Source organism: Arachis ipaensis, chromosome B1 (genome assembly GCF_059453495.1).
Source record: "Arachis ipaensis isolate K30076 ecotype BB chromosome B1, ASM5945349v1, whole genome shotgun sequence".
NCBI lineage: Eukaryota > Viridiplantae > Streptophyta > Magnoliopsida > Fabales > Fabaceae > Arachis > Arachis ipaensis.
Window position 1 is genome coordinate 40,132,251 of NC_142436.1, and position 137,162 is coordinate 40,269,412.

Here is a 137,162-nt window from a genome sequence, read left to right on the forward strand (position 1 = left end):
GAATTCTAGACCACACAAAGATCTGATCATTACCAGGCTAGAGATCTTTTATGATGGCTTTTCTGAGATGGCCAAGATGTCACTAGATCACTCTGCAGGTGGTTCACTACACATGAAGAAGATGCTTGAAGAGGCAAACGAGCTTATTGAGATGGTTTCCAACAACCAGTATATGTACACTTCTGAGAGGAACCCTGTAAACACGGAGACTACTCAGAAGAGAGGAGTCATAGAAGTGGACACACTAGACGCCATCTTAGCTCAAAATAAGCTCATGTCCCAATAGATAAGCATGATCTCTCAGCAGTTGACTGGGATGCAAGTTTCAGCTGTCAACACACAAGATGTATCCTACGGCATGACTAGGAGCCACACTCAAGGGGACGTATGTGATGTTGCTCAGCCCACCATGGAGGAAGTGAATTATATGGGGAATTCCTCTAGAAATCTCCATAATGATCCTTATCAAATACTTTTAATTAGGGATGGAGGAATCACCCTAACTTTGGGTAGAGGGAGCAACAGAGGCCTCAACAGGGCTTCAACAATAATCAAGGTGGAACCAATCAGAATAGGTTCAACAACAAGCAGTTCCAACCCTCTCAACAGCAGATGGAGACATCCAAACACAACCTCTCTGACTTGGCCACAATAGTCTCTGATCTATCCAAGACCACTCACAGCTTCATGCAAGAAACTCGATCTTCAATTTAAAACTTGAAAATATAAGTGGGTCAGTTGAGCAGCAGGATACCTGAAAGACCTCCCAACACTCTTTCCAAGCACCACAGAAGTAAATCCAAGGAAAGAGTTCAAGGCCCTCACTATGGACAAGGAGGCCGTGCCTAAAAGAGAAGATGTTGCTGAGGAATTAAAGGAGAAAAAGGCTCAAGAGGAGACTGGAATTGCACTAGTACATGCCCTAGTGGTGATGAAGCTGCCTAAAGTACAACACTCTCTGAACGTGCAAAAGGAGATTGAGGATGAGCAAATTGCTCAATTCTTGGAAGTCTTCAAGAGGTTACAAATCAATATTCCTTTTGCGGAGGTGTTGGAGAGGAAGCCTCCCTATATGGCCTACATGAAAAGCGTATTCTCTAAGAAAAATCCCCTGACGGGAGATGAAACAGTGGTGATGGCCAAGGAGTGCAGTGCTTTAGTGCTAAAGAAGCTACCTTAGAAATTGCCAAATCCCAGAAACTTCCAGATTCCCTGCACTATAGGACCATCACATTTGAAAAGACACTATGTGACCTTGGATCAAGCATAAATCTGATGCATTTCTCTGTGATGAAGAAGCTGGGGATCCAAGAGGTACAGCTGATGAGCCGATATTTTATACATTTTTTGGCATCATTTTCTCAGTGTTTTTAGTATGTTTTGTTAATTTTTATTATGTTTTAATAGGTTTTAGTGCAAAATTCAATTTTTTGGATTCTACTTTGAGTTTTTGTGTTTTCTTATGATTTCAGGTAAATTCTGGCTGAAATTGACGAGTTTTGGCAAAGTCCGATTCAGAGGCAAGGAAAGCATAGCAGATGCTGTCAGATTCTGACCTCTGTGCATTCAAACAAGCATTTCTAGAGCTACAGAAGTCTAAATGACGCGTTCTCAATGGTGTTGGAAAGCTAACTTCCAGGGCTTTCTAGCCATATATAATGAATTTTACTTTTCTTTAGAAGGGACTGCCCATATTGGGCGTTGAACGCCCAAATCACCCCTTTTTTGGCATTCAACGCCCCAAAAGGACCCAAGCCAGTGTTGAATGCCCAAACCTGGCATTCAACGCCCCCAAGGGAGCACAAGGCAGCATGGACATCATCTTAATGGGAGTTTAATGGCTATTCCTCAAGTTGAACGCCAAGCTCAGCCCAAGCACTCAACCAAAGTGGGCTCAGGAGTGGATTTTTGCACCTCTAGTCTAGTTTATCCTATTGTTGTACTTCTTAATTATTAGGTTAGTATATATAGGCAAAGATCACCCATGTTTAAAATCTTTAGCCCCTCAGAACATTTGACACATTATTTTTCTATACAGTATGAGCAACTAAACCTCCTAGGTTAAGGTTAGGAGCTTTGCTGATTCCTATGGATTAATACAATTACTTTTCTAGTCCAATAAATGTGTGATTCTATTCTATGATGCATTGTCATTCTTCATCCTTATGAATATCGATTCTACATAAATTCTTTACGAGTCCTGAACCAGATAGTATTGAGCTACAACTTGAGGATGCATCACGGGTTCCAAGAGAATTATCTGGGCTAACTGGGGTACCTGACATAAAACCTCATTACCCAGGGGTAATTAAGGTTCCTGTGGCTTTAATGGCTAGAATCATAAGAGCATCAGTCTTTGATCCGGAAGATCCAACCTTGTCTGTGGTATTTTGAGTAGGATCATCAAGAGATTGAATTGCGTGCGCTTTACCCTCTCCCAGATTTATCTAGTCCGTTCGGATGTTTGGTTTGGATCTGAGGAGATTAACGACCATGACCAATGGCTTAGTCACTTACAGCCTTGCCATTGAAGGAATCATTCATCATTGGATTAGTGAGTACGACGTGTTAATTCAGCAGAAGAAGCATCTCCGAAGCCTTAACTAATCGCTAATTATTGTCTCTACCTGTTATTGTATTGCTTGTCTATGCGCCGACAACAAAAAACAACTATGTTTCTATTCGCCTAACTAAGATTTGCAGAATAACCACAGATTGCTCAATCCAACAATCCTCGTGGGACTGACCCTCACTCACCTGAGGTATTACTTGGATGATCCGGTGCACTTACCGGTTAAGTTGTGCGGAGTTAAATTTCGTGCACTAAGTTTTTCTCGCCATTGCTGGGGATTGTTTGAGATTGAAAAACTAACGGTTATCTTGTTCCTTAGATTAGGTACTTTTTACTATTTTTCTTTTATTTGTGTTTATTGTGTTTCTTTTTAGAATTTTCGAACTGTCTGGTTTCTTTTTCAAAAATTTTTCAAAAGCTTTTTCTTTTGTTTGAGTCTTGTGTCAATCTTTAAGTTTGGTGTCTATTTGATTTTTCTTTTCTTGAGTTTTCAGAAAATTGTTCTTATTGTTCTTCCTTGTGTTCGAATTTGTTCTTTGTGTTTTTCTCTGTTTGATTTCAAAATCTTTAAGTTTGGTGTCTTTTTGTGTTTTTCCCTTCAAATTTTGAAAAATAGTGTCTTTTGATTTCAAAATTTTTAAGTTTGGTGTCCGGTTAGTGTTTGTCTTTTTAATTTTTAAAATTCAAAATTCAAATTTTCTTGTTATCTTATTTTAATTTAATTTCAAATTTTAAGTCTGATGTCCTGTTAGTCATCTTTTTGTTTGTCTTGTTATCTTCTCAAATATTTATCTTATCTTTTTATTTTTCTTTGAATTTCAAAATTTTATCTTATCTTATTTTAAAATTTAAAATTTAATTTTCAAAATTTAAAATTTAAATTCAAATCTCAAAATTCAAAACTTTAAATTCAAATTTCAAATTCAAATTTTAAAAAGTTAGTATCTTGTTAGTTTTTCCTTCTTTCGAAATTGAATTTCAAATCTTTAAATTTTTTTCAAATCTTATCTTATCTTGTTTGACTTATTCTCTTCAAAAATTAAATTTCAAGATCTTCCTTTGACTTTTCCTTCTAAATTTCAATTTTTTTTTAAAAATCAAATCTCTTATTTTATTTTCAAATCTTGTTAGTTAGTTAGTTGCTTGTTTTATCCTATTTCAATTTTAAAAAGTTTGGTGTCTCTTTAATTCTCCATTCTCTTTCTTCTTTTTCGAAAATCACTAACCTCTTTCTCTCTCATCTATTTCGAAAATCTTCTTCTTCTTCTTTCTTTCTTTATTTTCGAAAATTCTTCATAATTAAAAGACACCTCTAATTTCTTTTCTCTCTATCTCACTATCTCACAAGGAATCCTCTATACTCTGACATAGAAGATTCCTTTCTTATTTTTCTGTTGGTTTCTTCTATTTTATGAGCAGGAATAGGGATAAAAAATCTCTCTTTGATCCTAATCCTGAACCTGAGAGAACTCTAAGAAGGCGTTTGCAACAAGCTAACAGAGCCATAAGGAACCTCACAAGAGCTCTAGAACAAGAAGCTGAAGATACAACAATGGCAGCTAACCCAGACAATAGGGGTGACGCAAGAAAGGTCCTAGGATCTTACACTGTACCCAACTTTGACTTCTAATCTTCTATGGGTGTAGCATCTCCATTCCTGCCATTAGTACAAACAACTTTGACTTGAAGCCTCAATTGGTCACTCTGGTTCAACAAAACTACCAGTTTCATGGACTTCCACAGGAAGATCCAAACAAATTCATATCTGACTTCATGTAGATATATGACATTGTAAAGACTAATGGAGTGGATCCAGAGGTTTACAAGCTCATGCTCTTTCCATTTGTTGTAAGAGACAGAGGAAGGTTATGGTTGGATTCTCAACCTAAAGAAAGCCTAAATTCATGGGAGAAGGTGGTCAATAGATTATTGACCAAGTTCTTTCCACCTCAAAAGGTGAGCAAGCTTAGGGTGGAAGTATAAACCTTTAGACAGAAAGAGAGAGAATCCCTCTATGGAGCTTGGGAAAGATACAAGCAATTAATCAGGAGATGTCCTCCTTACATGATCTCATATTGGACCGTGTTAGATATTTTCTATGATAGTCTATCTAAGATGTCCAAGATGGCACTGGACCATTCTGTAGGTGGATCCCTCCACTTGAAGAAGACACCTGAAGAGGCACAAGAGCTTATTGATCTGGTTGCCAACAACCAATACATGTACACTTCTGAGCAGTACCCTGTGAACAATGGTGCAGCTTAGAAGAGAGGTGTCCTAGAGGTGGATACCTTAGACACTATCTTGGCACAAAACAAACTCACGTCCCAGTAGATCAACATGATCTCTCAGTACTTGAGTGGGACGCAAAGTTCAGAGGCCTATTGTCCAGAGACAGCGTATGAACTAAACACTGTTGATAATACCTGGACCATAATGGATGAGGTTAAATACATGGGAAACCCCTCTAGAAACTCCAATAACAATCCCTACTCGAATACTTTCAATCAGGGATGGAGAAACCACCCTAATTTTGGGTGGAGAGATCAGCAGAAGCCTCAACAAGGCTTTAGCAACAATCAGAATGGGATGAACTAGAATAGGTTAAATAACAAACCATTCAAGCCCTCTCAGTAGTAATTGGAGACTCCCATGCAGAGTCTCTCTGACTTGGCCACTATAGTCTCCAATCTCTCCAAGACCACTCACAGTTTCATAACAGAAACTAGGTCCTCCATTAGGAACTTGGAGGTACAAATTGGTCAGCTAGTGCACGAATCCCCACACTCTGTATAGTTGTACCAGCAAGTGCAATGGGTCGTCCAAGTAATACCTAAGCGAGTTAGGGTCGATCCCACGAGGATTGTGGTTTGAAGCAAGCTATGGTTATCTTGTAGGTCTTAGTCCGGAGAATTAGAAGGTTGTTGGATTGATTCAAGGGCAATTAGTAACAGGAATATTGTATAAATTAAAATCATTAATAGGAATATGGTTAAGGATTGGAGTTGCTTTATCTTTCTGAATTAACTCTGGTAATACTGTCCTCTTTGCTTGTGAGTGATTTCTTCTATGGAAGGCTGTATGTGATCAATGCCATGGGCCATGGTCGTCAATCTCTTCTACTCCAGATCAAACGTCATTGGCCGTGGTCATCCAATCTTCCAGAGGGTGAAGCTTTAGCAGTTCATTCTCCTGGCGATCCTACTCAAAATGCCACACACAAGGTCGAATCTTCCGGATCAGAGAATGCTGCTTCTTTAGGTTCTAACCTCTACCACAGAGACCTTAATCTCCCCAGATATCGGCTGAACTGGTGTCTCGAGAAGTTCCCAAGAAAGTCGTGGATTAGCCGTATAAGAAATGTATAATCAAGCTGGCGGTTCGCGCTTTCCAGTCACGTATTCACATGAACCTAAGTAGACACAGGTGGTTATTAGGCACACAGTCCTAGTATGATGAACAGAGCTGATTGTCACTGATCATCCTATTCACCATGTTGAAGAACAAGTATGCATCTTAGAAATAAATCAAACACGGATCGAAGAGAAACAGTAATACTTTTATTAATTCATAAGACTCAACAAGGCTCCTCCCCTCAACCTAGGAGGTTTAAAAACTGATACTGAAAGGAAATACAATGGTAAATGAAATATGGTGTGCGTCCTCCCTGATGGAGAATGTAAAAGTTCTTTAAATACTAAACTGATAACTAAGGATTACATAAAAAGGCTAAACAGTCTTTTTGTGCTAAAATCCACTTCTGAGGCCTACTTAGTGAGTGTTTGGGCTGAACTTTGATGAGATCCACGTGCTATAAGGCCTCTAGGGCATTGAGCACTGGCTAGGGGGTTCTCTATGGGCGTTTGGTCGCTGGTCTCTGCTTCATGGGCGCTGGACGTCTAGAAGGGGGCAGGAGGCTGGCGTTGAACGCCAATTTTGGGCCTTCTAATCTGAAGCAAAGTATGAACTATTATATATTGCTGGAAATCTCTAGAACTCAGGTTTCTATAGCCATTGAGAACGCTCGATTTGGACTTCTGTAGCTCCAGTAATGCTCTTCCAAATGCAAGGTCAGATCCAGACAGCATCTACAGTGCTTGCTCTGTCTCTGAATCAGACTTTTGCTCCAACTCCTCAATTTCAGCCAGAAATTACCTGAAATTGTACAAAAATACACAAACTCAAAGTGGAATCCAAAAATGTGAAACTAACACTAAAACCTATAAAAACTTAATAAAAACTAAACAAAACATGCTAAAAACTATATAAAAATGATGCCAAAAAGTGTATAAAATATCTGCTCATCATCAGCTAAGCAAGAGGATCCCAGAGATTCCCTCAAACACTCTTCTAAGCAACACAGGAGTAAATTCAAAGGAAGAGTGCAAGGCACTCACTGTGGAGGTTCTGACCGAACCCAAAAAGGAGCCTGAGGTAGAAGAGCTCAAGGAAATCAGAGCTAATGAGGAGCCTAAAAACATCACCTTGCACGACCCTTTGCTGAGGGAGGAACCTGAAGAATATAGCTCTTCGGACGAGGATGAGAAATCCAAGGAAGAATGAATTGCTCGGTTCCTAGCAATCCTCAGGAAGCTAAAGGGCAGTTCTTCTGATACAGAGGCATTGGAGAATGAACCTCTAGTGCTGACCAAGGAGTACAGTGCCTTGGTTAAGAAGAAGCTGTCTCAGAAGCTCTCGGATTCCGAAAGTTTTCTGATTTCTTGCACTATAGGGACCATCACTTTTGAGAAGGCACTACGTGACCTTGGATCAAGCATCAATCTCATGCCTCTCTCTGTGATGAGGAAGCTGGGAATTCTAGAGGTGCAGTCTTCAAGGATCTCTTTAGAAATGGCAGACAGGTCCCTGAAAAGGGCATATGGCATGGTGGAAAATGTCCTAGTAAGGGTTGAGGATCTTTACATCCCTGTTGATTTTTTAATCCTAGACAATGGGGAGGACAGAGATGAATTCATCATCCTTAGAAGGCCTTTCCTAGCCACTGCAAAGGCCATAATTAATGTAGAGAGAGGAGAGATAATCCTAAGGATGCATGAGGACTATCTAGTGTTTAAAGTTCATAAGCTTCACTCTCTCTCTGATAGAGGAGGCACCACTGTGTAGCACTCCATGTTTCAACCCTCTCCTTCAGTGCAGAGTTTTATAGAGCCTCCAAACACCAACTCTAAGTTTGGTATTGGGCAACCATCATCAAGCACTGAGAAGGAAGGCACTAAGAAGAAGGTTCCCAAAGGCTGGAAGAACAAAAAGATTCCAACTGAAGACCTCTCACCTGGCATGAGAGTTGTCTTCACTAAGAGTCCAGTCATTCCACACACAGTGAATTGGATCCTGTCTCTAGAGCATGTGGAGTTCATCCATGAGCGTACAGGAAGGAAATTCACTGTAAGGGGTGAAGATCTGAGCCCCTACCTATCTCCGTAAGGAGCTGTCCGTCAAGCTAGTGACGGTAAAGAAGTGCTTGGTTGGAGGCAACCCAACCATGAATAATGTACTATTGTTTTTAATTATTTCATTTTAATTAGCTTATTTTCTTAGTTTTCTTTTGCTTTTGACATTTGTGATCATGTACAGTACTCAGAACTGAAACAGAAACATTCAGAGTTGAAAATATAACACCCTGTGGAGAGCCCTTGCTGGCGTTGAATGCCAGACAAAGAGGCAGATGGGAATTCAATGCCCCACAGGGAGCAGTGTGGGCATCCAATGCCCATGAGGGAGCAGCAGTGCTGGCGTTGAATGCCAGGGAAGGAGTACCCTGGGCGTCCAATGCCCATCAAGGAGCAGGGAGCTAGCATTGAACGCCAGGGAAGGAGTCCCCTGGGCGTCCAACGTCCATCAAGGAGCAGAAGCTGGCGTTGAACGTCAGCTAGAAAGCAAAGCTGCGCGTTCAAGGGAATTTGAAATTCCTAGCCTCTTTGGCCAGTGGACCCCACAGAATCTCCACCTACCCCACCTTTCTTCTCTCTCCACCTTTCTAAACCTTGAAACCCACACCCTACTTTCCCTATTCCCCATGCACACTCTTCCCCAAACCCATCATAAATCCCATCACTTTAACTCCCAACCAACCCCACCTACTTCAAATTCAAAAATTTCCCACCCATTCATCCCTCCCTCATAACCGAACCCAACCCCATCTCTACCCTATAAATACCCCCTCTTACAACCCTTTATACACACACCTCCTAAACACTCTCTTCCTACTCACCTATACACTTTACACACTCTTCTTCTTCCCAATTCCCTACTTGGCCGAAGCCTCTCCCTCTTTCTATCTCTATCCTTTCCTTCTTTCTTCTACTATCTTCTTCCCTTTTGTCATTCTTTGCTCGAGGACGAGAAAAACTCTTAAGTTTGGTGTTACAAAAGCTTTGCTTTTTTACTTCTACCATTCCTAAGTATGGCACCAAAGGCCAGCGACACCTCAAGAAAGAGAAAGGGAAAGGCTCCCGCTTCCACTTTTGAACCTTGGGAAATGGAGAGATTCCTCACCAAGGCTCATCAAGACCACTTCTATGATGTGGTGAAGCACAAAAGGGTGATCTCCGAGGTCCCCTTTAGGCTAAAAAAGAATGAATACCCAGAGATCCAACAAGAAATTTGAAGAAGAGATTGGAAAGTTCTAATCAATCCTATCCCAGAAGTTAGAATCTTAATGGTGCAAGAGTTTTATGCTAATGCTTGGGTCACCAAAAAGCATGATACTACCGTGAACCGACAGCCCAAAAATTGGCACACCATGGTCCGAGAGCAACTCTTGGATTTTAGCCCAGAAAGTGTAAGGATGGCGCTCCAATTACCACAAATGCTAGGAGACCCACACTCTTACACTTGAAAGGTTAACACCGACCAAAGGTTGGACCAAGTGCTTGCAGACATCTATATGGAAGGAGCATAGTGGAGGAGGGATGCGCAAGACAAGCCCTACTAACTAGGAAGGCTTGACCTCAAGCCCGTAGCTAGAGGATGGTTGGAGTTTATCTAACACTCCATCATCCCTACAAGTAACCGATCTGAGGTTACCATAGACCGAGCAATAATGATTCATTGCATTATGCTTGGAAATGAGGTGAAAGTACATGAGGTGATACCTCAAGAATTGTACAAGGTGGTAGACAAGCCTTCCACCCAAGCAAGGTTAGCATTCCCTAACATCATATGTCACCTATGCAATTCAGCTGGAATTGTCATAGGAGGAGACACCCCCATTGAGGAGGACAAGCCCATCATGAAAAGAAGGATAGAGCATGTGAGAGAACCGGCACATGGACCACAGTAAGAGCTTGTGCAACCGCTTTCACCAGAAATCTCTGAGATACCTCAAGGGATGTACTTTCCTCTCCGAGACTATTGGGATCAACTGAACACATCTCTAGGGGAGCTGAGTTCAAACGTGGAGCAGTTAAGGATGGAACATTAAGACCATGCTAGTACCCTCCATGAGATAAGGGAAGATCAGAGGATCATGAGAGAGGAGCAGCAGAGACAAGCATGTGACATGGAGGAAATCAAATGCTCCATCAGATTCTCCAGAGGGAGCAGCAGCCGCCATCACTGAGGTTGTTGAGTCCCATTATCCCCCTATTTGTGTTATTTCTATTTTTTGTACTCTAATTTATTGTCTGTTTTCTTTTCTAAGTTCATGATCACACTTAGTATTTTGTTCTTTTTGAGTTTTATCTTATTGTTTGCCTTAGTTCTAAGATATCCATTGTATCTGTCACCATGCTTAAAAGAAAAATCTATTTGAAAAAGAATAGTGAGATACATAAGTTTCAAGCATATCATGAACTATTTCAGTTATATTGATGTGGTGGCCCTGCATTTATCTTCTGAATGTATGAATTAACTGTGCATATTTGATATTGAAGTTGAGTATGTTGGCTCTTGGAAGAACAATGAATTTAAAAAAGTATTATTAGTTCTCTGAAAAATAAAAAATATTGATTCTTGAAGCGAGAAAAAGCATCAAAAAGAAAAAAAAATAAAAAGAAAGAGAAAAAGAAAAAAATAAAAAATTTAGCAACTCTTTCGAAAAAAAAGGGGAAAAAATGAAGAAAAATCCAAAAGCTCAAAAGAAAAAAGGCAAGAGCAAGGATCCAAGGCTTTGAGCATCAATGGTTAGGAGGGTCACAAGTTGGCCTAAAAAGTTCAAATGAGCTGCTATCCCTAACTAAATGCTTGTGGTGTGAAGGTATCAAGTCAAAGGCTTGAGACTGAGCAGTTAAAGTCGTCATCCAAAGCAAAAAGAGTACGCATAAGAACTATGGGCATCACTGTCTGGGACTTTAAGCAAAGCTAAAGTCGAATCCAATGGGTTCCCTCAGTTAAGTGCCTGTGGTGTTTATGTATCCGGTGGTAATACAGGAAAACCAAACGCTTAGAGTCACGACTAGGCTCAAAAGGAAGCTGTGTTCAAGAATCAAGAAAAGCTAAACTAAGAGAATCAATAATATTATCCGGATTCTAGTTCCAAGGGATGCCAATATTTCTAAGCTTCAAAGGAAAGTGAGATGCCAAAACTCTTCAGAAGTAAAGAGTTAATAGCCTCGCTCATCTAATTGGAACTGAGCTTCATTGATCACTCTGATGCTTATTGTATTCTTCTCTTCCATTGGTCCTACCTTGTTTTTGATTGCTTGAGGACAAGCAACAGTTTAAGTTTGGTGTTATAATGAGCGGATATTTTATACACTTTTTGGCATCATTTTCTCAGTGTTTTTAGTATGTTTTGTTAAGTTTTATTATAATTTAATAGGTTTTAGTGAAAAATTCACATTTTTGGATTCTACTTTGAGCTTTTATATTTTCTTATGATTTCAGGTAAATTCTAGCTGAAATTGACAAGTTTTGGCAAAGTCCGATTCAGAGGCAAGGAAACCATAGTAGATGCTGTCAGATTCTGACATCTGTACATTCAAATGAGCATTTCTGGAGCTACAAAGGCCCAAATGATGCGTTTTCAATGGCGATGGAAAGCTAACTTCCAGAGCTTTCCAGCTAATATATAATGGTTTATACTTTTCTTTGGAAGGGACTGCCCATATTAGGCGTTGAATGCCCAAATCACCTCCTTTCTGGCGTTCAACGCCCTAAGAGGACCCAAGCCAGTGTTGAACGCCCAAACCTAGCGTTCAATGCCCCCCAAGGGAGAACAAGGCAGCATGGACATCATCCTAATAGGTGTTCAATGCCCATTACTCAAGTTGGACGCCAAGCTCAACCCAAGCACTCAACCAAAGTGGGCACAAGAGTGGATTTTTGCACCTCTAGTCTAGTTTATCCTATTTTTGTACTTCTTAATTATTAGGTTAGTATATATAGGCGAAGATCACCCATGTTTAAGATCTTCAGCCCCTCAGAATATTTGACACATTATTTTTTGTGCTGAAGCCTTAACTAATCGCTAATTACTGTCTCTACCTGTTACTGTTATTGCTTGTCTATACGCCTACAACAAACAACAACTATCTTTCTATTTGCCTGACTAAGATTTGCAGAATAACCACAGATTGCTCAATTTAACAATTCTCGTGGGATCAACCCTCACTCACCTGAGGTATTACTTGGATGACCCGGTGCACTTGCCGGATAAGTTGTGTGGAGTTAAATTTCATGCACCAGCAGCCCACAAGGATCTCACTGGAGATGGCAGAAAAGTCCCTAAAGAGGGCGTATGGAGTGGTGGAGAATGTCCTAGTAAAGGTTGAAGGAAAGGATGACTCCATCATCCTAGGAAGGTTACTCCTAGCTACTAGGAGAGCCTTGATTGATGTAGAGGGAGGAGAGCTAGTCTTGAGGATGCATGAGGACCATTTACTGATCAAGATTCCTAAGCCTCAACCTTTCTCAGACAAATGTGGTACTAGCATGCAGAGCTCCATGCTCAAACCCTCTCAGTCAGAGGAAAACCATACAGTACTGGTGCACAAAATTGTGATCATCAATGGCGCCAACAATTTGGTACGTACAATTGTAATCTCAACTCTTTGTCATAACTCCGCACAACTAACCAGCAAGTGCACTGGGTCGTCCAAGTAATAAACCTTACGTGAGTAAGGGTCGATCCCATGGAGATTGTCGGCTTGAAGCAAGCTATGGTCATCTTGTAAATCTCAGTCTGGCGGATTCAAATGGTTATGGAGAATTGATAATTAAAATATGAATAAAATATAAAATAAGATAGAGATACTTATGTAATTCATTGGTGAGAATTTCAGATAAGCGTATGAAGATGCTTTGTTCCTCCTGAACTTCTGCTTTCCTATTGTCTTCATCCAATCATTCATACTCCTTTCCATGGCAAGCTTTATGTTGGGTTTCACCGTTGTCAATGGCTACCTCCCGTCCTCTCAGTGAAAATGGTCCAAATGCACTGTCACCGTACGGCTAATCATCTGTCGATTCTCGATCATGTTGGAATAGGATCCATTGATCCTTTTGCGTCTGTCACTATGCGCAACACTCGCGAGTTTAAAGCTCGTCACAGTCATCTCATCCCAGATCCTACTTGGAATACCACAGACAAGGTTTAGACTTTCTAGATCTCAGGAATGGCTGCCAATAGTTCTAGCATACCACGAAGGTTCTAATATGAGATTAGAAACCCAAGAGATGCACATTCAAGCTTGTTTGCATGTAGAACGGAAGTGGTTGTCAGACATGCGTTCATAGGTGAAAATGGTGATGAGTGTCACATAATCATCACATTCATCATGTTCTTGAGTGCGAATGAATATCTTGGAGAAGAAATAGGCTTGAGTTGAATAGAAAAATAATAGTACTTTGCATTAATTCATGAGGAACAGCAGAGCTCCACACCTTAATCTATGGGGTGTAGAAACTCCACCGTTGAAAATACATAAGAACAAAAGGTCCAGGCATGGCCGAATGGCCAGCCTCCCAAAGAAGGTTCAATCATCAAAACATAATTAAAAGATGAAAAAAAGATGATTAAAGGATGAAAATACAATAGCAAAAGATCCTATTTATAGAGAACTAGTAACCTAGGCTTTACAGAAATGAGTAAATAATGCAAAAATCCACTTCCGGGCCCACTTGGTGTGTGCTTGGGCTGAGCATTGAAGCTTTCACGTGTAAATACTTTTCTTGGAGTTAAACGCTAGCTTTTGTACCAGTTTGGGCATTTAACTCCAGCTTTTATGCCAGTTCTGGCGTTTTGACGCCAGAATTTTTATGCTGACTTGGAATGCCAGTTTGGGCCATCAAATCTCGAGCAAAGTATAGACTATTATATATTGCTGGAAAGCCCAGAATGTCTAGTTTCCAACGCAATTGAGAGCGTACCAATTGGACTTCTTTAGCTCCAGAAAATCTACTTCGAGTGCAGGGAGGTCAGAATCCAACAGCATCTGCAGTCCTTTTTTAGCCTCTGAATAAGATTTTTGCTCAGGTCCCTCAATTTCAGCCAGAAAATACCTGAAATCACAGAAAAACACACAAACTCATAGTAAAGTCTAGAAATGTGATTTTTATTTAAAAACAAATAAAAATATAATAAAAAGTAACTAAAATATACTAAAAATATACTAAAAACAATGCCAAAAAGCGTATAAATTATCCGCTCATCACAACACCAAACTTAAATTGTTGCTTGTCCCCAAGCAAATAAAAACAAAGTAGGATAAAAAAAGAGAATATACAATAAATTCCGAAAACATCTATGAAGATCAGTCTTAATTAGATGAGCGGGGCTATTAGCTTTTTGCTTTTGAACAGTTTTGGCATCTCACTTTATCCTTTGAAGTTTAGAATGATTGGCATCTATAGGAACTCATAATTCAGATAGTGTTATTGATTCTCCTAGTTCAGTATGTTGATTCTTGAACACAGTTACTTTATGAGTCTTGGCCGTGACCCTAAGCATTTTGTTTTCCAGTATTACCACCGGATACATAAATGCCACAGACACATAACTGGGTGAACCTTTTCAGATTGTGACTCAGCTTTGCTAGAGTCTCCAATTAGAGGTGTCCAGAGCTCTTAAGCACACTCTTTTTGCTTTTGGACCACGACTTTAACCGCTCAGTCTCAAGCCTTTCACTTGACACCTTCACGCCACAAGCACATGGTTAGGGACAGCTTGGTCTAGCCGCTTAGGCCAGGATTTTATTCCTGTGGGCCCTCCTATTCACTGATGCTCAAAGCCTTGGATCCTTTTTATTTTACTTGCTTTTTGGTTTAAAGGGCTATTGGCTTTTTTTGCTTGCTTTTTATTTTTCTTCTTTTTTTCTTTGCCATTTTTTTTCTCGCAAGCTTTTCATTGCTTTTTCTTGCTTCAAGAATCAATTTTATGATTTTTCAGATTATCAAATAACATTTCTCCTTTTTCATCATTCTTTCAAGAACCAACAATTTTAACATTCATGAACAACAAATTTAAAAATATGCACTGTTCAATCATTCATTCAGAAAATAAAAAGTATTGCCACCACATCGAAATAATTAAACTATTTAAAATTCGAAATCCATGTACTTCTTTTTCTTTTGTAATTAAAACATTTTTCATTTAAGAAAGGTGATGGATTCATAGGACATTCATAGCTTTAAGGCATAGACACTAAGACACTAATGATCATGTAATAAGACACAAACATAAATAAACATAAAGCATAATTTTCAAAAAATAGAAAAATAAGAACAAGAAAATTAAAGAACGGGTCCACCTTAGTGATGACGGCTTGTTCTTCCTCTTGAAGATCTTATGGAGTGCTTGAGCTCCTCAATGTCTCTTCCTTGCCTTTGTTGCTCCTCTTTCATGACTCTCTGGTCTTCTCTAATTTCATGGAGGAGGATGGAATGCTCTTGGTGCTCCACCTTTAGTTGTCCCATATTGGAACTTAATTCTCCTAGGGAGGTGTTGATTTGCTCCCAATAGTTTTGTGGAGGAAAATGCATCCCTTGAGGCATCTCAGGGATTTCATGATGAGGAATTTCCTCATGATCTTGTCCATGAGTAGAATCTCTTGTTTGCTCCATCATTTTCTTAGTGATGAGCTTGTCTTCATCAATGAGGATGTCTTCCTCTATGTCAATTCCAGCTGAATTGCAGAGGTGACAAATGAGATGAGGGAAGGCTAACCTAGCCGAAGTAGAGGACTTGTCCGCCACCTTGTAGAGTTCTAGGTATACAACCTCATGAACTTTTACTTCCTCTCCAATCATGATACTATGAATCATGATAGCCCGGTCTATAGTAACTTCAGACCGGTTGCTAGTGGGAATGATTGAGCGTTGGATAAACTCCAACCATCCCCTAGCCATAGGCTTGAGGTCATGCTTTCTTAGTTAAACCAGCTTCCTTCTTGAATCTCTCTTCCATTGAGCGCCCTCTTCACAAATATCTATGAGGACTTGGTCCAACCTTTGATCAAAGTTGACCCTTCTAGTGTAGGGGCGTGCATCTCCTTGCATTATGGGCAAGTTAAATGCCAACCTTACATTTTCCGGACTGAAATCTAAGTATTTCCCCCGAACCATTGTGAGCCAATTCCTTGGGTCCGGGTTCACACTTTGATCATGGTTCTTGGTGATCCATGCATTGGTATAGAACTCTTGAACCATTAAGATCCTGACTTGTTGAATGGGGTTGGTGAGAATTTCCCAACCTCTTCTTCAAATCTCATGCCGGATCTCCGGATATTCGCCTTTTTTGAGCTTGAAAGGGACCTCGAGGATCACCTTCTTCTTGGCCACAACTTCATAGAAGTGGTCTTGATGCACCCTTGAGATGAATCTCTCCATCTCTCATGACTCGGAGGCGGAAGCTTTTGCCTTCCCTTTCCTCTTTCTAGAGGTTTCTCCGGCCTTTGATGCCATAAATAGTTATGGAAAAACAAAAAGCAACGGTTTTACCACACCAAACTTAGAAGGTTTGCTCGTCCTCAAGCAAAAGAAGAAAGAAGAGAGTAGAAGAAGAAGAAATAGAGGAGATAGAGGGGGTTTAGTGGTTCGGCTAAGGGGGTAAGTAGTGTGTATGATGTGTGAAAATAAAGGAGTGAAGATTGGATTATATAGGAGTGGAGAGAGGGGTAGGGTTTGGCCATGTATGGGTGGGTTTGGGAGGGAAAGTAGTTTGAATTTGAATGGTGAGGTAGGTGGGGTTTTATGATGGATGGATGTGGATTGGTGAAGAGATTATGGAGAAGAGGGTAGGATTTGATAGGTGAGAGGTTTTTGGGGAAGAGGTATTGAGGTGATTGGTGAAGGGTATTTGGGGAAGGTGTGAAGAAGAGAGAGAGATGAGGTAGGTGGGGATCCTGTGGGGTCTACAGATCCTGAGGTGTCAAGGATTTCTCATCCCTGCACCATGTTGGCGTGTAAACGCCCCCTTGATTGCCAATCCTGGCGTTAAACGCCAGGTTACTGCCCATTTCTGGCATTTAACACCAGCTTTTCTCCTCTTTCTGGCGTTTAAACGCCAGTTCTGTGCCCATTTTTGGCGTTAAACGCCCAGAATGGTGCCAGACTGGGCGTTTAACGCCCATTCTGCTACCCTTACTGGCGTTTAAACGCCAGTAAGCTTCTCCTTAAGGGTGTGCTATTTTTAATACTGTTTTTCATTCTGTTTTTGCTTTTTTAGTTGTTTTTGTGACTTCACATGATCATCAACCTACAGAAAAGATAAAATAACAATAAAAAATAGATATAATAAAATTGGGTTGCCTCCCAACAAGCGCTTCTTTAATGTCAATAGCTTGACAGTGGGCTCTCATGGAGCCTCACAGATACTTAGAGCATGGTAATGGCCTCCCAACACCAAACTTATAGTTTGAATGTGGGGGCTCTATTTGACTCTGCATTGAGAGAAGCTTTTCATGCTTCCTTTCCATAGTTATAGAGGGAGATCCTTGAGCTTTAAACACAAGGGAGTCCTCATTCACTTGAAGGACCAATTCTCCTCTGTCAACATCAATCACAGCTTTTGCTGTGGCTAGGAAGGGTCTGCCAAGGATGATGAATTCATCCATACACTTCCCAGTGTCTAGGATTATGAAATCAGCAGGGATGTAGTGGCCTTCAACCTTTACCAAGACATCCTCTACAAGTCCATAAGCCTGTTTCCTTGAATTGTCTGCCATCTCTAGTGAGATTCTTGCAGCTTGTACGTCAAGGATCCCCAGCTTCTCTATTACAGAGAGTGACATGAGGTTTATACTTGACCCCAGGTCACACAGAGCCTTCTCAAAGGTCATGGTGCCTATGGTACAAGGTATTGAGAACTTTCCAGGATCCTGTCTCTTCTGAGGTAATCTCTGCCTAGTCAAGTCATCCAGTTCTTTGGTGAACAAGGAGGGGGGGTTCATCCTCCCAAGTCTCATCACCAAATAACTTGGTATTAAGCTTCATGATTGCACCAAGGTACTTGGCAACTTGCTCTTCAGTAACATCTTCATCCTCTTCAGAGGAGGAATACTCATCAGAGCTCATGAACGGCAGAAGTAAATTCAATAGAATCTCTATGGTCTCTGTATGAGCCTCAGATTCCCATGGTTCCTCATTAGGGAACTACTTGGAGGCCAGTAGACGTCCATTGAGGTCTTCCTCAGTGGAAATCACTACCTCTTCCTCTTCTCCAGGTTCAGCCATGTGGGTTATGTTGATGGCCTTGCACTCTCTTTTTGGGTTCTCTTCTGTATTGCTTGGGAGAGTACTAGGAGGGAGTTCAGTAATTTTCTTACTCACCTGACCCACTTGTGCCTCCAAATTTCTAATGGAGGACCTTGTTTCAGTCATGAAACTTTGAGTGGTTTTAATTAGATCAGAGACTATGGTTGCTAAGTCAGAGTGGCTCTGCTTAGAATTCTCTGTCTGTTGCTGAGAAGATGATGGAAAAGGTTTGCTATTGCTAAACCTATTTCTTCTACCGTTACTATTGTTGAAGCCTTGTTGAGGCCTCTGTTGGTCCTTCCATGAGAGATTTGGATGATTTCTCTATGAAGGATTATAGGTGTTTCCATAGGGTTCTCCCATATAATTCACCTATTCCATTGCTGGGTTCTTAGGATCATAAGCTTCTTCTTCAGATGAAGCTTCTTTGGTACTGCCTGTTGCTGCTTGCATTCCAGACAGACTCTGAGAAATCATATTGACTTGCTGAGTCAATATTTTGTTCTAAGCCAATATGGCATTCAGAGTATCAATCTCAAGAACTCCATTCTTCTGATTTGTTCCATTATTCACAGGATTCCTTTCAGAAGTGTACATGAATTGGTTATTTGCAACCATTTCAATGAGTTCCTGAGCTTCTGTAGGCATCTTCTTCAGATGAAGAGATCCTCCAGCAGAGCTGTCCAATGACATCTTGGACAGTTCAGACAGACCATCACAGAAGATACCTATGATGCTCCATTCTGAAAGCATGTTAGAAGGACACCTTCTGATCAATTATTTGTATCTTTCCCAAGCTTCATAGAGGGATTCACCTTCCTTCTGTCTGAAGGTCTGGGCTTCCACTCTAAGCTTACTCAATTTTTGAGGTGGAAAGAATTTGGCCAGAAAAGCACTGACCAGCTTTTTCCAAGAGTTCAGGCTTTCCTTAGGTTGTAAATCCAACCATATTTTAGCTCTGTCTCTTACAGCAAAGGGAAAAGCATAAGCCTGTAGACCTCGGGATCAACCCCATTGGTCTTGACAGTGTCACAGATTTGCAAGAATTCAGTCAAGAGCTAATGAGGGTCTTCCAATGGAAGTCCATGAAACTTGCAATTTTGTTGCATCAGAGAAACTAATTGAGGCTTAAGCTCAAAGTTATTTGCTCCAATGGCAGGGATAGAGATGCTTCTCCCATAGAAGTCGGGAGTAGGTGCAGTAAAGTCACCAAGCACCTTCCTTGCATTGTTGGCATTGTTGTTATTTTCGGCTGCCATGTCTTCTTCTTGTTTGAAAATTTCTGTTAGGTCCTCTATGTCACAGTATAGAGATTCCTTGAGGTGTCAGAGGAAAAGAAGAATAGAAGGAGAAGGTAGAGATGAGAATTCAAACTTATAGAGAGAGAGTCCGAATTGCTGATAGTGGAGGGGTGTTAGTCCTTAAATAGAAGGATGTGAGAAGAGGGGAAGAATTTTCGAAATTAAATTTAAAAAGATTTTGAAATAATTAAAAGAAATTTTGAAAAAATTGATTGATGATTTTCGAAAATTAAAATTGAGAAAGTAGTTAAGTGATTTTGAAAAAGATTTTGAAATCAGAAATAAAAAAAAGATATGATTGAAAATTATTTTGAAAAAGATGTGACTGAGAAGATATGATTGAAAATCAATTTAAAAAAAGAAATTTTTAAAATTATAGTTGATTACTTGACTAACAAGAAATTAAAAGACATGATTCTAGAATTTAAAATTTGATCATTTCTTAATAGGCAAGTAAAAAAAGATATGATTTTGAAAAGATATGATTGAAAAGATATGATTTTCAAAAATCTAGAATTTAAATCATTAATTGTAGCAAGGATTTTCGAAAATAGTAAAAAAATGGAAAGGATTTGATTTTGAAAAGATATGATTGAAAAGATATGATTTGAAAAAGATTTGATTTTGAAAAATTATGAAAATTTGAAAAAAATTTGAATTAAAAACAAAATCTTTCCTCTTGTGCCATCCTGGCGTTAAACGCCCAGAATGGTTTTTGGGCGTTTAACGCCCAAAATTCTACCCTTTTGGGCGTTTAACGCCCAGCCAGGTACCCTGGCTGGCGTTTAAACGCCAGTTTTCCTTTCTCACTGGGTGTTTTGAACGCCCAGCTTTTTTTGTGTAATTCCTCTGCTGAATATTCTGAATCTTCAATTCTCTGTATTATTGACTTGAAAAGACATAGTTTTGAAAATTTTTGAATTTTTAGAGAATAATAACAAAATGAAACTAAATCATGAAGAACTAAGATCAAATAAACAATGCATGCAAGACACCAAACTTAGAAATTTTCATATTAGAGACACTAACAAATTTAGAATACATATGAGAAACAACAAAATACACAAAACAAGAGAATTTAAAGATCAGAGCAAGGAAATCATCAAGAACAACTTGAAGATTAATGAAGAACATAATGCATATATTCAAAAAATGCAAGAAGAATAAAGACATGAAATTGACACCAAACTTAAAAATTGACACTAGACTCAAAAAAGAAACGCAAAATATTTTTGGTTTTAAGATTTTATAATATTTTTTTGTATTTTTTTCGAAAATTATTTGGAAAAGAAAATGGAGACATTCAAAATTTTTAATAAGAATTCCAGGAATCATGCAATGTTAGTCTAAAGCTTCAGTCTAAAAGATTAGACATGGCTAGCCAAGCTTCAGCAGACATTACATACAACAGCCAAATTGATGGGAATCAACTAGCTCTTGTGATGATGAAAGTACCATCTGAAACTCTAGAATTTATTCTTAAAAATTCTGAAGAATAAAATAAAGTTACCTAATCTAAGCAACAAGATGAACCGTCAGTTATCCAAACTCGAACAATCCCCGACAACGGCGCCATAAACTTGGTGCACGAAATTGTGATCATCAATGGTGCCAACAACTTGGTACGTACAATTGTAATATCAACTCTTTGTCACAACTCCGCACAACTAACCAGCAAGTGCACTGGGTCGTCCAAGTAATAAACCTTACGTGAGTAAGGGTCGATCCCACGGAGATTGTCGACTTGAAGCAAGCTATGGTCATCTTGTAAATCTCAGTCAGGCGGATTCAAATGGTTATGGAGAATTGATAATTAAAATATGAATAAGTAAAATAAGATAGAGATACTTATGTAATTCATTGGTGAGAATTTCAGATAAGCGTATGAAGATGCTTTGTTCCTTCTGAACTTCTATTTTCCTATTGTCTTTATCCAATCATTCATACTCCTTTCCATGGCAAGCTTTATGTTGGGTTTCACCATTGTCAATGGCTACCTCCCGTCCTCTCAGTGAAAATGGTCCAAATGCGCTGTCACCGCATGGCTAATCATCTGTCGGTTCTCGATCATGTTGGAATAGGATCCATTGATCCTTTTGTGTCTGTCACTACGCCCAACACTCGCAAGTTTGAAGCTCGTCACAGTCATCCCTTCCCAGATCCTTTTTGGAATACCACAGACAAGGTTTAGACTTTTTGGATCTCAGGAATGGCCGCCCATAGTTCTAACCTATACCACGAAGGTTCTAATCTGAGATTAGAAACCCAAGAGATGCACATTCAAGCTTGTTTGCATGTAGAACGGAAGTGGTTGTCAGGCACACGTTCATAGGTGAGAATGGTGATGAGTGTCACATAATCATCACATTCATCATGTTCTTGAGTGTGAATGAATATCTTGGAGAAGAAATAGGCTTGAGTTGAATAGAAAAACAATAGTACGTTGCATTAATTCATGAGGAACAGCAGAGCTCCACACCTTAATCTATGGGGTGTAGAAACTCCACCGTTGAAAATACATAAGAACAAAAGGTCTAGGCATGGCCGAATGACCAGCCTCCCAAAGAGGGTTCAATCATCAAAACATGATTAAAAGATGAAAAAAGGACGATTAAAGGATGAAAATACAATAGCAAAAGGTCCTATTTATAGAGAACTAGTAACCTAGGGTTTACAGAAATGAGTAAATGATACAGAAATCCACTTCCGGGCCCACTTGGTGTGTGCTTGGGCTGAGCATTGAAGCTTTCACGTGTAGAGACTTTTCTTGGAGTTAAACGCCAGCTTTTGTGCCAGTTTGGGCGTTTAACTCCAGCTTTTATGCCAGTTCTGGCGTTTTGACACCAGAATTTTTATGCTGACTTGAAACGCTAGTTTGGGCCATCAAATATCAGGTAAAGTATAAATTATTATATATTTCTGGAAAGCCCAGGATGTCTACTTTCCAACACAATTGAGAGCGCGCCAATTGGGCTTCTATAGCTCCAGAAAATCCACTTTGAGTGCAGGAAGGTCAGAATCCAACAGTATCTGCAGTCCTTTTTCAGCTTCTGAATAAGATTTTTGCTCAGGTCCCTCAATTTTAGCCAGAAAATACCTGAAATCATAGAAAAATACACAAAATCATAGTAAAGTCTAGAAATGTGATTTTTATTTAAAAACTAATAAAAATATAATAAAAAGTAACTAAAATATACTAAAAACATACTAAAAACAATGCCAAAAAGCGTATAAATTATCCGCTCATCAAGTACCCCAAACATCAAACCTAAGTTTGGTATTGGGCATTCACCATCCACCATTGAAGGAGGAGGCCATAAGAAGAAGTTGCCCAAGGGCTAGAGGAACAAGAAGATTCCTACTGAAGACTTCTCACTTGGCATGAGAGTAGTCTTCACAAGAAGTCCAGTCGTACCACATACTGTGAATCGGATCCTGTCTCTGGAGCATGTTGAGTTAATTCATGAGAGCACAGTGAGGAAGTTCACAATGAGGGGTGAAGATCTGAGCCCCTATGAACCTCCGTAAAGGAGCTATCCGTCAAGCTAATGACGGTAAAAAAGCGCTTGTTGGGAGGCAACCCAACCATACGTATCCTATAGTTTAGTTTAGTTTCAGTTATTTTAGCGTGATTTCATATCATTTTATTTTATATTAATTATCATAGTTTTCCTCATTTTTCTAACGTTTGTGATCATGTATAGCAATCAAAATAAAAATAGGAAAGCATAGCAGAAAAATAGCACACCTTCGAGGAGACCCCCTGCTGGTGTTCAACTGGCATTCAGCGCCCAGGAGGGAGTGAAAGGCTACGTTAAATGTTCAGATGGGAGCAGTCCAGGACCAATTTCTGGTTCCCCTAGGGTGTTTAACGCCCATTCTTAGCGTTGAATGCCAAAAATTCAGAAAAAAAATGTGGATCCCCTGGTGGCACTGAACGCCAAAGGGGAGGCAGCATGGTGAAATTTGACATTTGAAGTCTTTTTGGCCAATGGATAAAACCCAACCACCAACCACTTTACCATTTACTCACTCTTATCCATTCTCTCTCCTCTTTCACCCACTTTTCCATCCACATTCAACCATCCTATCAACCATCACTTCCCTTGATTCCCTCAACCCCCCTTTCACTCCACCCAATCACCTCTCATCAATCCCATCCATCTCTTTTTCCAATAACCACATTCAAATTCAAACTTTCCCATCCATTCCCTTCTCATAGCCGAACCCACCCCACCCCCTCTTATAAATACCCCTCACTTCATCCACTTTTACCACACCTTCACTACTCTTTCCCTCTTACATACTCTTCACCATACACTTTCCCTTTCTTCCCCCCCAAAAGCCAAATCCTATACCACGTCCCCTCTATCTCCTTCTTCTATTTTCTTTTCCTTTTCTTATTTTATAATTCTATTTGCTCGAAGAAGAGCAAAGTTTTTAAGTTTGGTGTTGGAAGCTCCGCTTTTTGCTTCTTATATCTTACCTCCATGGCAAAAAATCGGAGAGTCCTCAAGAAAAAGAAACGAGAAAACCCCGGTTTCTGTACCATGGGATTTCACAAGATTCTTCACCAAGGCCAATCACGACCATTTTTATGATGTGGTGAGGAAGAAGAAGGTGATTCCTGAGGTCCCCTTCAAGTTGAAGGATGATGAGTATTTAGAGATCCTATATCAGATTCTGAGACGAGGTTGGGAAGTTTTGGCCAACCCCATAACCGAGGTTGGAGTATTGATTGTGCAGGAATTTTATGCCAACACTTGAGTAACAAAAAAGCGTGATACAAGTATGAACTCGGAGCCGAAGAATTAGCGCACCATGGTCAGAGGACACATCATGGATTTCATCCCTAAGAGTGTGAGGGTGGTGCTACAGTTGCCAGAGCTAAGAGATGACCCTCATTCATACACTCGTAGGGTTAACACTGACCAAAGATTGGATCAAGTCCTTGTTGACATCTGCGTACCTGGAGCATAGTGGAGGAGGGATGCTCAAGGTCAGCCTTACAAACTGGGTAGGCTTGATCTTAGGCCAATAGCTAGAGGGTGGTTGGAGTTCATCCAACGTTTGATTATCCCTACGAATAACTGCTCTGAGGTTACAGTCGAGCGAGCAGTGATGATTCACTGCATTATGCTTGGCAATGAGGTGGAGGTGCATGAGGTGATTCCACAGGAGTTTTACAGAATAGCTGACAAGTCCTCCACCTCTGCGAGGCTAGCATTCCCTCATCTCATTCACTACTTATGTGCAACAGCTGGAGCTCACATAGAGGGAGATACATTGATCGAAAAGGAGAGACCAATCACAAGAAAGGGTATGGAGCACGCTAGGGAGCCCGTGCAAGGACCGCAGCAAGAGCCAGTTCCACTACCTCCATAGGATATTCCAGAGATGCCTCAAGGGATGTACTTCCCTCCCTCTAGTATTAGTAGTTTATTTTTGAAAAATTTTCAAAGATTTTTTATGTATTTACATATCAAGCTTAAAAAGAAAAATCTATTGAAAAAGAAGTAGTACAATGCATAAGATCTTGAGTTATATGATGAGTTACTCTGATTACTTTGATGTGGTGACCTTATCTCTACTTCTGAATGTATGAATTAACTGTGCATGTTTGATATTGAAATTAAGTACATTGGTTCTTGAGGAGCAAGAATTTAGAGAAGTATTATTGATTCTCTGAAATAAGAAGAAGATTGATTCTTGAAACAAAAGAAACAGCAAAAAAATTGAGATAAAAAAAATCAAAAGGAAATGGTCCAAGGCTTTGAGCATCAATGGTTAGGAGGGTCAAAAGTGGTCTAAAGCTCAAAAGAGTGGTTTTCCCTAACCAGATGCTTGTGGTATGAAAGTGTCAAGTAACCCTTGAGATTGAGCGCTTAAAGTCGTGACCCAATGCTGTATAGAGTATGCCTAAGGTTCTGAGTACCACTGTCTGAGAATAAAAGCAAAGAAAAAATCGAACCCAAAAAGTTTCCCTAGTTAAGTGCTTGTGGTGTTCCTATTTCAAGTTAAGCTTGAAGACAAAACACTAAGAGTCACAGCTAGGCTCAAGGTGCAAAGCACCAAAGAAAATAAAAGCTGTGTTCAAGAATCAATTAAAGCCTAAAAAAAAGAATCAATAATATCATCCAAATTCTAATTCTGAAGGACACCAAATTTATGAGCTTCAAAGGATAGTGAGATATCAAACCTATTTAGAAATAGAGTATCATAATTCCCATAAAGTAACTAGACCTGAGCTTCATTGACAACTCTAATCTTGTGTGTTTGCTCTTCCTTGGTCCTATACTGTTTTGGTTGCTTGAGGACAACCAACAATTTAAATTTAGTGTTGTGATGCGTGACATCTTATACCCTTTTTCCAGTTGTTTTTATATTGTTCTTCGTTAGATTTTATTTACTTTTACTTGATTTTAGTGCAAATATCACCTTTGGATTATACTTTGAGTTTTCTTGTGTTCTTATGGTTTTATGTGAAATTGGAGCAGTTTGGAGAAGCCTGGGGCTAGAAAGGAACATGCTGGCAGCTACCCCCTAGGCGCTGAACGCCCACCTGGCGTTCAATGCCAGCAGGGGGGCATAAGGTCAGAAGTATGCTTCCCTCTCTGGCGTTCAGTGCCCAAATCCTGAAGTTGAACACCAGTTGCTTCAGTCCGTTTCATACTCAATTGGACCTCCAAGTGGATTTAGCACTTATTAGTTTATCTTATCTTATCTTTGTAATCTTTATTTTTAAAATAATATCTTTTAGGTTTAGCATTTATTATTAGGTTAGTATTTAAAGGAGAAGATCAGTTAAGTTTAGGATCTTCTCCCCTCTGCAACTTTTCAGAACCCTGTTTTCTTTGTAAAGTTATGAGCAACTAAACTTCCTGGTTAAGGTTAGGAGCTCTGTTTATTTCTATGGATTAAGATTATCACTCTTGTATTTTAATATATGTTTGATTCAATTCTAAGGTGTATTTTCGTTCTTAATCTAATGAAACTGGGTGGAATGGGAGTATGACCCCTTTTTCTACATGGGTTCTTGTGATTCTCGGGAGAGATCGCTTGAACTACAACTTGAGAACACACCTCCTATACGGCTAATCCACAACCTGTTGGGGATAAGCAACATCTATTCAGCTGGCATTTGGGGCGATTAGGGGCTTTGTGGTATAAGCTAGCTTTCTGAAATTCACCCTCGAATCTGAATTGAATAACCACAAGAGTGGCGTTTGATGAGGATTAGATGAGATTAAATGACTAAGGGATTAGGGTTTAATCACTTACAGTTTTCCATAGAATGAATCATTCGTTGTTAAAATAGTTAGTAAGAAGTTTTAATCCGAAAAGATAAACATCTCCAAGACCTTAACTTTTTTCTTATATTGATTTTACACCCATTTCTCATTTCTTTCTTCATTATCTTGTTTTATGCATTTTCAACAACAACTCCTTTTACTGTTTGCCTGACTAAGTCCAACAGGATAGCTATTACTTGCTCAGTCCGACAATCCTTGTGGAATCGATCTTCACTCACCTGAGGTATTACTTGGATGATCCGGTGCACTTGCCGGTTAAGTTGTGTGAGTCCTAATTTCACGCACCAGAGGCCAATCGGAAAAATGTCAGGCCATCCTTGAGATGAGTGATGAGCGGATAATTTATATGCTTTTTGGCATTGTTTTTACATAGTTTTTAGTATGATTTAGTTAGTTTTTAATATATTTTTATTAGTTTTTAAATAAAATCACATTTCTAGACTTTACTATGAGTTTGTGTGTTTTTCTGTGATTTCAGATAATTTCTGGCTGAAATTGAGGGACCTGAGCAAAAATCTGATTCAGAGGCTTAAAAAGGACTGTAGATGCTGTTGGATTCTGACCTCCCTGCACTCAAAATGGATTTTTTGGAGCTACAGAAACCCAATTGGCACACTCTTAGTTGCGTTGGAAAGTAGACATCCAGGGCTTTCCAGCAATATATAATAGTCCATACTTTGCTCAAAGATAAATGACGTAAACTGGCGTTTAACGCCAGTTCCATGTTCCATTCTGGCGTTAAACGCCAGAAACAGGTTACAAGTTGGAGTTAAACGTCCAAAACAGGCGTTTAACTCCAGAAACAGCCTAGGCACATGTAAAGCTCAAGTCTCAGCCCCAGCACACACCAAGTGGGCCCCAGAAGTGGATTTCTGCACTATCTATCATAGTTTACTCATTTTCTGTAAACCTAGGTTACTAGTTTAGTATTTAAACAACTTTTAGAGATTTATTTTTGTATCTCATGACATTTTTAGATCTGAACTTTGTACTCATTGACGGCATGAGTCTATAAACTCCATTGTTGGGGGTGAGGAGCTCTGCTGTGTCTCGATAAATTAATGCAATTACTTCTGTTTTCTATTCAAACACGCTTGTTTCTATCTAAGATGTTCATTCACACTTCAATATGATGGATGTGATGATCCATGACATTCATCACCATTCTCAACTTATGAACACATGACTGACAACCACCTCCGTTCTACCTTCGATTGAATGAGTATCTCTTGGATTCCTTAATCAGAATCTTCGTGGTATAAGCTAGAATCCATTGGCAGCATTCTTGAGAATCCAGAAAGTCTAAACCTTGTCTGTGGTATTCCGAGTAGGATTCAGAGATTGAATGACTGTGACGAGCTTCAAACTCACAAGGGTTGGGCGTAGTGACAGATGCAAAAGGATCAATGGATCCTATTCCAGCATGAGTGAGAACCGACAAATGATTAGCCGTGCGGTGACAGTGCACCTGGACCATTTTCACTGAGAGGACGGATGGTAGCCATTGACAACGGTGATCCACCAACACACAGCTTGTCATAGGAGGAACCTTGCGTGCGTGAAGAAGAAGACAGGGGGAAAGCAGAGATTTAGAAGACAAAGCATCTCCAAAACTCCAACATATTCTCCATTACTGCATAACAAGTACTATTTAATTTATGCTTTTTACTCTTCATAAATATAATCACTCTTATCATTGATTTCCTGACTAAGAATTACAAAATAACCATAGCTTGCTTCAAGCCGACAATCTCCGTGGGATCGACCCTTACTCACGTAAGGTATTACTTGGACGACCCAGTGCACTTGCTGGTTAGTGGTACGAGTTGTGAAAAGTGTGATTTACAATTCGTGCACCAAGTTTTTGGCGCCGTTGCCGGGGATTGTTCGAGTTTGGACAACTGACGGTTTATTTTATTGCTTAGATTAGGAAAAATTTTTCTTTTTTGGTTTAAAGTCTTCTATTATTGTTTTTGGTTAAAATTTTAAAATCCTTATTTTATTTTTCTAAATTATTTTTGAAAATTTTTAGAACCAATAACTTCATGATTTAATCTTCTGTTTGAGTTTAGTTTCATATTTTAAGTTTGGTGTCAATTACATGTTTTTATTTTCCTCTAAATTTTCGAATTTGTGTTCATTGTTCTTTCTTGATCTTCAAGTTGTTCTTGCTATTTTTCTTGTTTGATCTTTAGTTTTTCCTGTGTCTTTTCTTGTTTTTCTTGTGCATTTTCAAATTATCAGCATTCAAAAAAAAATTTATACATTAAATACCTTTATTAAAACACTTTAAATTTATAGCTCAATTGGCTAGAGCAGTGTGCTTATGTTCTTGGTAATTGGGAATTTTTCTTTTAAAACTTTTTCAAAAATAACTTTTCTTTGATTAAATCTTGTGTCAAGTTTTAAGTTTGGTGTTTTCTTGTTAGTTTTTATTTAATTTTCGAAAATTTATTTTTGCTTTTCTAAAAAATTTAAGTTTGGTGTTCTCTTTTTTTATGTTCTTGAGTCCTTTGAGTCTTTGAATTTTTGTTCTTCGTGTTCTTGTGAATCTTCAAGGTGTTCTTGAGTCTTGCTTATGTTTTGATCTTAAAATTTTTATGTTTGGTGTTCCTTGGTGTTTTTCCTCAAAATTTTCGAAAATAAGGAGCATTAGATCTAAAAAATTTTAAGTTGTGTCTTTTTATTGTTTTTCTCTTTCTTCATTAAATTCAAAAATATTTTCCCTTTTTATTCTAATTGATTTTCGAAATTTTCCTTTAAAAATTCAGATTTTCATTTTAAAATTTTTTATTTTATCTTATCTTAGTTTTAAAATTTCAAAATTCAAATCTTTTTCAAAAAAAAAAATCATATCTTTTTCAAAATCTTATCTTATCTTATTTCAAATTTCAAATTTCAACTTCCAAAATTCAAAATTCAAATTTCAAAATTCAAATTTCAAAATTCAAAATTTAAAATTTTTTAATTTAAATTCCGTATCTTCTCTTACCTAGGTTATCTTATCTTTTCTAATCTCAAATCTTAAAATCAATTCTTTTTCATATCTTTTCTTTTTTTATTTATTTTATTTTATTTTCTTATAAGTATCTTTAATTTTAAGACATATCTTTTTCAAAACTTCCTAACCAATTTCTCTCTCTTCATTTTTTTTGAAAATCCTCACCCACAACTTTTTTCAAATCTTTTTAATTAATTAAATTAGTTTTCAATTTTCTTTTATTTCTTTTTCTTCAAATTTTCGAAATTATAGTCAATTTTTCATTTATTTTATTTTATTTTAATTTCGGTTTTCAAAAAAAATATTTTATTTGCAATCCGCATCATCTCCCTTTCTCCATCATGGACCTAAGTGGAAATGAACAGTCCAGAAGGACTCTGGGGTCATATACTAACCCCACTACTACTTCATATGGGAGTAGTATCTGTATACCCTCCATCGGAGTCAATAGTTTTGAGTTGAATCCCCAGCTCATTATCATGGTGCAGCAAAGTTGCCAATATTCCGGTCTTCCACAGGAAGAACCTACAGAGTTTCTGGCACAATTTTTACAAATTGCTGACACAGTATATGATAAGAAAGTAGATCAGGATGTCTACAGATTATTACTGTTTCCATTTTCTGTAAAAGACCAAGCTAAGAGGTGGTTAAATAACCAACCTAAGGCTAGCATAAGGACATGAAAATAGTTGTCAGAAAAATTTCTGAATCAATATTTCCCTCCAAAACGGATGACACAGCTAAGGCTGAACATCCAAGGCTTTAAACAAGGAGATAATGAATCTTTTTATGATTTCTGGGAGAGATACAGAGAGATGCTAAGAAAATGCCCCTCTGAAATATTTTCAAAGTGGGTGCAGTTAGACATCTTCTATTATGGGGTTACAGAGAAAGCTCAGATGTCTTTGGACCACTCAGCTGGTGGATCTATACACATGAGAAAGAAAATTGAAGAAGCTCAAGAGCTCATTGATACAGTTGCCAGAAATCAGCATCTGTACCTAAGTAGTGAGTCTTCCATGAAAGAAGAGGCTAAAACAGTAACTGCTGAACTCAGTCCTGCAGAACAAGTTACTGAATTCAATCAGCAATTAGATTTTCTAACAAAATAGCTAGCCGAATTCAAGGAGATACTATAAGACACAAGAATGGCTAATATGAACATGGAAGTATAGTTGAAGCAAACAAAACAGCAGTTATCAAAATAAATAACAGAAGAGTGCCAAGCAGTTCAATTAAGAAGTGGGAAGATATTAAATACCTCACTTCAAAGCAGCAGGAAGCCAAGAAATGAACAAACTGCTACCCAAAATCCCTCTGAGGACAGTAAAAGCCCAGAGAGGAATAATTCTGGCACTCAAACGCCAGAAAAGGGTGAAGAGCTGGCATTAAACGCCCAACCCATGCTCAGTTCTGGCGTTCAAACGCCACAAACAGGCAAGGAGTTGGCGTCAAACGCCCAATGGAAGCTCAGTTTTGGCGTTCAAACGCCAAAAATAGGTAAGAAGTTGGCGTCCAACGCCAATCCAGCTTCTAACCCTGGCATTCAAACGCCAGTAAGGGATCAGACACACACAAGTGCTGATAGCAACCCCTCTAAAAAGGCTTCTCCAACCACCTCTGTAGGAAATAAACCTGCAACAACTAAGGTTGAGGAATACAAAGCCAAGATGCCTTATCCTCAAAAACTTCGCCAAGAGGAGTAGGATAAGCAATTTGCCCGCTTTGCAGACTATCTCAGGACTCTTGAAATAAAGATTCCGTTTGCAGAGGCACTTGAGCAAATACCCTCTTATGCCAAGTTCATGAAAAAAATCTTGAGTCATAAGAAGGATTGGAGAGAAACTGAAATAGTTCTCCTCACTGAAGAATGCAGTGCAGTCATTTTGAAAAGCTTCCCAGAAAAGCTTAAAGATCCCAGGAGCTTTATGATACCATGCATATTAGAGGGTAATTGCACCAAGACAACTTTATGTGATCTTGGGGCAAGCATCAACCTAATACCTGCATCCATGGTGCACGAAATTGTGATCATCAACAATGGCGCCAAAGACTTGGAGCTCTCAAACGTGAATCACACTTTGTCACAATTCCGCACAACTAACCAGCAAGTGCACTGGGTCGTCCAAGTAATACCTTACGTGAGTAAGGGTCGATCCCACGGAGACTGTCGGCTTGAAGCAAGCTATGGTCATCTTGTAAATCTCAGTTAGGCAGATTCAAATGGTTATGGAGAACTGATAATTAAAGATAAATAAAACATAAAATAAAGATAGAGATAGAGATACTTATGTAATTCATTGGTAGGAATTTCAGATAAGCGTATGAAGATGCTTTGTTCCACCTGAACCTCTGCTTTCCTATTGCCTTCTTCCAATCATTCATACTCCTTTCCATGGAAAGCTTTATGTTGGGCATCACCGTTGTCAATGGCTACCTCCCGTCCTCTTAGTGAAAATGTTCTACGCACGCTGTCACCGCACGGCTAATCATCTGTCGGTTCTCGATCATGTTGGAATAGGATCCATTGATCCTTTTGCGTCTGTCACACGCCCAACACTCGCGAGTTTGAAGCTCGTCACAGTCATCCCTTCCCAGATCCTACTCAGAATACCACAGACAAGGTTTAGATGTTCCGGATCTCAGGAATGGCTGCCAATAATTCTAGCCTATACCACGAAGGTTCTAATCTTAGATTAGAAACCCAAGTGATACACATCCAAGCTTGTTTGCATGTAGAACGGAAGTGGTTGTCAGGCACGCGTTCATAGGTGAGAATGGTGATGAGTGTCACATAATCATCACATTCATCATGTTCTTGGGTGCGAATGAATATCTTGGAGAAGAAATAGACTTGAGTTGAATAGAAAAACAATAGTACTTTGCATTAATTCATGAAGAACAGCAGAGCTCCACACCTTAATCTATGGTGTGTAGAAACTCCACCGTTGAAAATACATAAGAATAAAAGGGTCTAGGCATGGCCGTGAGGCCAGCCCCCAAACGTGAAAAGGTCTATCAAAATCTGATCAAGTGTATCAAAGTCTTCTTTTAAATACAATAGCAAAAGGTCCTATTTATAGAAAACTAGTAGCCTAGGGTTACAAAAATAGGTAATTAATGCAGAAATATTCTTCTGGGCCCACTTGGTGTGTGCTTGGGCTGAGCATTGAAGCTTTCATGTGTAGAGACTTTTCTTGGAGTTAAATGCTAGCTTTTGTGCCAGTTTGGGTGTTTAACTCCAGCTTTTGTGCCAGTTCTGGCGTTTTGATGCCAGAATTCTCAAGCTGACTTGGAACGCCAGTTTGGGCCATCAAATCTTTAGCAAAGTATGGACTATTATATATTGATGGAAAGCCCAGAATGTCTACTTTCCAACGCAATTGAGAGCGTTCCAATTGGGCTTCTGTAGCTCTAGAAAATCTACTTCGAGTGCAGGGAGGTCAGAATCCAACAGCATCTGCAGTCCTTTTTCAGCCTCTGAATCAGATTTTTGCTCAGGTCCCTCAATTTTAGCCAGAAAATACCTAAAATCACAGAAAAACACAAAAACTCATAGTAAAGTCCAGAATTGTGATTTTTATTTAAAAACTAATAAAAACATAATAAAAACTAACTAAAATATACTAAAAATATACTAAAAATAATACCAAAAAGCGTATAAATTATCCGCTCATCAATCCAATATCAGAAAGCTTGGTTTCATTAAAGAAGTCAAACCAACCCGGATATGTCTCCAACTTGCTGATGGCTCCATTAAATACCCATCAGGCGTGATTGAAGACATGATTGTCAGGGTTGGGCCATTCGCCTTTTCCACTGACTTTGTAGTGCTGAAAATAGAGGAGCACAAGAGTGCTACTCTCATTCTTGGAAGACCTTTCCTAGCAACTGGACGAACTCTCATTGATGTCCAAAAGGGGAAAGTAACCCTGAGAGTCAATGAGGATGAGTTTAAGTTGAATGCTATCAAAGCCATGCAGCATCCAAACACACCAAAAGACTGCATGAAAGTTGATCTTATTGACTCTCTGGTAGAGGAGATTAACATGGCTGAGAGTCTCGAATCATTGCTGGAAGACATCTTTAAAGATGTTCATCCTGATCTGGAGGATTCAGAGGAATTGAAAGAGCCTCTGAGACTTTCTCAGGAAGAGGAAAAACCTCCTAAACCCGAGCTCAAACCATTACCACCATCCCTGAAATATGCATTTCTGGGAGAAGGTGACACTTTTCTGGTGATCATAAGCTCTGCTTTAAATCCACTGGAAGAGGAAGCACTATTTCAAGTGCTAAGGACACACAAGACAGCTCTTGGGTGGTCCATAAGTGACCTTAAGGGCATAAGCCCAGCTAGATGCATGCACAAGATCCTATTGGAGGATGATGCTAAGCCAGTGGTTCAACCACAGAGGCGGCTAAATCCAGTCATGAAGGAGGTGGTGCAGAAAGAGGTCACCAAGTTACTGGAGGCTGGGATTATTTATCCCATTTTTGACAGCCCCTGGGTGAGCCCTGTCCAAGTTGTCCGCAAAAAGGGAGGCATGATAGTGATTCATAATGAAAAAAATGAACTGGTTCCTACAAGAACAGTTACAGGGTGGCGCATGTGTATTGACTACAGAAGGCTCAATACAGCCACCAGAAAGGATCATTTTCCTTTACCATTCATAGACCAGATACTAGAAAGACTAGCAGGTCATGATTATTACTGCTTTTTGGATGGCTATTCAGGCTACAACCAAATTACAGTAGATCCCCAGGATCAAGATAAAACAGCATTCACATATCCATCTGGAGTATTTGCCTACAGAAGGATGCCATTTGGGCTATGTAATGCACCTGCAACCTTTCAGAGATGCATGCTCTCTATTTTCTTTGATATGGTGGAAAAATTTCTGGAAGTCTTCATGGATGACTTCTCAGTATATGGAGACTCATTCAGCTCCTGTCTTGATCACCTAACACTGGTTATGAAAAAATGCCAAGAGACTAACCTGGTTTTAAACTGGGAAAAATGTCACTTTATGGTGACTGAAGGGATTGTCCTTGGGCACAAGATTTAGAACAAGGAAATATAGGTGGATCAAGCTAAGGTAGATGTAATTGAAAAATTACCACCACCTGCCAATGTTAAGGCAATCAGAAGCTTTCTGGGGCATGCAGGATTCTATAGGAGGTTTATAAAGGATTTTTCAAAAATTACAAAACCCCTGAGCAACCTGCTAGCTGCTGACACGCCATTTGTGTTTGACATAGAGTGTCTGCAGGCGTTTGAAACCGTGAAAGCTAAGCTGGTCACAGCACCAGTTATTTCTGCACCAGACTGGACATTACCATTCGAATTAATGTGTGATGCCAGTGACCATGCCATTGGTGCAGTATTGGGGCAGAGGCATGACAAGCTTCTACGTGTCATTTATTATGCTAGCCATGTTTTAAATGATGCCCAGAAAAATTACACAACCACAGAAAAAGAATTACTTGCAGTGGTTTATGCCATTGACAAGTTTAGATCATACTTAGTAGGATCAAAAGTGATTGTGTACACTGACCATGCCGCTCTTAAATATCTACTTACAAAGTAGGATTCAAAACCCAGGCTCATAAGATGGGTGTTGCTTCTGCAAGAGTTTGATATAGAAATAAGAGACAGAAAACCAAGTGGCTGATCATCTGTCCCGGATAGAGCCAGTAGAAGGGGTGTCCTTTCCCTCTATTGAGATCTCTGAAACCTTTCCGGATGAGCATTTGTTCGCCATTCAGGAAACACCATGGTTTGCAGACATTGCAAACTATAAAGCTGCAAGGTTCATACCTAAGGAGTATAGCAGGCAACAAAAGAAAAAAGTAATTACTGATGCAAAGTACTACTTGTGGGATGAACCCTATCTCTTTAAGAGATATGCAGACGGAATAATCCGAAGGTGTGTGCCTAGAGAAGAAGCACAGAAGATCTTATGGCATTGCCATGGGTCATAATATGGAGGCCACTTCGGAGGTGAGCGAACAGCCACCAAGGTCCTCTAATGTGGCTTCTACTGGCCTACCCTCTATAGAGATTCTCGAGAGTTTGTACGTAACTGTGACAGCTGCCAGAGAGCTGGTAATCTGCCTCATGGTTACGCCATGCCTCAACAAGGAATCTTGGAGATTGAGTTGTTTGATGCATGGGTTATTGACTTCATGGGGCCTTTCCCACCATCATACTCAAACACTTATATTCTGGTTGCAGTCGATTATGTATTCAAATGGGTAGAGGCCATTGCCACACCCACTAATGATACTAAGACAGTGCTGAAGTTCCTCCATAAACATATCTTCAGCAGGTTTGGTGTCCCTAGAGCACTAATTAGTGATGGGGGCACTCACTTCTGCAATAAACAACTTTACTCTGCTATGGTCCGGTAAGGAATTAGTCACAAGGTGGCAACTCCATATCATCCACAGACAAACGGGCAAGTTGAAGTCTCTAATAGAGAACTAAAAAGAATCCTGGAATGGACTGTAAGTACCCGTAGAAAGGATTGGGCGAGAAGCTTGGATGATGCTCTGTGGGCTTACAGAACAGCATTCAAGACTCTTATAGGGACCTCTCCATACCAGCTTGTGTATGGTAAGGCCTGTCATCTGCCCGTGAAACTGGAGCATAAGGCCTACTGGGCAACCAGATTCCTAAACTTTGATGCCAAATTAGCTGGAGAAAAAAGATTGCTCCAGCTGAATGAGCTAGAGGAATTTAGACTCACTGCTTTCGAAAATGCCAAGCTTTACAAAGAGAAAGCAAAAAGGTGGCATAACAGAAAGCTGTCATCTAGAGTCTTTGAACTAGGACAGAAGGTTCTGCTGTTTAACTCTAGGCTCAGGCTATTCCCCGGGAAACTGAAATCTCGGTGGAGGGGACCATATGTGATTACAAGTGTGTCACATATGGCTATGTGGAGCTTCAAGACATTGATTCTAATAAGAAGTTCATTGTTAATGGACAGAGAATCAAGCATTATCTTGAAGGCAATGTTGAGTAAGAGTGCTCAAGGCTGAGGCTAGATTAAAAGCTTAGCAAGGTCCAGCTAAAGGCAATATAGAAGCGCTTGTTGGGAGGCAACCCAATGTTATTTAACTATATCTATTTAGTTTCCATTGCTATTTTATATTTTCTATAGGTTGATGATCATGTGAAGTTACAAAAACTACTGAAAAATAGCATTAAAAACAGCTCACCCTGGAGGAAGAGCTTACTGGTGTTTAAACACCAGTAAGAAGCAACAAGCTGGCGTTTAACGCCAGAAAGAAGCAACAAGCAGGCGTTTAACGCCAGAAAGAAGCATCAAGCTGGCATTAAACGCCAGAAACAAGCACCAGACTGGTGTTTAACGCCAGAACAGAGCATGGAATTGGCATTAAACGCCAGAAACAAGCAGCAAGCTGGCGTTTAACGCCAGACATGCATTTTAAGGGCGTTTTGCACGCCTAAATGGAGCAGGGATGCTAAGTGCTTGACCCCGCTGGATCTGTGGACCCCACAGGATCCCCACCTACGTCACCATTCAAATTCAAACCATTTTTCTCCCAAACCCACCCATTCACACACCTCCATCTCCTCCATCTTCTCCACTTCTTTCTTCTTTTGCTCGAGGACAAGCAAACCTTTTAAGTTTGGTGTGGTAAAAGCATTGCTTTTTATTTTTCCATAACCATTTATGGCACCTAAGGCCGGAGAAACCTCTAGAAGGAGGAAAGGGAAGGCAAAAGCTTCCACCTCCGAGTCATAGGAGATGGAGAGATTCATCTCAAGGGTCTATAATTCAGTGGTAGAGCAATTGACTGCAGATCAAAGAGCTATGAGGGAAGAGCAACAAAGGCAAGGAAGAGACATAGAGGAACTCAAGAACACCATTGGTTCTTCAACAAGAGGAAGACGCCACCCTCTCTAAGGTGGACCCGTTCCTTAATCTCCTTGTTCTTATTTTTCTGTTTTTCGTTTACTATGCTTCATGTTTAAATTATGTTTGTGTCTTTACTATATGATTATTAGTGTCTGAATGTCTATGTCTTAAAGCTATGAATTTCCTATGAATCCATCACCTCTCTTAAATGAAAAATGTTTTAAAAACAAAAGAACAAGAAGTACATGGTTTCGAATTCATCCTTGAAATTAGTTTAATTAATTTGATGTGGTGACAATACTTTTTGTTTTCTGAATGAATGCTTGAACAGTGCATATGTCTTTTGATATTGAGGTTTATGAATGTTAAATATGTTGTCTCTTGAAAGAATGATGAAAAGGAGAAATGTTATTTGATAATTTGAAAAATCATAAAAATGATTCTTGAAGCAAGAAAAAGCAGTGAAGAACAAAGCTTGCAGAAAAAAAAAATAAATGCGAAAAAAATTAGAAAGAAAAAAAAAGCAAGCAGAAAAAGCTAATAGCCCTTAAAACCAGCAAGGGTAATAAAAGGGATCCAAGGCTTTGAGCATCAGTGGATAGGAGGGCCTAAAGGAATAAAATCCTGGCCTAAGCGGCTAAACCAAGCTGTCCCTAACCATGTGCTTGTGGCGTGAAGGTGTCAAGTGAAAACTTGAGACTGAGCGGTTAAAGTCGAGGTCCAAAGCAAAATCAGAGTGTGCTTAAGAACCCTGGACACCTCTAATTGGGGACTCTAGCAAAGCTGAGTCACAATCTGAAAAGGTTCACCCAGTTATGTGTCTGAGGCATTTATGTATCCGGTGGTAATACTGGAAAACAAAGTGCTTAGGGCCACGGCCAAGACTCATAAATTAGCTATGTTCAAGAATCAACATACTGAACTAGAAGAATCAATAACACTATCTGAATTCTAAGTTCCTATAGATTCCAATCATTCTGAACTTCAAAGGATAAAGTGAGATGCCAAAACTATTCAAGAGGCAAAAAGCTACAAGTCCCGCTCATCTGATTGGAGCTAAGTTTCATTGATATTTTGGAATTAATAGTGTATTCTCTTCTTTTTATCCTATTTGATTTTTAGTTGCTTGGGGACAAGCAACAATTTAAGTTTGGTGTTGTGATGAGCGGATAATTTATACGCTTTTTGGCATTGTTTTTACATAGTTTTTAGTATGAATTAGTTAGTTTTAATATATTTTTATTAGTTTTTAAATAAAAATCACATTTCTAGACTTTAATATGAGTTTGTGTGTTTTTTCTGTGATTTCAGATAATTTCTGGCTGAAATTGAGGGACCTGAGCAAAAATCTGATTCAGAGGCTGAAAAAGGACTGTAGATGCTGTTGGATTCTGACCTCCTTGCACTCAAAATGGATTTTCTGGAGCTACAGAAACCTAATTGGCGCGCTCTCAGTTGCGTTGGAAAGTAGACATCCAGGGCTTTCCAACAATATATAATAGTCCATACTTTACTCAAAGATAAATGACGTAAACTGGCGTTAAACGCCAGTTACATGTTCCATTTTGGCGTTAAACGCCAGAAACAGGTTACAAGTTGGAGTTAAACGCCCAAAACAGGTTACAACCTGGTGTTTAACTCCAGAAACAGCCTAGGCACGTGTAAAGCTCAAGTCTCAGCCACAGCACACACCAAGTGGGCCCCAGAAGTGGATTTCTGCACTATCTATCATAGTTTACTCATTTTCTGTAAACCTAGGTTACTAGTTTAGTATTTAAACAACTTTTAGAGATTTATTTTTGTATATCATGACATTTTTAGATCTGAACTTTGTACTCCTTGACGGCATGAGTCTATAAACTCCATTGTTGGGGGTGAGGAGCTCTACTGTGTCTCGATGAATTAATGCAATTACTTCTGTTTTCGATTCAAACACGCTTGTTTCTATCTAAGATGTTCATTCACACTTCAATATGATGGATGTGATGATCCGTGACATTCATCACCATTCTCAACTTATGAATGTGTGACTGACAACCACCTCCGTTCTACCTTCGATTGAATGAGTAACTCTTGGATTCCTTAATCAGAATCTTCGTGGTATAAGCTAGAATCCATTGGCAGCATTCTTGAGAATCCGGAAAGTCTAAACCTTGTCTGTGGTATTCCAAGTAGGATTCAGGGATTGAATGACTGTGACGAGCTTCAAACTCACAAGGGTTGGGCGTAGTGACAGACGCAAAAGGATCAATGGATCCTATTCCAGCATGAGTGAGAACCGACAGATGATTAGCCGTGCGGTGACAGCGCACCTGGACCATTTTCACTGAGAGGACGGATGGTAGCCATTGACAACGGTGATCCACCAACACACAGCTTGCCATAGAAGGAACCTTGCGTGCGTGAAGAAGAAGACAGGAGGAAAGCAGAGATTCAGTAGACAAAGTGTTCACACCCTGGGCCGAGCTATCCGACCCAAGATGTTCAGTGACAAAGCGACCGACCTCTTCAGGCTAGGCTATCCAACCTCTTCTCAAAGAGGTCGGTCAAATCGACAGGAAAGCCCAATAAAGGGCCCAAATAGAGGACCACAACCCAAATCCATAGGCCGTCCAAGCCTATAGAGATAAGGGCGGTTCCCTTGAAGATAAGCTGACCTCAACTCAAAGATAAAGATAAGATAAGATAACTAACTTATCTTATCTAGAAAGGTCACTCTACAACCACTATAAATACACTGGAGCACCCAGGTATAACTCATACTCTGATTCTACAATAAACCTGCTTAATACCCGTGCTAACTTAAGCATCAGAGTCTCTTGCAGGTACCCCCCACCCTCCGGTGACCAAGGATCAGAAGTGCAGCCAGTCCAACAAGTCGGACACAACAGCTCTGGTCGCCACCAGCCAGCCGGACACGTCATCTCCGACCAGCACAGAAGATCTCATCCGAGATCGGCCTACAGTTTCACGTAACCCTCGGAACATTAGCGCCGTTGCCGGAGAACATGGAAGTCATCCCATCCCCATGGCGGACGACCATGACAACGACCACAATTCAGATCTAGAGGACAAAACGCCATACAAAAATGCGGACGCTACACCAAAAGATACTCCAGAATCTAACGGAGACAAAAACTCATCAAATCCAGGAGTAATAGAAGCACTTCAAAATCGTTTAAAGCAACTTGAAAAAGAAAGCCATCATCAACGAGAAGTTGGCAAGGATCTACAAAGAAAGGTAAGGCGACGTCGAGAGCTAGAAGATAAAATCCTACAACTCGAAGCCGATCTCAAAGCAAAGGCTACCCGGACCACCCCTGAGGACAATTCACGCAAAGATCAAGATCCATTCACTAGGGACATGATGAAAACTAAAATTCCTAAGGACTTCAAACTCCTGGATATGACTCTGTATGATGACACTACAGATCCCAACCATCACCTCAGCAACTTCAGAAGCAGAATGTACCTCACCGACGCCTCGGACGATGTTCGCTGCAAAGCTTTTCCAATGACCCTCACGAAGACAGCAATTAGATGGTTTGACAACTTACCTCCTAAGTCCATCTCAAGCTTTGACGACCTAGCCAAAAAATTCCTGACCAGATTCTCCATCCAAAAAGACAAGGCCAAGCACGCCCCCAGTCTACTAGGAATCAGGCAAGAAGATCGGGAAAGTCTTCGCAACTACATGGAGAGATTCAACAAAACATGCCTAGACATACAAAGCTTGCCAACAGAGGCCGCCATCATGGGCCTCATCAATGGCCTACGAGAAGGACCTTTCAGCCAATCTATATCGAAGAAATATCCCACATCTCTGGATGAGGTGCAGGAGCGAGCGGAAAAATATATTAACATGGAAGAAAACTCTCGGTTGGGAGAAACCTCAAAATCCGGATTCTCCTACCGAGACAAAGATAAAGAATCCAAAAAGAAGGAAGATCGACAAGGGGAGAAAATTAAAAAATATCATAATTACACCCCTCTTAGGGTATCCCTGGTAGATGTCTACAAAGAAGTCTGCCATACGGAAAAGATACCCCCAGCTCGACCGCTCAAAGGCAAAAGAGGAGGAGGAAATCGGAACGAATACTGTGAATATCATCGAGTCCGAGAGCATTCCACCAATGAATGCTTCGACTTAAAAAACATCATAGAAAAATTAGTAAGAGAAGGAAAACTAGATCGATTTCTGGCTGATGGGAAGCAGAAGCTGGTGAATTAAAAATTTATTAAAATGGTTACGTGGCAAGTATAGTTCTTAACTCACCGAAAATCTGCCTATCAATTTAGAAGTATGTCACAGAGAGTTTAAATTAAAATTACTGGGAGTTTTAAGTCCCAGGTCGTCTCCTAACGAGTTACAGAAAAGTGTGCTGTTTTATTAATCAGATGTTCCAAGAAGTTGAGCTAAGTAGATTGGAATTTAAATTGAGGAATTTCAAATAATATAAATAAAAGCCTTGACTGGGAATTGATTAGTTAGAATCTCTATCATTGATGGAGTGATTTTTAAGATTGATTTATAATTAACGGTTACTCTGTTTGGTTATCCTTTACTAGGTAAAGGAAAGTCAAACAAGTTGGACTGCCAAATCTATTCACGAGTTACAACTCACTTAGTTCAAAGGGATTGGCGTTGGTGACAGGATAGCAATCCAACATTTAACCCAACTATAAAATTCTCCTTCAATCCTTCCAACTCAAGAATTCCTTTTAATCAACTCCCTATCAAGTAATGAAACTACTTACGCATTGTAAATAAAGAATCCATGGCATATAAAAGGGGATTAAAAGAAGACATGATTATTGGAATTGAAATTGAATTAAAGAGAAATAACCCTTGCATTAATTAATCATAAAAGTATTTGAATGACAAAATTGAACATAACAAAGAACATGGAAGAATAAAACCAAGTTAAGAGAATAAACTAGAATGATGAGGTCTTGATGAGGAAATAACTCTTCTCACTGTTCCAATACTAAGACCAATTGAAAATTAAAATCCTAAAAACTAGAGAGAAAAACCTAAGAGAGTGAAAAACTAGATCTAAAAACTATTGAATGAATGTGTCTGTTGTTTCTGCATATTCTCTAACTCTAGTCTGCTGTTTCGGGCCGAAAAATGGGCCGAAATAAGGTCCAAAATCGCCCCCATCGAATTCTACAGATTATGCAGATCGCACATGTCACGCGATCGCGTCGTCCATGCGGACGCGTCGCTTGCGCTTTTTCCTTTCCACGCGTTCGCGTCGTCTATGCTACCGCGTCGCTTGCGCTTTCCAATCCGCGCGGCCGCGCAAGCCATGTGGCCGCGTCACTGCGAATTGTGCTCCTTCGCGCGGTCGTGTGAGCCATGCGACCGCGTCACTTCTCGCTGGTTATCTCCTCAAATTCTTGTGTTCCTTCTATTTTTGCTAGCTTCCTCTCCAATCTCCTTCTCGTTCATGCCCTATAAGGCCTGAAACACTTGACACACAGATCACGGCATCGAATGGAATAAAGGAGAATTAAAAGTAAATAATTAAAGTCTCTAGGAAGCAATTTTCAAATATGTACTGAATTTAGGAAGGAAATCTAAATGCATGCTAAATTGATGAATAAGTGGGCAAGGATCATGACAAAACCACACAATTAAACACAATATAAACCATAAAATAGTGGTTTATCAACCTCCCCACACTTAAACATTAGCATGTCCTCATGCTAAATTGAAGGAGACAAGGAAATAAGTATGAACATACAGAAACTCATGAAATGCAATGCAATCCTACGTATATAAATAAATGCAACTATATGATTACTGTCCACTTAATCAAAAGTAAATAAGCCTTTCAAAACAGTTACAAATCAAATTCCACTAATTCTATCATTATACAATAAAACCGATAAAAGTGCAAGAAGATAGCTTATGAAAGCAGGAAACATGAAAATTCAAGCATTGAACCCTCACTGATAATGTATGTACGCTCTAATCTCTAGTGTATAGGGTAATCACTCAATTCTTTTCTAGTCATGTTTTCTAACTTTTCTTTTTCTCTTAACCAATCAACAACAGTTAATATACCAATGCAAATATCATGAGGTCTTTTCAGGGTTGTAATGGGGCCAAGGTGCAGGTAAGGATATACATATGGCTAAGTGAGCTTTATAAATTGAATCTTTAATTAACCTAAGCTCTCACCTAATATACATATATTCTATATACTTTTAAATTCATGCTTAGCTACCCATAATTCCCTTTCTTAACCCATACTCATGTTTCAACTTTGTATTTTAATTCTATCATATGTGCATTGATCTTTGAATTCTGAATTTAACATTGGGGTAATTTTGTCCCCTTATTTATTATTTTTTTTGAATAAATAAAGCTTATCAACGCACATAGATTTTTGATTCTTATAGTTTCACATGAATAAGTATCCAAATTCCCTTTAAATTTTCATGACACATCCCCTTAACAACTTTTGTTTCCACAATTTCCCATACTTAACTAGTACACACAATTCTATCTTAAGCTAACCAAAGATTCAATTTGGAATATGCAATTGTTTTTTTCAGCTTAAGGTTAGTAATGTGGTAAAATATAGAACAAATGGGGTTTTAAAGGCTCAAAGTGGTTAACAAGGGTAATTGAAAAGGGTAGGCTTGATTTGGATAAGTGAGTTTAAACAAATAATGGCCTCAATCATGTGCAAGCATGTAAATATAATAAATATAATAAATATTGGACATATAAGATAAAACAAAATATAGATTACAATCATAGAGAAGTAAACACACAAGAATAAAATGATTATGGTTAAATAGTGTAATGATGAGCGGATAATTTATACGCTTTTTGGCATTGTTTTTAGTAGAATCTAGTTACTTTTAGGGATGTTTTCATTAGTTTTTATGTTAAATTCACATTTCTGGACTTTACTATGAGTTTGTGTGTTTTTCTGTGATTTCAGGTATTTTCTAGCTGAAATTGAGGGACTTGAGCAAAAATCAGATTCAGAGGTTGAAGAAGGACTGCTGATGCTGTTGGATTCTGACCTCCCTGCACTCAAAGTGGATTTTCTGGAGCTACAAAACTCAAAATGGCGCACTTCCAATTGCGTTGGAAAGTAGACATCCAGGGCTTTCCAGCAATGTATAATAGTTTATACTTTGGCCGAGTTTAGATGATGTAAAAGGGCGTTGAACACCAGTTCTACGCTGCTGTCTGGAGTTAAACGCCAGAAACAAGTCACAAACCAGAGTTGAACGCCAGAAATACGTTACAACCTGGCGTTCAACTCCAGAAAGAGCCTCTGCACGTGTAACATTCAAGCTCAGCCCAAGCACACACCAAGTGGGCCCCGGAAGTGGATTTATGCATCAATTACTTACTTCTGTAAACCCTAGTAACTAGTTTAGTATAAATAGGACTTTTTACTATTGTATTAGATATCTTTGATCAGTTGTATGCTATCTTAGATCACATTTTGGGGGGTTGGCCATTCGGCCATGCCTGGACCTTTCACTTATGTATTTTTAACGGTAGAGTTTCTACACTCCATAGATTAAGGTGTGGAGCTCTGCTGTTCCTCAAAGATTAATGCAAAGTACTACTGTTTTCTATTCAATTCATCTTATTTCACTTCTAAGATATTCATTCGTACTTCAACCTGAATGTGATGAACGTGACAATCATCATCATTCCCTATGAACGCATGCCTGACAACCACTTCCGTTCTACCTTAGACTGAATGAGTGTCTCTTAGATCTCTTAATCGGAATCTTAGTGGTGTAAGCTAGAATGATGGCGGCATTCAAGAGAATCCGAAAAGTCTAAACCTTGTTTGTGGTATTCCGAGTAGGATTCAATGATTGAATGACTGTGACGAGCTTCAAACTCGCGAGTGCTGGGCGTAGTGACAGACACAAAAGGAGGGCGAATCCTATTCCAGCATGATCGGAAACCTCAGATGATTAGCCGTGCCGTGACAGGGCATCTTGGACCATTTTCACAAGAGGAGGGGATGTAGCCACTGACAACGGTGATGCCTTTGCATAAAGCCAGCCATAGAAAGGAGTAAGATTGATTGGATGAAGACAGCAGGAAAGCGGAGGTTCAGAGGAACGATTGCATCTCCATACGCTTATCTGAAATTCTCACCAATTATTTACATAAGTATTTCTATCCTTCTTTTATTACTACATTTCGAAAACTACATAACTATTTTATATCCGCCTGACTGAGATTTACAAGGTGACCATAGCTTGCTTCATACCAACAATCTCCGTGGGATTCGACCCTTACTCATGTAAGGTATTACTTGGACGACCCAGTGCACTTGCTGGTTAGTTATGCGAAGTTGTGAAGATATTCACAACATGAGTAACAATTTCGCATACCAAGTTTTTGGCGCCGTTGCCGGAGATTGTTCGTGTTTGGACAACTGACGGTTCATCTTGTTGCTCAGATTAGGTAATTTTCTTTTTGTTTTGTTTTCAAAAATTTTTCAAAAATCTTTCAAAAATTTTTCTTTTGTTTTCGAAAAAAAAAATAATAATAAAAATATTTTTAAAAATATATTTTTCTTCAGAATTTTTAAAAATGAATTCTAGTGTTTCATAAAGCATGTTGAAGCCTGGTTGGCTGTAAAGCCACGACTGTAGGGCATGTTAGGCATGTCATGTCTGAGTTACATACAAAAGCTTGGCTGGCTATTAAGCCATGCCTGACCCTTTGATTGGAGCTTTAGTTTAAAGAGCATAAGATTCCTGGAATTCATATTAAAAATTTTGGAATCCTTATTTTTGTTTTTCAAATAATTTTCGAAAAAATACAAAAAAAAATTAGAAAATCATAAAAATCAAAAATATTTTGTGTGTTTCTTGTTTGAGTCTCGAGTCATGTTATAAGTTTAGTGTCAATTGCATGTGTATCTTGCATTTTTTTTCGAAAATTTCATGCATTCATGGTGTTCTTCATGATCTTCAAGTTGTTCTTGGTAAATCTTCTTGTTTGATCTTTGCATTTGCATGTTTTATGTCTTTTCTTGTTTTTCATATGCATTAATTCTTAGTGTCTAAGCATTAAAGAATTCTAAGTTTTGTGTCTTGCATGTTTTCTTTGCATTAAAAATTTTTCAAAAATGTGTTCTTGATGTTCATCATGATCTTCATAATGTTCTTGGTGTTCATCTTGACATTCATAGCATTCTTGCATGCATTCATTGTTTTGATCCATAACTTTCATGCATTGCATCATTTTTGTTGTTTTTCTCTCTCATCATAAAAATTCAAAAATCAAAAAATATCTTTCCCTTTTTTTCTCATAAATTCGAAAATTAGATTTGACTTTTTCAAAAATTTTTAAAACTTAGTTGTTTCTTATGAGTCAATTCAAATTTTCAATTTAAAAATCTTATCTTTTTCAAAATCAAATCTTTTTCAATTTTTTTAGTTATTTTCGAAAATTATAAAAATATTTTTCAAAAATCTTTTTCTTATTTTTATATCAAATTTTCGAAAATAACAATAACAATTAATGTTTTGATTCAAAAATTTTAAGTTTGTTACTTGCTTGTTAAGAAAGATTCAAACTTTAAGTTCTAGAATCATATCTTGTGATTTCTTGTGAATCAAGTCATTAATTGTGATTTTAAAAATCAAATCTTTTTCAAAACCAATTTCAATCATATGTTTTCAAAAATATCTTCTTATCTTATCTTTTTCAAAAATTTGATTTCAAAATACCTTTTCTAACCTCCTAACTTCTTATCTTTTCAAAATTTGTTTCAACTAACTAACTAACTTTTTGTTTGTTTCTTATCTTTTTCAAAACCACCTAACTAACTCTCTCTCTAATTTTCGAAAATATCTCCCCCCTTTTTCAAAATTTCTTTTAATTAACTAATTATTTTAATTTTTGATTTTTATTTTCGAAAATTTCTAACCTTTTTCAAAAACTATTTTCAAAAATTCTCTCCCTCTCTCATCTTATTCTATCTATTTATTCATCTACTAACATCTCTCCCTCACATCACTCACCAAATTCGAACCCCCTCTTCTATCCGTGTTCGAATTTTTTTTCTTCTCTTCTTTTTCTACTAACAATAAGGAACCTCTTTACTGTGACATAGAGGATTCCTCTTCTTTTCTTTTTCTCTTCTCTTTCTTATGAGCAGGGACAGAGAAAAAGACATTCTTGTTGAAGCTGATCCAGAACCTGAAAGGACTCTGAAGAGAAAACTAAGAGAAGCTAAATTACAACAATCCAGAGACAACCTTATTGAAAATTTCGAACAAGTAAAGGAGATGGCAGCCGAACCCAACAACAATAATGCAAGGAGGATGCTTGGTGACTTTACTGCACCTAATTCCAATTTACATGGAAGAAGCATCTCCATTCCTGCTATTGGAGCAAACAACTTTGAGCTGAAACCTCAGCTAGTTTCTCTGATGCAGCAGAACTGCAAGTTTCATGGACTTCCATCTGAAGATCCTTTTCAGTTTTTAACTGAATTCTTGCAGATCTGTGATACTGTTAAGACTAATGGAGTAGATCCTGAAGTCTACAGGCTCATGCTTTTCCCTTTTGCTGTAAGAGACAGAGCTAGAGTGTGGTTGGACTCTCAACCCAAAGATAGCCTGAACTCTTGGGATAAACTGGTCACGGCTTTCTTAGCCAAGTTCTTTCCTCCTCAAAAGCTGAGCAAGCTTAGAGTGGATGTTCAAACCTTCAGACAGAAAGAAGGTGAATCCCTCTATGAAGCTTGGGAAAGATACAAGCAGCTGACCAAAAAGTGTCCTTCTGACATGCTTTCAGAATGGACCATCCTGGATATATTCTATGATGGTTTATCTGAGCTATCAAAGATGTCATTGGATACTTCTGCAGGTGGATCCATTCACCTAAAGAAAACGCCTGCAGAAGCTCAAGAACTCATTGACATGGTTGCTAATAACCAGTTCATGTACACTTCTGAGAGGAATCCTGTGAGTAATGGGACGCCTAAGAAGAAGGGAGTTCTTGAAGTTGATACTCTGAATGCCATATTGGCTCAGAACAAAATATTGACTCAGCAAGTCAATATGATTTCTCAGAGTCTGAATGGAATGCAAGCTGCATCCAACAGTACTCAAGAGGCATCTTCTGAAGAAGAAGCTTATGATCCTGAGAACCCTGCAATAGCAGAGGTGAATTACTTAGGTGAACCTTATGGAAACACCTATAATCCATCATGGAGAAATCATCCAAATCTCTCATGGAAGGATCAAAGGCCTCAACAAGGCTTTAATAATGGTGGAAGAAACAGGTTTAACAATAATAAACCTTTTCCATCATCCACTCAGTAACAGACAGAGAACTCTGAACAAAATACCTCTAATTTAGCAAACTTAGTCTCTGATCTATCCAAGGCCACTGTAAGTTTCATGAATGAAACAAGGTCTTCCATTAGAAATTTGGAAGCACAAGTGGGCCAGCTGAGTAAAAGGATCACTGAAATCCCTCCTAGTACTCTCCCAAGCAATACAGAAGAGAATCCAAAAGGAGAGTGCAAGGCCATTGACATAAGCACCATGGCCGAACCTGTAAGGAAAGGAGAGGACGTGAATCCCAAGGAGGAAGACCTCCTGGGACGTCCAGTGATCAATAAGGAGCTTCCCTCTGAGGAACCAAAGGACTCTGAGGCTCATCTAGAGACCATAGAGATTCCATTGAACCTCCTTATGCCGTTCATGAGCTCTGATGAGTATTCCTCTTCTGAAGAGAATGAGGATGTTACTGAAGAGCAAGCTGCCAAGTTCCTTGGTGCAATCATGAAGCTAAATGCCAAATTATTTGGCATTGATACTTGGGAAGATGAACCTCCCTTGTTCACCAATGAACTAAGTGATCTGGATCAACTGACACTGCCTCAGAAGAGACAGGATCCTGGAAAGTTCATAATACCTTGTACCATAGGCACCATGATCTTTGAAAAGGCTCTATGTGACCTTGGTTCAGGGATAAACCTCATGCCCCTCTCTGTAATAGAGAAACTGGGAATCTATGGGGTACAAGCTGCTAAAATCTCATTAGAGATGGCAGACAATTCAAGAAAACAGGCTTATGGACAAGTAGAGGACGTGTTAGTAAAGGTTGAAGGCCTTTACATCCCTGCTGATTTCATAGTCCTAGATACTGGAAAGGAAGAGGATGAATTCATCATCCTAGGAAGACCTTTCCTAGCCACAGCAAGAGCTGTGATTGATGTGGACAGAGGAGAATTGATCCTTCAACTAAATGAGGACAACCTTGTGTTTACAACTCAAGGATCTCTCTCTGCATCCATGTAGAGGAAGCATAAAAAGCTTCTCTCAAAGCAGAGTCAAACAAAGCCCCCACAGTCAAACTCTAAGTTTGGTGTTGGGAGGCCACAACCAAACTCTAAGTTTGGTGTCAAACCCCCATATCCAAACTCTAAGTTTGGTGTTGGGAGGTTTCAACAAAGCTCTGCACATCTGTGAGGCTCCATGAGAGCCCACTGTCAAGCTATTGACATTAAAGAAGCGCTTGTTGGGAGGCAACCCAATGTTTATCTAATTATATTTTTCATATGTCTTTATAGGTTCATGATCATGTGGAGTCACAAAATAAATATAAAAATTGAAAACGGAATCAAAAACCACAGAAGAAAAATCACACCCTGGAGGAAGACCTTACTGGCGTTTAAACGCCAGTAAGAAGCATGTTTTGGGCGTTCAATGCCAGAACAGAGCATGGTTCTGGCGCTGAACGCCAGAAATGCACCCTGGAGGAGAGCTGGCGCTGAACGCCCAGAACAAGCACCAACCTGGCGCTGAACGCCCAGAGTTGTGTGCAAGGGCATTTTACATGCCTAATTTGGTGCAAGGTTGTAAATCCTTGAACACCTCAGGATCTGTGGACCCCACAAGATCACCTCAGGATCTGTGGACCTCACAGGATCCCCATCTACCTCACCCTCTCTCTCTCCATTCATGGTCATCCCTTCTGTTTTCCATTTACCACTCACATCCATACACCCACCTACCTTCAAAATTCAACATCTCTTTCCTACCCAAAACCCACTCTTATGGCCGAATACACACATCCCTCAATCTCCTCCATATCTTCTTCTTCTTCTTATTCTATTCTTTCTTCTTTTGCTCGAGGGTGAGCAACATTCTAAGTTTGGTGTGGTAAAAGCATAGCTTTTTTGTTTTTCTATAACCATTAATGGCACCTAAGGCCAGAGAAACCTCAAGAAAGAGGAAAGGGAAGACAATTGCGTCCACCTCTGAGCCATAGGAGATGGAAAGATTCATCTCACAAGCCCATCACTAAGAAAAGGATGGAGCAAACAAGAGAGCACATTCATGGATCTCAACAGGCACATGAAGAAGCTCATCATCAAGAAACCCCTGAGATACCTCAAGGGATGCACTTTACTCCACAGAATTTTTGGGAGCAAATCAACACCTCCCTAGGAGAATTAAGTTCCAACATGGGACAACTAAGGGTGGAACATCAAGAGCACTCCATCATCCTTCATGAAATAAGAGAAGATCAAAAAGCAATGAGGGAGGAGCAACAAAGACAAGGAAGAGACATAGAAGAGCTCAAGGACATCATTGGTTCCTCAAGAAGGAAACGCCACCATCACTAAGGTGGACTCATTCCTTGTTCTTACATTCTCTGTTTTTGTTTTCTCTATGTTAAGTGCTTATCTATGTTTGTGTCTTCATTACATGATCATTAGTATTTAGTAACATTGCCTTAAAGTTATGAATGTCCTATGAATCCATCACCTCTCTTAAATGAAAAATGTTTTAATTCAAAAGAACAAGAAGTACATGAGTTTCGAATTTATCCTTGAACTTAGTTTAATTATGTTGATGTGGTGACAATGCTTCTTGTTTTCTGAATGAATGCTTGAACAGTGCATATGTCTTTTGAAGTTGTTGTTTAAGAATGTTAAATATGTTGGCTCTTGAAAGAATGATGACTAGGAAACATGTTATTTGATAATCTGAAAAATCATAAAAATGATTCTTGAAGCAAGAAAAAGCAGCAAAGAACAAAGCTTGCAGAAAAAAAAAAGGGGCGAAAAAAAAAATAGAAAGAAAAAGAAAAAGCAAGCAGAAAAAGCCAAAAGCTCTTAAAACCAAGAGGCAAGAGCAAAAAGCCAATAACCCTTAAAACCAAAAGGCAAGGGCAAATAAAAAGGATCCCAAGGCTTTGAGCATCAGTGGATAGGAGGGCCTAAAGGAATAAAATCCCGGCCTAAGCGGCTAAACCAAGCTGTCCCTAACCATGTGCTTGTGGCGTGTAGGTGTCAAGTGAAAACTTGAGACTGAGGGGTTAAAGTCAAGGTCCAAAGCAAAAAAAGAGTGTGCTTAAGAACCCTGGACACCTCTAATTGGGGACTTTAGTAAAGCTGAGTCACAATCTGAAAAGGTTCACCCAATTATGTGTCTGTGGCATTTATGTATCCGGTGGTAATACTGGAAAACAAAGTGCTTAGGGCCACGGCCAAGACTCATAAAGAAGCTGTGATCAAGAATCATCATACTGAACTAGGAGAATCAATAACACTATCTGAACTCTGAGTTCCTATAGATGCCAATCATTCTGAACCTCCATGGATAAAGTGAGATGCCAAAACTATTCAAGAGGCAAAAAGCTACAAGTCCCGTTAATCTGATTGGAGCTATGTTTCATTGATAGTTTGGAATTTATAGTATATTCTCTTCTTTTTATCCTAATTGATTTTCAGTTGCTTGGGGACAAGCAACAATTTAAGTTTGGTGTTGTGATGAGCGGATAATTTATACGCTTTTTGGCATTGTTTTTAGTATGTTTTTAGTAGAATCTAGTTACTTTTAGGGATGTTTTCATTAGTTTTTATGTTAAATTCATATTTCTGGACTTTACTATGAGTTTGTGTGTTTTTCTGTCATTTCAAGTATTTTCTGGCTAAAATTGAGGGACTTGAGCAAAAATCAGATTCAGAGGTTGAAGAAGGACTGCTGATGCTGTTGGATTCTGACCTCCCTTCACTCAAAGTGGATTTTCTGGAGCTATAGAAATCAAAATGGCGCACTTCCAATTGCGTTGGAAAGTAGACATCCATGGCTTTCCAGCAATGTATAATAGTCCATACTTTGGCCGAGTTTAGACGACGTAAAAGGGCATTGAACGCCAGTTCTACGCTGCTGTCTCGAGTTAAACGCCAGAAACAAGTCACAAACCAGAGTTGAACGCCAGAAATACGCTACAACCTGGCGTTCAACACCAGAAAGAGCCTCTGCACGTTTAACATTCAAGCTCAGCCCAAGCACACACCAAGTGGGCCCCGGAAGTGGATTTATGCATCAATTACTTACTTCTGTAAACCCTAGTAACTAGTTTAGTATAAATAGGACTTTTTACTATTGTATTAGATATCTTTGATCAGTTGTATGCTATCTTAGATCACGTTTTAGGGGGCTGGCCATTCGGCCATGCCTAGACCTTTCACTTATGTATTTTCAACGGTAGAGTTTCTACACTCCATAGATTAAGGTGTGGAGCTCTACTGTTAAATGCAAAGTACTACTGTTTTCTATTCAATTCATCTTATTTCGATTCTAAGATATTCATTCGTACTTCAACCTGAATGTGATGAACGAGACAATCATCATCATTCCCTATGAACGCGTGCCTGACAACCACTTCCGTTCTACCTTAGATTGAATGAGTGTCTCTTAGATCTCTTAATCGGAATCTTCGTGGTGTAAGCTAGAATGATGGCGGCATTCAAGAGAATCTGGAAAGTCTAAACCTTGTCTGTGGTATTCCGAGTAGGATTCAATGATTGAGTGACTGTGACGAGCTTCAAACTCGCGAGTGCTGGGCGTAGTGACAGACGCAAAAGGAGGGCGAATCCTATTCCAGCATGATCGGGAACCTCAGATGATTAGCCGTGCCATGACAGGGCATCTTGAACCATTTTCACAAGAGGAGGGGATGTAGCCACTGACAACGGTGATGCCCTTGCATAAAGCCAGCCATAGAAAGGAGTAAGACTGATTGGATGAAGACAGCAGGAAAGCAGAGGTTCAGAGGAACGATTGCATCTCCATATGCTTATCTGAAATTCTCACCAATGATTTACATAAGTATTTCTATCCTTCTTTTATTACTACATTTCGAAAACTACATAACTATTTTATATCCGCCTGACTGAGATTTACAAGGTGACCATAGCTTGCTTCATACCAACAATCTCCGTGGGATTCGACCCTTACTCATGTAAGGTATTACTTGGACGACCCAGTGCACTTGCTGGTTAGTTATGCGAAGTTGTGAAGATATTCACAACCTGAGTAACAATTTCACATACCATGTAACCATACATAAAGGCTCAAATCTTTCACAGGTTATGTGTTCTTTAGCTCAAACATCATGTTCCAAATACAACTCAAGCAGATTTATCATAAAAATTTTGAAAAATTAGTGAAATTTTATTCCAAAGATAGATTTTTAAAAGAATCTTATTGTCTTTTCAATCAAGTAGAACATGCATGCAACTATTCTAACCTATGCAATTTATTCTATTCTATAAAAGAAAGAAAAATCTAAATAAAATATCCTAATTATTGGTGCCAGAGAAGAGAATTTACCTCCGGAAGTCAGGTACTAACCGACCTCCCCACACTTAAGGCTTTGCACCGTCCTCGGTGCCATATGTTAGAAACAGGGGTGGGCTGGTAGCAGTATCTCCACAGTCGGGACCATCACGGCTCCCGGTGCTGGTAAAAGAAGTGGAGTCCGGAGTGTCTGAGTCCTTGAATTTGCCCATGATCAGCTCCTTGAGGTATGTGAATCGGCGCTTGTTACGGCGCTCTCTCATCTTAGCTTTCTGTTCATGCCGATCCAACTTTTCAAGTAACTGTTGGAGCAATTTCTCAGTGGTAGATGCTTGTGGTGTTGAAGAAGGAATATCTTCAACTGGCTCAGTAGGCTGGCTTGTAGTGGCTACTGAAAGTCTGAGGTATTTCCCGTGAGGGACATATTGATCATCCCGTGGAAGCATGGCTTTGGTGTCCCCAGCTCTATAGGAGACTCTGGCTGCTGAGACAAGATCGGAGACCAAGGCGGGAAAAGGTAGGTTGCCCGCGATTTGTACATGCTCCATAGCATTCCGGATGTGTCTTGAAAGATTCAGAGGTTGGTCTGTAAGGATGCACCATAGTAGAACAACCATGTCTGCAGTGAAGAAGGATTCATGAGTGCTCGGAAAGACGTAATGGGACATGATCTGTGCCCATACGCGAGCCTCCAAGGTAAGTGCGGAAGCCAAGATTCCCTTAGGGTGGGAACGGTGGTATCCGTAGATCCAACGGCTGCCAGGTAAAGCGATGACTCCGAGAACGGAGTCCCAGTCAAATTGGTATCTCTGGCGCTGAAGGGTGGCTTCCTGAAAAGCGTCCATTCCTGCAGGAATAGGGGGAAGACTCAGAACTTGCTGAATGGTTTCTTCTATGATGGGGACTTGCTTCTGCCGGACATAAATAGACTGCAGGGTCGGCATGTAGAAGTTGGAGTAGAACTCAACTACCCAAGAAAGATTGACCTGCCTTGGCTGTTTCCATAGGAAACCCCATTGTCTTCGCTCAATTTGCAGCTCAACAAAGGTGGTAATATTGGACGGGAGGGTAAGAAGGTATTCATTATTATAGTTCCTTTCTACCAGGATGGGAAACATCTGCTCACAGTAGCGATTGGAAAATCGCGCAACGTCCTTTGCTGGAAAGGCTTTCTTCTTTTCGTCAACCTTTATTATCCTCTTGACTCGTTTTGTTGAGGGCTTGACTGCGGTTGAAGAAGGCTCTGCCACTAATGCTCTTTTAGTTCCTCTTCTTGCTGGTGGTCTGGAAGTTGCTTTCTCCTTTCCTTTCTTGGTGGCCATCCTGGAAGAAGGGGAGAGAAAGAAAATTAAATGCAAAGAGAGATACAGCAAGGAAAGAAACGGAAAAGAGGGTGAATAATGCACAGTAAAATGTAGATGACATTAACACATGCTCTCGAGTACATATGAAAAGCCATCAATGGGAAATAGCTAGTGCATAAAAAGACAAGTGAATGCAAGGTGTTTATTGGCATGCTGGCAAAGGGCATGAGTAGCATAGACCAAGCATTACTTTGTAACAAACCATCACGTTTGTATTGACAATTGAATTCAATTAATAAAATAATAGGGAAAAGTTGTGAAAAGCAAGCATTGAATAGTATAGGAACATAGAGAAGTGCATAATGCCACATAGGCTTTTTCACAAACACATAGCATGCATGTTAAACAAGATGTAAAAAGTACAAAATTGAACATGCAAGCAATCCCTAAAATAATAATAATAATAATAATAATAATAATAATAATAATAATAATAATAATTGTCAAATAAATTGTAACAAGTCACAAGCATATAGTGAGGGATAATGACTCAAAAAATTTCTAACACCATGTAAAAAGGGAAAAGAAGAATAAAGAAAATAAAAGTTTGAAAAGAAAAAGAAAAGAAAAAGAAAATAATAATATATACATAATATAATAAGAATGATAGAAAAGAGAATAAGGAAGAAGAAGGTAAAACCTTGTTAATGGAGGAGAGAGAGAGAGAGTGAGATAGAAAGGAGAAGGGGGAAAGAAGAAAGAAGGAAGAAGGAGGGAAAAGAAAAATTAGGATTTGGAGGAGAGAAAGATAAGATAATTTGGCAATTGAGGTTTAGCTGTGCGGCGCATGCGACGCGGCCGCCTGGGGCATGCGTTCGCATGGGGGCGTGTCAGGGAAGGGGACGCGATCGCGTCGGTCCCGCGGTCGCGTGACCTATGTTGCGCTGCTGGCGCGAGTGCAGCCTCGCTCCAGCACAACTCTCTGTTCGATTCATTTTAATTGCCAAAATTGGGTGACGCGATCGCGTGGGTCATGCGATCGCGTGGGTCATGCGATCGCGTGAGTGTGCGTCAGAAAATAATTGATGCGGCCGCGTCGGCGACGTGGTCGCGTGACAAGGATTGTGCTTCCAGCACCAATCCAGCACCACTCTCGCACAATATAGCATTGTGCACCCTTTTACGTCGAAAATGCAGGGCACGCGGCCGCGTGAGGCACGCGGTCGTGTGGGAGGCCATGATTTCCATGCGACGCGGTCGCGTGGAGTAATTTGTGCCATTGGCACGACTCCAGCGCTCCTCCTGCGTAACTTTCTGTTCATTTTTATTTTTCTTTACTCCTCCTGCCACGCGGACGCGTCGCTGGTGCGATCGCGTCGCGTGGCGAAAATTTTTTTTTTTAAGGAAAGATAAAGACATGTAATTGAAAGAGCACGGGAGCACTGATAAAGAGAAGATTTATTAAAGAAGAAAAACTAAAAGTGAAGAAAAGAACGATCATACCGCGGTGGTTTGTCTCCCACCAAGCACTTTGCTTTTATGTCCGTAAGTTGGACGCTCCACTAGCTCAATCTGCTGCTATGTGGGGATCTTCCAAGTGGAAGATCTCAAGCTCCTTATTTCTCTGCACCTTCTCACCATGGTACAGCTTTAGGCAGTGTCCATTAACCTTAATAAGTTCAGAACTTGAAGGATGGCTTAGGTGATAAACTCCGTACGGTTCAGCCTTCTCTATTCTGTATGGACCTTCCCATTTTGATCTCAACTTACCGGGCATGAGCCTCAGTCGAGATTTGTAAAGGAGAACAAAATCTCCAGGTTGGAACTCTCTCTTCTTGATGTTTTGATCATGCACAGCTTTCATCTTTTCCTTGTATATTCTGGAGTTTTCATAAGCTTCGAGGCGAAGGTTCTCCAGTTCCTGTAGTTGCAACTTTCTTTCAGTTCCGGCTTTCTCAATTTCCATGTTGCACTCTTTAACTGCCCAGAAGGCTCTGTGTTCGATTTCAACTGGAAGATGGCAAGCTTTTCCATAAACTAAGCGAAAGGGACTCATCCCAATGGGTGTCTTGTATGCTGTTCTATATGCCCACAGTGCATCTTGTAGTCTGGTGCTCCAGTCTTTTCTATGAGGCTTTACTATCTTCTGCAGGATACGCTTAATTTCTCTGTTTGACACCTCGGCTTGCTCATTAGTTTGGGGATGGTAAGCTGTTGCAACTTTATGGATTATCCCATGCTTCTTCATCAATCCTGTTAGTCTCCTGTTACAAAAATGGGTGCCTTGATCGCTCATGATCGCTCGTGGTGATCCAAAGCGGCATATAATATGGTTTCTCACAAAGGAAACAACAGTGTTAGCATCATCAGTGTGGGTAGGAATTGCTTCCACCCATTTGGAAACATAATCCACAGCTAACAATATATAAAAATATCCACTAGAATTTGGAAATGGACCCATGAAGTCAATGCCCCAGACATAAAAAATTTCACAGAAAAGCATATATTGTTGAGGCATCTCATCCCTCTTGGATATGTTACCAAATTTCTGGCACGGGTGACAAGATTTACAAAACTCAGCAACATCTCTAAAAAGAGTAGGCCACCAGAATCCGCAGTTTAAGATCTTTCTAGCTGTTCTTTGAGGGCCAAAGTGTCCTCCACTCTCAGATGAGTGACAGGCCTCTAAAATGGACTGAAATTCTGATTGAGGTACACATCGTCTAATTATCTGGTCAGCGCCACATCTCCATAAATATGGGTCATCCCATATATAATATTTAGACTCGCTTTTCAGCTTGTCTCTTTGATGTTTAGAGAAATGTGGGAGAAATGTGCGGCTAACTAAATAATTAGCAACAGGTGTGTACCAAGGGACTACCTCAGATACTGCTTGCAGGTTGTCAAAAGGAAAATTATCATCTATAGGAGTAGAATCATCCTTAATATGTTCAAGGCGACTCAAGTGGTTCGCTACTAAATTTTGATTACCACTCCTATCCTTTATTTCTAAATCAAATTCTTGTAACAGCAGTATCCAACGTATAAGTCTTGGTTTGGATTCCTTTTTAGCTAATAAATACTTTAGAGCTGCATGGTCTGAATACACTACTACTCTAGTACCAAGTAAATAAGCTCGGAATTTATCCAAAGCGAAAACAATAGCAAGTAGCTCTTTCTCAGTAGTAGTATAATTGGACTGGGCAGTGTCTAAAGTCTTAGACGCATAGGCAATAACAAAAGGGTCCTTACCTTCACGCTGAGCCAGCGCTGCTCCTACTGCATGGTTGGAAGCGTCGCACATGATTTCAAATGGCTGGCTCCAGTCGGGTCCTCTCACAATTGGGGCTTGAGTTAGAGCAGTCTTCAGCCTATCAAATGCTTGTTTGCAATCTTCACTGAACTCGAACTCAATGTCCTTCTGCAGTAATCTGGATAAGGGAAGTGCCACCTTACTAAAGTCTTTAATAAATCTCCTGTAGAAACTTGCATGGCCAAGGAACGAACGGACTTCCCTCACAGAAGAGGGGTAAGGTAAACTAGAAATAACATTCACTTTTGCTGGGTCTACATAAATGCCATTATTAGATACCACATGTCCTAATACAATTCCTTGCTTTACCATAAAGTGACATTTTTTGAAATTCAATACAAGGTTTGTATTAACACATCTATCTAATACTCTAGATAATCCCTCTAAGCAAAGGTTGAAAGAATCACCATAAACACTAAAATCGTCCATAAAAACTTCCATACAGTCCTCAATAAGATCAGAGAAAAGACTCATCATGCACCTTTGGAAGGTTGCTGGTGTATTGCACAAGCCAAAGGGCATTCTCTTATAAGCGTAAGTCCCAAAAGGACATGTAAAAGTAGTCTTTTCCTGATCCTCAGGAGCTATATGAATCTGGAAATAACCTGTGTAACCATCTAGAAAGCAATAATGTGATTTACCTGACAGGCGATCTAGCATTTGATCAATGAATGAAAGTGGGTAGTGATCCTTACGGGTAGCTTGGTTGAGACGCCTGTAATCAATGCAGACTCTCCAAGCATTCTGAACTCTAGTTGCTATGAGCTCTCCATGCTCATTCTTCACGGTAGTGACTCCGGACTTCTTGGGCACAACTTGTACTGGGCTTACCCATTCATTGTCTGAAATGGGATATATGATACTGGCCTCCAATAGTCTGGTCACTTCCTTTTTGACAACTTCCAAGATGGTGGGGTTCAATCTCCCTTGGGGTTGACGGACAGGTCTTGCTCCTTCTTCCAAAAATATTCTGTGCTCGCATACTTGAGGGTCGATTCCCACTATGTCTGCCAAACTCCACCCAATTGCTTTCTTATGCTTCCTTAGCACATCAAGTAACTGCTCTTCTTTTTGAGAAGTCAGTTCTCTTGCAATAATAATCGGAAGCTTCTGCTCATCCTCAAGGTAAGCATATTTGAGATGTGGAGGGAGAGGTTTCAATTCTAACTTTTGATCATGGGCAGGCTCTGGATTATCTGGGGTTTGTGAAAATGGCGAAGTGTCCTCATTGTCAGTCAAGAGGGTCCCCACACTTGGACCTTGTCCAGTGTGCCTCTCTTCAAACTCTTCTTTTTGAACTTCAGCTACACTTTCGTCTATGACATCACACTGGAAGATAGAACGATCTTCTGGGGGGTTGTCAATGACTTCATTCAGATTGAAGATTACTATGCGGCCATCTATTTCAAAGGAGTATGTTCCTGAAAAAGTATCTAATTTGAATTTTGATGTCTTCAGGAATGGTCTTCCAAGTAAGATTGATGATGGCTTATTTGAATCATTATGGGGCATCTCCAAGATATAAAAATCAATGGGAAATGTGAGCCCTTTAATGTTCACCAAAACATCTTCAGCAACTCCAGCCACTGTAATAATGCTTTTATCTGCTAACACAAAATGAGCTGCCGACCTTTTTAAGGGAGGGAGCCTTAAAACATCATATATAGACAAAGGCATTATACTGACACATGCTCCTAAATCACACATGCAATCATAAATTACTACACTACCAATAGTACAACTAACTATGCAAGGACCTGGATCACTACATTTTTCAGGTAATCCTCCCATTAAAGCAGATATAGAACTACCTAAAGGAATAGTTTCTAATTCATTAATTTTGTCTTTATGGATACATAAGTCTTTTAGAAACTTTGCATATTTAGGTACCTGCTGAATAACATCGAAAAGGGGAATAGTTACCTCAACCTTTTTGAATATTTCTACCATTTTAGGATCAGGTTCCAGCTGCTTCCTGGGCTTCCTTGCAAGTTGTGGAAATGGAATGGGAGTAGTGTTTAATGTGCGGCCTGCGTCTTTTTGTGCTTCTTCCTGTGGTTGAGCTATCTCTCCTTCAGCTATGTCCTGTATGTCCTCTTCCTCTTCAACATCTTCGATTTCTACCACCTCTTCAGCTGAGGCATATTCTGGTGGGCTTGGTTCCTCCTGATTCCTCTCCTGCAGTGTGGTTTCGGACCTCAGGGTGATGGCATTAATGCCTCCCTTTGGATTGGGTAATGATTGAGAGGGGATTCCAGTGGTGCTTGAAGGTTGGTTACTGGAATTTTGTGCTGAACCAAGTTGTGTCATAAGAGCTTACAGAGTAGAGGTGAAACCATTCAGACTGGCGTTAATATTGTTTACGATGGTATTTTCCATGGCCAGTTGTCTTTTCTCAAAAGCTTGTAATAAATCTTCATTAGAAGATACAGAAGAATGAGTAAATTGAGAGGTTTGCTGCTGATTGTTCGGTGGTCCTTGGTTTTGCCTCAGGTGAGGTGCTCGGTACAGTTGATTTTGCTGCCTGTTGTTGTTATTATTCCACCTCTGATTTCCCTGGTTATCTCTGCCTCCCCTATTATTGTTGTCTCTCCAATTCTGGTTTGAATTGTCCTGCCATCCATGGTTATTATTTCCACTTTGATTGTACCCTTGGTTGGGGCGGTCATAGAAGTTGTGAGTGGATGCCACCATGTTGTCTTCTTGTTGGAGCTGCGGGCATTCATCAGTGTAATGGCTGTAATCAGCACAAATTCCGCAAATTCTTTGTGGGACTAGTTGTTGGTTTTGCCGCGGTTGAGTTTGCTGAGCTTGTTGATTTAACTGCATTTGCTTCAGCAGGTTGGTCATCTCACAGATGCTTCGATTTAGAGCAGCAGTCTCTATGCCAGAAGATACTTCTGCAACGGCTTTTGAATGGCCTTGCTTCTGTCTGTGGTTCCGAGTAAATTCAGCTAAATTACTGATCAATTGCCAAGCTTCATCAGTGGTCTTGTACTTCTTCATAGACCCATTGCTGGCACTTTCCAATGTGGTCTTATCTTGGGGTCTCATACCTTGTGTGATATAGCTGAGTAGCACGATCTTGTCAATCATGTGGTGGGGCATGCTTCCAGAAGATTATTGAAGCACTCCCAGTATTCAAAGAGAGTCTCATTATCGTCCTGAACAATTGTAGAGATATCCTTCCTCAGTTTATCAGTAACTTCAGATGGAAAGAATTTTTCCAGAAACTCCTTTCTGAGTGTATCCCAGTTGGATACATTTGCTAGAGGTTGAGTGTAGTACCACTCTCTTGCTTTTCCCTCAAGAGAGAACGGAAAAGCTTTCAGCAGAATTAAAGTTTCATCAGTGCCATCACACCTGACAGTAGAACAGGCTGCCTGGAAATCTCTCAAGTGCTTGATAGGCTCTTGAGCAGGTAGGCCATGAAACTTGGGCATCAAATTTAGCAGTACGGTCTTTATTTCAAAATCCGTAGCTACCGCTGGATGATGCGCTTGAAACGGTTGCATTGTAAAATCAGGAGCTCCTTCCTCCTGAATGGTAACTCTTCTAGCTGCCATGTTTTCTGCACGTAAAACAACCGAATCAGTAGAACGGGAGCTAGTTTCTTCCTCAAATTCACATTCAGATCCGCCCTCAGAGCGGGCTAACCTACGATGTTCTCGCCTTATTCGTGAAATTGTTCTTTCAATTTCAGGATCGAATATTAGCAAGCGCGGATCAGGAAGTGAACGTGTCATTTGACGGAAGAAACATGCAGCTCATAGTAGCAAAATTAAATAAAATGCAAATAAATAAATTCTAATTAATGAAATTAGTACTCTATTGCAACTCCGCGGCAATGGCACCAAAAATTGATGGGAAGCAGAAGCTGGTGATTTAAAAATTTATTAAAATGGTTACGTCGCAAGTATAGTTCTTAACTCACCGAAAATCTGCCTATCAATTTAGAAGTATGTCACAGAGAGTTTAAATTAAAATTACTGGGAGTTTTAAGTCCCAGGTCGTCTCCCAACGAGTTGTAGAAAAGTGTGCTATTTTATTAATCAGATGTTCCAAGAAGTTGAGCTAAGTAGATTGGAATTTAAATTGAGGAATTTCAAATAATATAAATAAAAGCCTTGACTGGGAATTGATTAGTTAGAATCTCTATCATTGATGGAGTGATTTTTAAGATTGATTTATAATTAACGGTTACTCTGTTTGGTTATCCTTTACTAGGTAAAGGAAAGTCAAACAAGTTGGACTGCCAAATCTATTCACGAGTTACAACCCACTTAGTTCAAAGGGATTGGCGTTGGTGACAGGATAGCAATCCAACATTTAACCCAACTATAAAATTCTCCTTCAATCCTTCCAACTCAAGAATTCCTTTTAATCAACTCCCTATCAAGTAATGAAATTACTCACGCATTGTAAATAAAGAATCCATGGCACATAAAAGGGGATTAAAAGAAGACATGATTATTGGAATTGAAATTGAATTAAAGAGAAATAACCCTTGCATTAATTAATCATAAAAGTATCTGAATAACAAAATTGAACATAACAAAGAACATGGAAGAATAAAACCAAGTTAAGAGAACAAACTAGAATGATGAGGTCTTGATGAGGAAATAACTCTTCTCACTGTTCCAATGCTAAGACCAATTGGAAATTAAAATCCTAAAAACTAGAGAGAAAAACCTAAGAGAGTGAAAAACTAGATCTAAAAACTACTGAATGAATGTGTCTGTTGTTTCTGCATATTCTCTGACTCTAGTCTGCTGTTCTGGGCCAAAAACTGGGCCGAAATAAGGTCCGAAATCGCCCCCATCGAATTCTACAGATTATGCAGATCGCACATGTCACGCGATCGCGTCGTCCATGCGGACGCGTCGCTTGCGCTTTTTCCTTTCCACGCGTTCGCGTCGTCCATGCTACTGCGTCGCTTGCGCTTTCCAATCCGCACGGCTGCGCAAGCCATGCGGCCGCGTCACTGCGAATTGTGCTCCTTCGCGTGGTCGCGTGAGCCATGCGACCGCGTCACTTCTCGCTGGTTATCTCCTCAAATTCTTGTGTTCCTTCCATTTTTGCTAGCTTCCTCTCCAATCTCCATCTCGTTCATGCCCTATAAGGCCTGAAACACTTGACACAGATCACGGCATCGAATGGAATAAAGGAGAATTAAAAGTAAATAATTAGAGTCTCTAGGAAGCAATTTTCAAACATGTACTGAATTTAGGAAGAAAATCTAAATGCATGCTAAATTGATGAATAAGTGGGCAAGGATCATGACAAAACCACACAATTAAACACAATATAAACCATAAAATAGTGGTTTATCACTGGCCACCCGAGATGATGATCAAAGAAAGAGAAGAAGGGATGAAGATGTCGGACGAATCGAGCGATCACCTCGTACGCCAGAAAGACATGTCCATATGATACACAGAGGATTTGCAGGAGGAGGAATCTCCAAATCATCCCGCAAAAGATATCTCAAAGAAGTATATCATGTCAAAGGAAAGGAGGAAGCTCCAGACATCCCTGCAATCACATTCACCAAAGAAGATGCATCCGGTATCATCTCAGGACACGACGACCCCATGGTCATCACCATCATACTGGCAAACGCCAATCTCCACCGCACATTAATAGACCAAGGGAGCTTTGACGTTAGGCTTTTCACCAGTAAAGAATGTCATAAAAACAGTCGCGTTGTAGATATAGTCTCTAAACCGACAAAAATCCCTTCGTACAAACGTTTTGGGTGTCACAAGTAACAAACCCCTTTAAAAATTGTTAACCGAGTATTCAAACCTCGGGTCATCTTCTCAAGGAACTGCGAGGAGGTATGTTCTTATTATTGGCTATAAAGGTTGTAATCGGGGTTTAGAAGATGAGAAGCAAGTAATTTAAATGACAAGTAAAGTAAATGGCAATTAAAATAAATAAATACTGTAAAGCAGACTTTTGGCAAGGTAAGAGAAGTTGGAGGCCCAACGTAGTTATCTCTCTCAACTATAATGAAAGTTGAATCTAAACTCCACTTGGTCAACCCTTACTAAAGCAAAGGAAAGTCAAGGGACTAATTAAATTGACCTTTGAATCCTATTTATTTCCTAAGAAAAGGTTGGGATTACTTAAGTTCAGCTCAATTAGCAAGATAACGATTATCAAATATGTTGAGTTTGATAACTGTTGAGTTACTGATTTCTTAACCAGGACCAAAAGTGGAAAAAGTAAAATTACTAGAATAATAAAAATGTCCTTAGATGGGAAGCAATGGTAACTTAAATCAAAGAGAACAATCATAAACTGAAAATACCTCAATTATCATTAATTCAAATAACAGTCTGTAACATGGAAGAATTCATAGATTCAATTATAAAGATAAATAGCCAACTCAGATACTGAAATAAATAAATAAAGTGAAAGGGAAGTTTAAAACAAAGAAATATAAAACCTGGATTGAGAGTCACTCTTAAAGCAAGAAGAAATCCTAAATCCTAAGAGAGAGAGGAGAAGATCTCCCTCTCAACTAAATCTAAATCATTGAAAAATAAAATATGCGAGCTCTCTCATGAATGGATGTATTCCCCCACTTTATAGTCTCTAATCTGTGTTTTTTGGGCCGCAAACTAGGTCAAAAACAGTCCAGAATTCGCTGGTTTTGAATTTTGCCACGCTGGATTTTCGTCACTGCAATGCGGTCGCATGGATCACGCGGTCGCGCCCCCTAGCGTCAGGGGAACAATAGCATATTATATATCAAATCGAAGCCCCGGATGTTAGCTTTCCAACGCAACTGGAACTGCGTCGTTTAGACCTCTGTAGCTAAAGTTATAGCCGTTTGAGTGCGAAGAGGTCAGGCTGGACAGCTTAGCAATTTCTCCAACTTCTTGTATTTCTTCCACTTTTGCATGCTTCCTTTCCATCCTCCAAGCCATTCCTGCCCTATAATCTCTGAAAACACTTAACACACATGTCAAGGCATCTAATGGTAATAAGAGAGGATTAATAATAAGCAAATATAAGATCAAAGAAGCATGTTTTCAATCAAAGCACATAATTAGGAAGGCAAATGTAAAACCATGCAAATAGTACGAATAAGTGGGTAAAGAGTAGATAAAAACCACTCAATTGAGCACAAGATAAACCATAAAATAGTGGTTTATCAAGCTCCGCCGACATCTTATTCAAAACTGCCTTCGACAAGCTCGGCTTAGAAGAAAAAGAGCTTAGAGCATACCCTAACAGCCTGTTCGGACTGGGAGATACCCCTGTACAACCGCTGGGATACGTGTCACTACATACAACCTTCGGAAAAGGGAACCAATCCAGAACACTCAAGATAGACTACATCGTGGTTGACGTGAGTTCAGCCTACAATGCCCTAATAGGTCGGACAACACTAAATCAACTCGGCGCAATAGTCTCAACTCCACATCTATGCATGAAATTCCCAACTACAGAAGGGATAGCTACAATAAAAGCAGATCAAAAGATGGCACACCGCTGTTATAACGAAAGTCTAAACCTCAGAGGCAGAGGAAAAGAGTTCCATACAATTGAGCTTAGTGGAGTTCAGAGACGAGAAGAACTCCGTCCACAGCCCGAAGGAGAAATAGAGAAAGTTCAGATCAGGGATACCTCAGACAAAACAACTAATATTGGCACGATCCTGAAGGGAGACGCAAAAGAATTACTGGTACAGTTCTTACGAGATAATGTCGATCTCTTTGCGTGGAAAGCTGCAGACATGCCAGGCATAGACCCCAAGCTAATGAGTCACAAGTTGGCGGTCTATCCAGAATCTCGGCCGGTACAGCAAAGACGAAGAAAACTTGGGCCAGAACGTCGTTTTGGTGAAAAAATCAAATGGGAAATGGCGAATGTGCACCGACTACACTGATCTCAACAAAGCCTGCCCAAAAGATCCTTACCCACTCCCAAGTATCGACGCTCTGGTAGATGCTTCATCTGAATATAGATACCTCTCGTTAATGGATGCATATTTCGGATACAACCAAATCCCCATGTATCCACCAGATCAAGAAAAGACCTCGTTTTTGATGCCAAAAGTAAATTACTGCTACATTGTAATGCCTTTCGGTCTCAAGAATGCAGGAGCTACGTATCAAAGGCTAATGAATAAAGTCTTTTCAGATCATATCGGAAAAATCATGGAAGCCTACGTGGACGACATGTTAATAAAGACACAAAGCGAAGAGACATTACTGTCCGACCTGGCTCAAGTGTTCGACACTATAAGGAAGCATGACATGCGACTCAATCCCGCAAAATGCACCTTTGCAGTAGAAGCGGGCAAATTCTTAGGTTTCATGCTCACACAAAGAGGAATTGAAGCAAATTCAGACAAATGCTAGGCCATACTCGACATGAAGAGCCCAACTTGTGTCAGAGAGGTACAACAACTCAACGGGAGATTAGCAGCCTTATCCAGATTCTTAGCGGGATCAGCGATAAGATCTTTCCCCTTCTATGCCACTTTAAGGAAAGGAAAGAAGTTCGAATGGACAATGGAATGCGAGCAAGCCTTCCAGGATTTCTAAAATTTCCTGGGACGACCACCTATCCTAACTCGACCACGAGAGGAAGAACCACTCGTATTATACCTTGCGGTAGGAAGTCAGGCAGTAGCCTCAGCACTGGTTCGAGAGGACAACAAAGAGCAACAACCTGTATACTTCATTAGTAAAGCGCTGCAGGGATCCGAGCTGAACTACCAAAAAATAGAAAAGTTCGCCTACACTCTCATACTGACATCTCAACGACTTCGCCCGTACTTCCAGGCTCACACCATTAAGGTTTGGACCAACCAGCCCATAAAAGGGATACTGCAGAAAATAGATCTAGCAGGCAGAATTTTACAATGGGCAGTCGAGTTATCCGAGTTTGACCTCGAATATGAAGCTCGGACAGCCATTAAATCACAATACTTGGCCGACTTCATTGCAGAATTCACAGATACCCTGGAAACCCCCACAGAATGGAATCTCTACGTGGACGGGTCTTCAAATAAGACTGGAAGCGGCGCAGGTGTGATAATAGAAAGCAACCAAGGAACCCAAGTTGAGCTTTCCCTCAAATTTGGGTTCTCGGCCTCAAACAACCAAGCGGAATATGAAGCGTTACTAGCTGGTTTGAAGCTGGCTAAGGAGGTTGGAGCTAAAAAACTCAACATCTTCAGCGGTTCACAAGTAGTCACCTCACAAATAACAGGGAGCTACCAAGCCAAAGATCCCACCATGAAAAAGTATTTGGATAAAACCAAGGAACAGCTCGGACAACTCGGGGAATATAAGATCTGCCACATACCCCGCAAACAAAATGCCCGAGCTGATGCACTCTCAAAACTAGCCAGCACCAAACCAGGGGGCAACAATAGAAGCCTCATCCAGAAAATGCTACAGAATCCATCAATCTCGGAAGAGGAAAAAGTCATAGCCATAACAAGTCAGGATCAAGGATGGATGACCCCCATAATTAATTACCTCAAAACAGAAACACTCCCCACAAATAAGACGGAGGCAAAGAGGTTAAAACGGGAGGCTCAGTTCTACACCATCATAAACAACACCCTATATAAAAGAGGGATTTCAATACCACTACTTAAATGTGTGCCGACCTCCAACACAAGGGAAGTTTTAGAGGAAGTACACAGTGGCATTTGTGGTAATCATCTCGGAGCACAAGCTCTCACCAAAAAAGTACTCTGGGCGGGATTTTATTGGCCAACTCTATAAAAGGAAGCTACAGAGTTTGTAAGGACATGCCCACCATGCCAGAAACATGCCAACTTTCACATCGCCCCGCCAGAAGAGCTCATCAGCGTAACATCGCCTTGGCCATTTGCAAAATGGGGACTCGATCTTCTCGGACCCTTTCCCCAGGGATCGGGACAAGTTAAATTCCTCATAGTCGGGGTAGACTATTCCACAAAGTGGATCGAGGCAGAGCCCCTAGCCAACGCCACTGCTCAAAGGAGCCGAAAATTCCTATATAGGAATATTGTCACAAGGTTTGGGGTTTCATACTCCATCACTACAGACAATGGCACCCAATTCACAGACGCGGGCTTCAGAAAGTTAATAGCCGACTTAAACTTAAAACACCAGTTCACCTCCATTGAACATCCCCAAGCCAATGGACAAGCCGAAGCGGCCAACAAAGTCATATTGGCTGGGCTGAAACGGAGACTGTAAGATGCAAAGGGAGCCTGGGCTGATGAACTTCCACAAGTCCTATGGGCATATCGAACAACGCCACATTCCACCACAAACGAATCACCATTTCGACTAGCATACGTAGTGGAGGCAATGATCCCAGTAGAGGTCGAGGAAAGGTCGCCTAGAGTGGTTCATTACAATGAGGAAGCTAACTCCCAACTTCAAAGGAAAGAGCTCAACCTACTTCCTGAAATCCAAGAAAAAGCTTGAATCAGGGAAGAAGCACTAAAACGTCGAATGGCTTCCAGACATAATCAAAAGGTAGTGCCGAGAGGTTTCACTGAGAATGATCTCATCCTAATCCGAAATGATATTGGAACAACTCGACCCGGAGAAGGAAAGCTAGCAGCAAACTGGAAAGGACCCTACCGAGTCATAGAAGTACTTGGGAAGGGCTACTGCAGACTGTCCGAACTCGAGGGACGAGAGCTTCCCAGATCATGGCACGCTTGCAACCTAAGAAGGTACTATAGCTAGAGAAGGTAAAAGATCTCATCATATGATGCACTCTTTTTCCTGAAAAGGTTTTTTAATGAGGCACCAAGTTGAGATTCAGAAATTATCCAACTTAAAGGGATGAAAAAACTCCCACATGTATATATTTGCACTTTATTTTAAATAAAACATATTTTAGATATTCTACAAATTTTCAAGACGCATTAATCTGAAGCATTCATCGTCCAATTATAAAGCAACAGATCGGCAGAAAAGTGAAAAATAGATTCACTGCACGATCACGATAAAGACCAATAGAGATGAAAACGCGATTCATCTAAAGGTCGACCAAACAAAGATAGAAACCACTTCTATAAATTGGCAAGATGAACACAGAATAATGCAAGAAGTTATTGAAAGTAATCCAGAAAAAGAACCTGACGAGGTCTTATAGATTGCTAAATAATAACTTAAAGACTGGCCGACGTTAAAAAGTCGGACCAAGTCAACCCAAGTTATCAGCAAATCCCTGGAAAGAGGTCTGGCCAACCCTATAAAAGAGGAATTGCTATAACTTAAAAGAGATCGACATGACGAAGTCGGTCTCCTACGAAAAATAAGTTATAAAAGTAATCCCTGAAAGAGACCTGACAAAGGTCCAAGAAAGAGGATTACAAAATAACTTAGAAGAGATCGACATAAAGAAGTCGGTCTCCTACAATGGACAAGTTATAAAAGTAATCCCTGAAAGAGACCTGACAAAGGTCTGATGCACGGAAAACTTGTCTCGTAACAAATTTCCTTCGGCAAGTGTACCGAATTTTGTCGTCAAGTAAAAACTCACAATAGAGTGAGGTCGAATCCCACAGAGATTGATTGATCAAGAAACTTTAATTAGAGGAATGTTCTAGTTGAGCGAATCAAAATTTGAGTTGAGAATTACAGAAAATAAAATGGCAGGAAAGTAAATAACAGAAAAAGTAAATGCTAGAAATAAAGAGCTGAAAGTAAATGACGGAAAGTAAATTGCAGAATTGTAAATGGGAATGGGGTAATTGCTCATAAAAGTAAATGACAGAAACTAAAGAGAATGGTAAGATCAGAAATGGGGAGTTCATTGGGCTCAGGAGATGTTGCATTCTCCGGATCAATTTCATTTTCATCTCTTCCTCAATCAATGCATTCATTGATCTCCTTGGCAATCTTAAGTGATCAAATTACAATTCCTTGTAATTCAATCTCTCAAATCTTGATCAATAGCCAATTCCTTGGTCAATTTCTCATGAGAAGAGATGAAGTATGGTCACTGATTATACCACATGCATTTCCCAAATCAAGTATTGAGAGGATTATAATCACATATCCATCCAAACCCAATTTGGTCCAGCATGAGAAAGCATTTCTAGCATGATCTCTTCCTTCCTCTTTCAAGGTTCAGAAGAGATCCAAGTTTGAATAGCTTCTTTTCTAAGATAACTATCCAATTGGATGAAGATCGAAAGCTTTCAAGTAAAATCAAGAAAACAGATAGAAGAAGAATAATGAAAACTAGTATTGATCCATCAAATTACAACAGAGCTCCCTAACCCAATGAAAGGGGTTTAGTTATTCATAGCTCTGAAAAATAAAAGCAAAGATGGAGAATACATCATGAAAACAAAACTAGAAGTGCAGAGAATGACAAAATACAGAGAGTAGTTTTTCCCCTAATTTTTCTCTCTAATCAATTCAAAGCTACCCCTATATATACTACTCTTCTGATCTTCTAGTTGGCTCTTCAAGTCTTGGGTATGGGCCTTTGGATCTTGAGTTTGAAGCAGTTATCTTCTTCGTTGGGCTTAGCTTTACTTGCAGAGAGAAAGTGTGAAGTGGGCAGGGACTTTAGCTCAGGACGTTAGTGGTGTTAACGTTAAGTGAAAATGTGGGTTCGAGAACGTTAGTAACAATCACCTTTTTCACTAACGTTCCTTACCCAAGTTAGAGCCACGTTAACCTCAACGTTAATGGCACAAACGTTGCCACTAACGTTGCCTCTTGGTCCTTTGCACACGTTATTGGGACTTACCTTTCCCAATAACGTTGAATAGCCTCCCCCTTTCTTACGTTAGAGTCCACGTTAACTTAGTTAACGTGGCTCTTAACGTTAGCTTGCCAACCTTCGAGAACGTTAGTGACACTTACCTTTGTCACTAACGTTCCAATGTGCCCCTATCTCCCATGTTAGAGTCCATGTTAACTAGGTTAACGTGGCCTCTAACGTAGCAATGTGATGAGCGGATATTTTATACGCTTTTGGGGGTTAATTTCATATAGTTTTGAGTATGTTCTAGTTAGTTTTTAGTCTATTTTCATTAGTTTTTAGGAAAAATTCATATTTCTGGAATTTACTATGAGTTGTGTGTTTTTCTGTAATTTCAGGTATTTTTCTGGCTGAAATTGAGGGAGCTGAGCAAAAATCTGATTCAGGCTGAAAAAGGACTGCTGATGCTGTTGGATTCTGACCTCCCTGCACTTAAAGTGAATTTTCTGGAGCTACAGAACTCGAAATGGCGTGCTTCCAATTGCGTTGGAAAGTAGATATCCAGGGCTTTCCAGCAATATATAATAGTTCATACTTTGCTCAAGGATAGACGACGTAAACTAGCGTTCAATGCCAGTTCTCTGCCCAATTCTGGCGTCCAGCGCCAGAAAAGGATTAAAAGTTGGAGTTCAACGCCAGAAATGGATCCAAACCTGGCGTTGAACGCCCAAAATGGCCTTATGCACGTGAATTGCTTAAATCTCAGCCCCAGCACACACCAAGTGGGCCCCAGAAGTGGATCTCTAGACCATCTGTTATAGTTTACTCAATTTCTGTAAACCTAGGCTACTAGTTTAGTATTTAAACAACTTTTAGAGATTTATTTTGTATCTCATGACATTTTAGATCTAAACTTTGTACTCTTTGATGACATGAGTCTCTAAACTCCATTGTTGGGGGTGAGGAGCTCTGCTGTGTCTCAATGAATTAATGCAAGTATTCCTATTTTCTATTCAAACATGCGTGTTCCTATCTAAGATATTCATTCGCACTTCAACATGAATGTGATGAACGTGACAATCATCATCATTCCCCCACGAACGCGTGCCTGACAACCACCTCCGTTCTACATCAGATTGAATGAATATCTCTTAGATTCCTTAATCAGAATCTCTGTGGTATAAGCTAGATTGATGGCGGCATTCATGAGAATCCGGAAAGTCTAAACCTTGTCTGTGGTATTCCGAGTAGGATTCAGGGATTGAATGACTGTGACGAGCTTCAAACTCGCGAGTGCTGGGCGTAGTGACAGACGCAAAAGGAGGGTGAATCCTATTCCAGCATGATCGGGAACCTCAGATGATTAGCCGTGCTGTGACAGAGCATTTGGACCATTTTCACAAGAGGAGGGGATGTAGCCATTGACAACGGTGATGCCCCAACACACAGCTTGCCATAGGAGGACGTGCGTGCGTGAACAAGAAGACAGAGGAAAGCAGAGATTCAGAAGACAAAGCATCTCCAAAACTCTAACATATTCTCCATTACTGCATAACAAGTAACCTTTAATCCATGCTCTCTTGTTTATTCGCAATTCAACTGATAAACATAATTGACTTCCTGACTAAGATTTACAAGATAACCATAGATTGCTTCAAACCAACAATCTCCGTGGGATTCGACCCTTACTCACGTGAGGTATTACTTGGACGACCCAGTGCACTTGCTGGTCAGTGGTACGAGTTGTGAAAAGTGTGATTCATAATTCGTGCACCAAGTTTTCGGCGCCGTTGCCGGGGATTGTTCGTGTTTGGACAACTAACAGTTTATTTTGTTGCTTAGATTAGGAAAAATTTCTCTTTTTGTTTAGAGTCTCGTATTATTATCGTGTTAAAATTTTAGAATCCTTATTTTCTTATTAAAACCTTTTTCAAAAATAATTTTTCTATTAAATCCTGTGCCAAACTTTAAGTTTGGTGTTTTCTTGTTGATTTTTCTTAAAATTTTTGAAAATTTATTTTGGTTTTCTAAAAATTTTAAGTTTGGTATTCTTCCTTCATGTTCTTGTGTTCTTGTGAATCTTCAAAGTGTTCTTGAGTTTTCCTTGTGTCTTGATCTTAAAATTTTTAAGTTTGGTGTTCCTTGGTGTTTTCCCTCCAAAAATTTTCGAAAGCAAGGAGCATTAGATCTAAAAATTTTAAATCTTGTGCTATCTTATTGTTTTTCTCTCTCTTCTTAAAAATTCAAAAAAAATATCTTTTCTCTCTATTTTAAAGCATCTTTTTCGAAATCTATTTCTAAAATTCAGATTTTTATTTCAAAATTTAAAACTTTTTTTCAAAAATCATCATATCCTTTTCAAAATCTCCTAACCAATTTCTCTCTCCTCATTTTTTTCGAAAATCTTTCACTCATTTTTATTTATTTTATTTTGATTTATTTTGTTTTCGAAATAAATTAATAAATAAATAAACAAAAATATTTTCTCTATTTTACATTATCTCCCTTTCTCCATCATGGACCTAAGCGGAAATGAACAGTCCAGGAGGACTCTGGGGTCATATTCTAACCCCTCTACTGCTTCATATGGGAGTAGCATCTGCATACCCTCCATTAGAGTCAGTAGCTTTGAGTTGAATCCTTAGCTCATTATCATGGTACAGCAAAGTTGCCAGTATTCCGGTCTTCCACAGGAAGAACCTACAGAGTTTCTGGCACAGTTTCTACAGATTGCTGACACAGTACATGATAAAGAAATAGATCAGGATGTCTACAGACTATTACTGTTTTCATTTGCTGTAAAAGATCAAGCTAAGAGGTGGTTGAATAACCAACCTAAGGCTAGCATAAGGACATGGAAACAGTTGACAGAAAAATTCCTGAATCAACACTTTCCCCCAAAACGGATGACACAGCTAAGGCTGGACATCCAAGGCTTTAAACAAGGAGATAATAAATCTCTTTATGATGCCTGGGAGAGATACAGAGAGATGCTACGAAAATGCCCCTCTGAAATGTTTTCAGAGTGGGTTTAGTTGGACATCTTCTACTATGGGCTTGCAGAAGGAGCTCAGATGTCTCTGGATTACTCAGCTGGTGGATCTATCCACATGAGAAAGACAATAGAAGAGGCTCAAGAGCTCATTGATACAGTTGCCAGGAATCAGCATCTGTACCTAAGCAGTGACCCTTCCATGAAAGAAGAGGTTAAAACAGCAACTGCTGAACTCAGTCCTGTAAAACAAGCTGCTGAATTCAATCAGCAATTGGACTTCCTAACAAAGCAGTTAACCGAATTCAAAGATAGACTACAAGAGACAAGGATGGCTAATATACATATGGAAGAACAGTTTAGGCAAACAAAGCAGCAGCTATCAAGACAAATAACAGAAGAATGCCAAGCAGTTCAATTAAGAAGTGGGAAAACATTAAATACCCCACCTCAAGGCAGCAAGAAGCTAAGAAATGAGCAAACTACCCAAAATTCACCTGAGGACAGTAAGAGCCCAGGGAAAAGTAATTCTAGAACTAAAACGCCAGAAATTTGGTGGAAGGCTGGCGCTGAACGCCCAGACCATGCTCAGGACTGGCGTTCAATGCCAGAAACAAGGCAAAACTGGCGTTCAACGCCAGAAATGGGCAATGATCTGGCGTTAAACGCCCAAATTGGGCAGGATTTCGCGCTGAACGCCCAAAACGGGCACAGTTCTGGCGTTCAGACGCCAGGAACAGACAAGGAGCTGGTGTCTAACGTCACTCCAGTTTCTAACTCTGGCACTCAATTGCCAGTGAGGGATCAGGCACACACAAATGCTGATGACAACCCCTCTAAAAAGGCTTCTTCAACCACTTCTGTAGGCAATAAACCTCCAGCAACTAAGGTTGAGGAATATAAAGCCAAGATACCTTATCCTCAAAAACTCCTGAAAGAGGAGCAAGATAAGCAATTTGCTCGCTTTGCAGATTATCTCAGGACTCTTGAAATAAAGATTTCATTTGCAGAAGCACTTGAGCAAATACCTTCTTATGCCAAGTTCATGAAAGAGATCTTGAGTCATAAAAAGTATTGGAGAGAAACAGAAAGAGTTCTCCTCACTGAAGAATGCAGTGCAGTCATTCTGAAAAGCTTTCCTGAAAAGCTTAAAGACCCTGGGAGTTTTCTGATACCATGCATATTAGAAGGTAATTGCACCAAGACAGCTTTATGCGATCTTGGGGCAAGCATCAACCTAATACCTGCATCCACTATCAGAAAGCTTGGCTTAACTGAAGAAGTTAAACCAACCCGGATATATCTCCAACTTGCTGATGGTTTCACTAAATACCCATCAGGCGTGATTGAAGACATGATTGTCAGAGTTGGGCTATTCGCCTTTCCCACTGACTTTGTTGTGCTGGAAATGGAGGAGCACAAGAGTGCTACTCTCATTCTAGGAAGACCCTTCCTAGCAACTGGACGATCCCTCATTGACGTCCAACAGGGGCAAATAACCCTAAGAGTCAATGATGATGAATTCAAGCTGAACGCTGTCAAAGCCATGCAGCATCCAGACACATCAAAAGACTGCATGAAAGTTGATCTTATTGACTCTTTGGTAGAAGAGATCAACATGGCTGAGAGTCTTGAATCAGAGTTGGAAAACATCTTTAAAGATGTTCAGCCTGATTTAGAGGATTCAGAGGACATGAAAGAGCCTCTGAAATTTCTTCTGGAAGAGGAAAAACCTCCTAAACCCGAGCTCAAGCCATTACCACCATCCTTAAAATATGCGTTTCTGGGAGAAGGTGACACTTTTCCAGTGATCATAAGCTCTGCTTTAAATTCACAGGAAGAAGAGGCACGTATTCAAGTGCTAAGGACACACAAGACAGCTCTTGGGTGGTCCATAGGTGACCTTAAGGGCATAAGCCCAGCTAGATGCATGCACAAAATCTTATTGGAGGATAATGCCAAACCAGTGGTTCAACCACAGAGGCGGCTAAATCCAGCCATGAAAGAAGTGGTGCAGAAAGAGGTCACCAAATTACTAGAGGCTGGGATTATTTATCCTATTTCTGATAGCCCCTGAGTGAGCCCTGTCCAAGTCGTCCCAAAAAAGGGAGGCATGACAGTGATTCATAATGAAAAAAATGAACTGGTTCCTACAAGAACAGTTACAGGGTGGCGCATGTGTATTGACTACAGAAGGCTCAATACAGCCACCAGAAAGGTTCATTTTCCTTTACCATTCATAGACCAGATGCTAGAAAGACTAGCAGGTCATGATTATTATTGCTTTTTGGATGGCTACTCAGGCTATAACCAGATTGTAGTAGATCCTCAGGATCAAGAGAAAACAGCATTCACATGTCCATCTGGAGTGTTTGCTTATAGAAGGATGCCATTTGGGCTGTGTAATGCGCCTGCAACCTTCCAGAGATGCATGCTCTCTATTTTCTCTGATATGGTGGAAAAATTTTTGGAAGTCTTCATGGATGACTTCTCAGTATAGGGAGACTCATTCAGCTCCTGTCTTGATCACCTGAAACTTGTTCTGAAAAGATGCCAAGAGACCAACCTAGTTTTAAACTGGAAAAAGTGTCACTTCATGGTGACTGAAAGAATTGTTCTTGGGCATAAAATCTCAAACAAGGGAATAGAGGTGGATCAAGCAAAAATAGAGGTAATTGAAAAATTACCACCACCTGCCAATGTTAAGGCAATCAGAAGCTTTCTGGGGCATGCGGGATTCTATAGGAGGTTTATAAAGGATTTTTCAAAAATCGCAAAACCTCTAAGCAATCTGCTAGCTGCTGACACACCATTTGTGTTTGACACAGAGTGCCTGCAGGCGTTTGAAACATTGAAAGCTAAGATGGTCACAGCACCAGTCATTTCTGCACCAGACTGGACGTTACCATTTGAGCTAATGTGTGATGCCAGTGATCACGCCATTGGTGCAGTATTGGGACAGAGGCATGACAAGCTTCTGCATGTCATTTATTATGCTAGTCGCGTTCTAAATGATGCCCAGAAAAATTACACAACCACAGAAAAAGAATTACTTGCAGTGGTTTACGCCATTGACAAGTTCAGATCATACTTAGTAGGATCAAAAGTGATTGTGTATACTGATCATGCTGCTCTTAAATATCTACTCACAAAGCAGGATTCAAAACCCAGGCTCATTAGATGGGTGTTGCTTCTGCAAGAGTTTGATATAGAAATAAGAGACAGAAAAGGGACAGAGAACCAAGTGGCTGATCATCTATCCCGGATAGAGCCAGTAGAAGGGACGCCCCTCCCCTCTCTTGAGATCTCTGAGACGTTTCCAGATGAGCATTTGTTTGCCATTCAGGAAGCACCATGGTTTGCCGATATTGTAAACTATAAAGCTGCAAGGTTCATACCCAAGGAGTACAACAGGATACAAAAAAAAATTAATTACTGATGCAAAGTCCTACTTGTGGGATGAACCCTATCTCTTTAAGAGATGTGCAGACGGAATAATCCGTAGGTGTGTGCCTAGAGAAGAAGCACAGAGAATCCTATGGCATTGCCACGGATCTCAATATGGAGGCCATTTCAGAGGTGAGCGAACAGCCACCAAGGTCCTCCAATGTGGCTTCTATTGGCCCACACTCTATAAAGATTCCCGAGAGTTTGTACGTAATTGTGACAGTTGCCAAAAAGCTGGTAATCTGCCTCATGGTTACGCCATGCCTCAACAAGAAATCTTGAAAATTGAGTTGTTTGACGTATGGGGAATTGACTTCATGGGACCTTTCCCACCATCATACTCAAACACTTATATTCTGGTAGCAGTTGACTATGTATCAAAATGGGTTGAGGCCATTGCCACACCCACCAATGATACTAAAACAATGCTGAAGTTCCTCCAGAAACATATCTTTAGCAGGTTTGGTGTCCCTAGAGTACTCATCAGTGATGGGGGCACTCACTTCTGCAATAAATAGCTTTACTCTGCCATGGTTCGGTATGGGATTCGCCACAAGGTGGCTACTCCATATCATCCACAAACCAATGGGCAAGCTGAAGTCTCTAACAGAGAATTAAAGAGAATTCTGGAACGGACAGTAAATACCCGTAGAAAGGATTGGGCACGGAGCTTGGATGATGCTCTGTGGGCTTACAGGACAGCATTCAAGACCCCTATAGGGACCTCTCCATACCAACTCGTGTATGGTAAGGCATGTCACCTGCCCGTGGAACTGGAATATAAGGCCTACTGGGCAACCAGATTCCTAAACTTTGATGCCAAATTAGCAGGAGAAAAACGATTGCTCCAGCTAAATGAGCTAGAGGAATTCAGATTCACAGCTTTCGAAAATGCCAAGCTTTATAAAGAGAAATAAAAAAAGTGGCATGACAAAAAGCTGTCATCTAGAATCTTTGAACCAGGACAGAAGGTTCTGTTGTTTAACTCTAGACTCAGGCTATTCCCCAGAAAACTGAAATCCCGGTGGAGGGGACCATACGTGATTACAAGTGTATCACCATATGGTTATGTGGAGCTTCAAGATATTGATTCTGATAAGAAGTTCATTGTCAATGGACAGAGAATCAAGCACTATCTTGAAGGCAACATTGAGCAAGAGTGCTCAAGGCTGAAGCTAGATTGAAAGCTCAGCAAGGTCCAGCTAAAGACAATAAAGAAGCGCTTGCTGGGAAGCAACCCAGCCATGGGGCAACAATCCTCTAACCATTTTGCCCTATTTTTATTTTTTATTTTTATTTGTTTATATAGAGTTCATTGACAACAAGGTAAAGAATCAATTGCATAAGTTCACAGGGTTACAGAAGGAATCTGCATACAAAATAGAGAAAGGAGCTCACTGGCAAGAAAACACCAGTAAGAGCCTGTTTTGGGCGTTCAGCGCCCAAAAGGGGCAGCCAGTGGGCGCTGAACGCCAGTAAGGATAGCAATCTGGCGTTCAACGCCAGAAAAGGGCAACAACTGGGCGTTGAACGCCCAGGAGAGCAGCATTTGAGCGTTGAACGCCCAAAACAGGCAGCGTTTGGGCGTTCAAACGCCAGGATAGTGGGGAGGAGCTCTCCTTCTACCCATCTCCTTTCTTTTCTTTTGCTCGAGGACAAGCAAACCTCTAAGTTTGGTGTGCTTATCCGTGATCACTAAGATCATGGCCCCTAAAGAAAAACAACCCACTCCAAGAGGCAAAAAAGAGAGTATTCCAAAACCACTTTGGAATCAAGGGAAGTTCTTAACCAAGGAACTGAAGCGTCAGGAGTTATCTCTTGAAGGACCAAGCACCTCACAGACTAGAGGAACATCCACTTCCAAACCTCAAGGTTGTTGAGTTCTAATCTTAGCCTTAACTCTGTGATAATTGTTCTTATTTTAAGTTTTACCTTATGAGTCATATAGTAGTAATTAGTATCTATTTTGATTTTATCTCCAATTAAGTTATAGTCTATTTTTCTCATCATCAACAAACATGAATAAAATAGTAGATCTTTTGAATAAGAGGCAATAAAATTTTGAGTTTTTAATAAGAGAAATTCTAATTAGTTACATGTGGTGGAAATGCTTTCTGTCTTCTGAATGAATGCTTGAACAGTGCATATGTCTTTTGAATTTGTTGTTTAAGATTGTTAAATATGTTGGCTCTTGAAAGAATGATGAACATGAGACATGTTATTGATAATCTGAAAAATCATAAAAAAATGATTCTTGAAGCAAGAAAAAGCAGCAAAGAACAAAGCTTGCAGAAAAAAAAAAGAGAGAGAGAAAGCAAGCAGAAAAAGCCAAAGCTCTTAAAACCAAAAGGCAAGAGCAAAAAGCAAATAGCCCTTAAAACCAAAAGGCAAGGGTAATAAAAAGGATCCCAAGGCTTTGAGCATCAGTGGATAGGAGGGCCTAAGGGAATAAAATCCTGGCCTAAGCGGCTAAACCAAGCTGTCCCTAACCATGTGCTTGTGGAGTGAAGGTGCCAAGTGAAAACTTGAGACTGAGCGGTTAAAGTCAAGGTCCAAAGCAAAAAGAAGAGTGTGCTTAAGAACTCTAGACACCTCTAATTGAGGACTTTAGCAAAGCTGAGTCACAATCTAAAAGGTTCACCCAATTATGTGTCTGTGGCATTTATGTATCCGGTGGTAATACTGGAAAACAAAGTGCTTAGGGCCACGGCCAAGACTCATAAAATAGCTGTGTTCAAGAATCATCACACTGAAATAGGAGAATCAATAACACTATCTGAATTCTAAGTTCCTATAGATGCCAATCACTCTGAGCTTCAATGGATCAAGTGAGATGCCAAAACTGTTCAGAAGCAAAAAGCTACTAGTCCCGCTCATCTAATTAGAATCTGAGCTTCACTCAAAAACTCTGAGATATTATTGCTTCTCAACCTATTAGTCTTCTATTTTATTTGTCTAGTTGCTTGAGGACAAGCAACAGTTTAAGTTTGGTGTTGTAATGAGCGGATATTTTATACGCTTTTGGGGGTTAATTTCATATAGTTTTGAGTATGTTCTAGTTAGTTTTTAGTCTATTTTCATTAGTTTTTAGGAAAAATTCATATTTCTGGACTTTACTATGAGTTGTGTGTTTTTCTGTAATTTCAGGTATTTTTCTGGCTGAAATTGAGGGAGCTGAGCAAAAATCTAATTCAGGCTGAAAAAGGACTGCTGATGCTGTTGGATTCTGACCTCCCTGAACTTAAAGTGGATTTTCTGGAGCTACAGAACTCGAAATGGCGTGCTTCCAATTGCGTTGGAAAGTAGACATCCAGGGCTTTCCAGCAATATATAATAGTCTATACTTTGCTCAAGGATAGATGATGTAAACTGGCGTTCAACGCCAGTTCTCTGCCCAATTCTGGCGTCCAGCGCCAGAAAAGGATTAAAAGTTGGAGTTCAACGCCAGAAATGGATCCAAACCTGGCGTTGAACGCCCAAAATTGCCTTATGCACGTGAATTGCTTAAATCTCAGCCCCAGCACACACCAAGTGGGCTCCAGAAGTGGATCTCTAGACCATCTGTTATAGTTTACTCAATTTCTGTAAACCTAGGCTACTAGTTTAGTATTTAAACAACTTTTAGAGATTTATTTTGTATCTCATGACATTTTAGATCTAAACTTTGTACTCTTTGACGACATGAGTCTCTAAACTCCATTATTGGGGGTGAGGAGCTCTGCTGTGTCTCGATGAATTAATGCAAGTATTCCTGTTTTCTATTCAAACATGCGTGTTCCTATCTAAGATATTCATTCGCACTTCAACATGAATGTGATGAACGTGACAATCATCATCATTCCCCCACGAACGCATGCCTGACAACCACCTCCGTTCTACATCAGATTGAATGAATATCTCTTAGATTCCTTAATCAGAATCTCTGTGGTATAAGCTAGATTGATGGCGGCATTCATGAGAATCCGGAAAGTCTAAACCTTGTCTGTGGTATTCCGAGTAGGATTCAGGGATTGAATGACTGTGACGAGCTTCAAACTCGCGAGTGCTGGGCGTAGTGACAGACGCAAAAGGAGGGTGAATCCTATTCCAGCATGATCGGGAACCTCAGATGATTAGCCGTGCTGTGACAGAGCATTTGGACCATTTTCACAAGAGGAGGGGATGTAACCATTGACAACGGTGATGCCCCAACACACAGCTTGCCATAGGTGGACGTGCGTGCGTGAACAAGAAGACAGAGGAAAGCAGAGATTCAGAAGACAAAGCATCTCCAAAACTCCAACATATTCTCCATTACTGCATAACAAGTAACCTTTAATCCATGCTCTCTTGTTTATTCGCAATTCAACTGATAAACATAATTGACTTCCTGACTAAGATTTACAAGATAACCATAGATTGCTTCAAACCAACAATCTCCGTGGGATTCGACCCTTACTCACGTGAGGTATTACTTGGACGACCCAGTGCACTTGCTGGTCAGTGGTACGAGTTGTGAAAAGTGTGATTCAAAATTCCTGCACCACAATGCTAGCCATCTCCAACGTTAGTGACAAAGGTGAATGTCACTAACGTTGGCTCATCATCTCTCTTCTTCACGTTAGCTTCCACATTAACTAAGTTAACGTGGGAGCTAACGTGGCTCATTGTGGCTTGTGTGGTTCATTCCAACGTTAGTGACAAAGTTAAGTGTCACTAACGTTGGCGATCATATATTTTCTCCACGTTGGCTTCCACGTTAACTAAGTTAACGTGGAAGTTAACGTGGCTTGTGGAGGCTTGGCCAACGTTAGTGACAAAGTTAAATGTCACTAACGTTGGCTTCTCTTTTGCTTCTTAACGTTAGAAGCCACGTTAACTAAGTTAACGTGGCAACTAACGTGGCCACTTATGAGCTTGGCCCAACGTTAGTGACAAGGGTAAGTGTCACTAACGTTGGCTCCATTTTCTTTCCTCCACGTTAGAGTTCACGTTAACTTAGTTAACGTGACTCTTAACGTGGGCTATGATGGCTTTGAGGACGTTATTGGCAATTACTTTTCTCATTAACTTTGCAAGCTAGCTCCCATTCCTACGTTAGAAGTCACGTTAGTGAGACTAACGTGGCTGCTAACGTGGTTCTTCCTTGCTTCCTTTGTCCTTAAATCAAACAATAAAGTGCATCAAAGTTCTAGTCCAAGTCATGGGAAATGCAACATCCAATTTGTCATTAATTTCATGCGAAATCCTCATGAAATCATGTAAGGTGCAACATGTATGCTTGAATCAAGATGTAAGTGAATATCTACCCAAAACTAGCTTATTTTCTAAGGAAATGCATGAAACTATCCTAAAAACAGTAAAGAAAAGGTCAGTGAAACTGGCCAAAATGCCCTGGCATCACAACACCAAACTTAAAGCTTGCTTGTCCCTAAGCGAGTACTGGAACAAGAGAATGATGAATGGAATGCCAAGAGAAATGAGTCATTCTTGTGGAGGTCATGTCCCTGGTTTTATGGTGGTTTCATGCATAGCAACTTAGGTTCATTCCTGGCTTTTAGACCTTTATCATGTCCTAGAATACTCACTATGATTGCATCCCATGAGACTTTTATTTATTGATCCTTTTGTTGTCATTTCAGGGCTTATTTGTGTTCTTAAGCTAAGTGCTCTGTAAGGGGGCAACTCTTTAAAATAAGCTTTCAGCCAACACTCCCGAACCAGTTGGTTCAAGGTGCTAGGTGTTGAAGCACCCCTAAGGACTTACTTCCTCAAGTCTCTCCCCCATACATACACACCACAGGCACTTGGTTTGTTTATTTTCTTTCTTGAGACCTTGGTGTCTAGCACCTCTTTGGGTTACTAAATGCTCTGTAGTGAGGGTTACTCTTGATAGTGGACTTTCAGCTAATAATCCCGTGTTAGTTAACCCAAGTTACCAAGTGATAAGGCACCCCTAAGAGCTTATTCATCCAAGTAAATTCCTCACACAAGAACACCACAGACACATGCTTCAAGATTAAAACCATTGGTGCCTAGCCTTATTGCTTACTCTTTTTCTTTTATTTTTCCACTTTCATTTTTCTTTTCCCCTTTTTCTTATTAGGATCTTGTTATTTAGCTAGTCTCATGGGGTGTGTTCAAAGCATAGTATTCATGACAGATAGTTGTCTTCCCACCTTGTGGTTGAACCAACTTAGCTAACTTATGATCACACCATAAACTCATGAACTTACTCCATAGTATGAGCTCCACTCTGGTCTTTTGTAAACACTCATTCTCTTTTTATTTGATTTAAAAGAACAAGCATACAAGTAAGCCTAGTGATGATGCAGTGACATAAAGACCAGCAAGCATAGACCTATTCAACAAAAAGCTTAAAAGACAGAATTTAAAAGGGTTCCAACTAACGAGTAACTATTAATCAAAATTACATTCGGACTTCCAATTTTCAACATTCTAAGTACATGGAATTAAGTGACAATACAACCTTCAGGTGATGGTTTCTAGTTGCCCTCTTTTTGTCATCATCCTGGTCTTTGCTACCTCACTTCCTTGGGTGAAGGTGCACCATTTCCTCATAAGATTCCTGCAAAGTTATTGGAAGTTGCTTGTTCCCAAAGCACTCGAGAAATAGTTAGCATGCATGTATGCTTGTGACTTATGAACTTAATTTGGTGTGTGAACACCAAACTTAGTTCGTTGCCTAGTACAGAACCTTGCATTTATGCATAGAACCTCATATCTTGTTGTTTAACAAAACAACTATTAACTAAAATCTAACTAAATCTAAGTGGTTTCCATTGATTGACTGGAGCTAGCAATGTGCTTTGGGAGTGGAGTGTGATTCTAACTAAATTCCTTTGGTGAAACACCAAACTTAGAATTACACTTTCACTCTTGGATTGTTTTGGTGTGGAACACCAAACTTAGCTTCTCGCAATACAGGGAAAACAACTTGTGAACTTTATTGAAATAAAAATGAAAAGGAAACTACCTGAGGTTGGGTTGCCTCCCAACAGAGCGCTTTTTTTTTTATCGTCGCTAGCTCGACGATTCCTCCTTTACTTGAGATGATACTTTACTCTGGGGTTTTCCCCCATGTTGCCCAGATAATGCTTGAGTCTTTGTCCGTTCACTGTAAAAGTCCTCTCTGAACCTTCATCCATGATTTCGATGTGTCCATATGGTGAGACCTTTGTGACAAGAAAAGGGCCGGAGCACCTTGATTTGAGTTTTCCTGGGAACAGTCTTAATTTGGAATTGTAGAGGAGTACTTGCTGCCCTTTTTCGAAACTCCTGGGTGCAAGATGCAGGTCATGTCTTCTCTTTGCCTTCTCTTTATATATTTTGGTATTTTCATAGGCTTGTGACCTGAATTCATTCATCTCTTGCAGTTGCAAGATCTTCTTTGCACCAGCAGCAATGCTGTCAAAATTTAGTATCTTGATAGCCCAGAGAGCTTTGTGTTCCAGCTCCAGTGGTAAATGACAAGCTTTCCCATACACCAGTTGATATGGGGATATTCCAAGTGGTGTTTTGACTGCTGTTCTGTATGCCCAAAGAGCATCATCCAGCTTCTTCGACCAATCTTTTCTTGATGCACCCACAGTCTTTTCCAGAATCCTCTTTAGCTCTCTGTTGGATATCTCAGTTTGTCCACTTGTTTGGAGATGGTAAGGCGTGGCTACCTTGTGTCTTACCCCATATCATAGGAGAAGAGCCTCTAGTGGTCTGTTGCAAAAGTGGCTCCCTCCATCACTGATGAGTGCTCGTGGAACTCCAAACCGGCTAAAGATATTCTTTCTGAGGAAGTTCATGACCACCTTGTTATCATTCGTTGGGGTTGCAATAGCCTCTACCCACTTGGAAACGTAATCCACTGCTACCAAGATGTACTTGTTTGCATATGAGGTTGGGAAAGGTCCCATGAAATCGATTCCCCACACATCAAACAGTTCCAGTTCCAAGATGAAATTTTGTGGCATCTCATTTCTTTTGGGCAAGTTCCCAGATCTTTGGCATTCATTACAGCTCTTCACTAGTTCTTTGGCATCCTTGAAAAGGGTGGGCCAAAAGAATCCGCTTTGTAACACCTTAGCTGCAGTTCTTTCCCCTCCAAAGTGGCCTCCATAGCATGAGCCGTGGCAATTCCATAGGACCTCTCGTCCTTCTTCTTCCGAAACACATCTTCTAAGGATTCCATCTGAACACTTCTTGAATAGATATGGCTCATCCCAGACAAAGTACTTTGCATCATTCATGAGCTTCCTTTTTTGATGTTTATTGATCTCTGGAGGCAAGGCCCCAGTTGCCTTGAAGTTGGCAATGTCTGCGAACCATGGTGCTTTGTGAACTGTCATCAACTGCTCATTAGGGAAGAGCTCGTTCACACTTGTATCAGGTGCTCTACCTTTATCGTGAGGAATCCTGGATAGGTGATCTGCTACCTTGTTTTCCACTCCTTTCTTGTCTCTGATTTCAATATTGAATTCCTGCAACAATAAGATCCATCTTATTAGTCTTGGTTTTGATTCTTGCTTGGCAAACAAATATTTAAGTGCTGTGTGATCTGTAAAAACAATCACTTTAGCACCAATGAGGTACAATCTAAACTTGTCAAATGCAAAAACTATTGCTAGCAACTCCTTTTCAGTAGTGGTATAATTTCTTTGAGTATCATTAAGGACTTTGCTCGCATAGTATATCACATGGACTAAGTTATCTTTCCTCTGTCCTAACACTACCCCAACTGCAAAATCAGATGCGTCACACATCAATTCAAATGGTAAGTTCCAATCAGGTGGGGAAATGATAGGAGCAGAGGACAACCTCATTTTCAGATTTTCAAATGCTAACATGCATGTTTCATCGAAGATAAATGGTGTATCAGATACAAGGAGATTGCTTAAGGGCTTGGCTATCTTTGAAAAATCTTTAATAAACCTTCTGTAAAAACCCGCATGACCTAAAAAGCTCCTAATTGCCTTGACATCACTGGGTGGCGGTAGTTTTTCAATAAGTTCTACTTTAGCTCTGTCAACCTCAATGCCTTGGTTAGAAACTTTGTGACCAAGGACTATTCCTCCTGTCACCATAAAGTGACATTTCTCCCAATTCAAGACCAGATTGGTCTCCTGGCATCTTTTCAATACCAAGGCGAGGTGATGTAGGCAACTAGGGAAGGAATCTCCGAATACCGAGAAATCATCCATAAAAACTTCAATGAATTTTTCTATCATATCTGAAAAGATAGAAAGCATGCAGCGTTGGAAAGTCGCAGGTGCATTACATAGCCCAAATGGCATGCGCCTGTAAGCAAACACTCCATATGTGCAAGTGAATGAGGTTTTCTCTTGATCTCTGGGATCAACCACTATTTGGTTATATCCTGAATAACCATCGAGAAAATAATAATATGTGTGCCCTGCAAGTCTTTCCAACATCTGATCCATGAATGGAAGGGGGAAATGATCTTTTCGTGTAGTCTCATTGATCTTCCTATAGTCTATGCACATCCGCCATCCTGTGACTGTCCTTGTAGGAATTAGTTCGTTCTTCTCATTGGGAACTACGGTAATTCCTCCCTTTTTTGGGACGACATGCACGGGGCTAACCTAGGGGCTGTCTGAGATCGGGTAGATTACCCCTCCCTGCCATAACTTCATAACTTCTTTCTGTACCACTTCCTTCATGATTGGGTTCAACCTCCTTTGGGATTGAATGGATGGTTTGGCATCATCTTCCAGCAGTATCTTGTGCATGCATATGGCCGAACTTATCCCTTTCAGGTCAGCAAGAGTCCATCCAATGGCATCTTTGTGTTTTCGCAATACTTTGAGCAGTTCATCCTCTTGATCTTGGCTGAGGCATGAGCTTATGATTACTGGGTAATTTTTATTTTCTCCTAAGTATGCATATTTGAGAGTGGGTGGCAGTGCTTTGAGTTCAAGTTTGGGTGCCTCTGACTTTTCGTTCTTTTCCTTTGGTGCACCTTGTATTTGAATCTCTGCTGTTGCAACCTCTTCACTAAACGTTGACTCCTCCTCTATTAAATCTTCAGGTTCTTCTTCTTCAAAACTTTCCTGCACTGCATCTTCAAGTGAGTCCAACCTCATACACTCTCCCAATTGCTCTGGTGGGTAACTCATGGCCTTGAACACATTGATCGTCATCTTTTCATTGTGTAATCGCAGGGTGAGATCTCCTTTTTGTACATCAATGACAGCTCCAGCAGTGGCTAAGAATGGCCTTCCTAGGATGATGGAAGCCTTGGCTTCCTCCTGCATGTCCAGCACTACAAAGTCTGCTGGGAAGATAAAATCTCCCACTTTCACCAGCAAATCTTCTACGACGCCATGCGGGAACTTGAACGATCGGTCTGCCAATTGTAGGGCCATCTTTGTTGGTTTAGCTTCCTCAATCTTCATCTTTCTCATCATAGCTACCGACATCAAATTGATGCTGGCTCCTAAGTCACAAAGATCCTTTTCCACTGTGATTTCCCCTATAATACAAGGGATCTGAAAACTCTCGGGATCCTTCAATTTCTGGGGTAGTTTGTGCTGAATAATAGCACTACATTCTTCAGTTAATATCACAGTCTCGTTGTTCTTCCAGCTTCTCTTCTTAGTCATTAGCTCCTTTAAAAATTTGGCGTAGAGTGGCATTTGTTCTATTGCTTCAGCAAAGGGTATGTTGATTTGTAGTTTCTTGAAGATTTCCAAAAATCTTGAAAACTGGTTGTCATCCCCCTTCTTCTTTAATTGCTGAGGATATGGTACTCTTGGTACGTCTGGCTTCAGTACTCCTTCCCCTTTTTGTGAACTCAAAGTAGGAACTTGAGCTCCATCCTGCTCTTCTTCCTCTTTATCTGAGTCCTTTTCTTGTGGTTTTTGGGGGGTTTCCTTCAGTTCCTTCCCACTTCGAAGAGTGATAGCCTGACACTCCTCCCTTTGTGTTGAGTCAGTATTGCTGCGAAGGTTGTGGTTGGAAATTTGCTTGAATAAGTAGCCAATTTGTGTCTCAAATTTCTTAATGGCAGCATCCTGATTCTGCATATTGGACATCACTTCTTCTCGGAATACTTTACTGTCTTGAATCTCTTTGTCTATGCCTTCAAGTAGATTCTCAATCCTTGAGAGTCTGTCATCAAATGATGGTAGATTGGGATTAGAGGTGGAAGGATGAGGAAGGTTATTTTGGCCTTGGTAAAGGTGTTGAGAGGGTTGGTTATGTAGGTGCTGATATGGTCTAGATGTGAAATGTTGGTGGGCTGCATTGTTGTTAGGATTTGAACGTCTTTGATCTATGCCTTGGTCTTGTTGATTTCCCCACCCAAAGTTTGGGTGATTCCTCCATCCAAGGTTATAGGTCTTAGAGTATGGATCATGGTTTTGCCTAGGTGAATTCCCAATGTAGCTGGCTTGCTCCTGACTACCCTCTGCTTCTTCATTCACTCCTTCTTGGGTTGTTGATGAAGTAGTGATTGCTGCTACTTGGTTCCTCTCCATCTTCTTGGTGAGGTCAGCCAGCTGCTGGGTAATGAGCTTGTTTTGGGCCAGCAGAGCATCTACATTGTTTAGCTCTATTACTCCTCAAGTGTTGCCTCTTTCAGAAGCATAGAAATAGTCATTCTCTGCTACTGTTTCAATGACATCTATGGCTTCCTCAATAATCTTCTTCTTGTTCAAAGATCCTCCTGATGAATGGTCTACAGCCTTCTTTGATTCATATGACAGGCCTTCATAGAAAATGTGCAGCTGCACCCATTCGTTGAACATGTCAGGTGGACACCTCCTTGTCAGGTCCTTAAACCTCTCTCATGCTTCATAAAGAGTCTCACCATCTTGTTGCCTGAAAGTTTGGACCTCAGCTCTCAGCCTATTGATTCGTTGAGGGGGGTAGAATCGTGCTAAGAATTTGTTCACCACATCTTCCCAAGTTGTCAAAATCTCCTTCGGGAAAGACTCCAGCCACTTGGCTGCCTTATCCTTGAGTGAGAATGGAAATAAGAGCAGTCTATAGGCATCAGGATGAACACCATTAGACTTCACTGTGTCACATATTCTCAGGAAAGTGGTTAGATGTTGATTGGGATCTTCTTGGATACTTCCTCCGAACGAAGAGTTGTTCTGAACAAGGGTGATGAGCTGTGGTTTTAGTTCAAAATTGTTGGCATGGATGGTTGGCTTTTGAATGCTACTTCCACAGTTTCCTGGGTTTGGATTGATGTAAGAGCCTAAAACTCTTCTATCCTCCCCAGCATGATTTGCTCGACCTCCTCCGCCATGGTTGTGAGCCTCTTCTTCATGATGGTTTTTCATGTTTTCTTCCATGTTTGGTTCAAAGTATTCCTCCTCTTCCTCGGCACCAACCACTCTTTTTCCTCTTGTTTCCCTCCTTAATCTAAAGAAGGTTCTCTCAGGTTCAGAATCAAAGGAAGTTGAAGCCCTGCTTCTTCTCCCTGTCATACAACCAACAAAGCACAAGCAAGGAAAATAAATGCAGAAAGTATTCTGTTAGAGTTACTGTTAGTGTGAGTGATGCAATATATCAAACAGTTAGTGGGTTAGTGAACTGAATTGTAAATAACAAAGAAAATTGAAAAAGTAGGGGGAAGGGAAGAAATTAACCAGAACTGAAAGTAAATTACTCAAACAGAAAATTAAATCAAACAAAACAAAAATGCTCAATCTAGTTATCTTCCAATTTAATCATTGTTGATGCACAATCAATCCCCGGCAACGGCGCCATAAACTTGATGCACGAAAAACTTGTCTCGTAACAAATTTCCTTTGGCAAGTGTACCGAATTTCGTCGTCAAGTAAAAACTCACAATAGAGTGAGGTCGAATCCCACAGAGATTGATTGATCAAGCAACTTTAATTAGAGGAATGTTCTAGTTGAGCGAATCAGAATTTGAGTTGAGAATTGCAGAAAATAAAATGGCGGGAAAGTAAATAATAGAAAAAGTAAATGCTAGAAATAAAGAGCTGAAAGTAAATGACGGAAAGTAAATTGCAGAATTGTAAATGGGAATGGGGTAATTGCTCATAAAAGTAAATGACAGAAACTAAAGAGAATGGGTAAGATCAGAAATGGGGAGTTCATTGGGCTTAGGAGATGTTGCATTCTCCGGATCAATTTCATTTTCATCTCTTCCTCAATCAATGCATTCATTGATCTCCTTGGCAATCTTAAGTGATCGAATTATAATTCCTTGTAATTCAATCTCTCAAATCTTGATCAATAGCCAATTCCTTGGTCAATTGCTCATGAGAAGAGATGAAGTAAGGTCACTGATTATACCTCATGCATTTCCCAAATCAAGTATTGAGAGGATTATAGTCACATATCCATCCAAACCCAATTTGGTCCAGCATGAGAAAGCATTTCTAGCATGATCTCTTCCTTCCTCTTTCAAGGTTCAGAAGAGATCCAAGTTTGAATAGCTTCTTTTCTAAGATAACTATCCAATTGGATGAAGATCGAAAGCTTTCAAGTAAAATCAAAAAAACAGATAGAAGAAGAATAATGAAAACTAGTATTGATCCATCAAATTACAACAGAGCTCCCTAACCCAATGAAAGGGGTTTAGTTGTTCATAGCTCTGGAAAATAAAAGCAAAGATGGAGAATACATCATGAAAACAAAACTAGAAGTGCAGAGAATGGCAAAATACAGAGAGTAGTTTTTCCCCCAATTTTTCTCTCCAATCAATTCAAAGCTACCCCTATATATACTACTCTTCTGATCTTCTAGTTGGCTCTTCAAGTCTTGGGTATGGGCCTTTGGATCTTGAGTTTGAAGCAGTTATCTTCTTCATTGGGCTTAGCTTTACTTGCAGAGAGAAAGTGTAAAGTGGGCAGGGACTTTAGCTCAGGACGTTAGTGGTGTTAACGTTAAGTGAAAATGTGGGTTCGAGAACGTTAGTGACAATCACCTTTTTCACTAACGTTCCTTACCCAAGTTAGAGCCACGTTAACCTCAATGTTAGTGGCACAAACGTTGCCACTAACGTTGCCTCTTGGTCCTTCGCACACGTTATTGAGACTTACCTTTCCCAATAACGTTGAAAAGCCTCCCCCTTTCTTACGTTAGAGTCCACGTTAACTTAGTTAACGTGGCTCTTAACGTTAGCTTGCCAACCTTCGAGAACATTAGTGACACTTACCTTTGTCACTAACGTTCCAATGTGCCCATATCTCCCACGTTAGAGTCCACGTTAACTAGGTTAACGTGGCCTCTAACGTAGCAATGCTAGCCATCTCCAACGTTAGTGACAAAGGTGAATGTCACTAACGTTGGCTCATCATCTCTCTTCTTCACGTTAGCTTCCACGTTAACTAAGTTAACGTGGGAGATAACGTGGCTCATTGTGGCTTGTGTGGTTCATTCCAACGTTAGTGACAAAGTTAAGTGTCACTAACGTTGGCAATCATATATTTTCTCCACGTTGGCTTCCACGTTAACTAAGTTAACGTGGAAGTTAACGTGGCTTGTGGAGGCTTGGCCAACGTTAGTGACAAAGTTAAATGTCACTAACGTTGGCTTCTCTTTTGCTTCTTAACGTTAGAAGCCACATTAACTAAGTTAACGTGGCAACTAACGTGGCCACTTTTGAGCTTGGCCCAACGTTAGTGACAAAGGTAAGTGTCACTAACGTTGGCTCTATTTTCTTTTCTCCACGTTAGAGTTCACGTTAACTTAGTTAACGTGACTCTTAACGTGGGCTATGATGGCTTTGAGGACGTTATTGGCGATTACCTTTCTCATTAACTTTTTAAGCTAGCTCCTATTCCTACGTTAGAAGTCACGTTAGTGAGACTAATGTGGCTGCTAACGTGGTTCTTCCTTGCTTCCTTTGTCCTGAAATCAAGCAATAAAGTGCATCAAAGTTCTAGTCCAAGTCATGGGAAATGCAACATCCAATTTGTCATTAATTTCATGCAAAATCCTCATGAAATCATGTAAGGTGCACCATGTATGCTTGAATCAAGATGTAAGTGAATATCTACCCAAAACTAGCTTATTTTCTAAGGAAATGCATGAAACTATCCTAAAAACAGTAAAGAAAAGGTCAGTGAAACTGGCCAAAATGCCCTAGCATCAAGGTCCAAGAAAGAGGATTACAAAATAACTTAGAAGAGATCGACATAAAGAAGTCGGTCTCCTACAACGGACAAGTTATAAAAGTAATCCCTGAAAGAGACTTGACAAAGGTCTAAGAAAGAGGATTACAAAATAACTTAGAAGAGATCGACATAAAGAAGTCGGTCTCCTACAACGGACAAGTTATAAAAGTAATCCCTGAAAGAGACCTGACAAAGGTCCAAGAAAGAGGATTACAAAATAACTTAGAAGAGATCGACATAAAGAAGTCGGTCTCCTACAACAAACAAGTTATAAAAGTAGTCCCTGAAAGAGACCTGACAAAGGTCCAAAAAGAGGATTACAAAAATAACTTAGAAAAGGACGACGCAAAGAAGTCGGTCTCCTACAACAGACAAGTTATAAAAGTAGTCCCTGAAAGAGACCTGACAAAAGTCCAAAAAGAGGACTACAAAAATAACTGGAAAGAGGACTAACGTAAAGAAATCGGTTATGGATGGCCAGAAATAAATACAAGTAAGAGCCAGAAAACCGAAATACGAGTTGGATCCACACATCCACAAAGGATCCAAGCTACAAGCAATAAGTACAAAGCAATCCAAAGAGGCCGAGCAGCAAGGCTTCAGCATTCTCAAAACCCAGAAAGGTGCCAAAACAAGTGCAAACAAGCATGATATAAAATACAATATTATAAACAAGCTTCAGGATCAGGCCCAAAGCTTGAAAGCTACTTGTTGTTTTTTCAAAATGAAAAGTTGCTAAACAAGCAACCAGAAGGAGTATCAACAGTCAGCAAAATATTCAAATTACTGAATAAAGAGTTTAAAAGCCCACAAGTCGGGCTATCTACACAAACATCCAAGAAAAATCAGCTAAGATCGGGAGCCTTCTCGGTAGCATCAGCCTGGGGTGAAGGAGGGCGAGCTTGGAGAGGCACTGCATCCACCGTACCGTCGTCCCTATTCAGAATTTGACAATCAAAATCTAATTTTGGACGAGCAATCCCAGCAGGAGGAACTATAGAGGTCGACACTTTAGTAGCAGGCGCAGAGGGAGGTTCGACATCATCATCATCTTGGTTGTCGGGGATAATCTTACCATCCCTCACAATGTTGTCCAAGCTAAAAAGAGTAAGATCAACCTTAGGAGCGAGAACTTGAACCTGCTCCTTCAAATTATCATAAGCAGCGTTTACGCTACCGACAAGGTGACCTTGGAGCTCGGAATAGTCAACTCAGGCAGACTCCAACTCTTCCCTCAGACGTATTACCTCCCGATAAGATGTGACATAACTATCTTTATGCCTCAACGCAGTGTCCTCGGCCAATCTCACAGAAGCCGCTAGGGCAAGAGAGCTAGCCTTTTCGTTCTCCAGATCCTTCTCCAGTTTGGCTACTTTTACCTCAAGCTCCTCTTTCAAGCCCTTCATCCGGTCGAATTCCTATTTTGCCTCCTCCATGAAGGCTTTGGTGGCATGGAGAGGAAGATTTTGAGCTGTTCGATACAAGGCATCTTCCATATGTGCCATTTTTACACTACTCCGAGTTATAAAGTCCAAATGACGAAGAAGTGATACATCATCCATAGGGAGGACACCGTATGGACCGATCTGCTGATCTACGAACTCGACCGCATCAAAATCAGGGGCATCAAGGTTGAAAGGCTCAATTATTTTTTGTTTCTTGTTGGGAGGAGCACCAGATGTAGCAGCGGAAGACTGCGGAGGCTCGGCCAGGTGAACCCTAGGAGTGGGAATTACCCTCCTTGGGCTAGGAGAACTCAGCACGGGCGGCTTCACTGGAACTTGAGAAGATCCCTCTCCCACCACCTTGGCCGAGATATTTTGAGCAGCTGCAGCCTTCTTTGCTTTCTTGTAGGCCTTCATGGAATCATTGTTTTTCGACATCTCTGAAAATACAGAATCGACCACAACAATGGATTACAATCACAAAAAGAAGAAGCAAAACTAAAAAGCAAGTATAGAAACAAGTCAGACAGAACCCAAAGCAGTTCGAATCAAAGATGGATCACTCAAAAATCTTTTCGTATCAATATGGGGTGGTTCCCCCCATAAATCTTCAAGAACAATTACAAAAGCCCGCTCAACCTCGTCAAGCATCTCCCATGTATAGCGAGACACTCTCACATTCTTTTGCCATTCTAGAGGAAAGGCAGGCTCATCATTTTCATCAAGAGAAAAGGGATGGGCCCCCTCAACAGCACGGACTCGGAAGAAATAATTCTTAAAATCTTTAAAAGACTCATCGTACATGGCAAAAACTTTATGCCCCTGAGCCGACCTGAAAGAAACCCAGGAAGCTTTCTTTTTGGAAGACCCTCCGGGCTTGGCAGAAACAAAAATTAAACTTTGATTGGGAGGGTTACTTTTCGGTTTGGACAATGCTATCAACGAAGAAATTATTTTGCTAAATTTCCGAACCGTCGTAATTCTCTCCATCAAGGCAAGGAAATTTAGCAAAACAATTTCTTCGTTGATAGCATAGTCCAAACCAACAAGTAACCCTCCCAATCAAAGTTTAATTTTCAAATACAAATATAACCGAGAGTAATTAAACCTCGGGTCGTTCTCCCTAGGAACTAGCAACAATAAGCGCACAATTTTGGTTGTGGAAAGCAAAGGGGTTTTCAATAAAGAAGCAAATGATTAAAGGAATAAAAGAACGCTCAAAATTGTAATTAATAAACTAATAAAAGAACTAAAGAACTATGTATGTAATATAGACAAGTAATACTTTAAAACGGTGGAAATGTGGTTCAAAACATAAATGGAACCTTGACTTGGGATGAGTTATGGAATTCCTTCCTTGCCATAACCACAACTATGATAGTTATGATGGATTAATCTCACTTTGTCAACCCTTAACATCGAAGAGTAAGTCAAGTGAGAATAATTGTTATTAATCCACAACTCCTAGCTAACTTACTAATTATGTTAGTAAAAAGCTAGCATTAGTGGAAACAATAACAACTAACAACCCAAGAATTATCACTAAATGTCGGACATTATGACTCTAGTAATCTATATACTCATTTTCCCAAGCCAAGGGGTGGAAATCTACCTCATAGTCAAAATTGACATTTCATCAAACACATGGTAGGCATATTCACAAAACATGGCAAAATTGTAAAATTACTTGAAACTATGAACAACCAATGATCAAAATCAACAAAAGCAACTCAATAAACATATAGTAACCATCAAACATCAAATTCATCAACCAAAAACTCAAAACTGCAAGAAGCATATATGTATTGATAAAGGAAATTAAAATAGAAGTGTAGAACAAGTAGTGTAATAAAAGAGAAAATCAAGGAATACTTACAATGGAAATAGATAGAATCCAAGATCGAAATTGGAAAAATACAAAATTGTAGAAAAACCCTAATTAAACCTAAGGAAAATTGGGAGAAAACCTAAGCTAAAACTATCCTAAACTACCCTAAAAACTATCTCAGTGTATTGTATAATGTATTCTATTGTATGGTGTTGTATGGTGTTGCTTGCCCCTTCATATATGCTTCAAAGCCTTCAAAAATGGGCTAAAAAGCCTCCCAAATCGCGAGCCACATGACTTTTTAATGAAGGCACGCGCAGGGACTTGTGTGTACACACAGGTGTGTGCGTACACACACTTGTTGAATTTTTCTCTTGTGTGTATGCACAGATGTATGCGTACGCACACTTGCCGGTTTCGTCACTCATGCATACGCACACTTGGCTGTGTGCTTCTCCTTTGTTTTCTTCATATTTTCTCCCAATTGCATGCTTCTCTTCCACTCTTGTCAAGCCATTCCATCCTCTTACACCTGAAATCACTCATCAAAATCATCAAGCATCGAATGGCATGAAAGTGGAATAAAATTGATTAAATTAAGTATAAAATAGCATGTTTTCACAATTTAGGGAGAGAACACAAAAGTATACTATTTGGATGAATAAATGTGGGTTTGTATGATGAAATCCACTCAAATCAATCCAAAATTTATCATCAAATGTGGCTTCATCAATTCTCCCACACTTAAACAATAGCATGACCTCATGCTAATCACAATCAAAGGAGAAGGGTAAAAGGGGAAGCAAATTATTTAATGCACTAACTACATGCATGCAACTATGCAAAAATTATATCTATCTATATCTTTACTATGGTCCCCTATTGAGGATGGTAGAAACAAACAAAATAATTTCAATCAATCCAAAATAGATCAACCATTTGACACATTCCTTGGGAACTGATCACTAATCCAAGAAGTCATCAAGACACCATCTGTCGAGACCACGACCTCGACAATTCTGGCCTTGTCAAATTAACACTCTTGGACCCTCCCATACTTAGGTACCTAGCCGACGGGGACCTACCCAAGGACCCGAATAAGGCAAAATATGTAAAACAAGAAGCTACAAAATACACCACAATAGCAGGACAACTATACAAATAAAGATTGTCCCAACCTCTCCTCAAGTGTGTAGAACCCGGCAAAACAAACTACATACTTCGTGACTAAGGATGCTGTGGACATCATGTCGGAGGAAAAACCTTAGCCCAATAGGTCATCCGAGCTTGGTACTTCTAGCCTACCATCATTAGAGACACCCTCCAGCTAGTCAAAAGATGCAAGCGGTGGAAAGTTCATGCCAACATTCACCAAGCAGCCCCCACCAGCTCAGCGTGATAACGACGGATTGCCCTTTCTAAACATGAGGAATCGACCTCATGGGACCCTTCCCCCACGACTCCCAGATAGCTCCGATACCTTATAGTTGCCATAGGCTATTATAAGAAAAGAATTAAAGCAGAACACTGGCCACATTCATGGCTACTCAGTGCCAAAAATTCTTTTTGAGGCAAGTCATAACCCGGTTCAGAATCTCCGAGATTGTGATCTCAGATAACAATACTCAGGTTGCAGACAAACTGTTCAGGGAGTTCTTAGAGAGACTCGACATCTCACAGAAGTTCAGCTTGGTAGAGCACCCAAAAACCAATGGACAAGTAGAAGCGACCAACAAGATCATCGTGAAGGGACTCAAGAAATGATTAGATGAAGCCAAGGGCCTATGAGCCGACGAGCTCAGATCCGTGCTCTGGTCATACCGGACATACCCTAAACACCAACCAAGGAAACTCCCGTCCAGAGAACATATGGCCTAAAGGCTGTTATCCTTGTGGAAGTCGGAGAACCCATCCTACGAAGGACCGTAGGAGGGCACGATGAAGACGCAGAGCGGGACCTCATGCACAAAGTCAGAAGCATAGCACCTATGGGAACTAGCCCTGAAATAAAGAATAAGCTTAAAGGACAACCGAGGCATGTTAAAACGGGACTTCAAACAAGGAGACTTAGTCCTGTGGCGTAACGACATTGGCCCCCCATCCTAGGAAAAGGAAAGCTCACCACCAACTGGGAAAGACCCTACCAAATTAAGTTTGTAATTTGGAAAGGTGCTTATAACTTGGAACGACTCAACGGGACTGAGATACCAAGATCATGGAACGCTGCAAACATACGGCGCTACTACACATAGAGGAGTCCCACTGGGCTGTTACCTTTAGCGAAAATGTAATGTTTATCTGCTATTTCTCATATTTTCTTTACTCGTCATCCCTTTTTCTTTTTTCTCCCTTTGTTATTTGTTATGATTCTCATTTTTTCGGGCACCCTTTCCTACCCAAGAAAAATGGAAGGTTTTAACAAGGCCCAAACTTTTAGCAAGTTATTTATTTAAATACTCCCTTTTAAGTTTTTACGTTTCTACCCGAGCAAAATGGTACGAGCAAAATGGCTACCCCAGGGCCTGATCACCCCCCAAGGCCAACACATACAACGCATATCCATACAAGTAAAATAAAGCATTCAAAACGGCCCACCAAGAAGCCCATCATTCATGCATAACAAAACGGCCAAAAAAGAAGCCACCAAAACAGCATAAAGTCGCCGAAAAACGGCTTACAGACTTAACAAAAATTATCTCGCAGAAGTAATATATATGCCGAACAGATGGCTTACAAACTTATAAAATAAAATTTAAATAAAACAAACTACTCTAAGTCCTTGATCTGACCAACCTTCATGGTACGGAAAGCTCACATCATGAACATGTCCACCCTAGAAGCCAATACTTAGACTTGAGCCTTTAGAGCCTCCTAAGTAGCAGAGATAGCCGCCTGCGCATAAGCCAGAAGATTGGCATTCTGCTTATTCAAAGTTTCCACCTCGGTCCTCGTAGCCTCGACATCAGAACGTGCCACGACAGCAGTATTCTCGGCATCAGAAGCAAGCTTTTGGGCCCTAGCCTCCTGAGAAGTCAGCTCGGTCTCCTGCTCCGATAGTCGCAAAATCTCAAAACCTACCCCTTTAGCATCCTTAGCCGCTTTTGCACTGGCAGCCTCGGACGTCTCCAGTTGACCCTTTAAAACACCGAGCTCCATTTAAGCCTGACGCAACTCCCCATCCAAAAGGAAAGTCTACGAAAGCGTGGGGTCAGCTTTCCAGATAATAGCGGTAAAATGAAGGAGGGCACGATACACTGACTTAGCCTGGCGAAACAAGTCAAAATCCCTAAGAAGTCGTCAGTGCCGAGCAGTAGATGCCGATCAATGAAACCAGGCGCATCAACAGAACGATCCATCACGCAGGGGGTAACCACCCCCGCACTAACCCCTTCCTGACCACCTCCCTCAGACCTCTTATGCTTCCTATGGATTCGGGAATCGAAATCTTCTGAAGGTCATCGTCCCCCGCAGCCCCCTTTTGGATGATCTCCTGAAAGACCGTTGAGAGCTAGGAACAGAAGCCATAGGGGGCATCGATCGAGAAGAGTCCTCAGCTCCACCCTCCGAAGGATCAACAAAAGCGGCCTTCAACCGCTGCAACATCGTTAGTCCATCAGCCATTTCAACTGCAAAAACAATACAAAGAAACGTCAAATTACGAGATCAGAAGGCAGCTAGATAACATGTAGAAGTTAAAGAAGAACATACCAACATACGACCTGCCTACCTCAAGACCCTTCAAGACATCATGAGGGTTTAATGGCCTATCCCCAAATATCGCCAACAATACATCGACAATATCTTTATTCTCGGGTGATAGACCCTCATAAGTTACCCTCGTAAGGTAGGAGGCCACGGCCCCAAAATTCCAACATGGACAAATTCGATGCTCCCCCTCTAGGGACAACCAAAAAGGGTGATGACCCTAAACCAGACAAACCTTGAAGTACTCTACCTTAAAACCATGAAATGAATGCTCGAACAGGTCAAAGATTTGGTGAGCCCGGAGCAAAATATATCCCTTACGATGCTTTCCCTCCTTATGAGGGATGGTGCACAAGAAGAAGAAGAGAAAAACCTCAACATGAGCCAGACTCTCTAAAATTTTGCATACCAACTTGAAAGTTTAGATAGCCACCCAACTATTCGGGTGTATTTGAGACGGCACTGTGGACACACGATTAGGAAGGGCCATCGCAAACTCAGAAAAAGGCAGCCAAATCCCTAACTTGGTCAAAGGGCTCATGCACCCATATCCAGTCAGGAAACCGGGGAGAGTCCAGGTTCAAATAACACACTCTCTCATTCTCATCTATGAGCACGTGCTCATACTGCCACTCCGCCTCGCCTCCTTCCAACATGGCACCCTCATCCCGGAGCCACTGAAGGTCCCCCCTCATCTAAACGGGAGGGTGTACCCGACACATCGAACTTTGCCCACTGGTAATGATCCGGGACACCACCTTCCGGGAGTTGAAATGGGGACATTCCTCTCCATTGCACCATACTTATATCTAAAGGAAAAACCACTGTCAACTCACTACCCAGAAACATAAAATAAAGATTTATAACTGTACCAGAACTACAATCAAATAACTACCAACCAACACAATGACGTTCTCCTACATTTTTCCACCACCAAGCAAAAAGAAAATTCAGAAAAAAGGGCAAGGCAAAACATCGAATAAAAATGCAAAAGGAAAATCATAAGAAGAGAACCACTAACCTGCTCTAAAAATATAAGGAAGAGCAGCAGCAAATGCAACGGCCAAACAAACAGACAGAGCAAATGGCAGCACCAGCAGCAAAGAAGAAAGAAGGCAGTGCATGGGGAGAAAATGGAGGAGAGGAAATGGGCAGTTACAGTGGAAAAGCAAGGAAAAATAATAACAAAATCCCCAAACGTTTCAAATTGTGATGCGGAAAGACGAAGGGTAAAAAAATGGAAAATATGAATCTCTCTCCTCCCATTAAGTGTCATTATGACACCTTGAAAAATGCAACGGATAGATTTCATCAAAGGAAAAACAACAGGCAGGAGATGGGACAACCAAATATATTAAACATCACGGACTCCCGATCTCTCCCAAAAGCACAGGGTTGCACCACATTTTCCCACACGAAACCTCTAAACCACGTCAGTAACGAGATTAAGCGTGCATACCCTCCCGATGCAGGGGCATCTGTTCTAGAATCGATCCCCGAGTCCCCCAAACGGCCAAGCTAAGACCCGATTTCTCGGGTCCAGACCATCACCACCCCCAACCTGGCCAAAAGACCCCAGATATCTCTAACTAATTTTCAAACTCAAATATCTCTTTTATCTAAGCCGACAAGATAAGATAGCAACACAAACTATATAAAGGGAGTTAGGGGCTCTCTCAGGTACATCAGACACTCCTAACCCTCACCTATACCTCTTAGATCCATTATGACTTGAGTGTTGGAGTGTCTTTACAGGTACCTCCGGCCACTCCAAAGATCCAGTCCTGTCACCACCTTGGCCGGTGAATTCCTGATCTATCTTACAACTCGTACCAGCAAAATCTTGTACAACTATTATACAAGATTATCACATATCCACCACCATTGGCAGCCAAATGTTGGCCCACATAATTCAAGAAATGCTAGCATAATTTTCCTATATTATGGAAAAAAACATTTTGTGGATGTAATAGTTCAAAACTTGAACTATATTATGGCTTCAAGTAAGTCTCGAGTTTGATTCCAAAGGGAACTTTCACATCCAATATGTTTAATTTATTTCATTAGAGAAAACTATTAAAATAGTGTTTGAAAGTTTACCTCGCTTAATAAAAGAACCTCAAAAGATGTTAATAATAAGCGGATATTTTATACGCTTTTTGGCATCATTTTCATATAGTTTTTAGCATATTTTGTTTAGTTTTTATTAAGTTTTTATAGGTTTTAGTGTTAAATTCATATTTTTAGATTCTACTATGAGTTTGTGTATTTTTATCTAATTTCAGGTATTTTCTAGCTGAAATTGAGGAGCTGGAGCAAAAGTCTGATTCAGAGACAGAGAAAGCACTACAGATGCTGTCCGGATCTGACCTCCTTACACTCGGAAGATCTTTTCTGGAGCTACAGAAGTCCAAATGGAGCGTTCTCAATGGATATGGAAAGATGACTTCCTGAGCTTTCCAGTAATGGATAATAGTTTATACTTTGCTTCAGATTAAAAGGCCCAAAACTGGCGTCCAACACCAGCCTCCTGCCCCCTTCAGGCGTCCAACGCCCAAGGAGAAGAGATCAGCATCCAAATGCCCAAAGAGGACCCCCTAGCCAGTGTTCAACACCCTAGAGGCCTCCTAGCATGTGGATCTCATCAAATCTCAGCCCAAACACTCACCAAGTGGGCTCCAGAAGTGGATTTTAGCACTAAAAAGACTGTTTTACCCTTACTAGTCATTAATTTAGTATGTAAGGAAGAAGATCACACTTGTTTAGGATCTCTTCCAGCATATTTCGAATTCCATCACTGTATTTTCTATTAGTATGAGTTTTTAAACCTCTTAGGTTGAAGGGAGGAGCCCTGTTAAGTCCTATGAATTAATAAAAGTATTACTGTTTCTCTTCGATCCATGTTTGATTTAATTTTAAGATGTATATTTGTTCTTCAACATGGTGAATAGGATGATCAGTGACAATCAGCTATGTTCATCATACTAAGACCATGTTCCTGATAACCACCCGTGTCTACATCCTCTGATCTGGAAGATTCGACCGTGTCTGTGGCGTTTTGAGTAGGATCACCAAAGAGAATGAACTACTAGAGCTTCACCCTCGTTCAGATTGGATGACCGCGGCCATACGGTGTTTGATCTGAAGTAGAGGAGATTGATGACCGTGGCCATACAGCGTTAATCACATACAGCCTGCCATAGAAGAAATCATTCACAAGCAAAGAAGACAGTAATACCAAAGTTAATACAGAAAGACAAAGCAACTCCAATCCTTCACCATCTTCCTTTAATGCAATTAAAACTCAATCCACCAACTTCTGATTTGCCTGACTAAGACCTGCAAGATAATGATGAGGGAAAATTGATTCCACACAAACTCACCGGCAAGTGTACCAGGTCGCATCAAGTAGTAAAACTCACAAAAGTGAGGTCGATCCCACAGGGATTGATGGATTGAGCAACTTTATTATGATGAAAAATTTAGTTAAGTGACTATTTGATGAATTAGGTGAAATTTAATTGACAGAAGGGAATTTGCAAGTAAACTAGAGTGCAGAATGAAAATTGGCAGAATCTTAAAGTACAGAAGAGGTAAATTACAGAAACTTAGAGTGCAAGAAATTAAAAGAGCTGAAAGTTAAATTGCAAGAAAGTTAAATAACTGAAACTTAAAGTGCAAGAAATTTAAATTGCTGAATCTAAATTGCTAGAAAAATTAAAGTGCATGAAGAATAAAGGGATTTGGGTGTTCGGAATCAAAACAGAACTGGAAAATGTAGATTGCAGTAAATCACTTAGATGATGTAATTCAAAAAATTTATCAATCAGGATTTCAGTACCAAAACAGAAACAAAACAATCTTTAGAAAAGATAAACAGAAAGAAAACTTAGATAAACTCTAAAATTTTAAAAGAGAAATTAAAAATTACAGAAGAATAAAGAAACAGAAAGAAAACTAAGGTCTCAATTTCTCTCTTTAGCAAAACAGAAAAGAAGAAATTCCAGAAAAAGAAAACAGTAGAAAGAAAACTCAGATCCGATCTCCAAGTCTCAAATTCTAGAAAGGAAGAAAAATTAAAAGAAAAGATCCCTAATGAAATCAAATTCTTCTCTATTTATGCACTTTCCAGTTCTGTTATGCTGTCCTTGGAGTGGGCTTTTTAGCCTTTTTTTTTTAAGTGGATCAAAGATGGGTACTTTGTTGCAGCTTCCAAGGGAACGTAGCGTTCTGAAATTGAGCGGAGTGTTCATTTATCCACGCGTACGCGTGCTTCGCGCCCGTGCGTCTCTCGTACTTTTGCTCATTGACGCGTGCGGGTCATATACGCATGCACGTCCTTGATAGCGTTCTTTAAACGAGCGCTACGTTGGCGCCATGAACGCTGCTCACGCGTGTGCGTCCTCTGTGCGTGCGCATGGATAGCAAAGTTGTAATTCCAAGCTTCTGCGCCAACCACGCGTGAGCGTGCTTCATCCCAGGTGCTCCATCGACGCGTGCGCATCATGTACGCGTGCACGTCGATTGCAAAACTTCACTTCCAAATTTGAATCTACCCGAAAATGCTGACTTAATGAATGTAGCGCTCCTTTTGAAAACAAGTGCCAATCACTTCCACGCATATGCGTCATGCACGCGTATGCGTGGATCTTTGAAAATTGTCCCTGACACGTAGGCGTCCTGTACACGTGCTCATCGCTACTGAGCATGGCGTTCTTTCTTTGAACGCAACGTTATTCTGCAGTGCCTCTCTTTCTCTTCATTTTCTCACCTGAATTCAATCAAAAAGGCAATCAAAGTCTCACCAAAATCATAAGAATTTGCATCATTCATAATAATCACTTAATTTTTGCATAAATCTCATGATTTTGTATAAAATAAATGATGTTTGATTGAATCAAAATAATCATAAAATTCCACTCCAACCACTTACTTATTGTGCAAGAAAGCGCCTAAAACCTAATGAAACAAATGAAAAATGCTTGTGAAACTAGCATAGGATGACTTGTCATCAGAACACCAAACTTAAATCTTGCTTGTCCCCAAGCAAGCACTAAAACATGAGAAGAAATGACAGAAAACAGAAAAGCATATATGTCCTTATTTAGCAGGTAATTGAATTTGGTTCATGGGGTTTTATGCAGCCAGCTTGCAGCTCAATTTTTATTAATTTTCGGAATTGAAATGTCCCTTTGAGTATTAACTAGAGTTGCTGCTATAATGCCTTGTTCTTGATTGATCCTTGTTAACTTTTTCTTTCTTTCTCTTGTTTCAGAAACTTATTTCTCCATTGTAGCTCAGTGTCAAGTGTTGCAGGCAGCTTTTTGGCTCAATTTTACTCAACACTTTTCACTACAGACACTTGGCTCACACTTCTTCTTAGGAACATTGATGCCCATCACCTCTTTGGGTTACTAAATGCCTTGTAACTAGGTTGCTCTTGATAATGGACTTTCGGTTGATAATCCCAGATTAATCAACCCAAGTTACCAAGTTTTAAAATACTCCTTAGACAAATGAGATACTTGAGAGCAGCATGATCAGTATATACTATAACCTTTGAACCAATCAAGTATTGTCTAAATTTATCAAATGCATATACAATTGGTAAGAGCTCTTTCTCACTGGTGGTATAATTTTTCTATGCCTCATTCAACACCTTACTTGCATAGTATATAACATGATGTAGCTTGTCTTTCTTTTGCCCCAATACAGCACCAATTGCAAAGTCACTTGCATCACACATGAGTTCAAAAGGTAATTCCCAATCTGGAGGTGTGATGATTGGTGCTGTAGTGAGTTTTCTTTTTAAAGTTTCAAAGGCATGCTTGCAAGTGTCATCAAAGATGAAAGGATTGTCAACCACTAGCAAATTGCTCAGTGGTTTGGCTATTTTTGAAAAATCCTTGATGAACCTTCTATAGAACCCAGCATGCCCAAGAAAACTTCTTACAGCTTTTACATTGACAGGTACAGGGAGCTTTTCAATGATTTCTATTTTAGCTCTGTCAACTTCTATGCCCTTGCTTGAAACCTTATGCCCAAGAACAATACCCTCTGGTACCATGAAATGGCATTTTTCCCAATTCAAAACTAAATTTGTTTCTTGGTATCTTTTCAATACAAGGGTTAGATGTTTCAGACAAGTGTCAAAAGTGTTACCAAACACAGAAAAGTCATCCATAAAGACCTCTAAAAATTTTTCTACCATGTCAGAGAATATGGAGAGCATACACCTTTGGAAGGTTGCTGGAGCATTGCAGAGTCCAAAAGACATCCTTCTGTAGGAAAAGACTCCAAAAGGATAGGTGAATGAAGTTTTCTCTTGGTCCTTGGGGTCTACCACTATTTGATTGTAACCAGAATACCCATCCAGGAAGCAATAATAGGTATGGCCAGCCAATCTTTCCAGTATCTGATCAATGAAAGGGAGAGGAAAATGATCTTTCCTTGTAGCCTCATTCAATCTTCTATAATCTATGCACATCCTCCACCTAGTCACTGTTCTTGTAGGGATTAACTCATTCTTCTCATTGGAGATGACAGTCATTCCTCCCTTCTTTGGTACAACTTGGACCGGAAGTGCTATCAGAAATTAGGTATATGATTCCAATATTCCACAGCTTCATCACCTCTTTTTGAACCACTTCCTTCATAGTTGGGTTGAGCCTTCTTTGAGGCTGCACTACAGGTCTTGAGTCCTCCTCCAGCAAGATTTTATGCATACAGATGGCAGGGCTTATACCCTTGATGTCTTCAATTGTCCATCCTAGAGCTGTCTTGTGAACTTTCAACACTTCAATCAGCTTTGTTTCATCTTCCTTGTTTAAGGAAGAATTGATGATCACTGGAAAGGTTTCTTTTTTTCCAATGAATACATACTTGAGATGTGGAGGGAGAGCTTTCAATTCTTGCTTTGGCACTTCCTCTGTCTTGCCTTCAAGGGAGATTTCAAAAGCTTGTTTCTCTGTGACATCTTGATCACTTCCCATTTTTTCTTCTTGTTTCTCCTGGACGTTGGTTTCAAACACTTCTTCCACTAAGTCTTCCACCATTTCCACCATCATGTGCTTTTCCTTCTCAAGAAGGTATTGCATGGCCTTAAATGATCATTTGCTCATTATGCACCCTGAGGGTCATTTTCCCTTTTTCCACATTAATGATAGCTCTTGCTGTTGCCAAGAAAGGTCTACCCAAGATGATTGAGTTGTGTCCTTCTTCTTCTATGTCCAGAATGACAAAATCAGCAAGAAATATGAATTTTCCCACCTTCACTAATAAGTTCTCCACAACCCCATTGGGTATTTTGAGTTATCTATCCGCCATTTGAAGTGACATTCTGGTGGTTTTGACTTCTTCTATTGCAAGCTTTTTCATTAGTGAGAGAGGCATCAACTTGATGCCGACACCTAAGTCACAGAGAGCTTTTTCCAAGGTCATATTGCCTATGGTGCATGATATGATGAAACTCCCAGGATCTTTGAGCTTTGGTGGGAGCCCTTTTTGGATTACTGCACTGACTCTTGGGTTAAGACCACTGTCTCCTTCTCATTCCAGCTTCTCTTCTTGTTAATGAGTTCCTTGAGGAACTTAGCATATAAGGGCATTTTTTCTAGAGCTTCAGCAAGGGGAATGTTGATTTCCAGCTTCTTAAAAATTTCAAGGAACTTGGGAAATTGCTGATCTTTGAGCTCTCTTTGCAATCTTTGAGGATATGGCAGAGGAGGAGTATAAGGCTTCACTTCCTTCCTCTGTTCTTGTGAGTTCTCCTCCATGACTTGCTTTTCCTTCTTTGAAGCTTGTGGCTCTTCATCCTTCTTCTTGAGCTCTTCCTGGTCTTTTTTTTCAATTGCCATTTCCTTCTTACTGCCAGCCTTATCATCCTCCAATGTTCTTTCACTCCTGAGTTGAATTACTTTGCATTCTTCTTTAGGATTTGGAATGGTATCACTTGGAAAAATATTGGTTGGTCTTTCAGCTTGTCTGGCCAATTGCCCTACTTGTCTTTCAAGATTCCTCATGGTGGCCTCTTGTCTCTCTTGACTTTTAATCAAACTATCTTGTCCTTTGGCTAGACCCTGTGTGGTTTGAGCAAGTGCTTGTAATGTTACTTCAAGAGCCGAGATTCTAGTTTAATGATGGTCGATGGATGGTATGTTGGGATATGATGGTTGTTGCTAGAAGTTATTTGGGTTGTTGAAGTGGTTGTTCTGGGAATTGAAAGGTGGTGTGGAGAAGTTATTTTGGTGAACATGTGAGTTGTTGTTGGGTTGCTGATATGAGTTTTATGGTTTTCTGTATTAGTTATTGTTATTAGATGAATGAGTTTGGTTGTTTGTGTTGCGAGAATTATTGGAATTGTGATTCTTTTTCCATGAATTCTGATTATCACCCCACCTTAAGTTGGGATGATTCCTCTATGATGAATTGTATGTATCTCCATAAAATTCGTTCTGAGAAGAGCTTGAGGTGTTATGCATATATTAGACTTGTTCTGTTTGCTGTTCACAGTTGCTTTTCTCAAAAACTTCTTCACTTTGGCTCCACCCAGTTGAAGGTTGGCTTGCTGTGCTAACTGCAGCCACTTGGAGTCCATCAATTCTCTTTGTCATCAACTCCATTTGTTGTTGGATTTATTGGTGCATTAACTTGTTCTGTGCCAAGATGGTGTCTACTCCTTCTAGCTCCAACACACCCTTCTTTTGAACTGGTTGGCGTTGCCTCTGATGAGCATAGAAGTATTGATTGTTGGTCACAGTGTCTATGAGATTCTGGGCTTCCTCAGCTATATTCATTAGTTGCAATGAACCTCCTGCAGAGTAGTCTAAGGATTCTTGAGCTTTTAAAGTTAATCCCTCATAGAAATTCTGGAGTCTGTCCCATTCACTAAACATCTCAGGTGGACATTTCCTAATCAACGCCTTGTATCTTTCCCATGTCTCATAAAGCGATTCTCCATCCATTTGAGTGAATGTTTGCACTTCTGTCTTCAGTCTTATGATCCTCTGAGGTGGGTAAAACTTAGATAGGAATTTATTCACCAAATCATCCCAAGTGTTGATGCTTTCTTTGGGGAATGTTTCAAGTTATTGAGACGCCTTGTCTCTCAAGGAAAATGGGAATAGCAGCAACTTATAGATATCCGAATGCACACCATTTGTCTTGACAGTTTCACAAATCCTCAGGAAAGTGGATAAGTGCTGATTTGGATCTTCAAGTGGACCTCCTCCATAGGAGCAATTGTTCTTTACCAAAGTGATAAGTTGAGGCTTCAATTCAAATTTATTTGCAAGTATACTGCTCCCACAGTGTCTTAGATTGGGGAAGGTGTAAGAGGCTAGCACTCTCCTTTGAGGTGGACCATTGTTGTTGGCCACTTCCTCTGGTGGATTAGGGAGGTTACCCTCCATCTCTTGGTCTTCCTCTTCTGATTCTTCTTCTCCAATAACTCCCTTTCCTCTTGCTTCTCTTCTCAATCTCAAGAATGTCCTCTCTGGCTCAGAATCAAAAGAGGTAGATGCACCTCTTCTTCCTCCTGGCATACAACACAAACAAAACCAGAAAACTAAAATAAAACACTTTACTGCTAGAGTGTGGTTAAGGTTAGTTTAAACAAAGTCTCAAACAGTTAAAATGCTTAACAAAAACAAAGAAAAATGCTTAATCTAGATTATCACATATTTAATCATTGTCAATCTAAATCAATCCCCGGCAACGGCGCCAAAAACTTGATGAGGAAAAATCAATTCTACACAAACTCACCGGCAAGTGTACCGGGTCGTATCAAGTAGTAAAACTCACAAAAGTGAGGTCGATCCAACAGGGATTGATGGATTGAGCAACTTTAGTATGAAGAAAAATTTAGTTAAGCGACTATTTGAAGAATCAGGTGAAATTTGATTGACAGAATGGAATTTGCAAGTAAACTAAAGTGCAGAATGAAAATTGGCAAAATCTTAAAGTGCAGAAGAAGTAAATTACAGAAACTTAAAGTGCAAGAAATTAAAAGAGCTGAAACTTAAATTGCAAGAAAGTTAAATAACTGAAACTTAAAGTGCAAGAAATTTAAATTGCTGAATCTAAATTGCCAGAAAAATTAAACTGCATGAAGAATAAAGGGATTTGGGTGTTGGAAATCAAAACAGAACTGGAAAATGTAGATTGTAGTAAATCACTAAGATGATGTAATTCAGAAAATTTATCAATCAGGATTTCAGTACCAAAACATAAACAAAAGAATCTGTAGAAGAAGATAAACAGAAAGAAAACTTAGATCAACTCTAAAATTTTAAAAGAGAAATGGAAAATTGCATAAGAATAAAGAAACAGAAAGAAAACTAAGGTCTCAATTTCTCTCTTTAGCAAAACAGAAAAGAAGAAATTCCAGAAAAAGAAAACAGTAGAAAGAAAACTCAGATCCGATCTCCAACTCTCAAATTCTAGAAAGGAAGAAAAATTAAAAGAAAAGCTCCCTAATGAAATCAAATTCTTCTCTATTTATGCACTTTCCAGTTCTGTCATGCTGTCCTTGGAGTGGGCTTTTTAGCCTTTTTTTTGAGTGGATCAGAGATGGGTACTTTGTTGCAGCTTCCAGGGGAACGTAGCATTCTGAAATTGAGCGGAGCGTTCATTTATCCACGCATACGCGTGCTTCGCGCCCGTGCGTCTCTCGTAGTTTTTCTCATTGACTCATGCGCGTCATATACGCGTGCGCGTCCTTGATAGCGTTCTTTAAAAGAGCGCTACGTTGGCGCTATGAACGCTGCTCACGCGTGCGTGTCCTCTGCGCGTGCGCGTGGATAGCAAAGTTGTAATTCCAAGCTTCTGCACCGACCACGCGTGAGCGTGCTTTATCCCAGGTGCTCCATCGACGCGTGCGCGTCATGTACGCATGGGCGTCAATTGCAAAACTTCACTTCCAAATTTGAATCTGCCCGAAAACGCTGACTTAATGAATGTAGCGTTCCTTTTGAAAACGAGACGCGTAGGTGCCCTGTACGCGTGCGCGTCACTATTGAGCGTGGCGTTCTTTCTTTGAACGCAACGTTATTCTGCAGTGCCTCTCTTTCTCTTCATTTTCTCACCTGAATTCAATAAAAAAGGCAATCAAAGTCTTACCAAAATCATAAGAATTTGCATCATTCATAATAATCACTTAATTCTTGCATAAATCTCATGATTTTGTATAAAATAAATGATGTTTGATTGAATCAAAATAATCATGAAATTCCACTCCAACCACTTACTTATTGTGCAAGAAAGCGCCTAAAACCTAATGAAACAAATGAAAAATGCTTGTGAAACTAGCATAAGATGACTTGTCATCAGATAACCATAGCTTGCTTCAAACCATAATCCTCGTGGGATCAACCCTGACTCGCTTAGGTATTACTTGGACGACTCAGTGCACTTGCTGGTACAGTTGTACGAAATGTGGGGATTCGTGCTTCATGTTTTTGGCGGCTGGGGATTGTTCAAATTTGGACAACTGACGGATTATCTTGTTCCCCAGATCAGGTATTGTCTTTGATTTTTGCAAGAGTATTTTATTTTATTTTCTTCTTCTCTTTTTTCGAAAAAATAAAAAAAATTTCAAAAATTTTTTTCTTTTCTTTGTTTAATCTGTGTTCTTGGTTTGAGTCTATGTTTTTGTTCTTGGTAATTTTCAAATTTTCTTGAGTCTTTTTTAAAAAAATTTTCAAAATTAGTGTCTTTTTATTTGAGTCTTGTTTCAATCTTTAAGTTTGGTGTCTTCTTGTGTCTTTCTTTAAATTTTTCAAAAATTTTATGTTTGGTTTTCAAAATCTCTAAGTTTGGTGTCTTTTACATGTTCTTGTGTTCTTTGAATTTTTTTTAGTCTTGTTCTTGGTGTTCTTCTTAATCTTCAAAGTGTTCATGTGTTTTCTTTTTGTTTTGATCTTAAAATTTTTAAGTTTGGTGTCCCTTTGTGTTTTTCCTTCAAATTTTCAAAAACTTGGGGTCCTAGATCTAAAAATTTTAACTTTTGTGTCTTTTACTTGTTTTTCTCTTTCTTCATTAAATTCAAAAATAAAAAAAATATCTTTTCTATCTTTATTTTAAATTATTTTCGAAAATTAACATTAAAAATTCAAATTTTAATTTCAAAATTTTTATCTTATCTTAGTTTTCAAATTTCAAAATTCAAATATTTTAAAAATAAAAAATCTTATCTTTTTCAAAATCTTATCTTATTTCAAAATTCAAAATTTAAAATCCAAATTTCAAACTTCAAATTTAAAATCAAATCTTTTCCAAAATCAAATTTCAAATCTCATCTTTTTCAAATCTTTTTCAAACCTTTTCAATTTCTTTTCTAACTTCAAATTTTAAAATAAAATATTTTCTAAATCTTTTAAATTTCTCATCTTATATTTTCTTATCTTTTCTAATTTCAAAATTTTAAATTCAAATCTTTTCTAATATTTTATCTTATCTTGTTTTCAAATCTTTTCTTAATTAGTTAGTTGTTTTCTCTCTCTTCTTTTTCAAAACCTCCTAACTAACTCTTCTCTCTCTCAATTTTCAAAAATTCCCTTCTATTTCATTAACCAATTTTCAATTTTTTTAATTAATTAACCTTAATTTTAGAAATTAATTAATAAATAAAATAAAACAAAAATATTTTAATTCTTATTTATCTCTTCTATTTCTAATTCTTCTCCTATCTACTTCTATTTATTCGAACTCTACTCGTCTCTCATCTTCCATCTTCACTTTTTCATCTTCTTCTTCTTTCTTCACATCTCACTGGGAGCCTTCTATACTCAAATCAGACATAGAAGCTTCCTTTCTTTCTTTTCTTCTTTTCTTGTTTATGACCAGGAACAGGAACAAAGAACCCTTCTTTAATCTTAATCCTGAACCTGAGAGGACTTTAAAGAGAAGCTTACAATAGGCTAAAGCACAACACTCCAGAAGAAACCTTTCAGAAAATTTTGAACAAGAAATAGGAGACATGGCCGAACCTAAAGGTGATGCCAGAAAGGTTCTTGGTGACTTCACCATGCCTACCTCTAACTTTTATGGCAGAAGCATCTCTGTACCTGGCATTAGAGATAACAATTTTGAGCTTAAGCCTCAGTTAGTCTCTCTTCTGCAACAGAATTACAAGTTCCATGGACTTCCAATAGAAGACCCACATCAGTTCTTAGCTGAATTCTTGCAGATTGTGATACTGTTAAGACCAATTGAGTAAATCTTGAAGTCTACAAGCTTATGCTCTTTCCCTTTGATGTAAGAGACAGAGCTAAGATATGGTTGGATTCTCAACCAAAAGAGAGCTTAGACTCTTGGAAAAAGCTGGTTAATGCTTTTCAGACTAAATTCTTTCCCCCCTCAAAGGATGAGCAAAATTAAAGTGGAAGTTCAAACCTTCAGACAAAGAGAAGGTGAATCCCTCTATGAAGCTTAGGAAAGATACAAGCAATTGATCAGGAGATGTCCTCCTGACATGCTCTCAGAATGGTCTATCATATGCGTGTTCTATGATGGTTTGTCTGAGATGTCCAAAATCTCATTGGACAGCTCTGCAAGTGGATCACTATACTTGAAGAAAACACCTGCAGAAGCAAGAGAACTCATTGAGATGGTTGCAAACAACAAATTCATATATACCTCTGAGAGGAACCCTATAAACCATGGGATCCCTCAGAAGAAAGGAGTTCTTGAAGTTGATACTCTAAATGCCATATTGGCTCAGAACAAGATCTTGACCAAGCAGGTCAATATGATCTCTCAGCATTTGACTGGAATGCAAACTGCAGCTGGCAATACCCAAGAAGTATCTCCTAATGTAGATTCTTATGATCCTGATCCCTACCATGGATGAGGTGAATTACATGGGAGAATCCTATGAAAACACCTACAATCCTTCATGGAGGAATCATCCTAATCTTTCATGGAAGGATCAACAGAAGTCTCAACAAGGCTTCAATAATAATCAAGGTGGAAGGAACCAGAATAGGTTAAAAAATAGACCATTATTTTCATCTTTTCAAGGGAATATGGAGACCCCTAAGCAGAGCCTCTTTGACTTAGTCACTCTGGTTTCTAGCCTCTCTAAGACCACTCATAGTTTTATGAATGAAACAAGGTCCTCCATTAGAAACTTGGAGGTACAGGTTGGTCAATTGAGCAAGATGATCCCTGAGACTCCTCCTGATACTCTTCCAAGTAACACTGAGGTAAACCCAAGAGAAGAGTGCAAGGCCATCACCTCTGAGGCTGAGACCAAATCTAGAGAGAATGGGATGGCGTTGAACGCCAGTGAAGAGCATATCACTGGGCGTTCAACGCCCAATCTGGCAGCAAGCCTGGCGCTGAACGCCAGTGAGGGAGCCCTCACTGGACGTTCAACACCCACAATGGCAGCAAGCCTGAAGCTGAACGCTAGTGAGGAACTCCTCACTGGGCATTCAACGCCCATCTTGGCAGCAGAGCTAGCGTTGAATGCCAGCCAGGGAGCACTGGTTGGGCGTTCAATGCCCAAACAGGCAGGAACTCTGGCACTGAACGCTAGTGAGGAACCCCTCACTGAGTGTTCAGCGCCCAACCAGCCAGGGAACCTGGCGTTGAATGCCAGCAAGGACACTCCTGCTGAGCGTTCAACGCCCAAAAGGATAGAGGAACTGGCGTTTAACGCCAGTAAAGGTGTACAGCATGAGCGTTCAATGCCCAAAGAGCTATCAGAGCTGGCATTGAACACCAGTAAAGGCACACCCCATGAGTGCACAATTCTCACTCAAGACATCCCTATCCAAGAACCAAAGGAAGCCAAGGCTCACATAAAGACCATAGAGGCTCCTTTACATGCACTTCTGCACAACATGAGTTCTGATGAATACTCATCCTCTGATGAGGATTAAGACACTAGGGAAGAGCAAGTTGCTCGTTACCTAGGAGCTCTCATGAAGCTGAATGCCAAGATATTTGGTATAAAGCCTATGGAGAAAGAACCTCCACTGCTTACCAAAGAACTCAATGCTCTGGTTCAGCAGAAGCTACCTCAGAAGCTTCCAGATCCTAGACGCTTCCTGATTCCTTGCACCATAGGCACCATGACCTTTGAGAAGGCTCTGTGTGACCTAGGGTCAAGCATAAACCTCATGCCACTCTCTGTAATGGAGAAGCTGGGAATCTTTGATGTACAAGCTGTAAACATCTTATTAGAGATGGCAGACAAGACAATAAAGAAGCTATATGGCTTAGTAGAGGATCTCTTGGTGAATGTTGAAAATCACTACATCCTTGTAAACTTCATAGTCTTGGACATATGAGAGGATGAGGATTACTCTATCATCCTCAGAAGACCTTTCCTAGCTACTGCAAATGCCATGATTAATGTGGCAAAGGGAGAAATAGTTTTTCAACTAGGAGAGGACTACATCTTATTCAAAATGTCCAATCTTAATTCTCCCTCTAATAAGAAAGGGACAGTGGTGCAACACCTAATGTACCAACCCTCTCTTTCTGTGCAGAGATTTGCAGAGCCCCAAAATATCAATTCTAAGTTTGGTGTTAGGCAGCCATCAACAAGCTCTAAGCACAAATGTACTAGGAAGAAAGTACCTAAAGGTTGGAGGGACAAGAAAGTCCCAACTGAAGGCCTCTCACATGGCATGAGAGTTGTCTTCACCAAGAAACCAGTCTTACCACATACAGTGAGTCATATCCTGTCTCTAGAGCATGTGGAGCTCATTCATAAGAAGACAAGAAGAAAGTTCATTGTAAGGGGCAAAAATCTGAGCCCATACTCACCTCCGTAAGGAGCTAACCGTCAAGCTAATGACATTAAAGAAGCGCTTGTTGGGAGGCAACCCAACCTTAATTATTTATTTCTATTTTATTTTATTTTATTTTTATTTTTCTTTAAGTTATTTTTAGGTTCATAATCATTTGCAGCAGTCAGAACAGGGACAGAAATGTTCAGTAGAGAAAACATAACACTCTGGATGGAGTGTTACTAAAGTTGAACGCCAGCCAGGGAGCTCTGACTGGGCGTCCAACACCCTAAATGGGCAGCATTGCTGGCATTGAACGCCAGCTAGGGAGTAGACCCTGGGCATTCAAACGCCAGTGCAGAGGGCAGAGAATATGAATTTCCTAGCCTCTCAGGACCAGTGGATCCCACAGCATCTTCACCTACCCTACTTACTTTCACACTTCCCCATACACAGTTCCCTATAAATTCTAGCTCAATCACATTCATATTACTTTCCCAAAACCATCATAACTCCCACCAACCCCCACCCACTTCAAAATCAAATTTCCCACACATGGCCGAACCCAACCCTACCCCACTCCTATAAATACCCCTCTTCATAACCCATCATACACACACCTCTCATACACTCATAAGCCCCACTGGCCGAAAGCTCTCTCTCCCTCTATCTCCTTCTATCTTCTTCTTCTTCTTCTACTCCATTCTTCTCTTTTCTTTATTTTTGCTCGAGAACGAGTAGAGTGTTAAGTTTGGTGTTGGAAAAAGCCTAGCTTTTTTCTTTCCATTCCCATTCATGACACCCAAGGTTGGAGAGTCCTCTAGAAAAAGGAAAGGAAAGGCAGTAGCCGCAACCTCTGAATCTTGGGAGATGGAAAGATTCATCACCAAAGCCCACCAAGACCACTTCTATGAATTAGTGGCAGAGAAGAAGGTGATCCCTGAGGTCCCTTTCAGACTCAAGAAGAATGAGTATTCGGAAATCCGAAGAGAGATCCGGAGAAGAGATTGGGAAGTCCTAACCAATCTCATTCAAGATTTTGGGATTTTAATGGTGTAAGAGTTCTATGCTAATGCATGGGTTACTAAAAACCATGACACTAGTATGAACCCAAATCCAAAGAATTGGAGCACCATGGTTCGAGGGAGAATCTTAGATTTTAGCCCGGAAAGTGTAAGGTTGGCGTTCAACTTGCCTTTTATGCAAGGAGATCCACATCCTTACACTAGGAGAGTCAACTTTGATCAGAGATTGGATCAAGTGCTCTCAGACATCTGTGTGGAAGGAGCACAGTGGAAAAGGGATTCCCAAGGCAAGCCCATTCAACTAAGAAGGCTTGACCTAAAGCCCGTAGCTAGAGGATGGTTGGAATTCATCCAACGTTCCATCATCCCCACTAGCAACCGGTCAGAAGTGACTGTTGACAGAGCTATCATGATCCATTGCATCATGATTGGAAGTGAAGTGGAAGTACATGAGGTGATTCCTCAAGAATTGTACAAGATAGCCGAAAATCCTTCCACCAATGCAAGGTTGGCATTCCCACACCTCATCTGTCATCTATGCAATTCAGCTGGAATTGTCATAGAAGGCGATATCTCCATTGGGGAGGACAAGCCCATCACCAAGAAGAGGATGGAGAAAACTAGAGAGCATGCACAAGAACCTATGTAGCCGCCTCAGCATGAGATCCCTGAGATGCCTCAAGGGATGTATTTTCCTTCTCAATGCTATTGGGATCAATGGTAGACTTCTCTTGGAAAACTAAGCACTAACATGGAGCAATTGATGGTGGAGCATTAAGAGCATTCCACCACCCTCAATGAAATAAGAGAATATCAAAGAGCCATTAGAGAAGATCAAAGGTCTATGAGGGCAGAACAACAAAGGCAAAGAAATGACATTGAAGAGATCAAGCATCACATTGGATCCTCAAGGAGGAGCACTAGCCGCCACCATTAAAGGTGGACTCATTCTCTTTATCTCCCTTCCTTTTGTATTTTTTTTATTTTCTATTATATTTTATATGTTCTCTTGTTCTTGTTGCATGATCATTTGTATTCATGTCTTAAAGTTGTAAAAAGTTCCATATATCTTTCACCTTGCTTAAAAAAAATTTATTTGAAAAGAATTGAGAGATATATGAATTTCAACTTTATAAGAATAGTTCAATTATTTTGATGTGGTGGCATTGCCTTTGTTTTCTGAATGTATGAATAAACAGTGCATATTTGAAGTTGAAATTTTATAATGTTGGCTCTTGAAAGAATGATGATGAAAGTGAAGTATTATTGGTAATCTGAAAAATCTAAAAATGATTCTTGAAGCAAGAAAAAAGAAACAAAAAGAAAAAGAAAAAGAAAAAGCATGTTGGAAAAGAAAAAAAATAATATATGCATGCAAAAAAGAAAGAAAAAAAATGGCAAAAAAAAAAAATAAAGAGAAAAATCCATTACTGCCCAAAAATGCAAGAAAAGGAGGGCAGATTGAAAAAGCCAATGACACTTTAAACCAAAAGGCAAGGGTAAAAGGATCCAAGACTTTGAGCATCAATGGATAGGAGGGCCTAAAGGAATAAAATCCTGGGCTAAGCGGCTCAACCAAGCTGTCCCTAACCATGTGCTTGTGGCGTAAAGATGTCAAGTGAAAAGCTTGAGACTGAGCGGTTAAATTTGTGGTCCAAAGCATAAAGTGTGTGCTTAAGAACTCTGGACACCTCTATCTGGGGATTCTAGCAAAGCTGAATCACAATCCAAAAGGGGTCATCCAGTTAAAGTGTCTGTGGCATTTATGTATCTGGTGGTAATACTGGAAAACAAAGTGCTTAGGGTCACGGCCAAGACTCTGAAAGCTGTGTTCAAGAATAAAAAAGAACTGAACTAGGAGAGTCAATAATATCATTTGGATTCTAAGTTCCTAAAGATGCCAACCATTCTGAGTTTCAATGGATAGTGAGATGCTAAAACTATTCAGAAGCAAAAAGCTACTAAGCCCCGCTCATCTAATTAAAACTGAGCTTCATTAGAAACTCTGAGATTTACTGTATCTTAATCTTCTTTTATCCTGCTGTATTTTTAGTTGCTTGGGGACAAGCAACAGTTTAAGTTTGGTGTTGTGATGAGCGGATATTTTATACGCTTTTTGGCATCATTTTCATATAGTCTTTAGCATGTTATGTTTTAGTTTTTATTGAGTTTTTATAGGTTTTAGTGTTAAATTCACATTTTTGGATTCTACTATGAGTTTGTGTGTTTTTATGCAATTTCAGATATTTTCTGGCTGAAATTGTGGAGCTGGAGCAAAAGTCTAATTCAGAGACAGAGAAAGCACTACAGATGGTGTCCGGATCTGACCTCCTTGCACTTGGAAGAGCTTTTCTGGAGTTATAGAAGTCCAAATGGAGCGTTCTCAACGGCTATGGAAAGCTGACTTCTAGAGCTTTCTAGAAATGGATAATAGTCTATACTTTGCTTCAGATTAGAAGGCCCAAAACTGGCGTCTAACGCCAGCCTCCTGTCCCCTTTTAGGCGTCCAAGGCCCAAGGAGAAGAGACCAGCGTCCAAACGCCCAAAGAGGACCCGCTAGCCAGCATTCAACACCCTAGAGGCCTCCTAGCATGTGGATCTCATCAAAGCTCAGCCCAAACACTCACCAAGTGGGCCCCAAAAGTGGATTTTAGCACTAAAAAGACTGTTTTACCCTTACTAGTCATTAGTTTAGTATTTAAGGAAGAAGATCACACTTGTTTAGGATCTCTTCCAGCATATTTCGAATTCTATCATTGTATTTTCTATTAGTATGAGTTTCTAAACCTCCTAAGTTGAGGGAAAGAGCCCTGCTGAGTTTCTCTTCGATATGAGTATGAGTTTCTCTTCGATCCGTGTTTGATTTAAATCTAAGATGTATATTCGTTCTTCAACATGGTGAATTGGATGATCAGTGACAATCAGCTCTGTTCATCATGCTAAGACCGCGTGCCTGACAACCACCCGTGTTTACTTGGGTTCGTGTGAATACCGAATACGTGACTGGAAAGTACGAACCGCCAGCTTGATTATACATCTCTCAAATAGCTAATCCACGACTTTGTTGGGGACTTCTCGAGACACCAGTTCAGCTGATTTACAGGGAGATTAGGGTCTCTGTGGTAGAGGCTAGAACCCAAAGGAGCAGCATCTTCTGATTTGGAGGATTCGACCTTGTCTGTGGCATTTTGAGTAGGATCACCAAAGAGAATGAACTGCTAGAGCTTCACCCTCGTTCATATTGGATGACCGCGACCATACGGCGTTAATCACATACAGCCTGCCATAGAAGAAATCATTCACAAGCAAAAGAGAGTAATACCAAAGTTAATTCAAGAAGACAAAGCAACTCCAATCCTTCACCATCTTCCTATTACTGATTCCACTTAATTTTACAAAGTATTTTATACACTTTTCTTTATTCCTTTAATGCAATTAAACCTCAATCCACCAACTTTTGATTTGCCTGACTAAGACCTACAAGATAACCATAACTTGCTTCAAACCACAATCCTCGTGGGATCGACCCTGACTCGCTCAGGTATTACTTGGACGACCCAGTGCACTTGTTGGTACAGTTGTACGGAATGTGGGGATTCGTGCACCAGTTAACAACAAATAAATACCCCAAAAAGTTTAAAAGCATGATAAAAGAAAGATTAAACATGTTCTAAAATAGAATTTAAATATTAGATTTTGATATTAAATTTTACAATAAAATCCTTTTTATTCTTAAAATTTAGTAATTTTATGCCAAATAAATTTTTTTTTAAAACTTTTAGTATGAATGACTATATTTTTTTAAAAATAAAAAAAATATAAAAAAATTTTACTCTGAATTTTTTTTTTATATTTTTTAAATATTTATTTAATTATTACCACAAAAATTTCAGATTAAATAAATAAATTATTTGCTAAATATAAAAAAAATTCACTTATAAAAATTTTAATATTTATTAATTTTTTTTATCGTATTTTTAAATTATTTAAAAACTTTTTTGTTAATGATATCTTTTGAAAACCTTTTTGTGCGACTGAATCTTTCAAATATGAAATTGATAGTTAACCTATTTCCTTCTTGTTATTATAAACATGGCAACTCTCGAAAATTTAGATGCTAATTTCTGCAATAACAAACTTTTTTGTTAATGATATATTTTGACTTATATTTCAAGACCATAACAATGTAATTTTCGCTGCCATATATTAGAATTATTTTCTTTCCTTATATGCAACATAAACTCAAAATTAACTGATGAGCCACATTTCATAGAATAAAGGGAATCATTACTAGGGGAGAATAAATCAAAATCAAAATCAAAGCTTTTAACGTGAAAGCCGACTGAAATATTTCAATTAGAACGTGATTTACAATTAGTGACAATGGCTAACTATACTGGCCATCCATTACTTCATCTCTCCCTAAGCTCTTATATATATAAAAAAAACACACCCAATGTTGTCACAACTTGCAACTAAAGCAGTGTGGTCTCTCTCAAGCAGCGATTTCATCCACGTTAGAGTTAAATACAAAACTTGGGAAAGAAGTGGTTATATCCCTGCAATAATTAAGGAAATATACTATGGTCAGTACCTTATAATCTGGATGCAAGTAGTTTAGCATCTTACTTTTTCAATTCCTATTATCCTATAAAGCCCAGACACTTTGCAAAATTGTCACATCCGTCTATCAGATACATTTACTGCTCATCCGACCATCGTCCAATGTGTCTTAAAAAAAACTAAAAAATGCTTCTCCCGACATACTTGGACATACTCAAATATAATCAGGTTTCAGCATGTTTAACCTTATTCTTAAGTTATATACTTGAAATTAATTCAGAAATAGTATAAATTATTATTTATTAAAATTTTAAATACTTTATATATTCAAAAAAGACATTAACAAAACCTTAAAAACATTAGTTCATATTTTAATATTAATAAAATATCAAGATGTTATTACAATTTTTCTAAAAAGTACTTTATATTTTATATATATGTCGTGTCCATGTCCGAATCCATGCTCCATTGCTATTATCTATCATTGTCACTTTTGTTACATCCTTACTTCAATCTATGTTGACCGAGACAACGAAAATGGAGAGGAAAAATTTCAAGAAAACTATTCAATTCAAACGTACCTCAGATAGGGTAGCGTCATGATTTTGAGCAATGATGGATTTTTAGAAACGAAATTTTGCCACTCAACAATGTCTATCTTCTCATCTTTGTTCAGGTCAGCATCCATGAATGTCTGATCAAGATAAAATGTGAAGCTTAAGCCTTAAATTTGTGACAATCAGAAGGACATGAAAAATAGTGGTTAAAGCACAGCATAAAAGAGAGGTTCTGCAAATCATTATGATACATTGTCAATATACAAAATTTACATTGCTATCTAATCATATTTTGCAAATATATTGAATGATCATGTAGAATTTATTTACATTTAACAACACATTGACATTTAAGTCCATGAAATTGAAATTGTAAGTATTCATCAAATTTGTTATATCATAGTTATTTTACAAAAATAGTCACCTTGTCAATAATTGTTTCGATCACCTCATCTGCTAGCTTCATTTCAGATTCACAGAGAAGCGCAATCAACATTTGCTTGACCTGTTAGAAATAACGCGAAAGAACAATGAAGCTACTATCACTAAAATTAATCGGACATAAGCGGAAACGTAGATGAACACTACAACAAATCATATTTTAGTGGTGAATATCACTTATTTAGTGTTCGTAGAGCACACTATTGTAGGGCTAGTTGTTTTTGATATCATGAATAACAAAGTGAAAATCTAAGTAAATTGACACATAATAGGATTGCACTATATGCTACCTCTTGGCGTTCTATAAAGCCTGTGCTGTCCAAATCATAGAGCCTAAATGAAACTGCAAGAGAATTGCAAAACCTAAAATATGAGTTTCACAATCGAAATCTACTTTAACCAGAAAAGGGGTTAGGATTCAATCTTCAACTTACAATCAATCTTGTCTTCCAGTGGTGCATTTGGGTGGAAGACATTGAGAGATCGAACAAAGTCATCAAAGTCAATTACTCCCTTCCTCTTAACATCAAATAGATCAAAGATCTGCATGCAGTAAAATTCTAATGTCAAAAGGACATCCAGTTAACTGAAATGCTTGGAGATACCATGAAAAACAATGAAATTTATTACTAAGCAGCACCTAGCGACGACTCAAAAAACAGAGATTTCTATATGAAAATTTAAACATGGAGATGCATGTGCCTTTATATCTAAAAAAAACTGATCTCTAACTAAATGTGTCATCATGAGCATTTATGTTTCAGGTTATTAAAGCGATTAAGAAATTGAGTTTCTTCCGAAAGTATATGGCGATAGAACAATGTCTTCATTAACCTATTTGCATTGCAAATCATCGATTTAACAAAGTACATTTGTGATGCTAGATAGGCATTCACTCATGCATGCAAGAAACCTTAAAAATGAAGGCCTTATTCATAAACCAGAAGCATGCTGTGTATGTATAGTACCCGATTGGCAAAGATATTCTCCTTCTTCCTATTCTTGAAGATTGCCAATTGAAATTCTTCCTGCAAAGAAAGAACACTGTAATCAAAGAACAGACTATGAAATGAATGTGAAGAACAAATAGAAATAAAAAATATTGGTAATTGTATAAGCAATTCATCATGATACTGTGACAGATTCTATTTAAGAAAATGAAAAACACAAAAAACAATATAGTAAATTGTTGATCATTCATATCAGGAAATAAAAAAACACCAAATATCTCATAATAAAATGAACATCACAAAATAGATGCCATAAATACATGTTCGAGACCAGGAGGAAAACGCATTTTCTATATGGTACCTTGCTTATTAGTCCATCATCAACGACCGAACTGCTTATGCTCTTAAATAGCTCAAAAAGTGCTTCAACCTCACTGACCGTGACTGCGAAACCAAAATTTGCTGTAAGTTTAAACTACTAAACTGGCATGAGGGCTTGAGAAATAGAGATGGAGTGAATTCCATAACAAATATAAAACAAGACGATTCCGTTTTTCAATAACTAATAGACCAGAAGACCGGTAAAGCATATGAACCAACCAATTGGAATTGAAGTTAGGAGAGGGGAAAAATAACACTTTTCCTACTAAAGTGGTGACAGGATGGATTGTAAATAACTTGATGCCATAGAAAACACATGCAGCTATTCTTAATCTCTTCAACCTAGCAAGTAGAAGAGGCTAAAAATATTTTATCTGTGATTTGGTTTATATGACAAATTTCAGAAGCAATATAATTTGTAATATTACATTACACTTATTCAACAACAGATCTTGTTCAACCTCTCCTTTATTGTTCGTATGCTATAAGCCCGCATTAAGATAGACATAAAATGCATACAGGGAATTGAAGTTTTTCATGGATCCATCTTTACCCTACTTTCAAAATTCTAAAATAAACTGAACAAAACAGAACTCTGTTTCATTTCTTGCTTGCAGACCCAGAACCATTCCCTTCTCAGGAAGGCTTTGTTATCAATTTAATACCCCTGAGGTTATCAAACTCAAGAATTCATCGAATAAAAGAGTCACAGTCACAATAAACCACAAGAATTAGAGCTTTAAATCATTTCTGCGGAAACAAGAATCAACTTACAAGCTGTCTGTGATGCAAGAACTACTGGATCGACCTGCCCCGGAGACTGTCTTGTTGGCTTAGAGTTGAAGCAGCCCATTTATGGAGGCAATGCAGGCAAAGCAGCACAGAACACAACCAGAGCTCGTGCTTCTCTAAAAAACACCATCAAACCATCTTACCATGCAATTTTAAAATCCTAATTGAAACACCAGAAATATAAAATAATAAAATAATAAATAAACAAATCAGCCATATGACAGGTACATGGTCTGATTAACTACACAACAAAATTTTATATTAACAAAATGGAGGAGAAAACTTATAAAAAAAATATAATAATTGCAGGCTGCAAAACAATAATTGATCATTATACAAGTAAACAATGTTATGGACATATGGACATGACTTGAGATACACAAAAAGTTACATATTTTATGTATTTATTCAAATTCAAGAAAACAAACTAACTCGCACAGTTTGATTATTCAAAACAAGTTTGCTCTAAGAGAACAACTTGAGAAGGAGAAGCAAATGGGTGAAACAACACACCTAAAAGAGATTTGATAAAACTCAATACCAGTATAGCACAGAGCTCCATGAATCCCAAAACCAATAAGAAGCAGTATTTATTAGTGCTTGGACATTTTTTTACCTAACCATTTTCTCCAACAAATCAAGAAAGGAAAAATTTATGGAGATTTGAAAAGTTTAACATTTCTCGCACAACTTTACCTTTCTTTCATATCTTAATCACTAAGAGTTCTTCCACCACATTTTTTAAAAACATAAAAAATAAAAAACTGAAGCTTCCAAAATTCAATTCATTAAAAATTTAACAACTTTACATTTATAATCCCCAAATCAAAACAAACAAAACACACTAAGGAAATCTTTAAAAGCAAAGAAATTTTCAAGAATTAATAATAATATTAATTATTATTATTATTATTAAAAAAAAAACACAAAATTAATGAGTAAAAAGGAAAAGAAAAGAAAAGAAAAGAAAAGCTGGAACACACATTCTAAATTTCTTCCCTCTTCTCCCTTCAATAAAACTTCACTAAGATAAACCTCATCATCCTAGCGTCTAAAGCAAAACTAAGATAATTTAACCCCAAAAAGATGAATAAAATAGTGAAATTTTCAAGGCATGGATCAGCATGAGGGTGAAATTCAACTCACCAGCTAGAGAATTTGTTTTTCTGAAGCTTCTAGAAAACCAACACTTGAATTACAAAGGCCATCAGAAGAAGAAGCAGAGAGAAAAACAGAGTCCTAAAGAAAAAGGTAAGGTGTCAAAGCTTTGGGGTTTAGCAAATTTGAGAGTGCAAATGGAAAGCTTTATATATAAATTAATTAATAATTAATTAAATGAAAAATAAATGTTAACTAATATGCTGCTCAGTGCCTAAAAAGTACCGACCCTTCCTCCTTGACTTATCGCATTTGTGTATAGATATATTTTAGATATTACCTTTATTAATATTTTTTAGACATATATTTTAAAAAAAATAATTTTTTTAAATATATTTTACACACTTAAATATCAGTATATGTCAATATATTTAATTATATTCTTAACATATATTTTTATAATATATTTAAAAATAATATATATTATTATTTATTAAAATAAAAAATATTTTAAATATTTTATATAATTAAAATAAAATATTACAAATATTAAAATATTATTATAATTTATTTAAAAAATATATTATATTTTATATATATGTGTTCTTATATTTTATAAAATTTTAAAATATGTGTGTGCATATATTTTGTATCGTATCATATTGTGTGTTTATGTCTATGTATCATATTAAATGCTAATATATTGCATATTAAAAATTACGGTAAAATTTAAGATATTTTTTTAAATAATACGTAATAAATATGTTAAAATTTTAATTTTACATTTTTTGTAACGTTAACTAAATTTATAAAAGAAATCATATTAATTAATTAGTACCAATTAAGACTTAAGACTGAGAAAAAGAGAAGAAAGATTCACGGTGGTCCTTTTACACTTTTTTTTCTTGTCTGGAAGTCAGATTTGCGCAACTGTCTCAAGTAAAGTTGGAAACGTTAACTGCTAAGTTGGTTGGTAGACTCTTCCCTCTTTTCTTAAATTCATTTTATTTTTGAAAAAAAAATAAGAGAAAAAAAAAATGTGTGGAATTTTGAATATGCTTTGTACTTTGTAAGACCTGGCAATTTGTGCACCTATTACACACAAAAAATTATACTTTCTAAAATTTACACATTTGAGCTTTCATTGGATCATATGTATTCTGGGACTTAATACTTTTTTGTTATTTATTTTAATAAAAAGATTATTGCTAAGCACCTTTCCAGTTAAGAAAATGTTTTATATCCATGTTTCATTTAAGAAAACGTATTATATCTTTATGTTTAGTGTATTTTATTTTCAATTTTATTTATGCAAAATATAAATAAATAGGTCCTAAACTCCTAATTTCTAACTAATTTTTTTTAAACGAATAATTGACAGTTATATGAAAAAAAAAAAAGAGTATAATAGTTTTTTCAAGAAAAAGAAGCTCAAAGCAAACAATAAAGTAGAACTGTAGAAGTCACAAGAAGATAAAATATAAGGAACTTTAAATGTATTTGTAAAATATAATAAAATTAAATTTTTAAATTATGCCTGACCAAAACTACGTGTTCAAAGTAATTTATTACAATGAGAAACGTTTTTTATTAGACAATTATGCATTTATTATTTTGGATAAATTCGTCCCTTGTTATTAAAAAAGATAAATATTTTTTATTGCAGAAATTTTTGTGTGAAAATGATAATTTGATTTGACATTTTTTAAAAGGAAAAGAATCAAAATTTTCACTTTAGAATGTTAAAAAATGATTTTATTCTTTGTTATATTTTTATTTTAGACAAATTTTAGGTTTACTTAAAAAAAATCTAGAATAAAATAAATAAAAAAAAGAGTTTAGTTAATATATACCTTAGCCATTAAAAACACAAAATTAAGATTATTAGTAATAAAAAATTTAAATAATTTTAAATAATATACGATAAATATATTGAAAATTTAAATTTTATATTCTTTTATAAAAAAAATTATTAATAACTTTATCTTATACTCTAAGATCACACGTATTAGTTAAACCCATGAAAAGAGATACGGAATATTTGAACATCATTTGGAATATTCTTATTGGAAAATTGAAGTAACAAGAGTCTTAATTAATTACCATCCCGGAATTAGTGCAATTTCCGTTTTTAGAAAAAGATAAATGTGTTCCCACTTCCCAGTTCCAGAATTCCAATATTTTTTTGTTTTTGTATTTTATAAAGGAGAGACCCAGTAGCCAGTAATAATGTTCCTTAATCCCAATTTCCTACTCACAAAACAAGGAAAAACGTTATACCAAGATGTATTGATGGGCCCAATGCAATTGATGGCATGAGTTATTGATTTTTTTACTGTACTTACGGGGTTTTTATAAGGCACATTGAATTTTATGTTGATATTGATTGATCCTGCATACAATTCAGAATAACTGTAATTAAATTTTGACACGCAATAATTAACGTGACAGTTACCGACATTTAATTTAATTTAATTTTCTAAAAGAACAAAACTTGGTCCTCTTGAATAAACAGTGCTCGAAACTAATACACACAATCTAACTTGTTATTGGCCAGAATACTCAAAGAAAAGTAGTACTATATTACTGCGACATAATGAAAGCAGAGGTATCAGATAGGTAGTTTACCTTCGTGGAAATGACGCAATATTTTAGAAGGTCGAAAAATAACGGAGAATGGGCTGATCTGACAAATAAGCTCGAACTCAAACATTCGAATCTTCTCAGACTCCTGAGTTCAACCCCCGCAACCCCTATAGAGCATTTGTTTTGTTGATACAAGTAAATACAGAATATAAAATTATAAAAGGTTAGTGAGTTGATTGATCAAGAGTCAAAGATAGAATCATCAACTGATAAATACGATTTTTCCAAACTATATCAGTCAACAAATTTTAGCAATCAGAATAGGAGGAGAAGAAGATAAGATACAGTACAGTGTTTCAACTAAGTATAGGGTGGCTTACCGATTTACACATTATCCAATTTAACTATGTTAAGAACTATTCTTCTGGAAGTTCATCAAGATTGATTTTCTGGAATCTGAACTCCAACTCAAAATTCTCTTTTTCCTTTGGCAAGCCATCCATGAGAGTTATAGCCAACCACTACAAAAAAACGTTGAATATCGTTAAATTTAGTGTCGCAGAATAGCGATGGATTCACAGGTTGCGGACTTAACGAATCAATCATTCATCATAGTCTCTAACTCAAATTATGTACCTTCGTCAACGGTGACGACACTGCCTCTACTGCTCAGTAGCCTACTGCCACGGCGACGCCACCTCCAACGATGGAAGCTGCAGCCCCAGAGTCCTCTCACGGAAATAAGGCAGCTGATGCCCCTCTGCCATCTCCTATCGTATGGTTGACTATTTAACCTCCATCGAAGAATTCCTACTATATCAGGAACATACACCTACTGTAACAGTACCAAAAAGATTGACTATTAAACCTCCATCCAAGAATTTCTACTATATCAGGAACATACACCTGCTGTAACAGTATCAAAAAGATAGTCATATACTACCTTTTTCAATGCCTAAAATTGAAGAAAGTATGGAAAAAAATAGAGTTCAAGAAAATTAATGTTGGAGAAGATGAAGACCAATTTTACCCGTGCTAGATTTTGAAAAGGGCTCATCTCAAGTCTTTGTCTGGTGAAGTTCTAGACCTCAAGGAGCTTGGCGTTCTCTGTTGGAGCATATGGAAAGATCGCAACGAGCCCATTTTCGAGCATGCCAACCACGAGCTAGTTGAAATAGTGAGCAAAATGAGAAACCTTTTTCAAGCAATTTGTTCGACAACATCCATTTTTTCTTTTCCAATTTCAGTTCTAGGGATTTTAGTCCCAAAATTTCTTTCTTAATGTTTCGTTTAGTTCATATGTGAGTAGTATCCTCCTTTTCTTTGTTTTGTATTATTTTGGATAATGATGCAATTCTTCTTCTATTTAGAAAATAAATAATTATCTACCTTAAAAAAAAAGAGAAGTATTACTCGCATAATTATCAGAATTGGATTAGACCGATTGGTTCGTACTTTAAACTGCACTAAACTCGTGCGGGTCTACCATGCATCCACGAACCGCTGAACCATCGTAGGAGCCTCTCCCTTGCCACTATGCAACATTATTTCTTATTAATATGTTTGACAAAAATTAAATATATAATAAATCGTGAATGAATTTTTATTTTTTTTTATTCTTTTAAGCATGGATTGACATGGATACCAAATAAGTAACAATACATAATATACAAACATATTGATATATTGATATTGATTGTGTTATCTTTTGTTTTCTCTCGTTCATTTAAATTGAGAAAGTATTTTGTACTAGTGACTAATTTATTATCTGTTTTTATACCATAAATTATATCTAAGAATTGATATTTGATTGTTATTAATATATTTTTTGAAAACATGCATTTAATTTTTAGTTTTAATTTTATTTTTATAATTTTATATTTTTATTTAATTATGACCGGATCAACCGAGTAAATCAGTGATCCATCGGTTGAACCAGTGACCATACGACCGGATTAATTACCAGTTTGGTTCTGATAACTATGATTACTCGTTATATATTCATCTTAAAAGACAATACAATCTCTTAAAAAAAATAATAAAGACCTAATCCGACCCTTGTCTAAAAAAAAGAGACATTTTGATTTTTAATTTTTTATTTTAGGACAATACGACTCCTTTGTTAAAAAATTTGTTAAATATTAACGATTGTAGGAGTTTTATTTGTAAGTTGTGAGAGTTTTAAACACCACAAAACTCTTTTCAACAATATAACTAACTATGACCATTACTACCACCCAAGGTAGCGAAAATCGAGATTTTACCTAGAATCAAAAAAATAATTAAAAATTGTAAAACGGAATGTAAGATTCTACCAAATATATAAATTTATCAATATCAATTTTAAGAGTAATATAATATGATAAAATTAAGTAATTGAAATAAAAATAAAATTTAAATTTGACAAAAGTATCATAAATAATAATAGAATGATAAAGTAAAACTAAAGTAGCATAAATTTATAATAAAATGTAACATTTGTAAAGTTCAAAGATAAAAATATAAACTAACCACAAGTCTGAAATTCAAAATAACAATATGTAATATCAAAAATATAAAATAGATAACATAACATCATACTAAAAAATATAAAGACTAAAGCAATTTATTAATGTCATGATCATCATGTTCTCCAACATTTTTATTTCCATTAGGAAAAAAGTTGAGAAGCTCATTGAAAGCATCATCATCAAGAAGAGTAATCTCCAAATCAATCAAAGGACCCCATCTTTATCTCTATGTTCTTGAGGGGCTAAGTTTACATTATTTTGTGTGTCAAATTCTTCCAAACTTTTCATCATATTTTCGTCTGCCACAATCCATTTTTTCGTCCGAATCCAAGTCTTTAAGGCTATAGTCAGCAGTATTTCTTGATGGCTTCTTCCTTGCCAATCTTGAATTGGTCATCACAAAAACGTCATTCATTGTGCTTGTCTTCAAACAATTTCTCCTTTTTGTGTGAACCTAATAATATCAAAATTTACAAGTATTTATTTAATATATTAACATATGCTAATTAAAAAAAAAATTGAATAATTAACTTATTCTATAATTTAGAAAATAAATTCCTAACCTAATATCAAATTAAAAGTTTACCATCTCAAAAACACTCTAATTGCGCTCACATTCTGATAAACTACAAGTCAAACTCAAGACACAGATAGCAAAATTTTGATGTTCTGAATGTTGATCCATAAGAATCTCACGATTGTGAGGGTATTTTGGTTTTGAGAGTATTTTTCGTTACATCTCTACAAAAAAATTTAGTCTTACTTTTGAAATTCTCAAGTTGACTATCAATAATTGTAATGAAAGTAGGATCTCCCACAAGTATATCCAAACAATCATAAAATCCTTTCTTAACATCATACTCAACCTTAAAATTAGGACAATAATGAATTTGTGGATTCAAATAATAGTCTGCAGCATACAAAGGCCTAAAGAGTTGCTTGTCCTATCTTGCATCAATAATATCCCACAAAGATTTATAACTAAAGAAAAACATAAAAATAGTGAATTAGAAAATTAGCTAATTAGTAAATAATTAAATGATACAATTGAGAGAAAAATATTTACTTATTACTAGTTTTATTATTTTATTTCAACACTTTGAAAAGCATCTTTAATCTTTTCTTTAGCACGATCAATTTCAAAATACATATATTTCATAAATGCCTTTCCCTTTGAATCCACTATATGGAGCACATGAAGAAGAGGATAAGCACCTCTCAAGCAATGGATAATTTTTTTCCAAAATGTTTTATCTAAAACAATATTTTCAATATTTTTCTCATCCCTTGTCTTTGAGCACTTGCTTTCCTTCCATTCATCCGAGATGAACATTCTAATTATTGGATTATTCTTCTCATTAAGACTACCCAAAGTAAGGTTGGACGTAGCAAATCGCGTCATACCTGATCTCACCAAATCTCTTCCTTTGGTGTGTTGTTGTAAAGGAAAATTAGAGAAGTCCTAGAATATATGTAAGTAGTTAGCTTTCTTCCTTTGGCAATGGTGTTTTTGTGAAGATCTAGCTTCTTCTCAAAATCTTCAAGCATCAAATCAATATAATGGCGGCACAAGGAGTCTAATAAAGACTCTTTCTCTTTTCTATCAATATTTGTCCTGCCTTTTTGTAGTTAGCTGCATTATCAGTTACAACTTGAACCACATTCTCTTCTCCTACTTCCTCCACAACTTCATCAATCATCTTGAATATCTTTTCAGCTATTTTGCATATATAAGAAGCATTAATGGATTTCAAGAAAATAGTTTTCTTAGGACTATTCACAAGAAAATTGAGAATAGTTCTCCTTCTTTTATCCGTCCAACCATCTGTCATAATAGTGCATCCAGTTTTCTTCCATTCAACTCTATGTTCTTCTAATGTTAGTTTGGTTAACTCTACCTTCTTCTTCAATAATTTTTCTCTTAACTCATCATAAGAGGGTGGCTTAAATCACAATCCATGGCAGGCAACCTTCTCAAATATGCTATGGTATTCTTCAGACCTTGTAACATTAAAGGAAATAGCATTATTGTAAATGAACGAAGCAATTTCATCACACGCCTCTTCTCTTAAGCCCTTTTTAAAACTTGAGTTGATTGTTGTTTGAGTGCTCACACCCCTTTTCTTAAAGAGACTTGCTAGTGTTTCTATTTCTTTTTCCTTTCTCTTCTCACCAACTAAAGCATCCCCTTCTTCTTTTACTCCTTCATCTTTACTTTATATCTTTTCTTCAAATTCTCTTGTCTTCTTAACTAATTTTTTTGCAAACCAACAACAATATCAAACATATCCTTTTTAACCTCATCAAAAATACACATACAAGGTTCAGCATCTTTTTTTATTCCTGCCAAATGATGTTTCAACCTATACACTCCTCCTATCACTACCTTATCACAATACTTGCATTTTATTTTTTTGGCATCTCCATCAACCGAAATTCCATACTTCCAAGCTTTGTCACTCCTATTTTCTGCAGTATTTTTAGTGATCTTCTTGGATGCACAACCACGATCAGTTTCAACTCTAGTATTATTTCCATTATTATCTGCATTTAAAGCCATATTAAACCTAAACAAATAGAAATACATAATTAATTTCTAAATTATGGAATCTAAAATGAGAATACAGTAGCAACAAATTCACATTATTTTTAAAAGAAAATTGTGCAATCCATATCAAATTCACTACACTAAGATAAATAAACTAATAAGCAAATATATAATTAACTATATAAGCATTTAAGTTGTAGGTAGCAATTAAAAAATTTAACTAGCAAAGCTTCAAGAACCAAAAAATTAAATAAAAAACAAAGTTCCTAAATCCCAATCCAATTATGTTTTGTTGACATTTTCTACTTTTCTTATACCTGAGCATAGTACTATGTATGTATTATGTTGGTAATCCTTATTTATATTGGAATTTTTGAAATACAAAAATAAGAATGAGAGAGATTTTGGTAAGATGTAGCACTACTCACATTTATTAATCACTGTCATGTCCTTCTCGATTCTTAAACTATTAACAAAATAGAGGCATAACAAAAATAAAGAGCAAGTTGAAGTTGATGCATGCCAAAAAGAAATTTCTCTAATTTTTTTAGTAACAATCATCTGAATCATTATCAAGGACAACATCATGTACATCATCAAGATACTTCTGAGCAATCTCTATGCACTTCTCAAACAAGTCTTTATATAGATAAACGAAAATCAATACCTTCAAATAAAGCATCAATACCTTTATATAGATATTTTAGCTCTCAAAAATTATAAGCTGATATAGTTAGGTGACTGTAGTAACTAACTACCACTTTTCAACAAAAAACAATCAATTTCAACTAATTACTTTCCACTAAAATTAATAGGAACGTAGAACTATATATAATAAGAAAACATCACATCGAATTAATTAAGATTAACAAGAGAACTAGATGAAGTTAGTGTTGTTGGTTGGGTTAGCTGCAACCTGATTTTTATATTAGAACTTAATTATGATGAATTGGAATCTATTAGTTACAAAATAAGAAGGTTTTGGTGAAATGCACAATAAGATCATGATAAATTGGATTCTATTAGCTACAAAATAAGGAGGTTTTGGTGAAATGCACAAATAGGATAGCATTATTCATTCATATTCATTAGTCAATATCATGTCTTAATCCTTAGACTATTAACTAAAACACAAGATAGAGCATCCTTAATTCTTTTCATTATTGAGGAGGCAACACAAAACAGAAGCATAACAAAATGAAAAGAGCAAGCTGAAATTGGTGCATGCAAAGTGAAATTTCCCTAAACTGTTTTAACAATAATAATCTGAATCATAAGTTTCTTCATCACTCTATCCATGGACCTCGTTGATCACTATTGGTTGTTAATGATAGTAAAGAAACTAAAACTAACTATATTTTTAATTGTAAATTTGTAATGATGGTAAATATATTATTAATTTATTATGTACTTACCAGATGATATTGCATAAGGTACCGCAGCACACAAGCATAGAACAGAGATGTAATCATGCAGAGGCCACCGCACTCACGGACTCAGTCTCATAAAGCTGTGTTGACAAGAACTACAAAGACAACAAGCTAACAATGGTAGAAGAAAAAGTGTAAAATCGTTGAATAAAGACCTAAAAAATGCAAAATACAATGGGTCAATGAGAGATTGAGAGTAATGGAAGAGTGGGAGAGAGTCATAATTCAAAAAGAGGGGCAGAGATAAATAACCGCTTAGCAAGTGCAACAGAAATTGAAGAGCTTTTAGTGGGATTCGAGTTGGGCCAGCCGGGTCGTCTCAAACCCGCAAATCTTCTTCTTATGGATTGCCTTTCCTTTGACGCAGTGGAGACGACATGATTGTACGATTTCATGATCTTCCGCGGTGATTCCATGAATTCTAGCTTCACCAGGCGCGGAAGTAGAAATGGGAACAGGGATGATCTGCAAACTCGTAAAATCGTCCGTTAATACGAGTAAAGACGCGATTTTTGCTACCTTGCTACCACCACCTTCTTCATCCTCAATTATCACTTCTACTTCTACTATTTCTATTGTGTAACCATACTTTATCACCATCGTTATCTTCTCTATTGTCATCATAACCAATACAAATATCATCAACATTAATGTTATCTTATTTTCTTTCTTATTCGATGCTATTTTTTTCCTTTAAAAGGTTTTCATACTGCAATTATTGTTTTTCCTACAACATCATTTTCAGAAATGGTCTTTCTCCATTTAGCCACCACCAGTGAAAAAATTTTTCAAAAATAAACTTATTAATAATTTGTGGGAGTTTTAAACCCCCACAAATTATAAATAATCCCCACAAAATTAATTTTTGTTACTATTTAATGAATTTTTTAATAGATGGGTCATATTATCCTAAAATAAAAAGGTTGAGGGTTGAAGTGTCCTCTTTTTTTGGATTTAGATCCTCTAAATTTTGAATTCACTTTAGAAGGTGAAGTCATTTATTTCATAGGTGGGACCAAAAGAAAATACATATGAGAGAGAAAATATTCAAGAGCGAGAGATCACACTTTATCCTTTAAAGTGAAAATCTAAAATTTAAAGGATCTAAATTCTTTTTTTTTTTTACAAAAGACGTCTTGTTTTTCGTAAAAATTGACAAGGACCGAATTGGATCTTAAATAAAAAAAACTTTAGTATCTGATGACGACGTTATTTTTCGTGAGACAATGTAAATATTTTTTGTGTTTTTTATCATTAACTTGTAATAAAAATGATCTAATTGGTATGTTGCAAAAATAAATTAACATACTAACTGTCGAAATATCATTATCAAATTAGGCAATGACCTATTTATTTCTATTTTTTCAAATAAAATGATATTTATTTATTTATTTATTTATTTATTTTAGTATTAAATGAATTGAAAATCTATTTATCAAGAATTTATTTGTCCTGTTTACTTGCGTATATTTATGTTGTGTTTAAATATCATCCTAGAACCGAATTTTTTTAAAATAAATAATTTAATTATTTTAATTACCAAAATAAATAATTTATAGCCACCACTAGAAAACTAGTTATTACAGACAGATATTTTCGACAGATTTTATCCCACAGAAATACAGACAAAATTTGCGAAGAATTTTTTGTCGAAAAGAAAAAAATGAATTAGCATAAATTACAGACGGAAAAGAGAATCTGTCGATAATTCTATCGGAAAAATTAATTTTTTTCATAGGAAATAGTTACCGACGGAAAATTCGTCTGTAATTAAATGAACAAAAATGCTGTGTTTTATTAAATTATTACAGACAAAAAATCTATCTGTAATTTAAAATATTCCGTCGGAAATATTGACCTAAGCTTAGCATTGCCCGAGATCCATTCACAGCATACAAATCAAACGAGCTAAACCTAGCATTCCCTTCTCCGTCAATGGGCTACTTCTTCTCTCTGTTGCACGAGCTTCTTCTTCTCCTTTCCTCACCCATAGTGCCACCACTGGCCACCCTAACTGCCGCAGCTACCTTCTCCTTCTTCTCCTATTTTTTAAACACTGAACCAGTAGAACACATCCCCTGTCTCTCTCGTTCTTTCTCGTTCGCAGAACAAAGCAAGCTCAAGCTCCACCACCGCTGCACCTTTCTCTCTCCTTTTATCCCCCTCAATTCTGGCTCACATATCTTCTCAACGCCACAACCATCATCTCCTCCAGTCAATGTCACGGCTACCTTCGCGTAAGCCCTAGCTCCGTGGTAACCAAAATTGGTTCTACCGTCAGCCGCGGTTCCACCTTTCTCTTTCCCCCTTTTCGAACTGTAGAGACCTAGGCATCATTCTTTCCCTCT

General features: G+C 38.8%; 1 protein-coding gene, 2 non-coding genes and 2 pseudogenes across 4 annotated transcripts; 1 reads left to right on the forward strand and 4 right to left on the reverse strand.

The window, feature by feature from the left end:
• Positions 1 to 2,150: 2,150 nt before the first annotated feature.
• LOC148576299 (uncharacterized) lies at positions 2,151 to 106,260 on the reverse strand (annotated as a pseudogene).
• LOC148576300 (small nucleolar RNA R71) lies at positions 48,426 to 48,533 on the reverse strand. Its single transcript, XR_015904002.1, has one exon. It is a non-coding gene; the product is annotated as a small nucleolar RNA R71 (small nucleolar RNA).
• Positions 89,860 to 89,963, forward strand: LOC148576301 (small nucleolar RNA R71). The gene has a single exon (XR_015904309.1). It is a non-coding gene; the product is annotated as a small nucleolar RNA R71 (small nucleolar RNA).
• Positions 106,261 to 121,200: 14,940 nt separating the features above from the next.
• Positions 121,201 to 125,925, reverse strand: LOC107643445 (calcineurin B-like protein 1). Of its 2 annotated transcripts, none has more exons than XM_088501361.1 (9): positions 125,789 to 125,925; positions 124,625 to 124,758; positions 123,831 to 123,913; positions 123,488 to 123,547; positions 122,954 to 123,062; positions 122,810 to 122,862; positions 122,503 to 122,583; positions 122,103 to 122,215; positions 121,201 to 121,517 (listed from the first exon to the last, which is right to left on the reverse strand). In XM_088501361.1, exons 2-9 carry the CDS (start codon positions 124,701 to 124,703, stop codon positions 121,454 to 121,456), a joined length of 642 nt encoding a protein of 213 aa, XP_088357487.1. In that variant the 5' UTR covers positions 124,704 to 124,758; positions 125,789 to 125,925; the 3' UTR covers positions 121,201 to 121,453. The 2 variants fall into 2 exon arrangements, with proteins under 2 accessions (XP_088357487.1, XP_088357488.1); XM_088501362.1 differs by having other exon boundaries at positions 124,625 to 124,802; positions 125,789 to 125,921.
• Positions 125,926 to 131,917: 5,992 nt separating this feature from the next.
• Positions 131,918 to 133,153, reverse strand: LOC148576302 (uncharacterized; annotated as a pseudogene).
• Positions 133,154 to 137,162: the final 4,009 nt, after the last annotated feature.

Bases quoted from the DNA above. Each gene is read 5' to 3' on its own strand.
- LOC107643445 (XM_088501361.1), bottom strand. From the start codon at position 124,703: ATGGGCTGCTTCAACTCTAAGCCAACAAGACAGTCTCCGGGGCAGGTC. The intron at 123,063-123,487 runs GTACTATACATA...TACTGCATGCAG, and splicing joins AGAATATCTTTGCCAATCGG to ATCTTTGATCTATTTGATGT. The intron at 122,216-122,502 runs GTGACTATTTTT...TATCTTGATCAG, and splicing joins TCGAAACAATTATTGACAAG to ACATTCATGGATGCTGACCT.